Source organism: Staurois parvus, unplaced genomic scaffold (genome assembly GCF_062004578.1).
Source record: "Staurois parvus isolate SC_StPar_1 unplaced genomic scaffold, SC_StPar_1.0 ptg000618l, whole genome shotgun sequence".
Lineage (NCBI taxonomy): Eukaryota > Metazoa > Chordata > Amphibia > Anura > Ranidae > Staurois > Staurois parvus.
Window position 1 is genome coordinate 1 of NW_028318414.1, and position 135,408 is coordinate 135,408.

The 135,408-nt window shown below is 41.5% G+C and overlaps 2 protein-coding genes across 3 annotated transcripts; both read right to left on the minus strand.

Moving 5' to 3' along the window:
* Positions 1 to 628: 628 nt before the first annotated feature.
* On the minus strand, positions 629 to 49,603 carry LOC149449437 (baculoviral IAP repeat-containing protein 1-like). The gene is made up of 10 exons (XM_089693204.1): positions 48,891 to 49,603; positions 30,968 to 31,557; positions 24,410 to 24,509; positions 23,750 to 23,831; positions 22,054 to 22,099; positions 14,521 to 16,668; positions 11,002 to 11,172; positions 9,692 to 9,850; positions 7,794 to 7,880; positions 629 to 1,875 (listed from the first exon to the last, which is right to left on the minus strand). The coding sequence occupies exons 2-10, from the start codon at positions 31,518 to 31,520 to the stop codon at positions 1,688 to 1,690; spliced, it is 3,534 nt and encodes a 1,177-aa protein (XP_089549330.1). The 5' UTR covers positions 31,521 to 31,557; positions 48,891 to 49,603; the 3' UTR covers positions 629 to 1,687.
* A 134-nt stretch (positions 49,604 to 49,737) lies between these two features.
* LOC149449438 (baculoviral IAP repeat-containing protein 1e-like) lies at positions 49,738 to 114,004 on the minus strand. Of its 2 annotated transcripts, none has more exons than XM_089693202.1 (15): positions 113,949 to 114,004; positions 103,242 to 103,838; positions 98,164 to 98,263; positions 93,713 to 93,794; positions 91,919 to 91,970; positions 86,651 to 86,770; positions 83,575 to 83,674; positions 80,194 to 80,287; positions 76,740 to 76,785; positions 74,563 to 76,644; positions 73,716 to 73,889; positions 70,269 to 70,427; positions 64,903 to 64,989; positions 61,221 to 61,388; positions 49,738 to 54,570 (listed from the first exon to the last, which is right to left on the minus strand). In XM_089693202.1, the coding sequence occupies exons 2-15, from the start codon at positions 103,828 to 103,830 to the stop codon at positions 54,206 to 54,208; spliced, it is 4,218 nt and encodes a 1,405-aa protein (XP_089549328.1). In that variant the 5' UTR covers positions 103,831 to 103,838; positions 113,949 to 114,004; the 3' UTR covers positions 49,738 to 54,205. The 2 variants fall into 2 exon arrangements, with proteins under 2 accessions (XP_089549328.1, XP_089549329.1); XM_089693203.1 differs by lacking the exon at positions 49,738 to 54,570 and adding an exon at positions 59,488 to 59,635.
* Positions 114,005 to 135,408: the final 21,404 nt, after the last annotated feature.

Sequence of the window (135,408 nt, forward strand, 5' to 3'; positions counted from 1 at the left end):
AGGGGTGGGTGCAAGGAAGGGAGGGAGGGAGGGGTAGAAGGAAGGAAGGAAGGGAGGGGTGGAAGGAAGGTAGATTGGACTCACCATGACTCATTCAGATGCATCAGAGCTGTCGGCTGCTGTGTTCAGTTTCCCGCCCACACATCCTCTGAAGCTGCAAGGACTGGAGTGTGAGCACATAGGGACATAGGGAGGCAGAGCAGATCCAGTCTCTCTTCCCTCTTCTCCTATTGGTGCGGAGGATGGGGGGAGGGGTTGGGCAGTGAGAAGAACAGAGCGATGGTGGGAACACAGCACGCGGTAACACAGCAGCGGTGGGAGGGAAAGGGGGGGGGGCCAAAAAGAAAACTGAACTATCAGGTATGTTCTGTGCAACGGTGGGGGGGTGACAAGCAGCGATCTCCTGTATGGCTTTCAATAAAGCATCTGGAAACCGCATCTCCTCCTCTCCCTCCCGTGGCTTCCATCTGCTTTATTGAAAGCCATACAGGAGATCGCTACTCGTCACCGCCACCCCTCCCACACACCCCTAGTCCCGGCACTGCTGCCACCTCCACCTTATTTCCACTCGCAGGTGAGTGGAAATTTCGAGGGCTGCACCATGCAGGGATGGTTGGCAACTCTCCTCTGGGGGGGGGGGGGGTTCAGACCCCCTGACTCCCCCCTTATCTGCGCCCCTGATCACCATCCCAACTACCTTCTGAACACCTCCTTCCAGAAATTGTCTGGGACGTGATATATATTCATACTGGTCATTTCAATCTGCTGCCCTATATTCTGGAAACTTCTTCAAGAAGTAGGTGGGAGCAATCAAACATCCAGCTTATGAAACCCTGAACAGACAAATCCAATAGGTCACTGCTCCACTCACTACAGTGAAGCAAAAACTGAACTTAGCCTAGCAGTCTAATTAGAGCAGGGTGCTACAGTTACAACTATTTATTTTTGCACTTAGACATCTTTTGACTGGGCCATGAATATACAGTGGAATACATACATATTGATATAATTTTGTGAGATTTTTGAATGTGTTCTATTAAATTCCAAGAAAATTACTGTATTTCATGTTTTCTTCCTAACACCAGATTTAACAACCAGAAAGTGCTTGTAGCTCCCTGGAGAAATGATACATCTGTGTCAATAATGGAGAGGTTACAAATACAGAGAGTTCACATTTTCAAGAGTTCACTATATAAATGTGTCAAAAACTTAAAAAGAGCCTGTAAAGTATTTACGTATTTTAAACCAGCAAACCCCTGCAGTAGAAGACAGTCCATTTCTTTGGTGGCCCATGACTCCTTCTACTTCCCCATTCCAACACTGGTAAACACAGTCCTGGTTACTCAACACTTCTGGAGAATGCCTTATGCCTGTGTGCTGAGGGTTCATTCTTTCAACCCCTATGTCACTGCTAAATCCTGCAGTAATGTAGGGGTTAGAAAAAGTAACTAGCATGCAGCGACTGATACAGGTATCCTCCACTCCTGCAAATGTTGATGCCAAAGAGGCTTTCCTAGGGTGCAGGGATGGAACGGTGAAGCGGTAGGAGAAATTGGCATTGGAGAGGGTGAACATACTCTGTCCTACAGCAGGTGGATCTTGTTTTAAAATCTTTAGAGACCTATAGGATATCTTTAAAAAATAGGAGAAAGGGGGACAGAGAGGGCTAAACCTGAAGACACTAGTGTCACATATCCATGAAGTACTCACCGAAAAGTAAAATAGTTTCATCATCTAGAATCTCTTTCATGTTGAGGAACTGGAGGTTAGCAAGGTTCTGGAACTGTTCAATGAAGTGGTTAGCAGCATAAGTCATTCCTTGGCCCTTTGGCAAATACAGCTTTTCCAGATGAATGAGGGAGCCCAATGCCACAGCTATGAGGAAATAATAGTTTATTGCATTTATCTCAATTACATTTATCTTTGTTCTTATCAGTTAAAATTTTTGTGATTAAATGACTTAAAGGTGACCTTTGCTAACAGAGACTCACAAGCTGCAGTTGCTGGCTTCTCATTCTGCAAATGCTAGTAACCTCGTTTTCCGGATGATCTTTTTGTTTCAATACTTTGCAGCACCAATCCAGAACAAGTGTGCAGGTAAGGACTGACTTAACTCTAACTTGCTTGATATGTACACTTGTAACAGGTCAGAAGTGGATCTGTATAACAGCCAGGCAGCTAGCATTATTAGGAGGAAAGCAATAGCAGCTGCCAGTTTTCTTTTAGGCAAGCATCACTTTAATGGATAAGTTCAGCGTTTTGAAAATAATGAATGCACATTTTTTTAGCTCTGTTGCCCGTACCTCTGTATGTATGCTCACAGGCCATTTGAGAACAACAAGCCCCGGGAGGATCGGGGGTGCAGGAAGCATGTCTGGAACATGTAACACATAATACCCTAAATATGAATGTAACATGCTCCAAATGGTGAACTTAGCCTTTAATAGTAACATCACATACACTTACAAGTCAGATTTCAGCATTCATTTTACTCGGGCAAATATAAAAACACTAGTTTTTCATTTTTCAGTGGTCTGCAGCTTTAACAAAGAAAAATCGGTCAAAACAATCTTGTGAAATAAATAAATCCATAAATAAAATAGTGCTCCCCAATATAAAAAATATAAGTTAAAAAAAGTCATTATATGGTGAAAACAATTTCTCCACAATCGTGTGTAAATATTTTAAACTGACAAATGTCAATCGCAGATCAATGGTATATATCATTCTCTGTGTTTGTGCTCCAATAAAATTTCAGTTACTACAAGTGTCACCCGATGTGCACACTCCACCACCAGAACAGCTGGACCTCTATTGCTAAAGGTTGAAAGCCACTTGCAAAGGATATCCCCTGGGCATATAGAAAGAAGTAAAAATACATCTAGAGCAAAAGCCCAATAATTATTATTAAAAGACTACTAACAGCCTATACACTCACATGTGCTCACACGCATACTGTATGTCAGCGTGGTAGAAAATATTCCTGTAACAGCTCTGACTGTTCTGGGCAGCGCTACTCTGAGTGTCTCTCTTCCAGTAGACTTCCGGTAAATGGGGTGCAACTGCATATAGTGGTGGATAAACCACACATTTATGAATAATGTATTGAACAGCACAGTGCTCTACCAAATTTTTATCACATTTCTTTTTATTATAAGCACTGGATGTAGTTATAATATGGATGATTTTTTCAAGAATAGGTATGTTAACGTGGTCAAATTTTTTTTTACACAAAATGGAACATGTCAGGCAGATGACTCTGGAACAAATGGAGAAACAGAAAAAGGGCGCACCGACCTAGTGCATTATCGTTTAAAATATTTATTAAAAAAACAAAGTATCATACTCACAATGGACATAAAAACAGAGGCATGTCAAACTGAACAGGAGGTATGATCCAACCAACATCTGAGTCCATATGATGGAACCGTGGATGACCAACTGGTTAACGTGTTTCGAGGACACAGCCTCTTGGAACCCTGGATGACCAACTATCTAACGCGTTTCGAGGACGCAGCCTCTTCCTCAAGCCAGGCTCTAGGGAAGAGGCTGTGTCCTCGAAACGCGTTAGCAAGTTGGTCATCCAGGGTTCCATCGATGTTGGTTGGAGCATACATCTTGTTCAGTTTGACATGCCTGTGTTTTATGTCCATTGTGAGTATGATACTTACTTTGCTTCTTTAATAAATATTTTTAAACAATAATGCACTAGGTCAGTGCGCCCTTTTCCTGTTTCTCCGTTTGCATCTAGTGTATCTGGACCACCACGGTCTGTTGAGGGCAGCAAGCAGTGCGTATTCCAGAATATTCCAGAACATTCCTATTGGGTCTACTGAGTCCTTTCCTAGTGCAGGAGAAAAGTGTTTGTTGTGTTGGAGATGACTCTGGAACATCTAAGTTTATTTTTTGAAAAAAATAACTCCATAACTAGTGGGACATGGTAGGAAGATATCTGAGTGAAAGTTTCATACCATGCAGACTGGGATGAGAGGTCATACCCAACAATGGACTCAATGACGCTGAGTCCAACGAGGAGGGTTTCTCTTTTTTTCAATAAAATATAAAATGAGAGAAAAAAATATATTTTAAGGAAATGGAGGAGTACCATAAATGTTCTAAAAAAGGTACAGGATAAGATTAACAAAATTGATAAGAAAAAAAGGAGAATCCAAAAAAAGAAATATCAAAGAGGTCACAATGATTTAAAAAGTAAAAATGTGTACAAATAGCTAAATCCCCAAAAGGAAAAATAAATCATATGAACAAAGTTCATCAGTTCCCTGAAGAGGATTAGGATTATAGTAATGACACATAAATCGTCAAAGGTAATAGAGGTTTTTAATCACTTAGGCATGTTTTTTTTTACCTAATATGAATAGATTTAAACCCTTGGGAAATTATTACGACACAGATTTGAATAGGGAGGCGTTCAAGAAAATTTCAACAAAGTTTTAGGAGGGAACCAAGGACAATGAAGAAAATGTAAAAAACCAGGAGGAACATGGGAAAGGAACAAAGTTTTTAGAGGAGGTTTCTAAAAAGGAGAAGGGGATGCAGGGCATGCAGGAGAATGCAGCAAAAAAAGTACTTATAGAAAAAATTATTTTTAATTTTAGTTCCCCGGTTTTAGATAATGATGAAATAAAAGCTTTGGATACGGGACTCAAATTTGCACCCAAATACAATGAGAATAAGTTTGATACCTTTATCGATGTTCACCCATATATCAGAGCATTAAAAAAATATTATATATTAGAATCAGGTCCAATAAATAAGGTCAACCTGGTACTAGCTTAATATATAATAAATATTATAATATATAATTAAATATATCTCTCCAGGTCTGTAAAACAGTTCAATATTTAAAGTGGTTCTAAAGGCTGAAGGTTTTTTACCTTCATGCTTTCAAAGTAAAAAAACCTTCTGTGTGCTGCTACCCCCACAGCCCCCCTAATACTTACCATAGCCTCCTCTCGATTCAGTGATCGAGACAGGAGCCTCGGGTCTCCCTCTCTTGATTTGCTGAGATGCAGTCACAGCCAGTGAGCAGACAGCAGGGAGAGGGGCCGAGCCGTGACTCTATGTGTCTTATAGGCAAATAGTGCGGGGCTCGGGAGCAAGCACGGACCAGTGCCCCTATAGCAAGAAGCTTGCTATTGCAGGCACTGGTCAAGGGGGAGGAGCCAGGAGCTCCAGTGTGGGACCTGAGAAAGGAGGATCGGGGCTGCTCTGTGCAAAACCATTGCACAGAGCAGGAAAGTATAATTTGTTTGGTATTTAAGACAAAATAAAATAAATATGCACCAGGTCATCAAAAAAAATTACATATACAAGCAGCCACTATAAACTGTGATACCAGTCATTCAGATAGTACAAAAAAAGAGCAGCCCTAAATAGGAATTCAATTATCAATATGTGAATAGACCTCTGTGAAAAAAATTGTTAACAAATTCATAGCTAAATGAATATTATGTAATGATCCTCCTGCGCTTCAAATAAAATGGTGATAACTAAAAGCTGCTAACACCCAAACCTATACCCTTAGGTGAATAGACATATTATAATGAAATAAATTGGTGTAGCACTCTATCTATATTAAACATATCAACAAACATATATATATAAATCAAATAAGTGTATATATAATATAAACAAAAAGTGATCTTATCCTCCAGGGATCTATTTATGACACACTACCACGTGACACAGATAACATGAAAACGTGAATGAAACCAATTGGTCCAAATTGGACCCAATAAATTGTGAATAATCAAATAAAACTCCCAATCCCTAATTGGGATTAAAGAAACATAAATCTAAGTGCAATAAACAGTGTATCCCTAAAATGGGTAGAAATCCTGAATAAAGTGATAAATGCTCAGACTCCAATATACAACGTTCACATATAAAATATCACCCTAAAAAACTTTAAAATCTCAACAATCTATATATAGAAAAAACTGTATAATGAAATATACATATAAAATTGTGAATTATAAAAAACGTCCAAAAAAGTGCAAATCTGCAAGAGGTGATCCAATATTCAAGGACATGCAGGTGATACGGTGCATGTGTATACAAGCCGATGTGAATCCTTAAATGGCTAGATTGCCCCCTCACCTCCTTACCGCAACCCACTGGGCCAGTGCGCCTTTCGGATCACACCAGGATCCTTCACGGGCAGTAACTCCTCAATAAACGATATCCAAAAAATATCCCCATCAATGGTGGCTCCTAAACATCAGAGGTTCCCCTCCAGAGATGAGTACCGCAATACAGCCAACTCACTCACATGGATCACATTAATGACATAAAAGAAGAAGAAAGATCCTCCATAGTGTAACACTATTTATTTTATGTGTATAGCAGAAAAAAACCGCCAAATTCCCACTCACTTGGTAGCAGATATACATAGGCATTAACACCACATGCTATGGGTGTACTCTGCATGGATTTGGGTATACCAAGAACTACGTCACCGCGCACGTGATCCGAAAGGCGCGTTGGCCCAGTGGGTTGCGGTAAGGAGATGAGGGGGCAATCTAGCCATTTAAGGATTCACATCGGCTTGTATACACATGCACCGTATCACCTGCATGTCCTTGAATATTGGATCACCTTTTGCAGATTTGCACTTCCTTGGACGTTTTTTATAATTCACATTTTTATATGTATATTTCATTATACGTTTTTTTCTATAAATGGATTGTTGAGATTTTCAAGTTTTTTATGGTGAATGTTGTATATTGGAGTCTGAGCACTTATCACTTTATTCAGGATTTCTCCCCATTTTAGGGATACACTGTTTATTGCACTTAGATTTATGTTACTTTAATCCCAATTAGGGGTTGGGGGTTTTATTTGATTATTCACAATTTATTGGGTCCAATTTGGACCAATTGGTTTAATTCACGTTTTTTCACGTTATTTGTGTCACGTGGTAGTGTATCATAAATTGATCCCTGGAGGATCAGATCACTTTTTGGATATATTATACATACACGTATTTGATTTATATATATGTATGTTTGTTGATATGTTTAATATAGATAGAACGCTACACCAATTTATTTAATTATAAATTCATAGCTAACACCACAGCAAAGTGTCCCTATACATACATGCAAAGATGATACATAACATTAATTTATATTGTCCATACAAGTTGTGTCCATATAAAAGGTAAAATAACAGTGTCTCCCCCTAAAAATCAATTCTCCATCCAAAAAAATCAGATCCAAAAGTGTGAGAATCACCATTCATTAATTTTATGCAGTGTAAATCACTGGCAGCAAGAGAAATTCCACCACCCCTTGAAGGCTTGGTTAAAAGCGCCACCTACCAGAAGAGATGGACCATCATATTATAAATGGTCATTGCATGTCTTGTAAACGCTCTTCACAATCAATGTCACTAATGGATAAAAAAATTAACAATCTCCCATTGTGAAATATGCAGAAAAAAATCTCTTCTTTTATTTAATAAAATTGGTGATCATATAAAATGAAGTTGCAAAATAGCACCAAAAAAGGCTCCTTATATAAAAATCAATGCAGTAACCTGATAGCTTCAGCATAAACAACAGTGAGTCTTTGACAAATGGTGTGCTGAGCGCAATTAGAAAGGTGATGTAATTTCAGCTCCTCTGTGGTGTACTTTGAAGATGAATTCCTGCAATGCACTTATAGCTACAGAATTGAGTGAGGGCACGGTTCAGAGTCTGACTTGTAAAGCTCGTTATTAAAAATAGTCCATGTTAGCACTGGAAGTGATTAATTATTTATAAAGCTTACCTAGGGTCTCTGCTGTATCTTTTTCTGTTACTATAATACCATCTAGATTTACACATTTCAGCATTGTGAAGTTCTTCATTTCTGTTGCTGTCATAGAACATATAGTAACAATTAGTGCCAAGCAAGCCATAGGGCAGATTAAGGATACAGAAACATTAACCACTGACAAGAAGCTCAGCCCAGCCAATTTAGGAGCAAAAACCGGACACTCCCTGGTAGATGATCAATTGCAGGATTTAAAACCAATGGCTATTATACCCTCTGAATTTGGGATAATATATTGTATCTGCATGTTTTAGCTGTGTTAAGGGGATTGGCTTTCTCTATAAAAAATATTTCTCAAATCATTCCCAGTGAGGTTTATTTACTGAAGTTGGTTCACTCAGAATCTGGTGTACAACACTAGGGTCATTGGTTCGAATCCCACCTGCCTGGAGTTTGCATGTTCTCCCTGTGCCTACATGGGTTCCCTCCGGGTACTCCAGTTTCCTCCCGCGCTCCAAAGACATGCTGGTAGGTTAATTGGCTCCTGTCTAAATTGGCCCTAGTATGTGTATGTATGAATGTGAGTTAGGGACTTTAGATTGTATGCCCCTTGAGGGTTAGGGACTGATGTGAATGTACAATATATATGTAAATAAATAAATAAATACATGTGCATGCTAACCAATCAGCTTCTAACCTCAACTTTTTCAATTAAGCTTTAGCAATAAAACCTGGAAGCTGAATGATTTCTATGCAGAAGTGCATGAGATTCTGAGTGAACCAGCTTTAGCAAATAAACCCCTGTGGGGGGGGGGGGGGATTAGTACACTGGTAATTTAAAGTAAACCTGTTATAAACCTGGACAATTTAAATTCAGTTTATGATGAAAAATTCAGAACATTTTTTTGTGAAAATCACATGTTGGAATGGTCAGTAGATTCAACGTTTCGAGCCGCTGAACTTATTCTTATGAAGCTTTGTTCCAAGGTTACTTTAAAGCCCAACTCCAGCCAAAACTGTTTTTTCACAGGGTTTAAAAGGATTAGAACCCACCAGGTATTTATTGCACTCTGTGTTTCTATTGGGAAGACTTTCCCTCTCTCCCTTCCAGGAGAGGAACTGTATTAAACCCAAAACCAAAAATGTATTATTATTATTATTTTATAGGATTTATATAGCGCCAACAGTTTGCACAGCGCTTTACAAAAATATTGCTGCTTACCAATTGTTACATGTGGTGTCTGCATTAACTTTTGTTTTTGGCTTTTTTACTTTTATTTTCATCAGGTGATCTGACCAGAAATACACTTTCTGTCCAAGGGAGCCTACAGTCTGGGTAACAGAGCAACAGAAACACCTTTGGACAGCAGCATTTTCAGACTGGGGGTGAGGGTACTGTTAGATGCATTAGCAGATTTACATACACTAAGAGATTGAAGCATAATCCATTTTAAGGAACTACACCGACAGTTTTGTTCCTTTTGGGATAAAAATTTTACAACTATAGCTGCTGACTTTTAAAATACAACCACTTACCTATCCCTAGGTCCAGCGGTGTCCTCATCACCGCTGGTTTCACTGGCCACCTTCTCTCCCTGGCGCTGGCTTCTTCATTGTGGGCACCCAGCTGTGACAGCTTGCTGCTTCACAGACGGATGACCACTCCACATGTGCAAGAAGCGCAGCGCTTTGTGAATGGCCCCAAAGTCTTCTGGGAACAGTTCCAGCATATGTAAACAGAGCTCAGACTTTGTTCAGGGGAGCAGTTCCTGAACACAGCCTGAATGCTCTATGGTAATGTGACATTTTAACTGATGCATAATGTTACTTCCATTATACATCTGAACCATCTACTGTTATTTTCACTTCACTATAGCTCAAACACACATACATGGAACGCAACAAATCATTACCCAGAAATGTCATGTTACTCTCCTGTAGAGTTGATCCATGCAGATGCAGCTCTTTCAGCTTTTTACAAGTCACAAGCGAGTTCATGAGATCACTGCAATCCACATTTTGTGAACATAAATGAAGATATTCCAGGTTTTCAAAGCTTCGGAGGAACTGAACTGCAATGTAGGAATAATTAATAAACACCATTAAGTAACATTATCTAACCATTTGTATAATACAGACAATTGCTTTTAAATCATGAACACATTTTGATATTATATACAATAGAAGAGAGGCAGTAACTGGGGATAACACCGAGAGGATACAAAGGGACAAGGAAATGCAAGGGTTGCCTCTAGGTGGAATGTAGGGTCACAGAATTACAGGGTGAATGCTGGTGGTGAATAAGAAGAGCCCTATAGGAGGGCACTGGAGCAAAGGAGAGTAGTAGCACAGGAAGGATGTGAGGGGTCGAGCAGAGTGTTGGTACAGGGGGAAGCCAGAAGAGGAAAAGAGGAGAAGTGCAGGGGCATTGGAGAATAAGAGAGTGACAGCACAGGAAGAATACTGGAGGGGTACAAGAGTAGCAGAAGAGGGATTTACTGGATTTAGAGCAGAGGAAAAATACATTGCTGGAGGTGGAGAAGAGTAGAAGTACGGGGAAAATGAAGGATATAGAATAGAGGAGCAGTACATGAAGCATTGGAGGTAGATAAGAGTAGAAGTACTTGGGAGATACTGGATGGGAATGGGAGGAGCAGTACAATGGGCACTAGAGGCATAGTAGAGTAGCAGTACGGAAGGGAAGATGGAGGTGGATGGGAGGAGCAGTACAATGGGCACTAGAGGTAGAGTCATCCGGTAAAGTTGTAAGTGGACAAGTAGCATATGCCTTTACTTCTAGTTCTACTAGTACCACCAATTAGCACTTCTAATTAGTACTAATTAGGGGCAAAACCCCTTTAATGTGAAATTCAGAATTTTAGAGCTGCCCCAGCACTAAAAGTAAAGGGAAATCTTCCAGTGAGGATACCTGTTGCGGGGACAACTGTCAAAGATTCACCAGTAGCCAACCCCTTCCCCCCTCCCCTGCTTCACATATTTGCTGAACCTTGGACAACCTGCAAAAAATGTAAAATCTCTTTTTATCACTTTCCCTCCTGCTGCCAAAAACGTATATAGTAGATAAAGTATATTGAATAGTTGTATAGTAGATAAAGTGTATTGAATAGTTGGTGATTGCAGGCGAATGTGCACAGATTTGCCTGCTTTCAATAAATACCTCACAGTCTTTTATTATCAAAAACAGGCATTTATATGTACTTACTAAACCTTTTTGGTTCGATTTCAGAGTTATTAGACAGAAAAATAATCTTTTTCAATTTCTGTAGTCTTTGAAATTCATCTGGTAGATGGTCTAAAACCTCTGGATTTATAGGAAGGGCAATAAATAGGTCAGTCAATTCAGGAAATTTGTGAATGCCACGAATTAGTATCTCTGAAAGAAATGATGCAGTAATGAAATTATTAGTAAAATTTTAGTAGTAATACATTTTACCAAAATATCAGGAAAGCCATAAAAACACAAGTAATAATGGCTGAATAATAAAAACAAATTTCTAATTGCAGCTCAGAACACCATAGGGGGGAGGCTTTGGGGAACTAGTCAAGCAGATTGAGAATGCCTGTTGAAGCCAATAGTAGGTACAGCCTAATTGTACCACAAATCCATATATTTAACAAGCATTTAATCCGTGTAGTGTGTGTGTGTGTGTAGGGGGCACTGCAGGGTTTTTTTCTTTTTGCCATGCTCGGCTTTGGGCTTTAAAATAAATGAACTGTTTATTATGTAAAATAAAATAAGAATAATTATGTAATAATGTTTATTATGTAAAATAAAAATAATGCATGTAAAATAAAAATAATCAAAGAAATATGCAATACACTACAAGGCAAACTGGAAAATGGTGTTGGATTTCCTATGCTCTGATTAAAGCATATGTAAAGCCATTTTTTAAATATTTTAGATAGACTAGGCAATGGATATAACTCTTGTCAGGTTTCTTTTTGTGTCCCTTTTTTTTCTTGTCTTGTAGACAGAACAGAAAGCAAGAAGAAATCTCTCCAATAATTCCCCAACCCCAGAATACAAAACACCTAAACAAAAGATAGAAAAAAATTAAGCTTTCTGAAAAAATAACACTGTGCAGGGAGCATGCGCATTGTTGATTTCAGCAGTGTTCATGGAACATGCCCGACTCCTGAAGACCGTGACTGCTGCTTTCTGTGTGGAACAGCAGTCTGGATCTCCATTGCACTTCTGGTACAGTAAAATATAGTACAATAAAAAATGAAAATAAGCTTAGTAATGCAACCTGACTGCAATATAATAATAAAAATAATAATAATTAAGGTTAAATGGTGAAATTAAGGCCCCTTTCACAACGGGCGGACTCCACCTGCGATCCGCTTGCTCAACAGGGGAGCTGTCTGCTGATTCCCACTGAGCAAAGCAGACACAGACACAGCCTGCTCTTCTATATGGGCGGTCAGATGTAAATAGGCCTCCTGTCTGTTTACACCCAACTGCCATTCGATCCAGCCAGACGGAGGGGAACAATCCCCATCCGTTTGTTTTTAGAGGATCAGATTAGGCGGGAATAAATGGGCACATGTTCATTTACACCTGTTGCTTTAAAGAGGAGAATGGAGGTTCCAGGTCTGCCAGAAAAACAGACATACCGTCATCTTTATAGGGGCTGGTTTGTGGCTGTGACTTCTCATCTACTTATCACACATATATTTATGTAAATGTTATACTAACTTTTTATATGTATGCATAAAGAAGTATTTTCTGCTCATATATTCAGGAATGTGCTAATCTTTCATATTTCTAGAATATGACTCTTTAATAAGCTTGTCACAGCTCCTGATGAAGAAGATCCCAACTGTCTGAGTCATTCGTATAGTGTGCCACGACCCCACCAGCGGTATGAACACAAATCTCTGATACTGATGATGGCACTATTTATTTAGTGGGGAGGTGAATGTTTGGTAATCTTTGGTTGTAATACACTGTAGAAGTGGTAGAAGCTAGTTTTATGGTTTTGGAAGTTTTTTAAAATTCTAATAAATCCATTACAAAACTATGGGGTTGATTTACTAAAGGCAAGTAGAGTGTGCACGTTGCAAGTGCAGATGCTCCAAAGCTCAGTAAATGCAGGGGGAGCTCTGCTGACTTCCATCATCTAATCGTGTGCAAGCAAAAATGCTGTTTTTTTTCCCTTGTACCTGATTGGGTATTCTTTGTAAAGTGATGCTTTACCTCATTTATTAAGCTCTGGAGCAACTGCACTTGTAAAGTGCTCAGTCTATTTGCCTTTAGTAAATCAACCCCATTGTGGCTAAATTTTTGTGTCACCTGAAAAGCCCCAGTCTCTTGGCATTCTAACTAACAATTGTTTAATTAGAGCCTGTGGGCAGGGCCGGTGCTTCCACTAGGAAAACTACCTAGGGTGCAGCCACAGCTGCTGGTTTCTCTGCTTTCCTGCTTGCTGAGAATTTTTTTTAGATGAGTGGTGCAGTGGGGTCAGTGCAGGGACAAGATGCAATAGCATCCATGGGAAAGATGCTAAAGTGCTGCCCCTCCGTGTTTTGACTAGTTCTATTCAGCGATCCTCCTGACAGCATGCAAAATGCATAAGCATACTTTATTATGGAAAGAACTGGTATATCTGTGAGATTCATGGAGAGAAAGATTTTTACAGCTGGGTCATTTGCTGCATCTGGCCACCATTTATTGACTATGGTTAGCGTAACCCTAATCTCTGTGTAATTTTTTTGTCTTTGCTGTAAACATGCTTTGATTGAGTTGCCTTTCCTGTATGTTTCCCCTTTTACTGTTGTAGCACTACCCCCGTAGGTGTTGCTGAAGATTTGGATCCCCCTATAGTCCTGCACAGCCAGGCAACATGCATTTTTCACACACATACAGGAGACAGTAACCAGTCCTTGAGCTTGTTTTTTCTGGATTTTATTTAAGGGGTTTAGAACTTGGATAGGGTAAAGGGTGAATGGGATGCTCAAGGGAACTGCAACTGAGGAAAACCTCCTGGAACTATGTACAAGTCTCATTAGAAAGCAAAATTCTTTTCTTGGAGAGCCAGACAGCCTCCCCTGGTGTGCCACCCCAGACCCTTGACTCTCCTCTATTCAGCTGTCTGAAGGAATTCTTGGGTAGGGGATCCAATGCCTGTCACTTTAAATGTAAGACAGTCCCAGGTAGAAAGCTAACACAGTTTCCCACTAGAGTTCCGCTTTCTGGCCCAGGGGGTGTAGGTCTACTCACTCAGTCCTTTCCATCTCCACTGCCTGTAGGTGAGCCCCTTCCCATTTGGGCCCCCTCCCAGGCTCCTGCTTTTCATTTTCTCACTTACCTTCCACCCAAACCTCTGTTGGTGAGCAGGTTCTCTCACATTTAAGGGCTGCCCTGGCCTCATGCCAAGCCTCCTGCTTGGGGATTGGCCAGGGTCCCCTCACCCCCACCTACTGCTTCTACCATCTTCTCCAAGATTCCAGTGCAGGGGGAAGTAGCAGGGAACTGACCTGAGAGGCTCTCAACCCTGACCTATAATTGCACTCTAGCTCAGCCCTGGCTGCTATCCAGCCTTTCGAGCTGAAAACACCCCCTAGCTATCTAGGTGCTACACTGTGAACTGACTCAAAGTGACAATACCAAATGTCTAAAATACTACTGTCTGTATTAGTTATTAAAGAATCTGGACACAAATTGTGTATGCAGGTTTGTAATAGTAATTATGAATTCAAGAGAAAAGTACAACCATACCTGGATAATAAGAACTAACAGAGCTTCCAATTGCCAAGGATTCCAGAGAAGACATTTGAAGTACCAAATCTTGCTCCTCTGTAGTCAGATATGTGTTATTAAAGCTCAGTACTTTAAAAGAATCCAAGAACTGCTCAATTGCTGGGCCAATGTGCTTTACAAAATCTCCACAGTTTTTCAAAAGAAGCTCAATATGATTAGACATCGAGAAAAGAACATTGAGCTTCTGAAATTCATCTGAAGAAAAGTTGTCACTGGTAATATAATTTGCTATCAACCTGAATGTAGGCACTTTATGCCTACCAAGTCCCAGAAAAGGACGGATAATTCCATCACTGATTTCAATTCTTTTGGGTAAGAGAGAAAAAAAAGTATGTATAACAGCCCTATTCTTTTCAATGCAGTGTATATGTTCATTGAGTGATAGATAAGCAGACGAATAGTCACTTTCCACACTAGGAGCTCCATATGCTGCAAAGCCTTTAAATTCTGAGGTATCTAGTTCTCTGTGTTCTTCATCTGAATTGTGCATGATAAAATCAAATGATTTCAGTACATTAATACTTTCAGGGAATTTCTCTATGAAAGTCAGGATACTTCTTGAAGGATTATAAACAGACCTTATGGAGAAGGAAGCGGTTTTCCCAGCAAGAAACTGCATGATCACAGGAGCACAGTCAGGAAGACCCTCACATGCAATGGCTGCTTCAACAGCAAATGTCATCAGTCGATCCATGCATATTGAAGAAATACTTAGTCCGATTTGTTGGCGTAGGCTCAAAATAAACATCTCCTCTTCAACTTCTAGCTCCGGATGCTGCTTCAAATGTTCTCTGTTTTCTAAATGGCAATCTAGTGCATCGGGATTGTAATATAGGCTAAATATGAAGGATAACATCTTTACGGTTGCCACTGCAGAGATGCTTCCGGCGTATTTCATGAAATAGCTGTAACGGCCTATAAGTTTGAGGAAAGTATTTACCTGGTGAAGGTAGTAGAGACCTTTGTTCAGATCTTCAAGTGTTTCAGATTCTAATAGTCCACTTAGCCTCTTTCCTGCAAGAAATTCCTGGAATGAAGGATCAAAAAATCTATAGATGGACTGAAGCCTTTGTGCTGTGAATTTGCTCAAAAGTCCATATTTGATGGCTTTGTCACTATCGACTCCAGCTGCTTTTAAATCTATATCTGTGAACTGAAATTGTGATTGAAAAAAACCTTTGAGGGCCAGTTCTCCACATGCCAGCATCTGCGACATCACTGCTTCTCTCTCAGCAGGAAATTTTAGCATGCTATATTTTATGTATGTTTTAAAAAGATTTGTGTCACAAAATACACTGTCACTAGGATTTTGATGTCGTGAAGAACACTGAGTAAGGATCATAAGAGGTGTTTGTAAAATGAATGTCAAGTTTTCACAAAATTGTAGCTTCATTGTAAATTCTTTGACATACTCAATGTCATGTGGAAATAAGTTCTTCACTAAGTAAACCGTGCTGTATAGGGGGAATTTTCCAATACTCATTATAGTACTTGCATATTGTCGCACCTTCCATGAATTGTTAGTGTTCACTGTGACTGTGAATGTCACTCGGTTCCACGGGTTCTTTACCAGAAGTTCCTCTAATGCTCTTGGAGTTGAATCCATCATGCCATAGTCATCCAGGAGGAACAGCACTTTGTCCTGTAAATGCTTTATAATATCAGCCAACATCTCTTCAGTGAGAGATTCTGTGGATCCAAAGAGCTGCTGACAGATGATGTCACTTAGAGATTGTTGGTTCTCAGTGGAAGAAAGGGAAATATAAAACACAAGGTTGAACCTGCTAAGTATAGGACATTTCCCCAAGGCCCAGAGTATGGCAATTTTCTTGAGCAATGCTGTCTTTCCACTGCCAGCCTCTCCTTCTATCATAGTTATGTCCCTCAGCTCTGAAAGGACATCTGGTAAAATTAGTTGTCTCACTGGCTGATTTCTGGTGTTCTTCAACATAATGGATATGTCGGCAAAAAGCAAGTTCAGATCTATGGAAATGGAATCTCCAAATGGGGATACTTTATGGAAAGTGGGATCAGTGTACTTTTCAATGAGTTGCTTTTTCAACATTTTCACTTTTTCAAAAAGCAGAGCCTGTCTATGTGTGGTTTCTATGAGAAAAAAAAATAAGACGTTACACTTATATTATTTTACACAGAATCAGGTCTGTAGGGGGGATAGCTCACTGTTATATTGTCTGGCGATAACATTTTTGTGTACATACATTGATTATTTAAAAATGTGTTAATGTCATACATTTGAAGTATTTGTTAAATGTATTTAATTAAATGGAGGTAATTAACAAAGAGCTGCCCAAGCACAATGCTTGTACAACTCTTCTAAATGTAGAACATGGAGGAGACGCTGCTCCAGATGTCAGGCTTAGCTCTTTCTCTGAAATAGAAATAGGCACAGGTGGTGCAGTTAGACCTGAAACAGGTCTATCTGCTCGGTTAATGTGGCGCATGCCACATCTGACACTTATAGTGTTACTAAACCCACAGCAGTAAAATCAGTCCGTAGATGCAGTAAAGCATGCTTGTTATACTCACTGTGGAATCTTAGGGGTTAATCCTCTGCAATGTGTAAAAAGGCTGTTTGGTTCTGTTTTCTCTGCCCCTCCTCTTGTTCAAATGTCCACCTGATTAGACAGACTGAACCTGTAGTCACATGCACATGCTCAGTTTAGTATGTATTGCTAAAGAGGGTTTTTTATTTCTTGGGAGGGTGCATGTGATCAGCACAGGGCCAATCTGCACTGTCCAGACAGAGGTCAGGGGTTATGCATCCTCCTAAGGCAAAAAGAAAATTTCTCCTACAAGCTTTAACCAGTGTTCTGCTGAAGTCACAAGACTGCTGTAACTGCTGATGAGAAAAGGTATTTATCAGTTTATATTTACTAAAATAATTGCATTTCCATGTAGTGTGTACTGTGGGAGACCAGATATAGTGAATGCAGGGTCCTGGGTTTAGTAACACTTTAAGGACGAAGGAAGCTTAGTAAATACCCCAGAATGTTCCTATGGAGAAGCATATGGACAACAGTATCACCAGACAGAAAGTGAGAAAAAATATCTAATAGCAACACAGAAATAAACATGCTTTTTTTCACTAGAGTAATGGAAGGTTAGCACTTCCACCTGGAAGCACTAGGTTCGTTGTTTCAAATCCCAACCACGGCACTACCTGTGTGGAGTTTGCATGTTCTCTCTGTGCCTGCAGGGGTTTCCTCCAGGTACTCCGGTTTCCTCCCACACTCCAAAGACTTGCTGCTAGGTTAATTGTGTCCTGTCTAAAATGGCCCTAATTTGTGTATGTATGAAGAGTTAGGGACCTTAGATTTCTCCTTGACAGTAAGGGTCTGATGTGAATGTACAATTTTTACTGTATGTAAAGTGTTTTGTAAATTGCCGATGCTATGTAAGTACCTGAAATAAATAATAAGTAAATAAGGCTAGAACTCCTGTCAGCTTTGTAGTTCTGTCTCCTTCCCTGTTGCAGATTTTCTCCCAGTTCCTACCTGGTAAAATCATTGTCACCAAAAGTACTTCAAAATTTCAGTTGGTATGAATTTTAAGGGGGACCTCAATTAAGAAAATAATGGCATAAGGACCCCTCAAATTTTATAGCAGACCCTTCAAGTCTAGTATGGGTTTTAAGGAGGAACCCCATGCAAAAATCAAGGAAAAAACATGTGAAGCTCCCTTAAAAATCTACACTAGACCCTTATCTGAGCATGCAGCCTGGCAGATCAGGAAAGCAGAGTAAGCTTACACTCCCCCCTCCCTGTCCCATACTAAGTCACATAACATCAACATGGGAGGGTACTTTGTTAGGGAGAGAGCCCTCTGGAAAAGCATCCTGTGCCCATGTTGAAGACGACAAGGGCCACTTGCCCACAGCCCTGGGTTTGTAGTTTGAGAGTCTGCAGGCAGGGGGTTTATCAAAGTCTGGAAGCCCCCTTTAATAAGGGGACACCCAAATACCGCACCCTCCCCCCCAACACACACACACACATTACCCCTACTCATTCACAGAAGAAAATGTAAAGTTTTAACCCATAACAGGGCAATATCCATATATGGTTAATGAAGTCAATCGAGAAACCCTGCCCCTTTGTTTATCATAGCTGTCATCTGCTGGACCTGTCATTTTTGGGATTGAAGCAACAAGATTATCTGAATCAGCTGTCTGGTGTGTCTAGCAGGGCAGTGAGCAGCCAACTTGTGTTCGGACCAGACCTTAAGCTCATCCCTACTTCTGATCCTTCCCCACTTTATAAAAAAAAAAAAAAAAAAAGTTTTGACTAGGCATACACTTTGAGCGATATGTGTGCCTAACAGTATCCAACTTGCATAAAATTGATAACTCTTTTCTTATTATTGCGGTTGCAGCAATCAATTTAGTCAAGAAGTGTAAGGTTTGATTTTGGGACCTACACTAGATGTTGGTATGGGTAGCTTAAAATGAATGTTCAACCAAAACCTTTTTCTTAGTCTTATGTAATGTTAAGAAGGGTTACAATCCCTTTCAGATTTTTACTGCTATTTGGGGCTCCATTAGAGAGATTTCCCCTCGCTTTCTGCCCTTCTGACATTTTACCAGAGAGAAAGCAAAAGGGAACTCTCCAACAGCAACATGGAGAAAAATAACAATGTTTTTTTTAGTAACGTAAATGAGAGCTAGAACCCCCATCAGATTTCTATGTCTGTCTGTGTCTCTGTTACAGGGTTCCCTTTACTTTCTGTCTGACTAAACCATTCTCAACAGGACAGGAAGTGAGTAGTAATCTCTCCAATGGAGCCCAGCATAAAAAACATTCTGGAGTGCTAATCCTTCCCCATTTTGTTCAAAAATGAAAGAAGTAACTTTTGACTAGATTTTTTTTGTGATATGTGTGCCTAACAATACCCATCTAGTGTAAAACTGATAACTTTTTTTGTTTAGGGCAGCATTTATTTTAGTGTATTATATATAGAAACATAGAAAAGTGACGGCAGAAAAAGACCGAGTGGTCCATTGAGTCTGCCCTTTGTGGTTTTATTGGGAGGAGGGGGTTGTTTTTTTCTGTGTTTTTTTGTTTGTTTGGTTTTTCTTTTTGCTAAGTTTTAGAGTATAGATCTATGCTTGACACAAGCATGTTTGAAGCTATTTACTATTGACTGGCTCACTACCTCTGCTGGAAGTTTATTCCAAGTATCTTTCAGTAAAAAAAGGACTTTCTGAGATTAGCTTTGAACTTTCCTCCAGTTAGCTGAAGGTCATGCTCCCGTGTTCTTAATTTTGGTTTCGTGTTGAAAATACTGCCTTTCCTGAACCTTATTCACCCCCTTGATGTATTTAAAGGTTTCAGTAATGTCTCCCCTTTCCCTTCTTTCCTCCACACTGTACATTCAGTTCCTGAAGTCTTAAAGTGTTACTAAACCCAGGACCCTGCATTCACTATATCTGGTCTCCCACAGTACACAGAACATGGAAATGCAAATATTTTAGTAAATATAAACCGCTAAATACCTTTTCTCATCAGCAGTTGGAGCAGTCTTGTGACTTCTATCAGTGTTCAGCAGAGCACTGGTTAAAGCTTGCAGGAAGAATTTTCATTCTCCTGTAGGAGGATGCAGAACCCCTGACCTTTATCTGGACGGTGCTGATTGGCCCTGTGCTGATCACATGCACTCTTCCAAGAAAAAAAAACCTCTCTAGCAATAAACACCAAACTGAACATGTGCAGAGTGACTCCAAACCTCTGTTCTATCGGGAGATATTTAGGGGACAATGGAAGAAGGGGAGGATCAGAGAAGAAAGGAGCAAACATTGTTTTTACACAGTGTGGAGAATTAATCCCTTAGCTTCCACAGTGAGTATAACAAGTATGATTTACTGCATATACAGACTGATTTTACTGTTGTGGGTTTAGTAACACAATAAGTGTTGGTATGGTTAGTTTAAATTGTATGTCCAGCCAAAAACTTTATACTAAAGCTGACCATACCTTCATCAGTTTGAATCTGAATGGATTTCGCCATCCACACATTTGAGGTGGAGGGGTGAATCCTCCTTTCTGCACTATTATGTTCTGATAGAGCGACTCCTCTGCTGTCAGAATACACTGTTCAGTGCTGCAGAGCTGATTGAATACAAATTTTTCAACAAGCCCGTTTGGGAGGAATTATCATTAGATCAACTTCTCCCAAATGGGAATGGTCATACGTGTTTCTAAATTCATCCGGTCCCTGTTGAACCAGCCAAATTTCAATCCACCTATGGCCAGTTTTAGTATTGGATAAAGTTGGATAACAGGTTTTCTCCCTGTTTGGCAAAACCATTGTCAGCAAGACAGGAAGTGAGGGGCAACTTCTCTACTGGAGCCCCAGACGAAGCCCCTGATAGCAGATGTAATTAATCCTACCCTGCTCTATCAATAACTAAAAAAAACGTTTGGCTGGACAGACACTATTATTATTATACAGGATTTATATAGCACCATCAGTCTGCGCAGCACTTTACAAAATGAAGGTAGACATTACAGTTACAATACAATTTGGTACAAGAGGAAACAGAGGGTCCTGTTAGAGCTTACAATCTAGGAGAGCAGGGCCCTCTGTTTCCTCTTGTACCAAACTGTATTGTAACTGTAATGTCTATCACCCCGGTCACATCAAGCCCAACTTTGAAATCATGCGACTTACAGTGAAGGTGCAAATCCTAAAAGGTGCAACACTCACTAACATCTGGTGAGTGCGGTTGATGTTGATTTTACACTGGTGAATGGTGGAAGCACATTTCTTTGGGAGAAGATCTTTTTGAATTTATTTGATGGGAAGAAAGAACTTTTATTTTATTTTGCACGCAATTTATTTATTGTTTTGGACACTATTATTTAGTACATCACTATATATTTTTTAATGTATTCAATTTATATAATAATTTTGTTTATATGGTGAGGAGGTTGATTTACGCTGTTTATATATTATTTTATATTTAATTGGTGTATTGCATCGGTGCAAAGCAGCATACTTTTACCTCCTGGATTTATTGAAAGGTATTCCTGTGCGCTGGGGTGTGAGAGAGATATATCTGTACTGGATCGGAATTGTTTTGGACACTATTATTTAGTACATCACTATATATTTTTTAATTTATTCAATTTATATAATAATTTTGTTTATACGGTGAGGAGGTTGATTTGCACGGTTTATATATTATTTTATATCTGACACAGATGTCTATGCAAATTGCACGAAAAGTAGTGCATGTACTACTTTAGAAACGGGTGCGGCTCCGACCAAGTTGAAATCGCACCAATTTGACCGCTGTAATTGCGGACAATAGGCTGCGACTTAGTATATCATTTGCAAGTTGCATGGCATGCAAATCGCATCACAAGTTGCACCCAGTGCTACCTGGGTGTTAAACACAAACTGGAACAAAATATTAAAAAGTCAGAATATGAATTTATAATGTTCAAGCAAATTATGTTTAAGTGCCTAACTTACCTGGAAATGATGTTTCATGAGCCAGAAAATCTGTGAATGTTTCTACCTAAAATAATGTATAATAATAATTTTGTGAATACTACAAAATCATGATAAATTATTGTTGGAGTACAAACAGTTGAAAGTTATATAAATAAGCTAAGTATAAAAAGTTATATGTAAAGAGTGATTTCAAAAAGTCAGTATTATTGCTTTGATGATAGTGAATACGGTTATTACTAATGATTTATATAAAACTATCATCTCCCATGGCATTGTACAAGATAAATGAAAAAAACATATCAAATATTACTATGATGAATACATACAGTTGCATAACCAAAATCATCAATAACAAAACACAATAAAAGGAAGATCCCTAACCATACAAGCTTACAATCTAGAAGGATAAGGATCACACATAAGATGCTTACAAATAGAGAATTCCTTGATTAAAGCTGAACTCCAGTTTCAGTCACTTTAAAATAGTCTGTTTGGACCAAGCTAGACGATACTAATTTCTTTATGAACAGCTGTGCCCACTGTGAGTGCTGTATAAATCGTATGTAGCATACAGTATAAAGCGCTGTGTGTCAGTAGCAGAATTGGAACTTCTTGCCCTACTCCCAGAACAAAATTGAGTCTGCCAGAATTTTCTGAATGGGTACAAGGCTTCCTCAGATGGACTGAAGTGGAGATTGTGACATCATCCACTCACATCTCACTATCACCAAGTTTTTCACTCTCTTGTAGTTGTCCGGGAAACACTACAACTATACAGAGAAAGAAAATTCACTGTAATCATGTTAAATTGAGTTCTTTCTTATCCTCTGCAGCAAACCTAAAGCTGGCCATACACTGGTGGGTTTTTGTACAAATGTTGGTACAAAAAAATCTCATCAGTTTGTTTGATAATGCATCAGAGACTGGGTGAATGTTGTTCGAAATACCTCCAAAATTTTACTTGCTTTCAACATTTGATTTTGGAATAAATGGAATTTCCCACATTCAGTGTTAGAATTTCATTCATTCGAGAAAAACTTCCATCCGGTTCCTTTTACGTTTTTCGCCACTATGGTCAAAAACAATCGTTAATTTGACCCCTTAACTATTAGAAATTCTAATGTTCCAAAAATAATAATTGTTGAATTAAATTATATTGGTGTATGGCCAGCACAACTCATGACATGTTGAATTGGAGGGCAAGCTCTATGCATTCTCCTTTGTCTGCTTGTGGTATAGATGACCACATTTAAGCTACCATATGCAGATTTGAATCTGGTAGGTTCAAGAAACTTCTCAGTTCTGACATCACATACCAGGCTTTTGTATATGAACAAAAGCAAGCTGGGTGTGTTTGGGAATATCTCTCCTACATCACAAAATGGTTTTCTATGGTCACTAAATTGCTAGCAAGAGGAAAGAGGTGCAGTGATGCAACACCCAGATGAAAAATCAAAGTACTTTGCATTATAGAAATGTTCTTCACCTGGTAAAAAAAAACTTTGTGAAATAAGCTCTATGATCACATGAAAACATTGCTGCTTGTAAATCGAGCCCAAGGAGGCTCTAGATAATTCTGTGTGCCAAGGTGAGCAACAGACAAGTAAGTTTACAGACAAGTGATAAAATGATTGTATTTGAAATACTTATTACAATTCTATGAAAACAATGCAACAATCAAAACAGTCCTTTCAACATCAAATACTGTATTTACCATTATTCCAGGATTTCTCAGCTCATTATGAATATACTGTTCAATGTCTTCTTGAGATTTTTTGCTCTTTAGAAATGTGCACCTTTAAAAAAAATTGTTTTGATTTATTAGCTTTAGACTTTGTGTATTCAGTTTGAATTTGATAAAATGTATAATAAATATAACATGTTCTCTTAAATAACCCAGTGACAACAAAATCAAACTTGAAGTAGAACTAATCTCTGTCAATCAACATTAACTACTTTTGATCCTTATGTTGCTAACATTAGTAAAAAGATAGGAAGGTTTTTTTAAATGTACTTGTTTTAAACTTTTTTTTACAGTTATTTAGTTACTTCCTGGTTTCTGGCCTAGCCAAAAATGATGTCAAACATCCCAGGAGGAGGAGGGGAGGAGGGACTTTCACACCCTCCTTCCTGCATGCCTGAGCTAAGGACAGATGGATTTCAGGAAGTACAGTAAATTCTACATGAATCATTTGCCCTTACTCAAGATGGCCATGGCTACAGATGCTAGAGGGGTGCTTTTCAAAGTGATTTCTCAACAACATAAAACATGGTGGCATGAAAGGAAGGGTGAGTTTGCTTTAAATAATAAAAATAAATTCAATTTGTGGTGCTCAGATACAGTTATGTTCCACTTTAAACAGTATAAACTCACTCAGGAAACCACTTTGCATGTTCTTTCCAGGGGTCATCATCCTTTTCCCATATCCCTAAGCATCCTCCACAACAGAAACACTGGACTGTGTCTCTTGATCCTGAAATAAATGGGAGTACCAGCTTATATTATTTTCAAAGCAATACAGGTAAACAGAAAGAATTATTTTGTAAGGCATGTCTTGTTAAACAATTTAAATTGACTTGAAATGCACAATCAACTACACATCAGAGACTGTCATATGTTATTATCGCAGTTAACCTCTGGACCTTGTATGAGCTCTTTTAAAGCATTAGTCATCACTTTTGAAGTGTCTCAGCTACAATACGTAATAGCATAAAAGGTAGCATTCTACAGCAGCCTTTCTCAAGGCTTGCTTGGTGCCTTGAGGTTTCTTCAGGGGTACCTTGGAAAAATGTCTACAAATTGCCGAAAACTTGTATAAAAGCCATTGGGTAGAACAAGCCTGCCTTTTAGTAGGTTTTCATTGTGCACCATTAAGACCTTCTAGCCGCCAGCGTCCTGACAACCATTGACATCATTAGTTGATAGGGAGGATGTCAACTGCCTGCACGGCATCCTAGTTTGACCCTCCCTGCCCCTTTCCATCAATGCTGGGGTCACATTAGCTTAGTGATGGAGAAAAACTGAGGGAGAAGAGAAACACTGGAATATTAGGCAGTACCAGTGTGCAAAAGTGTATTTGCATTGGAAGAATAAACCACCTCTAATGTTGGGTGTCCTACATGTGTGGATGTTGCTGCGTTATGTAAAGCTTTTAGAATAGTTTTTCTCATTTTAGAATAGGGTGCCATTTTAAAATCATGGACAGTCTTGAGGCACCCCATTTTAGAATGGGGTGCCTCAAGACTGTCCATAATTTTAAAGGGTGCCTCAGGACTGTCCATGATTTCAAAGGGTGCCTTGACTGAAGAAAAGGTTGAGAAACACTGGTCTACAGGATATGGCATCTTTATGTTTTAATTATAAAGTGATTATGTCTTTTATTTTAGCTGACCATACACAGTATAATCTGACTGTACATTATGTCTTCAATCTCTAGATTTACCAAAACTATGTCATGTGAGGGCCTACCTAAACTATTTATTTAACTTGTATCCAATCAAGCCAACCCTTGCAATACATAGTTGTAGGTTGATCTAAATGAGATCAAATTAAATCTGCTTGTAATGAGTATAATGAACAAAGGGTAGGACATTATAGAATAACAATAAAATTAATTTTATTCTTCTCGTTATTGCACTAAAACATCAGTAGTACAGTACAGCTGTATATGTTGTATATGTTAATAGTATACAATATATATACTATATATAGAGATACCTATAGATTAAATGGGAACCATTTTGACTCAAAAGTTTGAGTCATATGCTCACAAGTATGCAGGGGCACCATTATATATAATCCAGACATGCCAATTTTTGTAGTGCAGTAATAGAAAGTAACTTGTTTGTAAATGCATTTTCCCTGACTTGGTGAAAATAATAAGAATTCAATTCTTTGCATGCTTTCATTCAAGCATAGGTGCCTGCAGCAGGTCATGATGGATGTCCGCCTAGGTAATCAATCCTGAAAGTTATGTGCTATAAGCGAATGTTGTAAAGTTCTCAGATACACTATATGCCATGTTCTCAGCAAGATGCTATTAGGGAGTTTCAGAAACGCCTAAGGGAAAAACACTGTCGCCTTAGAAATACTAAGTGAGTGGGACTACTCATGTTCAAGAATGACTACTATATTACAGACACTTAAAGAAAATGCTATTTTAGAGACTTGATTATGTGAAACTCTAATCAGTGAAAACATTATTTAATAATAAACTATTTGAGAAGCTGCACTCAACTCATCCGAATAAAGGATAATTAACAAATTAAAAATAAAAAATGTGGTGCTATCCCTTTAAATGACAACTGCAATAAACTCATATACAGTTTTAAAATACTGTGGGGGTTATTTACTAAAACAGGAGCACACAGAATCTGGTGCAGCTGTGCATAGTAACCAAATGACTCCTAACTTCCGCTTGTTCGGTTAAGCTTTAACAATAAAACCTAGAACCTGATTGGTTTCTATGCAGAGCTGCACCAGATTCTGTCTGCTCCATTTTTAGTAAATAACTCCCTTTATGGTACTCATACTTTAAATCAGCACACCATAAATAATTTGTGCTACAAAAAAGTCCACAATCAATAAGGACACTTTTTTGTACAGATTACCTTGTCATGATTTTCCTTGTTTGCCAGATATCCCATGTGTAGGCAGGTGCAGTCCGTACTCCCCACTGTAGGTTGTGCTTAACTAAAGCAGCAATTCAGCAGGTGAAGGACGTTGTAGGGACTTAGTTCCCCTATGACTTCATGCGGTCACCAAAAGAATTGCTGTCTAATTGGATGCTGAGGACCTTGTGACCTTTGCAGCCATCTTGGGTGAGGGCAGAGCTTATTTAAGCCTCTGACTCCCTGACTTGGCATGCATTATAAGAATGGTTAGTGTAGAGCAAGGTTCCCTGTTTGTCAGGGACCGCACTAAGCAACAAGGAAATGTTCTGCACTATCTCCACTTGGGAAGCCTCCCAGTTGAGTTGGACTGGCCAGGCTTCATTCCTGCTCCTCGTTACAGAAGCTGTCTGCATAATTTCAAGTTACAGAACCACTGCTGTGTATCCTGTAAGTGGCACTGGATGGCTGTGTGCACCCACTGGGCCTTTTTGGAATGTTTTACAGTTCACATTGTGATCTCTGCCGCCTGCTCACACATGGTTGAAGCACATATTTTTTATGTCGTGTTGATTTAAATTCACAATGTCATAGAGACTATTTATGGTGCTTATGTTATATTTACCACTGGGTTATGTTGGGGAGCTCTTGCCCATAATGGGCATGGTATTGACACAGCGCCAGATGATCCACATTGGCTCACAATTGATATGAACCAGAAATATTTAGACAGAATAAAAGTGAATAAAACACCTGGACCAGATGGCATACACCCACGGGTCTTTATAGAATTGAGCTCTGTCATTTCAAAGCCATTGTTTCTCATTCTTAGGGACTCTTTAATGACTGGCATAGTACCACTGGATTGGCGTAAGGCCATTGTGGTGCCTATATTTAAAAAGGGGTCAATATCTTTACCAAGTAATTATAGACAAGTTAGTTTAACTTCTATAGTTGGGAAGATACTGGAGAGTTTAATAAAAGACCACATAGAAGAGTTCTTGCTGGAAAAAATATTTTTAGCAACAGACAGCATGGATTCATGAAAGACAGAAGTTGTCAAACAAATCTGATTTCTTTTTATGAGAAGGTGAGCAAAATCTTGGACAGGAGGGTGGCTGTGGACGTGGTATACTTGGATTTTGCAAAAGCATTTGACACAGTTCCCCACACACGGCTAATGTGTAAGGTAAAGTCTACAGACTTGGAAAATCTGTATGTAAATTGATAGAAAAACTGGCTAAAAGATCGTATTCAGAGAGTAGTGGTTAATGATTAATACTTTAAATGGTTAAGGTTGTAAATGGTGTACCCCAAGGTTCAGTGTTGGGACCCTTACTTTTTACTGTATTTATAAACAATATAGGGTCTGGGATTAAAAATACCATTTCAGTCTTTGCAGATGACACCAAGCTGTGCAGTGAAATATCATCCTTACAGAATGTCTTCAATTTACAAGCCGACCTCAATGCATTGTTTAATTGGGCAACTATGTGGCAAATGAGGTTTATTGTTGATAAATGTAAGGTTATGCACTTGGGGGCTAAGAATATGCATGCATCATACATACTGGGGGGGGTACAACTGGGGGAATCAATGGTGGAGAAGGATCCGGGAGTTCTGGTAGATCACAAGCTTAATAATGGCATGCAATGCCAAGTTGTGGCTTCTAAAGCGAGCAAAATCCTCTCTTGTATTAAAAGAGGTATAGACTCCAGAGAGAGATATCATATTACCCCGGTACAAATCATTAGTAACACCTCATCTGGAATATGCAGTTCAGTTTTGGGCACCAATTCACAAAAAGAACATTGGGGAACTGGAGAAAGTACAGAGAAGGGCAACCACACTGATAAGATGCATGGAGGAGATCAGCTATAAGGAAATATTAGAGGAACTGAATTTATTCTCTCTTGAGAAGATGAGATAAAGGGGGTATATGATCAACGTATAAATACATCAGTGGTTCATATAGTGAACTAGGTGTAGAGCTATTCACCCTGAGGTCATCACAGAGGACAAGGGGGCACTCTTTACGTCTGGAGGAAAAGAGATTTAATCTTCAAATACAGAAAGGTTTCTTCACAGTAAGAGCTGTGAAAATATGGAATAAACTCCCTCAAGAGTTGGTTCTGGCCAGCTCAGTGGATTGCTTTAAAAAAGGCCTGGATTATTTCTTGGATACACAGAATATGACTGGTTACTAGCATTTATAGGTGAAGTTGATCCAGGGAATATCTGATTGCCTTTCGGGGGGATCAGGAAGGAATTATTTCCCCTGCAGGAGCAAATAGGATCATGCTTTGCTGGGTTTTTTTTTGCTTTCACCTGGATCAAGTGTTGGTGTGGGATTGTAATTTTTTTTTTATATGGTTGAACTGGATGGACTTTTGTCTTTTTTTTAGCCTAACTATGTAACTATGTTTTAGACACTGTCATGTTACAAAGACTGCCCATGCTGGACACACCATGTTAGTGAGACTGCTAGTCATTCTGCAGTTTGTGTAATCTTTTCTATACTATTGTTCAGGTATGTATCAACAAAACAGCTGCTAAAAGCATACAAAAAACTGTTAGGATTCATTTACACTTGCTTTGATTGTAACACACATTAAAGCGTCTACCGATTCAACATGCTTTTTCTTATGTGCTTTTGATGCTTCTGCGATGCTTCAATGATGCTTCAGTGGTACTTTTTTAAAGTTTTAATAAAGTTTTGCAGATGCCCTGTGTTTGTGTGTTAATATCTCATATCTGCAATACCTCCAAAACAAAGTGCAGCTAAAGTTGAATAAAAGCCTCTTAAAAGCTGCAGGTGCTGTAAGCGAGCTTTGTCAAAGACTTCTGTTGAGGCTTTGAAGACGCTTTGAAGCATCACTAAAGCGACATGGAGTATAATTTTTGAAGCAAAGCAATTGCAATGTGTAAACAGGACTGTAAGCTATCCGCTAACCGTGACCAGAGCTTTGACTGGCATTCAGAGTGCTTTGAAAAAAAAAGGTGTCCAGTGCCATATTTTGAAGCAAGTGTAAACAAGCCCTTAAAGTTAACAAGGTCTTATTGCCTATAGATTGCAAGTGGTAAATATAAAATACATTGGGGTTGATTTACTAAAAGCAAATAGACTGTGCACTTTGCAAGTGCGGTTGCTGTAGAACTTAGTTAATAAGGGGAAGCTCTGTTGACTTCCATCATCCAATCATGTGCAAGCAAAATGCTGTTTTTTTTCCTTGGTTTTGATTGGGTATCCTTTGTAAAATGAAGATTTACCCCATTTACTAAGGTCTGGAGCAGCTGCCCTTAAAAAGTGCACACTCTATTTGGCTTTAGTAAATTAACCCCTATATCTTCATTACCAGTATCTCCGAAGAATTAGAAATATCCCCTTTTTTTTACTTTAAAGTGGACACATAAAACACACAAGTGGCAAATAAACACACAACACACACAAACATAATGTACTGTAACTGTGTTTTCATTAATACATAATTACCATTTTTTTTAAATGCAGTGTACTGTAAGAACCTGAAATAGACCTGGTATGAGCCTGATGCAGATGTCTGTACAGCAGAACTGACTGGGGAGAAGGGGTAGCAGCAAAGCAGCCAGTCAGTGTTTAGGTGCTAACAAGGGACATGCTGAGAGCAGAAGAGTTCAGAGTGACAGAGAGATCAGCTCATCATTTGAGGAAGGAGAATACTTTTAAAGCGGGAATAAACATTGCTTGGTAACTTGTACCTACAAGAAAGCTCATAATAAAGCTTACCTGTAGGTACAAGGAGTATCTCCCAAATGTGCACTGTTTAGGAGATATTCACTATCTCTGCAGCTGTTGATGTCATCAGCACATGTGCACTGTACTCTGAAGGGACGGCATACTGAGTAGCCTTTAGAGCCCTGTGCTGCAATCGTGGCTCCCATGTGCGGTAGTGATGTCATCGTGGCTCAGCCATTCAAGCCCGCAAACCCAGAAGGAAGGTGAAGATGGAAGCCCTGTCAGTGGTAACAGTGTGCCGCTGGAGGGCTTTGTTTTAGGTAAGTCTTTCATAATGTACTAGCATGCAATGCATACTAGCTCATTGTCTTGCAGAGAGAAGATTTATTTTTTTTTTTACAGCCTTTACGAGCACTTTAAGTGATACTTAACTGCAAAAGAGAAAATCAGATGCGCTGCCTGCATATATTTATTTTATCTGTGTATTTAGATGTGTGCCTGGAGTCCAGCTTTAAACTTTCTACCAGTGCTGTTGATTTGAATGATCTTCTCTTGAAAAAGTGTTGATGAAAACATATTTTTAAACGTTTATTGATAATAAAATACCTGTGAAGAAGAATCCAGCCTGTACCAGGACAGAAGGATCAATTAGGGCATAGGGTGGCCAACAGGAAAAAGATTGTAGCCTGGCCTGTTCACCTTTCATTGATTCCTTACAATCATTCTGTGCAAATTCTACAGGCCTTGGATGAACTTCATACTTTAAAATATTCCCACTGTCACCTCCTATAACAAATTCACAGTTAGGATTGAAATGTCTATGCCTTTCTATGGGAGTGTAAGGTATAGAAGTTTTGCAAAGGACTAGCCCACAGCAGAAGCATTGAACACTGCTTTCCAATTCTGTACAGAAGAATCCTGCAGAAGCCAACTCTTTCGGACACCAAGTTGACAAAGGCTGGTACAGAGTAAAGAAACTCCTCAATCTTTTTGCTTCACTTCTCATCGAGTAATTGGGCCCTCTGGGTAGCTGCTCCCGTATCTTCCTTGCCTTTTCTTCTGCTCTATGGAAAGCTTTGCCCCAGTCTACATGCTCCAAGGATGGTGGGAATGCGAGTTTTAAAGATGGGTCATACTCCAATATCTGTGTAAGGTCCATGTTTTCAGAAAATGAGTATATTTGTTTCCAAATATCTCTGTAACAAAAGGAAGAAAATATTATATGTCATGGAAAATTATTATTAATCACAACCTTTAATGAAAAAATTGAGTGTCCCAATCACGTTTTAAAGAAGTAGGAATTTAGGCTTGTTTTTAATTATTTAAAAATAGTGCTCATGCACTTGTGGATGTGCAATACATACAATTTAGTACAAAACTAAAATTAAAGCTATTGCAGTAGTCCCAAAAAAGTGTGCAATGCTACCACAATATATAAAATAATAAAAATATATATGGACTGCGAATCTAAATTATACATATAACATGTGTATATTTCATATTTCTAAAAATTAAAAAAAACTATGACTCAAACATTATACCATCTCAGTGATTAACAACATCATTTTTCATTTTTAAAGTCCCAAATAGTGAAATGAATGCCTGTGCTTATATTCTAACTTAATTGATGTGCTTATCTTGTTCAAATAATTAAAAGTGCTCCACAGTGCTCAAAGGTGCCCCACATGGACTAAAACTCACCCTTAGCCGATGACCATCTATTTCTAGAGTGGTCTATAAAGCTTGTGGAGCATTTGCCACTGAAGTTGATTTTCTCCAGATTACCGCAAGTTCGGGATGGACATATCACAAACAGAATAGGAAGGGGAATCCCATAGTGTAAAACCGTTTTGTATTTTATTGTAGAATAAATATATAGAAAATCACTCACAAATAAAGTGCCTAATCCCGACACCTGGTGTACTCAGCCTTATTTGTGTGTGTGGAAGCCGTTGGACTAAGCGCTCCTCGGAACGGAGTGCATTCCAATACGCTGGAAGTGTATATTTTTTTATTATTTTAGGCTTGTTTCTACCCAGCTTTAATAATATGTTCTCCCTGACTTATGTGGTCAAGTGTTTGCCCTGTGGCATTCTCAATTCCCTGCAGCAATCTGGTTACATCTAATGATCTCTAAATAAGGTACTACACTGTTGCTGCTACCACAGTCAGTACCATAGACTGTTTAATAACACTGTTCAACAAAGTTTTATTTTTTGCCAGTTTTGGAAACAAAAGGATCCATTTCTTAATGAATTTCACATTCTGAGTTCAAATATAACAATGAAATTTGTCAATTGGCTCTAGTTTTTCTGTAAACGGAAAGTTTTCTACTATAGGCGTAATGACTACATAATGCACAATAATTATATAGATAGATGTCTTTCCACAAATATAAAGCAAGTGATATTGACTACATAACAAAGCCTAAATGGCATAATATATTGCATAGGATTACCAAGAAAAATTATAGCCATAAGCTAAGTTGAATCATTTTAATACTTAGGATTCTCACTAGTTTTGTCTTCAGTTTGTGTCGGTTTTGCTTCTCTTGGCTTTTCTCTTGTATTCGAGGAAAGGGCTATCTCTTACAACTGTCCAGCAATAGTCAGCAAGCATTGATGGGCTCCATTTACCTTGATATCTTCTTTCCATTATAATTACTCTGGTGTTGCCTTCTGGTATGTTTTGTGTTCCTGATTACATAAATAGGAATATCCTGAAGCTCCTACTCTCTAATCTGCTTTGCCTTTTAGTATTCAGACACAGTGGGGTTTATTTACTAAAGCTGGAGAGTCCAAAATCAGACTCCCTTCTGCATAGAAACCAATCAGCTTCTAACCTCAGCTTGTTCAATGAAGCTTTGGCAATGAAACCTGGAAGCTGATTGGTTTCTATGCAGAAGTGAGTCTGATTTTGGACTCTCCAGCTTTAGTAAATAAACCCCAGTGGGTTTGCCTGTGTCATATATTAAAGTAAACATAAGCTTTGCCTATGCAGCATAAAGCAACAGGTTCACTTTAATGCAGACCTCCACTGACATAATGTATTGACATACATTGTAAGCATCGGTGTCAACAGCTTACTTTAGCTCTCCCATTGATTTGTTCCGATGCTGAGAGCGAAGGAAAGCCCTATGACAGCTAAAAGTCAATAGAGAAGATCACATAGGGAATTGGACTCCCCTTCAACAGTGCTATTGGTCCAGTGCTGTAATACGGGGGTGGCTCCAACTGGTAGGAGCAGTAAATCATGCACAGGACAGGGGCACCAAGAACAGTCTAAGCAGGTTTGTCCTGCACTATTATTCAGCAATGCCACAAACACAGATTCAATGCAGGAGAAGTCCATAGCATGAAGCATACAAAACATTGTCCAAGCCACTAAATTAACTTAGGTCATGTCATGATTAACAAAGAGCCCCCTAACGGGTTCTCAAAAACATTCAGTCAGCCCTTGCACCTTGTTAATGTTCTGTCCGTAGTCAGCCTTTTCACCCAGCCGCAGGCTTTTACAGCAGGGACAGCATGAGAGAGTGTATTGTCAGAGGGCACATCCATGCAGTCGGACCTACTTATGTAGGGGACAGAGACCGATGTGGTGGGCTGTAATTGCACTGAGGCAGCATTTCTGCAAGTAGAAGCAGGCTCTGGTATACAAGATAAAATAGGAAGGTGCTTCTAAGTGCAGTAGTCAACAGCGATTTATTATACAGTAACGGTTTAAAACACTCAAAAGATTGTAGTATATAACAGCCTCATCATTAGTAAATCTCTCCATGGCTTCTGTCACTGTATCGCCTCTCTGTGGCTGACCAGCAGCTGTAAGGGGAGGTAGGAGCGCAGGCCAAGATGGTCGCTGCAGTGTCGGAACCACCGTGGAACACACACCGTGACGTCAGAAATGGGGCGGTGATGCATTTCGGAGCATGCCCAGATCAACTCCTTCTTCAAGACCAAGACTGGCAGTGAGCATAAGTAGCAGTAGTAGGCCCTTTAAAAGCAGCCTCTTGGTGATTACTGACCCTGTAAGTGCTGGTATAGTCTCTTCCTAAATTACAGTGGATCTCTATCTAATCAATGTGTCCCTTGATACCTTGATTTGTGGGTGATGAATCCTTTTCACAAGGCCCAGACAGCAGCTCTAACATCTTTAACCAGCTTCTCTGTGATAATTTTTAGCCAAAAGATTCCTTTTCACCCCAGGTTCCTTCAAGAATTCAACCCAGCGCTAGGTAAGAATTTGGGGCTTACAGCACATGCCCCAGGCTGAGGCAAGACCCAGAAGAAGAGACATTCTAAACATACATCCTGTCCAGGAGGGGAGATAATTGGTATGGAAAGGTGACTCAAATATTTATCATCTCCCATACCATACCTACTCACTCGATGTGGGGATCCTTCATGGATATGCTCGCTAATGTCCAGGAAATAGGCGGGGGCTGCGTCATACGAGAATCAGCATTAAGACGGTACTTCGTACAAAGTGGCCGTTTACCTTGCACAGATACACATTGAATTGAGGCTCTTTTACTATGAAACACCCTTCCCATGACACTGTACACCTTATCTTCTTGAATGCAGCATTTTGAAGGGGAGACCATGGAGCCTGTGTCCCACTCCACCAGCCTAGCTTTAACTGCCACCTCACTTCCAGTGACAATGTAGACATGTTAACCCTTGGATCTCTCCAGTACCCAATCTAGGTTTATAGATTTTCTGTGGCACGGATACACTAGGGGCATCGACCGCTAGGGAAGGGATCAGAACACTAACCCCCTCACTAACCAGAGGACACCGTCACCCATGCCTGGTATGACTCTCCCTCTGCCTGGCTGCTGTAGCATTCCCACCAGTTCTGGTTACTCATGACAACGGCCAGATGACCATTTCCTCTTCCCCCTCCTCTGCATGGTTAACCCTTCCATGGTGTCTCTCTGTCTCCTCCTCTTGATCCCCTTGAGTGTTACAGGCACTGTCCTTTAGATACACCATGTACCTTAATGTACCCCTTTGGATGGACTTCAGACTAGGCACTTTAACTTAAACTTAATTGAAGCTTTGCACAAGTACAGTTCCATAAAGCACACTCTCTCAAAAGACATGATATACAGCATTTACACCATGTATTACTTCCAGGAAAGCAGAGTCCATTCAGCATAAGTCCATTTCTGTTAGAGTCTTTTCCTGGGAGATCCCAAAAGGGTGATCCAATAGGGAGGCCACATGCTCCAGCAGGATTACATGATGTACAGCAGTCCTTTCCCTCCATTTCCATGAGGATCCTCTGTACAGACAGTGGACCCCCTCCCAGTTCCCTTCCCATCTATTTATGTGCCCATGGCAATGGGCAGGACCATGAACACCCAAGAGAGGAAAATCACTTTAACCCCTTCCTAGCTCTCTGGGCGCCTGTACACTTACTACATAAAAGAACACAGGATACAATCAAGCCTGACAGTGTTCTCATACACTCTGTAAGCACCTGCTTACATACCTCAAGGACCTCATGGATTGGTTGTGTCAGATACATATTCATAACTCATTATTTGTCCTTCCCACTCTGCTTACTGGAACCTCCTTCATGGTAAGAGTCAGAAGCAGTCATCCCGCTAAACTTAAGGAAGATCTGCAAAGCAACAACACACACCAAACCTAGACAGGGACACAACAAAACAGAGCAAGAGCTCTACTTAAATAGAGACCAAAGTGTTGATGAGGTATAGTACAGATATAAACTAATTGATTAATCTAGAAAAATATAAAGATGTCAGTGAGCGCAATAGGAGAAAGGAGAATGAGCTGCTAGCACTAAAGGACCACCCTTTGTAACCTCAATAGAAAATAGTGAAAAAAAGTGCAGTGCTAATGGAAAGGAGCAGTATGTTAAACGTACCCAAAAAGATTAAATATAAATAATAAAGATACACGGAGTGGCTAAAAAATGAAATAGACAAAATAGATAGATAAATGCATTGAAGCGCTCTGATCGGCACTATGGTAACATATAAATATATGCAATCATCGCACTGAAGTGCGCTCGGGGCTATATAAGGGCTTGTGTTTGGCGTCAGTGGGTAGGCAGATCCCTTTGAAAATGTGTGTGCACACGAAACGCGTCTGTGAGGAGCCTGTGCATTGACGTTATGCCGTCTTGTCCGTGGTCATTTTTGTGAGTGGTTTTATACTACCATTTGTTTTACTCCACGTGGATATCTTCAATTTTCAATAAAATTACTACACTATTAGCCGTTTTTCTCTGGGCTCTTTCTGTGAGCTGATTTTTTCAGGACCTGTGCCATTACTTACCTTTGTGGATCGATTGCTGTGCTGGAGATATTCCCTAAACTGATGCATCTCAGATTCCACTTGCCTGTGCTGGATGTGAATATAGCCTGAATTGCCTGCAAAGGAGGGTGCTACATTTGCTGTTATGCACATTTTTTTATGCGCTTCTGGTGAGTACATATAAAAGGTCTTTTTCACGGATTCACTGATCACTGGAAGTCACGATCAGCATTTCGATTCATTCAGTATTTGGACTCTATATTTGTCTACATTGATTATGTGTATATTAATTCCACTACAGTCGCCATTTTTTGTCACCATTGCACTGTTCCTCCAGTGTGTCACTTTATTCACAACACTTCGATTATACCATTAGTGCACTTCAGTGCGATGATTGCATGTATTTATATGTATATATATAAAACCACTCACAAAGATGGCCGCCGGACCATCATGCGGACACTGCGGCGTAACGTCAATGCACAGGCTCCTCCCAGACACGTTTCGTGTGCATGCACATTTTAAAAGGAATCTGCTTACCGACTGACGCCAAACACAAGCCTTTATATAGCCCCAAGCGCACTTCAGTGCGATGATGATATATTTATATGTCCCCATAGCGCCGATCAGAGCGCTTCTCATTTATCTATTTTGTCTATTTCATTTTTTAGTCACTCCATGTATGTGTATTATATATATTTAATTTTTTGAGTACGTTTAACATACTGCTCCTTTCCATTAGCACTGCACTTTTTTCACTAATTGATTATTCTAGTTTATAAAAATCAATTGCAGGTCAAAACATGTTGACTAATCAGCCCTAAGATAGAACACACAAGCTTGCTCTGCAATGTATTTTCTTAAAGGAAGTATCACCCAATTGTGCAATGATTAGGCAAGACTGCTACTGTATTCAGTGCTTCCTGAAGCAGAGCTTACAGTGGTTGAAAACTCTAGACATGAAATGTGAACAAAACATATCCTCCTATTGTGTGTACTTGTCTCAATTAAGAGCACTAAGTGTATTTAGCACGAATCACTTCCGCCAAGTTTTCCTGACACCAAGGTAGTGTAACTTCAGCTCCCCGCCCCCTGTTTTCTGACAACTCAAACAAACTTTATACATTCTGGACTTAGAACAGATGTAAAGAGAATCCTGCAGATAAACAGGTACAACTTATGTAGGAGGATATGTTTAATCTCTGTGTATCATCTGAGGCCAGTCAATTCACTGGGTATACAGTATGTAAGGGTTTACAACCACTTTAAAGTGTATTTATAAAGTGTATGCAAAATCCTCTCTTGTATTAAAAGAGGTATAGACTCCAGAGAGAGAGATATCATATCACCCCGGTACAAATCATTAGTAAGACCTCATCTGGAATATGCAGTTCAGTTTTGGGCACCAATTCACAAAAAGAACATTGGGGAACTGGAGAAAGTGCAGAGAAAGGCAACCAAACTGATAAGAGGCATGGAGGAGCTCAGCTATGAGGAAAGATTAGAGGAACTGAACTTATTCTCTCTTTAGAAGAGGAGATTAAGGAGGGATATGATCAACATGTATAAATACATAGTGGTTCATATAGTGAACTCGGTGTAGAGCTATTCACCCTGAGGTCATCACAGAGGGCAATGGGGCACTCTTTACATCTGGAGGAAAAGAGATTTAATCTCCAAATACGGAAAGGTTTCTTCACAGTAAGAGCTGTGAAAATGTGGAATGCACTTCCTCAAGAGTTGGTTCTGGCCAGCTCAGTGGATTGCTTTAAAAAAGGCCTGGATTCTTTCTTAGATACACAGAATATAATTGGATACTAACATTTATAGGTAAAGTTGATCAAGGGAATATCCAATTGCCTCTCGGGGATCAGGAAGGAATTCTTTCCCCTGCAGGAGCAAATTGGATCATGCTTTGCTGGGTTTTTTGTCTTCCTCTGGATCAACTGTGGGTGTAGGATTATTTTTTTTTTTTTATGGTTGAACTGGATGGACTTTTGTCTTTTTTCAGGCAGACTAACTATGTAACATATATGTGGATTGGAGGATTGGATGCGGTTTGAACCGCAGCCAATCTGCATGACATGTGAAATAACATTGCTTCCTATGGAGCCTGTTCACATATTTCCGGTGCACTGGCAGTGTGGATTCAGTGCGGATTAAAAAACAGTCATGTATTATTTCTGAGCAGTGTGGTCCGGTTCAGGTGCGGATTACAGGCTATTGACTTCTATCGAAACTCTTTATAAACCACATGTGTGAACGGGATAAAATTCTGACCTGAACCTGATGTAAATCTGACCTGAACGGCTGACAAGTATTGTGTCAATTAGCTGTGAAGCATGATTTTCAATACGCACTGCACATGTGCGAATCAGCTCTCAAGGCCAGTATTCCATTCACTTTTAGAGCCTTTATTTGCACATACAGTACAGTATATACCTTCTCAGACTGATGGAAGAGCAGCAAGAAAAGATGCCCTGGAACACCAACGCCTGGGAACCATAATACAGAGTACATATTAATCTGATCGGGAGTGGACGATCGTGTAGACTGGGACTTCTGGGATAACCGATTCCTAAGCAGACTGGACCTGATCTGTTGCGTACCCGGAATGGTAAGCAGAATTATCAAGCTTAACCCCTTGTTGACCACAGTTAATGCTTATTGAGATTGCCCCTTATTTAACAGCACATCAGACATCCTTTGTGTACAGTGTTAAAAGGACAGCTATATGTGCACCACTGACAGAAGGGCCCCAACAAAGCATTTTTAGTTGCACCCAACCCTATTTTTCATGGTGGCACCTCTTCACACTTGCATTGGATGGATGGGCTTCCCGGACCATATTTTGTTTTATGCCCCAACGAAAGCTGGTTAACATTGGCAATTAAGATCCAGGTGATTTACAGTCACCTCCATGGGTACTGCTTTGCCAGTAACATATACATCCACCTACTATTGGGGCTGTATATATACACTCAGGAACATTGTTTGAGTATCTATTGCTAAGAAGTACATTAAGGTTTCTTTTATGCTATTCATGCTTTCATGGTTGATGCTATTTTTATGGACACTGTGTGGATTAGTGTAATAGACTTAGCCTTATTGTGGCATATGTCAATGGCTATAGGTGCTATTCTGTTGTCCTGTTTATTTGTTTTATGCATTAAGATACCTGTGGTCTACTGTTCTGTGTAACCTCATAGAGCTGCAGACTATTAACTCTTAGGCTACACAGGTGTGAGTAACCTATAACCAGGTGTGTTGGTGGGTACTGAGCGGGTTATAGAGTGGCAGAGAACAGAGGACCCAACATACCAAGCAGCTCCTGTGGGGCTAGCGTTACAGTAATATAATCCAAACAGAATAGGAGACCCATAAATATGCCTAGTTTAGAGCCTTGGTTAGGACCTTTTGGTATCCTGGTTCGCAGATTTTAAAACCACATCTGCAGGAACTCTGAAAAGTTAACCAAGTTGAGGAGGCATTACATTTACCTTCAAAAAGCCTGAGAGGGATTAAGGACCCCAAAGATGGAGCCTTTCTACGTGAGAACCAGCAACCTTCACATAATTTGCAAACAGCTGACATCCGCATGCAGAAAATAAACAATTCTGCTTCACTGTTTTGAGTGACCTTGTTAAACTTCTCAGAGAAACCGGTGACAAATTAAGGTTTGTAATAGCTAGTCATTTTGGTGTTCACTTCTCTTCAATCTTGTTCTTCCAATAATGCAACCCAACTCTTTTGGCTGACAGTGGGTTTCACTCTGTCTATGGTCAAATTAAGATAACAGTGTTGATTTAACATTTTTGAATTGAGGTTAACTCAGTGTCAAAACTAGTACCCTCAGAGCAATTCCACAATTTTCTGGTAAACTCACCAACAAACACTGTGGCAGTGCATTGCTAATAAAGTATATATAAAACTATTTAACTATATGATGTCTATATGTTGAGTTTATTAGTATGTATAATGATTTTTTTTATAATGTAGCGGATTATGATTTTAATTAGTCTATGCATAATGAATATTAATCTGTCTGTGGTTCCTAGACATTGATGTTCTCATCTTTTTCTTCCTGATGCTCTTCCATTAAATTGGGAGGATTTTTTAAATAGATGGTTCAGACACCTTTGACTACAACGAAGACCAAGATTTGTCAAAATGCATTATCAGGGGACACCTTTCTTTTACCTAATGTTTTCAAATAAAGGTGTTTACAAGTGGATAGAGTACTTGCAGTATGGATTTTTTCTTTGCTACAATGTGCACTTTAGGGAAGAGTACTGTATCTTGCTGTGGGAGCAATTACCTTGAACTGTTCTTGGATCAATCTCCTTGCAAAACTCGCTTAACCACATGAATGAAATACAATACCATGAAGAATCTGTATGTATCTTGCGAGCCAAGCAGTATCTATCAAATATCCACCTTGTAGCACAACTCAGGACAAAATATGTCCTTGATATTACTGGATCGCAAACACCCAACACATAACTACCACTGTGTACATAAATTATTTCACCATCTTGTGTTGCGCTCCTTATTAATTAATATCTCTTTAAATGCTTGCAGTGCCAAAATAAATAATAATATATTTCTTAATGATCAAATATAAAAAAGTTGCATAAACATAAATTCATAATTTTCATAAGTTCATATATAAGATATAGAGAAAATAGAATTTTGGGGTATTTGGGGTATTGGGGATATAGAGAAAATAGAATTTTGGGGTATTACGAAACATAATTCACATTGGAGGGGAGACAATCTAGTGCGTGAAATTAGTAAAAAAGAGTCATTCTGGATCTACGAGTTGGGAAGTTTAGCACCAGGGGGTTTAAACAAGGAATTTGATTTATCTTGCTTTATTAGTGATGTTTAAACTATACACAATGGTCATGTTCATGAATGTAGTGTTACCTTAGTTTAGGTTTATTACCGCCATGTGGTGAATGTGGGAGAAGTATTAAAGATATCAGTAGGGGGGAACTTCTCTCTCATTCACTACAGCAACACACATTCAGGTGATTGGTATTCCTGATCATGCATGTTTGGGGTTAATAGCAAGATATTGATATATAATATAGTGCATGATTTGGATGTCAAGATATACCTGAATGGTAGTCGTACATTTGTATTATAGGTATAGGTGAACTCTATCCACACCCATTGGATGTGCACATCATTAATGGATTTATGGGGGATATAATATTTTTTATTTTATTTTTTCATTTTTTAATTAGTACTTTTTTTATATTTCTATATTTTTATTTTTACAATTTTAAAAATATTTTTTGAATAAATATTCTTTGTAGGAGATTTATATACATCTTTTGTTGTTGATACATAATTTTTAATTTATATATATATATATATTATATATATATATATATATATGCATATATGTTTCCAGTTACATATATTTATTTTTGTATAAGATGGTTGTTTATTATTTTTTAAAATATGTATGATCGTTCTCAAATAATAAAAATAAAACTGTATTACGAGTATAATGTAAAAAGAGATCGTTTGAATCCTGGCAAGCCGCTGAGTCATGTTACAATATATCTCTTCGAGTGAGGTAATGCAGTTAGTGCTATTAATATATCAATTGGCAACAGTGTTAATATAGTGAAATTGACACCAAAAAAATGGCTGCCCCCGTTAAATATACAATAAAATGGCGGTGCATGGCTATACAGACCGGCAATGGGAGAGTGACTATTCTATCAATACCCCCTGATGAAGCCACGTGACTAGTGGCGTAACGCGTAGGGGTGGGGCTGCAACGTCACTCGGAGATAGCCGGATCGTTATACAGACGGCGGGTGCATGACTCAATGGTCGGCGGAGGACACGCTATACATTGGATTGCCTCATATCGTTTTCACTATATGTGAGTGTACTACTTGGAAGGAATAAAGCAGTGTTTTAAAAAGATAAAACACTATGTTTGGCATTTTTTCCTGCATGTGGAGAAACGTATGGAGAGGAGAGTATAGGGGTCTGTATCACCATGAGGAGTGATCAACCCCAGAGAGGATAATCAGTACTAAAGGATATCCCTGTTCCATAATTTAAAGAGGAGAAATCTTAAACAAGCAGGTCCCAAAGGAGGTGGACCAAAAGTGTATATAGCCTAATTGCAGGCATATAAGGAGGTGAGCTTACATCTGCACTAATTGGAGGATTCACAAACACAGTCACGGATTCACAATCAGTCACGGATTCAAGATTATTAGGACACAGAGTCACTTTATATATATTTCTTTGATTAATGGGACTATGCTTTTGCACTAGAAATTAATTCACTTATTTTATATGAGTATTTATTCACGGCATTTTTTAAATTTTTATATTTTTTTCACTAAATTATGATTCACAATTAATTATAATTTATCATACAATCACGGATATGGATTAATAATATGTTTTTTATATATTAAGTTATTATTATATATGAACTTATGAAAATTATGAATTTATGTTTATGCAACTTTTTTATATTTGATCATTAAGAAATATATTATTATTTATTTTGGCACTGCAAGCATTTAAAGAGATATTAATTAATAAGGAGCGCAACACAAGATGGTGAAATACCATGAAGAATGTTCAAGCTATGATGGCTTTTTTGGTGATTTGATCAGTGAAGTGCAAATTTACATTTCCTGACATTCAGCAGTATTTACCAGCATGTTTCTAGAATGAGAATAATTGGTGGGATAATTTGGAAATAGTCAAACACCAAAGAAAGTTTGCCTTGGAGTTTAGCCCCTAGCATTCCACAACAATATTTTTACATTACTCATGTTAGCAAGAAATGTATGTCAGGAGGAGGTACAGTATTAGAGATGTGAATGTGGCATAAAATACTATATAGAAAATGAGAGTTTAATCAGGCAGAACTTGTAACTATCACATGGTGCAAGAGAGTGTTTTTTTGGGGATTTAAAGTGGTTTTAAACCCTTACATATTCCACGTGAAGTTACTGGCCACAGTTGATACATAGAGATTAAACACATCCTCCTACATAAATTGTACCTGTTTATCTACAACCATCTTTCCCCTACATCCATTCAAACTGTAGAATTTACATGGGATCTTTCAGCTCTGAAAAGGAGGGGGGCAGAGAGTTGCTGTAATATCACTGAGGAGAGCTCTGAGAGCTGACTAAAGAGAAGGGATGCATCCCCTTCACACAGGAACAGAGCTGAGGCGGTCAATCACTTGGAGGTCCCTCCCTTGTCACCATTTTTCTCTTGGTGTCAGGCTAAACTTGACAGAAGAGACTCATGCTTATAGCAGAGGAAGGAGAAATGTCACTTGGTGCTCTGGACTGAAACAAGTACACACTATAGAGGGATATTGCTTTGTTCATATTTCATATATGAGGTTTACAACCACTAAGGGCGTAAACTGAACATAAGCACCATCTTGTGGACAAATCAGAACAATACTCCAAAAAGGAAATGGACAAGTCAAAACAACCAAACTTTACCAATTTAACAACATTATATCCCTAACCATCCCACCTGACCTCAAGTTTGAGAACTATTTATCCAAAAATTAAACAACCAAGTCTGTGAAATGTTTGCTGTTACCACCAGTCAATTATAGATGGTATGAACAAGTATTAACAATTGCCTAATGAGTAGGTTCCAGACCTCTAAAACATACACCAATTCAAACCTGAGCTGAGTATCCAGATTTTTGTAGGTACAAGCCTCAGTTTAAAACCATATATGAGCATATACACTATATTGCCAAAAGTATTGGGACACCCCTCCAAATCATTGGATTCAGGTGTTCCAATCAACTCCATGGCCACAGGTGTATAAAATCAAGCACCTAGGCATGCGGACTGCTTCTACAAGCATTTTTGAAAGAATAGGTCGCTCTCAGAAGCTCACTGAATTCAAGCGTGGTAACATGTCGGATGCCCCCATAGCAAGCAGAAATATGACAGAGAGGGTCAGCGCATGCTGAAGCGCACAGTGCACAGAAGTTGCCAACTGTCTGCAGAGTCAATAGCTAAAGACCTCCAAACTTCATGTGGCCTTCGGATTAGCACAACAACAGTGCATAGAGAGCTGCGTAGAATGGGTTTCCATGGCCGAGCAGCTGCATCCAAGCCTTACATCACCAAGTGCAATGCAAAGCGCCGAATGCAGTGGCATAAAGCACGCCACCACTGGACTCTAGAGCAGTGGAGACGTGTTCTTTGGAATGACGAATCACGCTTCTCTGTCTGGCAATCCGATGGAAGTGTCTGGGTTTGGCGGTTATCAGGAGAACGGTACTTGCCTGACTGCATTGTGCCAAGTGTAAAGTTTGATGGAGGGGGGATTATGGTGTGGGGTTGTTTATCAGGGGTTGGGGTTGGGCTTGGCCCCTTAGTTCCAGTGAAGGGAACTCTTAAGGCGTCAGCATACCAAGACATTTTGGACAAGTTCATGCTCCCAACTTTGTGGGAACAGTTTTGGGATGGCCCCTTCCTGTTCCAATATATCTGCGCACCAGTGCACAAAGCAAGGTCCATAAAGACATGGATGTGTGAGTTTGGGGTGGAGGAACTTAACTGATCTGCACAGAGCCCTGACCTGAATCCGATAGAACACCTTTGGGATGAATTAGACCGGAGACTGCGAGCCAGGCCTTCTCATCCGACATCAGTGCCTGACCTCACAAATGAGCTTCAAATGTTTGTAATCAAAGGCCAATAGAGGCTGGTGTGCACCTCAACTAGAATTATGTCAATGTATGTTTCCATACCTCATATGCTGATGTTACATAGAAACATGGAAAAGTGACGGCAGAAAGTTTTCAATCGAATCTGTCCATTTTTTTTTTGTTTTTTTTTGGGGGGGGGGTTTGGTTTTTTTTGTGTTTTTTTTTGGGGGGGGGGGTTGTTGTTTCTGTTTTTTTGGTTTTTTTTTACTTTTTTGTCTGGGTGAAGATATATGCTTGTCCCCTGCATGTTTGAAGCTATTTACGGTTGACTGGCTCAATACCTCTGTTGGAAGTCTATTCCAAGCATCAACTACTAATGTCATTTACAGGCTGGCAATAGCTCATAAAATGTTTGCAGAAAAGGAAGGCATCACCTTGTCCTATTTGTTTCTAAACGCTGTGCCACATAGTCAGCCTAAAATGTATTTAACCACATGCCACCCAGCCACTGTAGAAATACGCTGGCAGGGTAGCACGGCTGGGCAAAACCACGTTTTAAAATGCGTGTTTTCAAAACAGGTAGGGGGCGCGCACGAGGCGCGCAACCGCCCTACCTGTCCCGCCGCTCACGGCCACGGATGTCAGTCGCCGGGTCACAGCCGGTCATTACCGGCTGTGTCCCGGCGATTAGCGGCAATCACTGACAGAGTGCAAGGCTGCAGTAGCTGTGCTTTCTGTCAGTTCCCTGACAGCTCCTGACATGCTGAGCTGGAGAGAAGAGTTTATCTCTCCCGATCAGCTTGTCCCCCGTGCAGTACACACCCCGCCCCCTAGTAAAACACTCCCCTCACACAGTTAACCCTTTCACTGAATAATAAACTTAGCCCCTTCCTCCCAAGTGCCATTAGTACAGTGTCAGTGTTTTTTTTTTTTGCACTGATCACTGTATTGGTGTCACTGGGGATGTCAGTGACCCGAAGTCAGTTCCCCCCTAGTGTCAGAATGTCTGCCGCAGTCCCACCATAAGTCGCTAATCGCCGCCATTATTAGTATTAAAAAAAATTAAAAATCCCAGTATCTTTCCCGCCATTTGTAAACGCTATAATTTTCACGTAAACCAATTAATTTACACGTATTGGGTTTTTTTGTAGCAAAGACATGTCACAGAATGCATGTTGGCAGAAATTTATGACTAAATTTGATTTTTACATTTTTTTTTACTGGACATGTTTTATAGCAAAAAGTCCAAAATATTGTTTTTTTCCTCAAAATTTTCAGCCTTTTTTTTTTTATAGTGCAAAAAATAAAAAACGCACAGGCGGTCAAATACCACCAAAAGAAAGCTCAATTTGTGGGAAAAAAAGGAGGTAAATTTCATTTATGTACCGTATTGCATGACCGCGCAATTGTCTGTTAAACTATCGCAGCGCTGTATAGCAAAAAAAACTGCGTAAATTGCAGTATCTATACCATAGTTTGTAGACGTTATAACTTTCACACAAAGCAATCAATATACACTTATTGGGATTTTTTTTACCAAAAACATGTAGCAGAATACATTTTGGCCTAAATTTATAACTAACTTTGAGTTTACTATATATTTTTTATAGTTGAAAGTAAAAAATATAGTTTTTCTTCAAAATTTTTGGTCTTTTTTTGTTTATAGCGTGAAAAATAAAAAGCGCACAGGTGATCAAATACCACCAAAAGAAAGCTCTATTTGTGTGAAAAAAAGGACGTAAATTTTGTTTGGGTGCAGCATTGCATGACCGCGCAATCATCAGTTGAATTAGTGCAGCGCCGAGTAGCAAAAAGAGGCCTGGTCATTAAGGGGGTAAATCCTCAGGAGGGCAAGTGGTTAAGCTCCCTCTGCCCCTCCCAAAAATATACTGCAATTTACATGTCCTTAGTTGCTTTTGTTTTCTTTTTTTTTGTCTTTTTTTCCTTCATTTTCACCTGGTGATTCTGCCAGTGACTCACATCCAGTCCTAGGGTGAAAATGTTTATCAGGACAACAGAAACAGGGTTGGACTATAGAAACCTCCCCTTCTCTTCCCCATAGAGCAGAGGAGTTCTGTAGTCCCTAGAGAAAACTGGGAACAATGGAACTGACAAAATAGCAGCACAAACAGAGAGCCAGGGAGCTATCATCTGACAACATTTCTGACAAGATCAACAGGAATTTTTGTCACACAGATATAACAAAACAAATTCAGTGCTATATTTAACAGACCAATAGGGAACAAATCAGAAAGGTTTATTATTTTGCTTTACATACCCTTTCATGACTAAAAAATAAACACATAAACTCAAAGGGCTCTTTCACACTCGTGGTGGACCCTGGTGCCCTCTGAAGAGCAATTTGCACACAGATCGCCTTTCAGAGGGCATTTGACAGGCAGTGAGGAGAGGTTTTATCACCTTCTTACTACCTGATTTAACCCTATAATGCCACATTACTGTGCTGTAATGCATGCGTTGCACCCAGTTGCTGCGTGGCTCCTTTGAACTCAATGGACAAGGTTGACAAGCAGAGCCTCATGTCAAACTGCACTCTGAATTAAAAATGCTGCAGATACAATGCTTTGCTTTGTGCCATGTACACAGCTCCATCTGGCTGTTATTTTACAGTTTGGGTGGCAGCTGGCAACCATATTACAGCTACCCATATTTACCGCCCCTGACTGCCTATCTGAAAGAGACCTAAAGAAACTGCTAATGTACTTTATATATGAAAGGAAAGCAGCTACCGTACTTGAAACCAACACCTTGGGGAGATGAAATAACATGGTGTATACAATAGTAACTATATACTGTATCTGGTACATTACAGAATATCAATTCAACATATCAAGAAACACTCTGGTGTTTGTGTTCTGACCAGGGCTTTTATTCTCTGAGAATAGGTGCAGGAATCTCCCTTTCCTAGTCACCTCTTGTCTCCGTCTCGCACTGTCCCTTGGTTCCACCTCTTACCTAACTCCCAATACTGCCCAATTAAAGAATACAGAACCAAGTATTAATCTCTATGGAATTTTTTAGTAATAATTAGAAAAGCAGTAAAATAAATTCCCTGCAGCCAGCAACAATAGATCCCCCAGCAACAAAGTACCCCCCAAAGAACAATAGATCCCTGGCAACAAATCTCCCCACAAGCCAGTATCAATAGATCTTCCATCAGCTATCAACTCAACAGTAGATGCCCCCCCCAGCAACAATAGATCCCCCCACCATCAAGAGTAGACCTCCCCAGCATCAATAGACACCCCCCCACAAAAAAAGATCCCCTTGGGGGACAATAGATCCCCCAGCAGCCATCATCAATGGACCATGCAGCACACCCCAGTACCCCTTTCAATTGCATACATTTAGCGCTGGAGGTGCCAGAACTGCATTCCCCCCTTGTTCCCACTGAAAAAAAGCCCTGGTTCTGAAACAAGGCGAATATATAGACATAAAGCACGGGTTAAACTGCTCTTATTACCCTTTACCATAGACATTACACATATAATAAAACCATAAAACTCATACATACATAAAAAGCCTAACAGTTACCTACCAGGCATAATACATTGTCTTCAGGTAGCAATACTATATCTCAGAAAGTATTGTAAAGTCCAAATCAACAGGAAGGTAAATTGTACTTGGAGCTGAAAGGAAAAACAAAGAATGAGTGTGTTTATGAACACAGGAACCTCATATAGGAAAGAAGACGAATGACTACTGGAGGAATGAGGAAGTAGAATGATCAGCAGTTCATTTTGCAGTTCTCCCTGTTCAGGAAAAAAAAAGTCTAAATATTTACAGAGCATACCTTTTGTACTGCAGCTTTGTTTTCCCTGACAAGCCACAAAGCATACAAATAACGTCATTGAAAAGGGAACGGCAGAAATGTAAGACTAGGTTTGCATTGACCTCAGATTGCTCCCCACTAACTAATATCCTCTTTAACCCCAACCTTCCTGATAGTCTGGCCATGCCTTGGTGCTCCCTTGGGTCACAGCTAATCTCTTCCAATTACGCCACTTAGTACATCCTGTGACTCAGAAGCTACAACCATTCTCCTACCTCCAGAAAAAAGATTTACCTTCCCAACATTTATATATCTACCTACAGATACGCCACTTTTTCTCTACCATGTCCCCCACATTGACTCTTGGGAAACCCACTCCCTTTGAGCGTCTGTTGCATACAAGGTCCACATCAAAAGGGCATAATTTCTAATACATACAAGCTTCTTATGGGTGCTTCCCCCCTCGCTAATGACACTCATCACTACATGCGCAAGTGGTCCCAGTTTTTGCAATGTGACATTGATCTGATGCAGTGGAAGAAAAGTTGGAAAATAGGAAAAAAGAAGGAAAATACATACAAAATTATGATGCTGTGGTACAGAAACAATTGAGTACTGTCCATGATACTTTTTTTATTTGCACTAACATACAATTTTGAGGACAAGCTTTCAGGGTATGTCCCCTTCTTCAAAGTCCAAGCAGTACTATACCATACTATACTATACCATACTATACTATGCTGTGGTACAAAACTCCTGATGTAATTCATGCCTTTAACCCAAATGCTTCTTCCGCCTGCTGGCGTTGCAGGATAGACTTTGGCTCCCTCTTCCACATTTTTTGGACTTGTGGATCCATTGTTCCTTTCTGGGAAGAGGTTTTGTCTTTTTTACAATTGCTATTGCATACCTCTCTCCCCTTTGAGCCTCTATACTTTTTATTGAGCCTGCCATTCCCAGGTCTTCCCAAAATGGCCAGAAAATTCACCACACATATTCTGACTGCGGCTAGAAGAAGCATTCCTATGTGTTGGCTATCTTCTATACCTCCTTCAATGCCAACTCTGTTTAAAATTATTGCTGATGTGAGATAGATGGAATACTTGACTGCTCTACATGTCGGTTCGATTGCTGTGTTTGAGGCAGTGTGGCACCCATGGGATAATTTCACCTCTTCCCACCTTTCTCCAAATGTACAGTTTTAATGGCCTCCCCACTGTAGCTATGTGACATTATTATGTTTGTAACCATGCAGATTTCACCATCGATGTGCTCCCTCTTTCTTTTGTGTTCCTCTTTCATTTACTGTTTGTATATATATATATATATGTGAAAACCAATAAAAATTGTTAATATAAAAAAAAAAGAAAAGGGAACATTTCTTTTGTACAAATATTCTTCCTTGTAATACATACAGCTTACCATTAGCCTGCTGTATTTACACTATAATCTAATAGGCAGCGCACACAATGACAACATGCCAAAAAAATGTGCAAGTCATACAAAACAAAACATGAAACAATAGTTCGGATCTGGATGTACAAACGTGAACATTCAATAAATCCAGCCATGTGTATCATTTAGTACCCTAGCTGTAATACCACCACCTACTGCTCTAGTAGTACTCTATCCCCATGAACAAAGCCATCAGGGATGGCAAGTGGTTAATAAAAAGACAGACAGGCAATATATATAGCCTTGTTTTAAACTATTTTTTATTTTATTTTTTTTCAGTTGCTTCCTGGTTTCTGGCCTAAGCCAACATGATCTCATACATCCCTGGAGTCTTCATGAGCATTTTATTTTTTTCTTTCATCTGGAGGAGGGGCTTTCTCAGCTAATGGCTGATGGATTTAAGGAATTTAATGCTAATGAATCATCTTCCCGTACTTTAACCACTTGCCCTCCAGAGGATTTACCCCTCTTCCTGACCAGGCCATTTTTTGCGTTATGGCACTGCGTTACTTTAACTGACAATTGCGTGGTCATGCAATTCTTCACCCAAATTAAATTTACGTCCTTTTTCCCACGAATAGAGCTTTCTTTCGATGGTATTTGATCGCCTGTGCATTATTTTTTTTTTTTTGCGCTATCAACAAAAAAAAAGACCAACAATTATGAGAAAAAAAATATTTTTGTCTTTTTGCTATTAAACATGTCCAATAAAATTTTTTTTAAAATCAAATGTCATCATATATTTAGGCCAAACTGTATTCTGCTACATATCTTTGATAAAACAAATCCCAATACCTGTAAATTAATTGGTTTATGTGAACGTTATAGCATTTACAAATGGCTTTATAGTTAGTTTCTTTTTTTTTTTTTTTTTTTACTAGTAATGGCAGCGATCAGCGACTTATAGCAAGACTGCTGGACTGCGGCAGGCATTCTAATACTGGGGGGAACTGACTTGGTGTCACTGACATCCCCAGTGACACTAATACAGTGATGAGGGCTAATAAAAAGCAGTGACACTGTACTAATGGCACTGGGCAGGAAGGGGTTAACATGTGGGGCGATCAAAGGGTTAATTGTGTGCTGTGTGCTGTATTGCATACTGGGCTGTGTTTGTGCTTCACTGTAAGCACTCTGCTTTGCATGGCTGTGCTATGCACAGCCATGCAAAGCAGTGTGCAGGAGCTGACGGGAGAGATCTGTATTGTTTACATACAGTTCTCTCCCCCGTCGGTAATACTCGGCAATCCCCGGTTGCCGGTGACTAATTATTGACTGGGACACAGTAATTGATAGCTGAGGCCGTGAATGGCGTACCTGATTATACGTGAATTTGCACACCTGTCCGCCCTATAGCAGTATTTCTGCTATAGGACAGACGGGAAGCGGTTAAAGTGGTAATAAAGCCTACCTTGTTTACTTTTAAATACAGGTAAGCCTGAAATAAGGCTTACCTCAGGTACAGTAAATATCTCCTAAATGTGCATTGTTTAGGAGATATTTACTATAGTAGCTGCTGGCGACGTCAACGGCGCATTCGCACTGCGCTCTTAATGGATGGCGTGCCGTCCAATGAGAGAGCTGTTCAGTAGCCATGACTCCTGCGTGCATACATGTAATCTTTTCTATACTACTGTTCAGGTCTGTATCAACAAAACAGCTGCTAAAAGCATACAAAAACAGTTAGGGCTCGTTTACACTTGCTTCAACTGCAACACACATTAACCTCCCTGGCGGTATTCCCGAGTGTAGCTCGGGGTAAAGTTTCAGTACCACAAGCGGTAACCCCGAGTTACACTCGGGAATACCATGCGGCGCTGCTCTGCGATCCCTCGATCACTTACCTTGTCCTGCGCTCCCGCGATGTCCCTCCTGCAGTGTCCCCGGCAATGTAATCCGGCGGATGCCAGCATCTGTCATCTGGGTTCCGTCCTCTGCGAGCGTCGGGGCGTACGGGGGACGGAACGGCGGGAAATTTGAAAATGACAAAAAGTGACATTCACTAAAATCACTAAAATCACATAGTATAACATTACTGTATCAAACCATTTCACATACATTTTGTCCCTAGTGCTTTGTCCTGTGCCCTGCCTGCATTTTCACTGTTCTTTCTGCCTGGAAACTGAGAAACGTCCATGGCGTCCAAAAAGCATCCCTTTAGGTCAAAAGCGGTTTTAGACCAGCTAGAGAACAGCGATAGTAAATTAGAACTACTTGCAGAATTGAGTGATAATGATTCGTGGGGAAATTCATCATCAGACACTGAAAATGATTTTGCGACTTTGCTCAGTGATGTCCAAACTTGGGGCTATATTTCAAATTTCAGTGTTTTTGGTTTGATTATATTATTGAATTAAATTTATTATTATTATTTTTTATGATTATTTATTAAATTATAATTTATGATTTCGTGTTTCAAGTTTTATCCTACCCGGGATGTTTACTCTTGTTCGGACAGATTTCAGTGAGTTATTCCTAAAAATTACAGGCCTACAATAAAAAAAATACATATTTCCATGCAAAAAAATGTACCACTTTGAGCACAGAAATATGGACATAATCAGACCACTAGGGAGGTTAAAGCGCCTACCGCTTCAACATGCTTTTTTTACGTGTTTTTGATGCTTCTGCAATGCTTCAGTGATGTTTTTTTTAAAGCTTTAATGAAGCTTGGCAGATGCCCTGTGTGTGTGTTCATATCTCATACCTGCAATACCTCCAAAACAAAGTAAATCTAAAGCTGAATAAAAGCCTCTTAAAAGCTGCAGGTGGATGCTCTGAAGCACCACTAAAGCGACATGGGGTATTTGAAGCAAAGCAAACGCAATGTGTAAACAGGACTGTAAGCTATCCATTTATTTAGTGACAGGGGCTTTGACTGGCGTTCAGAGTGCTTTAAAAACGTGTGTCCTCTGCCATGTTTTGAAGCAAGTGTTGCTTTTAGTAAATCAACCCCAATGTATTTTATATTTACCACTTACAACCTACAGGCACTAAGACCTTGACAGAATATAACTGGATACAAACATACAACAGAAGCAAATTGGATCATGCTTTGCTGGGTTTTTTTTGCCTTCCTATGAATCAACTGTGGGTATAGGAATATAACTTTTTTTTTTTTAATGGTTGAGCTGGTTGGACTTTTGTCTTTTTTCAGCCAGACTAATTAAGTAACTATGTAAAACGCATCAAAAACGTGTGTTCAAAAATGCAAAATGTACTTCAAAATGTGCCAGAAAAATGCATCAGTCACAACATGCATTGGTGTAAACCAGGAGGCTATACAGCAATTATGCTTCGACATTTGTTTCTCTCAATTCTATTAATCTAATTATACAGAAGAAAAAGTCCCCCCAATTGATTTTGTCTCAGCAGTCTATCACCATAGATGCTAAGCACATTTCCTGATGCACAGATAACTGCTAGAAATCTACAACTCTGTATATGAAAAATAACACAATTTCAAAAAGAAAGCAAAAAAAATTTGACCGTATATACAAAATTGTATCAGATTAGAATTACTCAAAAATGATTCTGTCTCACTAAAAATATACTAAAGTTTTTTCCAAGCTATCAGAAATTTCTCCCTAGCTGTCAGCAATTACACTCTTAATGAAAAAGTGCATTCATTTCTCGATAATTGGGTGGAATGGTAGCGTTGTTTGCCAAAACAGTGTTAGACTGTTTCCATTTGGATGCTTTGACTTCATCTCATTAACTAGTTCCAGATCTTTTTCATCCAACAGCCATCCAAACATGTCCAATTGTTTCAGACAATGGAGTTTAGAAACAAATCGAATTAAGGCAATCAAAGTTATGGGTTCTGTTTTAAATTGTACTTGAATGGGTCTGGTAATGCCAAAATGTTGTAATTTTGGCACATTATCTGTAACATTTAAGAAGTCTCTCCATCCAGACTGCGTGATGTCTGGGTTATGGTTCAGATCCAAAACTTGCAAATTTCTTAGACAGCCATCTGCACAGACTTTGCCTGTAAAGAAAGTAATATTATTATTAACAGTATTAAAAAGGAATAAGACAACAATAAGAAAAGTGAATGAAATACATAAAACAACATGCTCCAAGGCAGGGGTGGCGAACACGCGGCTCTTGAGCCGCGTGCGGCTCCCGGCCAAAATGAATGCGGCTCTTTGCCTCTTATCATATTTTGTATACTGTTGCTCTTTGCCAAGTTTTGCAAGAAGCGGTGCTTTTTGTGAATGGTAAGGCGGTACCTGGGACACATGACAGATCCCAGAAGCCGCTGGACCAATCACAAAGCGCAAGTGCTTCTCGCTCATGCGCACTGGGCACCCGGCTGACATGCCGAGCGCCATTACAGAAGCCGGGAAGACAGCGCGCGGGTGTCAAATTCAGGTACCCGCTCCCCACCTCCCCACCTCCCCAAAGGTCAGCAGTCATCTGTACTGCCCGCAGTCTCTGGTCATCCCTGTGCTGTCCGCAGTCTCTGGTCATCCCTGTGCTGTCCGCAGTCTCTGGTCATCCCTGTGCTGTCCACAGTCTCATTTGATGTGTGTGTTGAGGGTGGACACTTACCTTGAAATGAACACATTGTTGTTTTGTAAGGGGAAGAAAGTGTTATGGGGAATAATATGGTTTTAATTATGTGTTTTTGTGTGAGTGTTTGTCTGTTTTGGCAGGTCACTGCGTGGTGTGGCTCTCTGACTTTCACAGTTTAAAATTTTGGCTCTTTGTGTCTAACTTGTTCACCACCCCTGCTCCAAGGCATACATCTAATAGTGCTGGTTCCATTACCTTAGTCACACAAGGTTCAGTCTTTTCTACAAGCAATTTTACTTATTGTTCTAGTATAAAATATACACAGTACGGTATATTTAACCACTTGCCTAGCAGGCACTTTTACCCCCTTCGTGCCCAGGCCAATTTTCAGCTTTGAATGACAATTGTGCGGTCATGCAACACTGTACCCAAATTAATTTTTATCATTTTTTTCACACACATAGAGCTTTCTTTTGGTGGTATTTAATAACCACTGGGTGTTTTTTTTTACTATAAACAAAAAAAAAGCAAAAAATTAAAAAAACATTTTTTCTTTGTTTCTATTGTAAAATTTTGCAAACAGGTAATTTTTCTCCTTCAATGATGTGCGTTGATGAGGCTGCACTGATAGGCGGCATTGATGGGCAATGATGAGGTGGCACGGATAGGCAGCACTGATAGCCGGGAGAGCCGCTGCTCTTGTGCACATTGCTGGATCGGGATTGGTATCAGGTAAGTATCACGGGGGGCTGAGGGGGGGAAGCTGAACACTGAAGCTAGGTTCACACTAATGCAGTACGGTACATTCGCAGAGGAACCGCACCACATTCCTTTGCAAATCACATGCAAATTCTGTGCGGTGCAATTTGAGCCATACATTATGGTGATTAAAAAATCAGATCCTGGGCTTCCAATGTTGGTACACAACATTCCTCAGGAGGTAGCAGATCAATGAAAACACAATGCTAGGTAGATCACTGCTAGAGTGATCTATTGCAAACAGCAAGTGATCTACTGCTGCTCAGCTAGTCTGGATCAGGTCTCCACTGACCAGATTCAGACCCCCATGAAGAAAAAAAAAAAAAAAACAGTTCAGCTATACCATTCTGCTTAAAAGTCACAAATGTGATACCCATTTTAATCCCTTCCTGCCGTCTGTACGTGTATATGTGGCCCTACAGAACTGGGCTTTTTTCTGTGGGGCCGCATATATGCATATTCCCAGCACAGACACCAGACTGTCATCGGTATGCCTGGTTCCCGTACTAATGATCGGGATCTGGGACTCCCGGTTCTGGGTCACCCAATCGCTGTGATAGCCTCTGATTAGCTATTACAGTGATCAGTAACTGTGCATTCCACCCTGTGTTTTTTTGTTCTCTTCTTAATGGGGGAGGGATACATAGTGTGGCCCCTTTCACCATAGAGGACCGATAGGGTCCATCTGTCAGTTTTTCAGGCAGACCTGATCAGTCCTTCCATAGACTCCTATGGACCAGTGGGTCTCAGCAGACAAAAGTCCGCTGACACCCGTCGGCATCTGATCCGATCCTGTATGCCAAAAACAGAAAGATGGGGATCCGTTCTCTATCTGTCCTGTGGATTGGATGACAATCGGGTGGAAACGGACAGGCTTTCAGTTTCCATCTGACCACCCCATTGAAATCAGCGGGCAATGTTTGTGTCCGCTCTGCAGCAGCGGAGCGGACAGAGAACTGTCATCCGCCTGCTCAGCGGGGATCAGCAGAGAGAACCCCACTGAGCAGGTAGATCACACTGATGAAAGGGGCCTATCTCCCTTGCAGAGGTATGTAAACAAAAAAAAGTCTGTGTAAAATAAATAAATAAAAGAAAAAATAAAGAAAAAAGGTTAGATCTAGGTCTGCGCCAGGGTTAGTTTTAGGGTCAAGTAAGGGTCAAAGGTCAGGATCAGTAAATTTTGGGGAAGATTTTTTTTTTTTTTTTTTTTTTTAAGCATTTTTAAAATTATTATCAGTGTCAGTTAGCGTCAAAGTGTTTTAGGTAGGATAAAAAAAGCAAAATGTGCATTACTTTTCTGGGCTCGACTACTGGTACAAACAATAAATAATATACACATATGTGGTATCACTGCGCAGGACAATTTATTTTGGGTTGTGCTTTGTTGGTAGATTATGGTAGTAGTAAGAATTACACAGCTAAATTTAAAGAAAAACATTTTTTTCTTTACTATTTTGGGCCAGTTTTCCTTTGATAATAAAAAAATCAGGAGATATCTGTTACCATTTAACACCAAAAGAAAGCCCCAAAAAACAAGGTATAATCCGCCTGGTTACACAAAGCAGTTGTGATAATATGTACGGTTTTATTAACACATGTCAAAATTTCAAAATTGTGTTTAAACATTAAGATTTGTTTTACCCTTGCATATGAAGGGGTTCATCAGCAATCAATTGAGGTGTGCAAATTATGTAAACATTGGGAGTGATTTACTAAAACTGGAGCACTCAGAATCTGGTGCAGCTGTGCATGGTAGCCAATCAGCTTCTAACTTCAGCTTGTTCAATTAAAGGACAAGTTCACCTTTCAGTAAAAAATAATAAATGCACATTTTTTGCAGGTAAAAAAATGTGCATTTATTATTTTTGTCGACAGCAGCCTGTAAAGCATCACTGGAGCCATGCAGGTCTCCTGCAGATTTGTCAGTATATCTGCTTGCCCGTACGGGATGTAGGAACAAGCAGATATACTGACAGGGAGAATGAATGAACTCCACAGCGCCATGGTAGTTCATTGAGGACTACAAACCACTAAGGTTGTCGGGACTTGCAGTCTCTCATTCACAGAGGACTGTGAATAAGTGACAAGGCCGCGTTTTAAAAAATATTTCACAGCTAGCGGGTGAGGAGGGGCTGGAGAAGCCCCCTCTGTCATAGAGGGGAGCGGGGTCCGATCTGATCATAACATGTTACACAAGGTGAACTTATAACTATAGCGTGGGATTCCGCCACATCATGAATAATCCTTCATCTGAGGTGAAGGGCGGCAGAGGGGGAGGAAGAAAGGACAGAGGAAGATGCCGGTTGCCTGGGGCCAGTGTAGCAACTGAGCTGCCACTCCTTCCAGTGTTCCTTTGAGACTCAGTCCCATACTACAAGCTAGCTCTGATCACTGTGAAGTTTTGTAACTGTCTTTTTTTTTGTTTGTTTCTCTGTCTGATTGGTTACTACAGTTCATTTATATTTAGTTAATATATATGTTTTCTTTAATATTGGTGCTGGTGGCATCTAATGGAACTTCTTTTTGCAAATTAAAAGAAATGTAGCAGTTTCATGTTTTGTTGATTTAATATTTTCTACTGTTTTTAAATATATTTATTTGGGGGGTGGGGGTGGGTAAAAGGTCTTGCCTAGGGCACAAAATAGTCTAGCACCAGCCCTGGGGAGTGGAGACTGGTTGAAAGCTTTCTAAAGACCGATAGCAGTTTGGTTTATTGCAGACTTGGCATTCCTTTATAAATATTTATAAAGTTCTTCAAATGCCTAAGTGAAACTCTTCAAAGCTTGCCGAATACTTTGCAGACGCTTGCTGTACACACTGCTCTTATACATGCTCAAGCCAGTGTGAACAAGGTCTTAACTGGTTCCCACCCGGCCTTAGCCGAATGGCGGCCGGCAAAAACCCTCACCGCTCCGGGTGGACGCTATATGGCGTCCTTTCGGGCATGCGCAGTTTGCATGCCCGCAGAGCCGCGCAGCAGCGCGATCTGTCACCGGCCATGTACTTCGGACACAGCCGATGACAGATCTGTGTACCGGCCCCGTTGCCGGTGCCATGTGACCAATCACAGCAGGTCACATGACAGTTGTATACAATAGATGGCTTCCTATCATGCCATCCATTGTATACACGTGTGGCTAGCTGTGAATGGTCACAGCGATCACATGCACAAGCTGGGCCAATCACAGCCCAGCTGTGTCATGTGATTAACTGTGGCCAAATCACAGTTAAGAAAAAAAAAATCCTGAATGAATCGATTTTATTCAGGTAAATGCTTGCTCCTAGCAAAGTAATTTTTTGCTATAAGCAAATTGTGTAAAAAAAAAAAAAATCACTCCCCAAAGTAGTACAAAAAAAAAAATCTTAAAAAAGAGAAAAAAATGTAATAAAAAAAATTATAAAAAAAAAATAAAAAAAATTATAATTTTTTTTTTCGTACTGTCACCAGTCTGTGTCCCTGTTCACCGCCATGCCAGTTATATGATGACGCTGTACTGCACTGGTGACAGTATGGGAAAAAAAATTGTGAAAACCATGTTTTTTATTTTTTCATTTCCGAAAAATTATGACAAAAAAATTACAACTTCAAAAAACTCACCATGCCTGTTGTGAAATACGTCGGACTGTCTACTTTGCAAAAAGGAGACATTTGGGGGATATCTGTACTGTTCTGACATTCTTGGACCTCAAGAAATTAGATTGGCTGTCAGTACTTCAGGATTGATCAATTTTCAGATATATCCCATAGTTTGTGAACTCTATAACTTTCCTAAAGACTAAATAAAAAATACTGATTTGGGTTATTTTCACCAAAGACATGTAGTAGAATACATTTTGGCCTAAATTTATGAAGAACAATTATTTATTTGCAAACTTTTATAACAAAAACAAAGAAAACGTGTTTTTTTTTTTCAAATTTTTGTTTTTTTTTGTTAATTTAGCAAAAAATAAAAACCCCAGCGGTGATTAAATACCACCATAAGAAAGCTCTAGTTGTGTGAAGAAAATGATAACATTTTAGTTTGGGTACAATGTTGTATGACCGCGCAATTGTCATTCAAAGTGTGAGAGTGCTGAAACCTGAAAATTGGCCTGGGCAGGAAGGGGGTAAAAGTGTATGGAAGCGGTAAAAGCAAAGTTCCGCTTTAATGCTATGTCCCCGCTCCCCATTAAAGATTGTTAAGGATTGGCACCTTTAGGGAGCGGGGGGGGGAGCAGGTACTTGAATTTGATTTGACACGTAAACGCTCCCACTTCCGCTGTGACCGCCTAGGTGATCCCTGTAGTCTTCTGGGACACGTGACAAGTCCCAGCAGACTACCGTTCCATTCACAAAGCGCATGTGCAGTGGGCACCCGGCTGTAAAGCTGCAAGCTGTCACCAAAGATGCCAGCTCCAGGGAGAGAAGACGGCCAGTGAAACCAGCGGTGGTGAGGACACTGCTGGACCGAGGGACAGGTAAGTGGTTGTATTTCAGTTTTTGTAGCTGCTGACTTTTTTTTTCAGCTGAAACTCCACTTTAAGTACTTTTATAACAAGGCATTGTGCCAAATACATAAAACATCTCTGCACTGATAGTGTTGCGTATACCTGAATGTGGGCCATGCTTTGTGCTGTGTGTAGGACCTTGCCCTAAGCAGTAGTGTCCCTAGCCTGAATTTAATGCTGCTGGCTGTAGTCAGTCCAAGTTCTAATTGTTAGTGCCTGTTCACATATATGCAGATTGGATGCAGTTGTGAAAAAACATTGCTTCCTATGGTGCCTGTTCACATATGTCCGGTGCACTGGTGATGCAGATTCAGTGCGGTTTGAAAAAGAGTCCTCTACAATTTCTGAGCAGTGCTTTCAGGTTCAGGTGCAGATTACAGGCTATTGACTTCTATGGGAACGGTTTCTAAACTGCATATGCGTGAACAGATAATCCTGTCCAGAACCTCATATAAGCTTGACATGAACCACTGAACAACTACTGAAACAATTAGCTGTGAAACCTGAGCATCAATCCTCACCACACATGTTTTCTGGATTCTGTATTAGGTAGAGTGAGTCTGGAGTCTGCATTTTTGGTTATTTGCTATCCTGTGACCTTATCCCTCTATATTTCTGAGTTTATGGTCCTATTAAACTCTGTTAAACCTCCAAACATTTCTTCTATCCCACAGAGTCAAGAATTCTTCCCTGATGTTTAAAATTAACTGACACACCTGGGGGTTCCTAACTGCCTTTAGGAGGTACGTGGATACTATATTTGTATACCAGAATAGACTTTGTACGAACTGCTATGTAGTCAAAGCTGGTCATCTACAAATACTGTCATTATGTCATACAATCCCAATAGTTATTTGTCAACTGTGCACCTACCAAGCTCTAGCAGGCTGCTGTCCGTCAGTTGTCTGCGGTTTATGCACAGCTTCCTGAGGTTGGGAAAATGCTTCAATTGCTGTATGAAACAGGACACTGTTTGCCTTGTTGCAGTTCCTCCTGGGAAAATGAATTCTTCAAGCTTCTCCAAAGATGCTAAAGCTTTGGCTGAGAAAAAATATATAGGAAAATAAAAATAATTAATAATAATAATTATTATTATTATTATTATTAATGCCCAACTCCATACAATATTTTCTTTTTAGTTTTGGGGTGGGGAAGGGGAACCTCTGTTTTTATTGCCTTCAATTTCCCCTTCAGGGAGACATTTTTCCAATAGAATAAAAATAGTAGAACAGATAAAGGTTAGAACCTTAGCCACTGGGAAAACCCTCCCCCACTTCCTGTCTCGGTGACACTGAACAAGAAATAAAAGGAAAATGTCTATTTAGGGACACAATCAATATCAGATAGATCTCTATTCAACTAGCAAAAAAAAAAACATTTTGGGGGAAATTAGGCTTTAAAAATAAAAATCCCACAGAAGAGTCAGCCCCACTATGTAAAAATATATAAGCCTCAGCAGGTCCAGCTCAAACTTAGCGTGGCATAGGCAGCTGCCTTAGGGTGCCGGGGGGGGGGGGGGGCTTGGGGCGGTAAAATCTGAATCCCCAGCCACTTGCTGGGGATTCAGATTTTTAACCATGCTGCAGACGTGTGTCAACGCACTCCCAGCCACTATACCATCCGGGAATGTGTGTACTTTTGTGAAGCTGTTGTTCAATGTGGAAGTGATACAAGCGGGCTGCGAAGCCGCTGATCACTTCCACAACTTCCGCGATGTGACACCCGCCCACCCCCCCAGCACAAACCTTGCCATATTTACTGTGCTTTGCTGTCCCATCTGCGGGCCCGATGTGATCATGGCAGGTGTAGCTGTGAAGGGAGGCAGGAGCTCAACGGACATTCATCCACTGAGCCTCCCTCCTGTGTACAGACCAGGGAGTGACGTTCAGTGATGTATTTAGGTTTTGTGCTGCCCTAGGCAACACAAAAATTGGCTCTCCCCCCCCCCCCCCCACGGAGAGACCCTGACACAGACCAACACTTCCCTCCCCCACGAAGAGAGCCTGACATTGACCAACAACACCCCAGCCCCCCACCCCCACCTGAGAGAGCCTTCCACTACCACCGCCCCCCATACACTGGCAACCCTGGGAAGAAATAAGGCACTCACTTTCACAGCTCTGGAAATCCCCGGGAACAAGAGTCAGGCTCTGTATACACCATCAAGCAGCCCGCAGCCTCTCTCAAATCCCACCTAGTCCCCTTGCTGCATGTGTCCCTTCTTTCATCCCCTCTTTCTGGGGGGGCGCTGCCCCCCTGAAACATGCTGCTGCCCCCCTGAAAAATGCCACCCTAGGCAAATGCCTTGTTTGCCTTGTGGTAAATACACCCCTGGCAACATCTATGACCGTAGTTCCTGGTCTGGAGCTGTCAATCTTCAAGATTAGTGCCTGAATAAGCAGCTGATGGAACATGATCTCTATTCCATCAGCTGCAGTAGAGTACAAGGGAGACATCCAGGGTCTAATAGACCCTGGATGTCTCATAAAGAGTACCTGTCACATATATGTTATCACATGGGGTTTAGTGGTCCCCTGTGTGATAGCAATACAAGTTATGTAAGTTTTTTTAAGTTTTAAGCATTTAAAGAGACACATAAAATAAAACAAAAAAATTATTTTAGAACCCCGCCCCCATATAAAAACACTGATGTTGGTGTGCCTATGTACAAACACAGCGATTGCCCTACACATGTTACATATCGCTGTGCACTCTTGTGTTAGAACAATAATTTAAGCACCAGAGCTTCTGCAAAACTCTAAACCAGCCTTTCTCAACCAGGGTGCCCAAGCACCCTGGGGTTCCTTGAGGTTTCTTCAGGGGTGCCTTGGCAGAATGCCTAAAAATTGCCCAAAACTTGTATACAAGCCAGCGGGTGGAACAAGTCTGCCTTTCAGTTATACAAAGCCACAGGTTTTCATTGTGCACCATTACGACCTTCTAGCCACCAGCATCCGGACGACCAATGCCATCAGCAGTTGATAAGGAGGATGTCGGTTGTCTGCACAGCATCCTAGTTTGACCCTCCCCTGCCCCTCTCCATCAGTGCTGGGATCACATTAGCTCAGTGATGGAGAAAAGAAAGTGAAGGAGAAGAGAAACATTGGAATACTAGTCAGTACCAGTGTGCAAAAGTGTATTTGCTTTGGAAGAATAAATCACCTCTAATGTTGGGAGTCCTACATGTGTGGATGATACTGCATTATATAAAAACTATTAGAATAGCCTTTCACATTTTAGAATGTGGTGCCCTTTTAAAATTATGCACAGTCACGAGGCACCCTTCAAATTAGGGACAGTCTTGAAGCACTCCATTCTAAGACTGTCCGTAATTTTAAAGGGTGCATCAGGACTGTCCATAATTTTAAAAGGTGCCTTGACTGAAAAAAGGTTGAGAACACTGCTCTAAACTGATGACAAGTAGGGGCTTTTAAAGTGTTATAGGATAACTGAAATATTATAGGATACGGAAGTTTTCTGCCGTTTCACAGGCACATGCAATTTTAAGGTTTGACATATTGGGTATCTATTTTCTCAGCGCAACCTCATTTTTTATATTTTACAAAAAATTGGATAATAAATTGCATTTATGTGCCCAAAACTTAAGTATTAATTATTTTTTTGCTAAAAGTTTGCATTTCATAAACATTTGCACTAATATCATGTAACATAAAAAATTTAAACTACCAAAATGATATTCTGTAGAGTATCTGCTTTAAAGAAAATATATAAGGTTTTGAGGGTTGTAAGTACGGTAATCCTCAGGCCTAAAATGATTTAAAATGCCTGTCTTCCAAATCTTAACATTCTTATCTATCAGGCGCAGCATGGAAGCTTTAGTTTGCCTCACCTGTCAACTGCCTGTAGCCAATGAGAGGAAGTGGGAAATGCATAAACCCCCCAATATTACACAGTGGCTAGTTTGCCTCACCTGTCAACTGCCTGTAGCCAATGAGAGGAAGTGGAAAATGCATAAACCCCCCAATATTACACAGTTCCATTGTAGAGGGAAGAGGGGTGGAGGGAGGACAGCAAGAGGACAGTGGGGAGGTGGGGCGGTAAAATTCACCTTCGGATGTGAAGACAAAAATCCTTGTACCAGCCCTGAGTCTCAGTTTTATTACTACTTTTCGCAAAGCACAAAAGTCTACAGGGTACCATTAACTCTTAGGGCACAGGAAGCAATCTAAAGTTTACTAAAAAGGTTAGAACAGAAATTCTGCAAATTTACAATATTTGTTTTTTGAATTGAAAATTTGTATTATCAACTACACAAAAGGAACAGTATAGTGAATGTACACAATTGTATACATGTGTTTAAATAGGATAACAATCTTTAATCGCTCATTAGTGACATCTGTAGAAAACAGCTCCAATGATGCTCTAGTTGTAATAACTGTGTAATGCAAAATAATGTGATCATTCTCATACAAGAGCACTATAGAAAGGGGAAAGAAGCATAAAGACTCATACTTAGACAATGTTTATTAAAAATTTTTAAAAAGTAATGACAAATCTATTAAGTATAAATGAATTGTATGCATAATTGTAATACCAAATAATTCTGATGCTTTAGCTTTCACTGAATACTGATCGTCAACTTCCAGAATTTTCAGATTTTTAAGAGAAGATAGTACAGAAGCTGAAAATACAATAAACACAAAATATGGTACTCGGTGTCATATTTCCATATTCATAGTAATTAGCTAAAGGTATGAGAATAATGTACACTTGGCTAACTTATTGTGGAGTTTCATAAAGCTGAACTCCAGGAAAAGTAAAAGCCCTCTCTTACCGTCTAATGGTATGGGGGAAAGCACTTTTACTTACCTGATCTTCCACTCCTGCAAACTCCTCTGCACTGCTAGACTGATCCCTGCAGCCTCTTTTCCCCTATGTTCCAATGGTCTAAGATCTTCTGTTATCATCATAACCAATGCAGGGACCATAGCCCTGCACTGGATGTAAGGATGCCAAGGGACAGTTCACTTAAATTCCTTCTTCCCCCTGTTTTAGGCCCCTTTCAGACAGGGTGGATCTGTCAGCTTGATCCACCTGCTCAGCAGGGGATCTAATCGTTGATCCCTGCTGAGCAGGCACATGAAAGGTCTCTGTCCGCTCAGCTGCTGCAGAGCGGCCACAGACACTGCTGCCCACTGATTTCAATGGGACCGTCTATCTGCTTCCACCCAATTTTCATCCGATCTGATCCGCTGGACAGTTGGGGAATGGATCCACAATCCGTCTGTTTTTGGCATACAGGATAGGATGCCGGTGGGTGTCAGTGGACTATTGTCCACTGACACCCGCCGATCCTATGAAGTCTATGGATGGACCAATCGGGTGCGCCTACAAAACGGACAGGTGGACCCCATCGGTCCACTTGTGTGAAAGGGGCCTTATAAGTGATCATATTCCCTCTAAACTCCTTATGCAGCTGAGAACAGAGAGCTCGGGAGGAGAAACAGCAGTACACTGAAATTCACAGTAAATGGTTGTGCAGGGGTTGGAGTCTTTCAGGACAAGTTTACACACTGGAGGAGAGGACCCTGAGTTTCCAGTACAGTTAGAGAACTGATCACCCTGTGCTCTAATGCCAAGTGTAGTCAGTTTTTATTAGGAAAGCAGAGGGACTGGCAGAAACAATAGGGATTTCACACAAAGGAAGTAATACAAAGAGAACAGGATACTTTTCACAGCAGATAAAGGAATATGAAATGTTGGGTTTACACACTCTTTAATTCCAATATATGAATATACATATACTGCATACACAGTGGATAGATAGATAGATAGATAGATAGACACTGTATATAAACAGCATATACAAACTTAAACTTTAAAGAGTGACAATGATATGGGACATTGGGAAAAGCATTATAGCATCCCAGTACCTATCCTCAGTGGATATTATTATTATTATTATTATACAGTATTTATATAGCACCAAAAGGTTTGCTCAGCGCTGTACATTGTCGTGGGGGACAGTACATGAGACAATACAGTAACAATACGATACACGAGGGGTTTGAGGGCCCTGCTCTTTGGAGCTTACAATCTAGGAGGGAGGGGGTAGTGCTACAGGAGGAAGTGGCTGTGGGGGATGGAGTGGTAGGAGGAGTGGAGGAGATCTGCTGTTAGGTGTGGGTGGGGTAGACTTTCCTGAAGAGATGGGTTTTCCCGGTGCGCCTAAAGGTGAGGAGGGTAGGTGACAGTCTGATGGATTGGGGTAGTGAGTTCCAGAGGATGGGGTTAGTACTGGAGAAGTCCTGGAGTGAGGCATGGGGGGAGAAGGAGACTAGGGAGCTAGAGAGTAGGAGGTGAGGAGCGAAGAGTACGTGTTGGGTGGTATTTGGATATCAGGTCGGTGAGGTAGTTTGGGGCAGTATTTGTACGTCAATGTTAGTAGTTTGAATTTTATGCGTTGGGCAATCGGAAGCCAGTGGAGGGAATGACAGAGGGGCGTGGCAGATACGGAGCGGTTGGTAAGGTGGATGAGTCTGGCCGCTGAGTTCAGGATAGACTGAAGCGGGGATAGTCTGTGATGAGGTAAGCCGGTGAGGAGGGAGTTGCAGTAGTCGAGTCGTGAGATAATAAGGGAGTGAATGAGTTGTTTAGTAGTGTCTGGGGATAGGAACGAACGTATTTTGGAGATGTTGCGGAGGTGGAGCCTGCATGAATTTGCCAGCGATTGGACTTGGGGTTGGAAGGACAGATTGGAGTCTAGAGTGACACCTAGGACTTTGGCTTGCGGGGTGGAACTGATGGTGGCGTTATTGGTCGTGATGGAGAGGATGGGGGGGGGCACGGGCTGGGGGGAAAACTAGTTGCTTGGTTTTGGAAAGGTTTAATTTGAGGAAGTGAAGTGACATCCAGTCCGATATGTAGTTCAGTAGGCAGGTGATTCGGACGGAGACTGAAGGGGTGAGGCGAGGGGTAGAGAGGTAGATTTGCGTGTCATCGCCATGGGGTGGTAGTTGAAGCCATGGGAGTGTATCAGTTGACCAAGGGAGGATGTGTAGATGGAGAAGAGAAGGGGCCCAAGGACAGAGCCTTGGGGGACCCCAACAGAGAGGGGGAGAGAGGGGGAGGTGGCAGCGTTATAGGTAACACTGAAGGAGTGCTGGGATAGATAGGAGGAGAGCCAGGAGAGAGCAGAGTCTCTGATGCCAAGGGAGTATAGTTTTTAAGGAGAAGGGGGTGGTCAACTGTGTCAAAGGCCACGGAGAGGTCAAGGAGTAGGAGGACTGAGTAGTGGCCATTAGCTTTGGCGGTTAGCAGGTCGTTGGTGATTTTGAGTAGGGCGGTTTCGGTAGAGCGTAGTGGACGTAAGGCAGACTGTAGGGGATCAAGGAGGTTGTTGTCATTGAGGTGGGAGCTTAGACGATTATAGACTAATCGCTCGAGGAATTTGGATGTAAATGGCAGCAGGGAGATGGGTCTAAGGTTGTTTAGGTCGGTGGGGCCCAGGGAGGGTTTTTTGAGTATGGGAGTGATATGCGCGTGCTTTAGGGGGGAGGGGAATACGCCAGTAGAGAGGGAGATATTGAAGATGTGGGTGAGGGAGCGTAGGATGGAGGACGAGGGTGACCGGAGGAGTTGTGTGGGGACAGGGTCAAGGGGGCAGGTGATGAGGTGGGCTTCTGAGAAGACCTTAGTGACCTCTTCAGTGGTATCAAGGCCGAAGGAGTAGAGTGTTGGGGGGGGTTTTAGTGTGCGGGATGTTAGGCGTGGTGGGGGTCAGGGCAGTTGCGATGTCAGAGGAAGGGAGTGTTGAGGGGGTTATCGTGGGAGGGAGGCTAGGTGAGGTGGAAGATTGAGCATTGGCGATGTCCTTACGAATTGCATCGATCTTGTTTTGGAAGTGGTCAGCAATCTCGTGGGCGGTGAGTGAGGTACTGGGTGGAGGTGGGGGGGAGAGTAGGGAGTTAAAGGTGGAGAAGAGCCGGCGAGGACTGGAGGAGAGGGTATTGATGAGGGTTATGAAGTAGGCTTGTTTGGCAGCGTGGAGGGAGGAGGTGCAGGTGAGGAAGGCGGATTTGTAAAGGGTGAACGCTTAAGGGGATCTGGTTTTGTGCCATAGTTGCTCCAACGCATGACTGCGTCATTTAAGATTTTTGGTGTGGTCGTTCTGCCAGGGTTGAAGTGGTCGGAGTCTAATGCTACATGTGGTTAGGGGTGCTAAGGAGTCTAGGGCGGCTGACAGCGAGTTGTTATAAGCAGTAGTGGCCAAGTCAGGGCAGGACAGTGGAAGGATACTGTCGTAAAGTCGGTCAGCTAGAGAGTGGAGAGGGGCAGGGTTCAGGTTGCGGAGGTTATGGCTGGTGATGGTTTGATGTTTGGGGGGGGAGGTGTTTGAGAACAGGGAGACGGAGAACGTAATGAGGCTGTTGTCAGAGAGAGGGAAGGGGGTGTTTGTGAGGTTGTGGGGGGTGCAGAGATGAGAGAAAACAAGGTCCAGGGTGTTCCCGTCGGAGTGGGTGGAGGACTGTGTACACTGTGTGAGTGCAAAAGAAGAGGTTAGGTGGAGGAGTCGGGATGTAGCCAGGTTATTGATGTTGATAGGGATATTGAAGTCTCCAAGGATGATGGGGGGTAGCTCAGAGGAGAGGAAGAAGGATAGCCAGGCGGAGAAATCGTCAAGGAATCGGGATACGGGTCCAGGAGGCCAATAGATTACTGCAATCCTCAGATGGGTGGGAGAGAATAGCCGGATGCAGTGGGCCTCAAAGGAGGAGAAGGATACAGAGGGGGGGTTTGAGAGGACCTGGAAGGTGCTCAGCAGTGACAAGAGCATGCCGACCCCACCACCTCTATGACCGCTTGGTCTGGGTGAATGGGTCCAGACGAGACCTCCATAGGAGAGTGCCGCAAGGGCGGTAGAGTCAGTGGCTTGGATCCAGGGATACAGTGATGATTTAACCTCCCTGGCGGTATTCCCGAGTGTAGCTTGGGGTAAAGTTTCAGTACCAAAAGCGGTAACCCCGAGCTACACCCAGGCTTACCATGCAGCGCTGATCCGGCATCTTTTCTTCACTTACCTTGCCCTGCGCTCCCGCGATGTCCCTCCTGCAGTGTCCCCGGCAATGTAATCCGGCGGATGCCGGCATCTGTCATCTGGGTTTTGTCCCCTGCGAGCGTCGGGACATACGGGGGACGGAACTGGTGGGAAATTTGAAAATGACAAAAAGTGACATTCACTAAATACACTAAAATCACATAGTAAAACATTCCTGTATCAAACCATTTCACATACATTTTGTCCTTAGTGCTTTGTCCTGTGCCCTGCCTGCACTTTTACTGTTCTTTCTGCCTGGAAACTGAGAAATGTCCATGGCATCCAAAAAGCGTCCCTTTAGGTCAAAAACGGTTTTAGACCAGCTAGAGAACAGCCATAGTAAATTAGAACTACTTGCAGAATTGAGTGATAATGATTCGTGGGGAAATTCATCTTCAGACACTGAAAACGATTCTGCGACTTTGCTCAGTGATGTGCGAACTTGGCGCTATATTTCAAATTTCAGTGTTTTTGGTTTGATTATATTATTGAATTAAATTTATTATTATATTATTTTTTATGATTATTTATTAAATTATAATTTATGATTTTGTGTTTCAAATTGTAACATACTCGGGATGTTTACTAGACTCTTGTTCGGACAGATTTCAGTGAGTTATTCCTAAAAATTACAGGCCTACAATAAAAAAAATACATATTTCCATGCAAAAAAATGTACCGCTTTGAGCACAGAAATATGGACATAATCAGACCGCTAGGGAGGTTAAGCAAAGAGAAGTGTGATTTGCTGCTCTGCGTCACTGCAAAACATTATTACTCTTTGCAGTGTTTTATGAAATTAGCCCATTTGTACATAATAAAATGATACATTATTATTACTAGACAGTAAATCATTGACTTACCCAAATGGATTAGTTCGCTGTTTAGCATTGGTTTCTTAATACAGAGAGTTTCCATTTTTGTATTCTGACATAAAGAAGTGATAACCTTCTCAAATTCAGAACAATGATTACATTGTATCGTGAAAGAGTTCAGATTGGGAAAGTGTTCAATCATTTTTCCTGCAAAGTAAGGTACACTATCATTGTGATTAAAATGATACATATTAGCACACCAACAAATACACATAGAATCTCTTAATGAGATGGAAATGAGGGACACCTTTTTGTAAAATGTATGTGGGAAAATGGACTCCACTTATTTCCACATTGAACTTCAAAGTTTAGTTCTAGCCTACTCCTATTATTGAATGGTCTTGAAATTTGAAAAACTTCTGACACAGTTACTTCCATGAATGCAGTGACACATATTCACTATACTGTATCTCACTACTGTGTCACTCATTTCACAGAGCCTGCTGTTTGAACTACAATTGTATATCTGAGTTCTGAAAAGGAGGCTTTTTAGGAGACACAGTCAGTACAGGTAATCTGATATCACTGTTAGCAGACAAGATACCATGGGATATATAGCCTAAGGAAATCGAAAGTGAACCAAAGGAATGAGCAGAGGAGAAACTGTAAAGAATACAGGGAAACCAAGATGTTGAGACTACATTCACACCTAAGCGTCACGTTTTGAAGTGTTTTTTGGAAATGAATTGCACGTTTTTGCAGCTTTTGTCAGGCTTTTTTCAGGCGTTTTTCAACAATGTGTTTGGCATCCTGATGAAAAGGGGTGGAAAGCTGCTGTTTCAGCAGAAAACAAACAATAAAACACTTGAAAAACTATTATATCGTGCTTTTTCGGCATTTCCATTGAAGTTTATGGGGACAAATTTGCTCAATTCTGCCTGAAAAGTAGTTTATGTACTTTGAGCGACAGCAATTTCGCCACAAGCGACAGAATGCTCAGATGTGAACAAGGCCTATTGAAAACAATAGGTTTTTGCTTGTTGAGTGTATTTGACCTTTGAGCTACAAGCTACAAAACACTCAAATGTGAACAGGGCCTGAAAAAGATGACTGGCAGATAAGCAGCACTCACAGCATGAAAGGAAAATTTCTAAGTAAAATTATTGTGGATTATCAAAAATAACTACTTTTTGCACTACTACATTAGAGATTAGTTGAGAAATGGTACTTATCATTGGTGGTCAGTGGAGAAGGGCTCCAACTTACATTGGCGGTCAGTGGGAAGAATAAGAATAACATTGGAAATTGGTGATGAGCAGGAAGAATGTCCCTTATATTGTTGGTCAGTGGAAAGAATGTCTCTTACAATGGGGTGCCAGTTAGGAGGATACCACCCTTACATAATGCTAAAAGATTATTTCTGTCAGTAGCTACTTATATGACAGAAGAGATGAGAATCCAAAGGCATGCTGGTAGGTTAATTGGATCCTGTCTAAATTGGCCCTAGCATGTGTATGTATGAATGTAAGTTAGGGACCTTGGATTGTACGCCCCTTGAGGGTTTGTGAGTGAGTGCATGTGAATGCACGATATATATATATATATATACACAGTGGGGATCGAAAGTTTGGGCACCCCAGCTAAAAATTTGTATTAATGTGCATAAAGAAGCCAAGGAAAGATGGAAAAATCTCAAAAAGGCATCTAATTACAGATTAGACATTCTTATAATATGTCAACAAAAGTTAATTTTATTTCCATCATTTACACTTTCAAAATAACAGAAAACAAAAAAATGGCTTCTGCAAAACTTTGGGCACCCTGCAGAATTTATAGCATGCACTGCCCCCTTTGCAAAGCTGAGACCTGCCAGTGTCATGGATTGTTCTCAATCATCGTCTGGGAAGACCAGGTGATGTCAATCTCAAAGGTTTTAAATGCCCAGACTCATCTGACCTTGCCCCAACAATCAGCACCATGGGTTCTTCTAAGCAGTTGTCTAGAAAACTGAAACTGAAAATAGTTGACGCTCACAAAGCTGGAGAAGGCTATAAGAAGATAGCAAAGCGTTTTCAGATGTCAATATCCTCTGTTCGGAATGTAATTAAGAAATGGCAGTCATCAGGAACAGTGGAAGTTAAAGCAAGATCTGGAAGACCAAGAAAAATATCAGACAGAACAGCTCGCAGGATTTTGAGAAAAACAATTCAAAACTCACGTTTGACTGCACGATCCCTCCAGAAAGATCTGGCAGACACTGGAGTTGTGGTACACTATTCCACTATAAAGAGATACTTGTACAAATATGGTCTTCATGGAAGAGTCATCAGAAGAAAACCTTTTCTACGTCCTCACCACAAAAATCATCGTTTGAACTTTGCAAATGAACATATAGACAAGCCTGATGCATTTTGGAAACAAGTTCTGTGGACCGATGAGGTTAAAATTGAACTTTTTGGCCGGAATGAGCAAAGGTACGTTTGGAGAAGAAGGGGCACAGAATTTAATGAAAAGAACCTCTGTCCAACTGTTAAGCATGGGGTTGGATCAATCATGCTTTGGGGTTGTGTTGCAGCCAGTGGCACAGGGAACATCTCACGAGTAGAAGGAAAAATGGATTCAATAAAATTTCAGCAAATTTTGGATGGTAACTTGATGCCATCTGTGAAAAAGCTGAAGTTAAAGAGAGGATGGCTTCTACAAATGGATAATGATCCTAAACACACCTCGAAATCCACGGGGGATTACATCAAGAGGCGTAAACTGAAGGTTTTGCCATGGCCTTCACAATCTCCTGACCTCAACATAATTGAAAATCTATGGATAGACCTTAAAAGAGCAGTGCGTGACAGACAGCCCAGAAATCTCAAAGAACTGGAAGACTTTTGTAAGGAAGAATGGGCAAAGATACCTCAAACAAGAACTGAAAGACTCTTGGATGGCTACAAAAAGCATTTACAAGCTGTGATACTTGCCAAAGGGGGCAGTACAAGATATTAACTCTGCAGGGTGCCCAAACGTTTGCAGACGCCATTTTTTTGTTTTCTGTTATTTTGAAAGTGTAAATGATGGAAATAAAATCTAACTTTTGTTGACATATTATAAGAATGTCTAATCTGTAATTTGATGCCTTTTGGAGATTTTCCATCTTTCCTTGGCTTCTTTATGCACATTAATACAAATTTTTGCTAGGGTGCCCAAACTTTCGATCCCCACTGTATATATATATGTAAATTGATAGTGCTATATAGGTACCTAAAAAAAAAATAATAAGGAGAGGTATTGAGAAGCGTGGGACCTTCAGATGAGAGGTGACTCTTCAATTGTTCAATGCTCAAGGAACCTTCAGCAACTAATGTTCCAAAGAAGTGCGGTTGAGAAAGGATGTTCCACGCATTTACTGGCACTTTGTGCTGGCTTTATTCTTTTACAGAAGAATACATTTACTATCAATATGAAATAACATAAAAATAATAATCATGGCATTTTACACACCCAGTTGTTCACACTGTGTTTCCATGTTCTCATTCTTAAATACAAGCTTTTCAATTCTTTGAAGGCTTTTAAATTCCTCTGGCAAAAATCCAATGATGTCCCATTTACCAGTTGGGCATTCTACCTCTAGTTCCTTCAGCTCTTTGAAATTGTGAATGTTTGAAAGGATGTGCTCTGTAGAAGATAAAACCAAGAGCTACAGTGACCAAACTAAGAGCTACATCTAAGTGACAAAACAGAAAACAAAACATTTTGTGTAAGGGGAACGACTACTGTCAAGCCTTACCCAGGTGCCCAAAGGCACTTCTGGCTTTGCAGGGATAGCTTTGTTTCTGATGTAATAAGGCTTCAAAGTTTGGTTGTAATCATAATCTTCCAACAGGCTACAAAATCTCTATCTGTCATTCAACAGAGCTAAATACAGTTAAAATGTATATAATTACTTTACTGCAAAAAATGTGTCACTGTTTCCTAATTCAGACACCTAAACCACACAATGCAGAATATATCGTTCTAACCATGTGTTTCTGTCCACCGCTGTGATTGCAGTACAGCTTAGTCAGGATTGTGATTTGCTATTGAAAAGGTTATCTGTTTGGAGGACTAAAGGTTATAGGTTTCACACTAAGTTTCCTTAATAGTGCTAGTGATCGGTTGAGACCACATTATGACTTTAAGAAGAAAGCAAATCTTACTTTGTTTTTGGTTAGATGTAGTCAAGCTATCTTATATCATTATTATTACTGTTGTTATTATTATGATTATTATTAATATTTTGACATTAATTTGATCAATGTTGAATTGCTTACTTTATATCCGTGATCTAAGTATATACTTTACTGCTTACCTGGTGGTGGCATTCCATTTATTTGCAGGATTTCCAGTGAAGTCAGTTGTGTAAATAGTTCTTCTTCCTCTCTGGAAAAGGCTGTAGCTTTTAGACTTAATTTCATAATGGAAGTCTTGTACAGGTCAATAACAGGCCAGATGAAATTCAGAAATTCTGTGCAGTTAGTTAAGTCTAATTCAATGTGATTAGCTAGATTGCAGAAGACCATAAGGTTACCTAGGATGTTTTCCTCCTCCATGACACCACCCAGAGCTTTAATTCTTAGCACAGAAATTTTGTGTTTATTCGGGTCAAAATCAAGCTTGGACAGATCGGGAACCTTTAAACTGTTAATATATTTAAATTCAGGCTTAGTCAGAATGTCTGAGGTATACCGGAATGCATTGGAATAGTCTTCCTCAACTATTGGGACAGTCCAAATAGATTTAAATCCTTCTGAATTCCAAAACGTAGAGATTACATTGTTTGTAGCATGAGGTAAATTTATCTCCAGGCTCTTCATTAACATCAGTCCTTCAGGATATTTGTGAAGGAATTTCAGCAGCCAAAGGTCTGATTCTACCCACAGTACAATGTCTTTGTCCTTGATAAAATGCAAAATAATAGGAGCACAGTCATCCAAATATTTACTCTTATTGGCTACATCAATAGCAAACTCAAGCAACATCCTGACTACAAAACAATGGGAAAGCTCTGGATTAATGGTGCTAAACATAGAGTCCATGATGCCCACATCTAGAATAGACTGGCCATTTGTATTTCCTTCATGTGCAAATGCCTTTGGATTACTCATCAAGCTGAAAAGATGAGAGATGATCAATGTAGCCGTTTTAGGAGAATGCATGCACGAGTTCTTCAGGAAAGAATGATAGCGATTCTGGACACTTAAGAAAGTATTAATTTTCTGCAGATAAGATAAGCCACTGTCATTTTCTGCAACTTCTACTGACTGCAGTAGTTCATCCATTTTCCTACCAGCTAAGTACTCCTGGAATAAGGGATGGAAGAATTTGAAGATGGGCTTAAGTCTCTGTGACGTGAACCTACTCAATAGGCCAAAACGAAGAGCATCGTCACTTTCTACACCAGCTTTATCTAGATGCTCCTGAGTGAATTCAAAGCGTGATTGGAAGATACCTTCCAGCGCAAGCTGTCCACATGATAACACCACAGCTTCTACTTTGTCTTTTTCCATGCCATATTTTAGGATTTTGTGCATCAAGTAAGTTGTACAAATGAAAAAGTCCTCTGATTTGTTTTCAGCAAAGTTTTGTACCCACAAAACACAAAGAGCAAAAGTAAATAGCGGAGTCTTTAAAGCTGCCTTGAGCATAGTAGATTCAGGTTGCATCAAGTGAAAGCCAAAGGTTTCCATGAATGTTGCATCGTGGGTGAAAAGCTGTTTCAAAATGTATGATGAACTAAAAAGAGGGAAGTCCTGAATACTCAGTATGTTCTTTGCATATTGTCGCACTTTGCATGAAGCATTGGTACTCACTGTGACTGCTAGAGTCGTTCTGTTCCAGGGATTCTTTAATACAAGTTCTTCTATTGCTCCAGATGCAGAGTCCACCAAGCCATAATCATCTAGGAGGAACAGCACCTTTTCTTTTAACTGCTGTATCATTTCTTCCAGAGACTCCTCAGTAAGAGATGCAGCGGATCCCTTCAGTTGCTGGCAGAGGATATCACACAGAGATTGATGCCTCTGAGTAGTGTATACAGAGATATAAAACACAAGACTGAACCTGTTGAGTATAGGACATTTTCCTGAGGCCCAAAGAATGGCAATCTTCTTGAGCAGTGCTGTCTTCCCACTGCCAGCTTCACCTTCTATCATAGTGACTTCCCCCAGTTCTGACAGAACATCTGGTAATGTAAGCTGCCTCAGTGGGCGATTTCTAGTGTCCTTCAACAGTATGGAGATATCAGCAAAGAGTGACCTCAGATCTACTGAAATATGAGAGGATTCTGGAAATGGTAACATGCTACTGAAGGTAGAATTATTATAGACATCAGAAAGACACCGTCTTAATTCCCTTGTTTTGTCAAGCCAATGCACATTGGGGGTTTCTATACCTGGCAATGCAAAAAGTATAAATAGAATGAGACACATGCAGTATGTGCAAACCTTTACATTTTGTTACCAGCTTAGTGCTAAAATACAGACTTACAGCTCTCTATGTTGTGAAGATCTTTCCTGTCCACATCCAGATCAGGCTGGAGAGAAGATAAAAATATCTGCGTAAGTAGAAGAGCTTGCCTCATGGCTCGGGTTGTGTAGTGCAAATGGTACTGAGCATTGGTGTTGAATATTAGAAGTAATATATAAGAAATATGTGTGTGTAAAAGCAAGGATAATGGTAATGAGCATTGGTGTTGTATATTACAAGTAATATATAACAAATATGTGTGTGTAAAAGCAAGGAGAAAACTGATTAAAGATATTATCCCTAAAAGAGTAACATTTTAGTCTACTTTTATGGAGTAAGAGGGTGTGCTTTCAAAGTCTAGAAACACCATGTGTGAACTAGCTGATTAAGGCAGGTCCACAGCTAATATTATCATTGGTTTGATGTGCAGATTTTCATATAAAAAGTCTAATACAAGGTAATTAGAGAGTTTTTACTGGGCCAGCCGACTCAATACATATTTCAGATAGGGATGGAATCTGACAGCTTTGGATATAGTTTGTGAATTACAGAGGTGAGATATCATCATCTGAGTTCCTGACTCTGCTCTCTCTGTGATGGCGGTCAGCTTAAAGTGGAACTTTACGCTACAGTTGTGTTCAAAATAATAGCAGTGTGTTGAAAAAAGTGAATAAAGCTCAAAATCCTTCTAATAGCTTTTATTTCCATACACACAAATGCATTGGGAACACTACACATTCTATTCCACATCAAAACATGAAGAAAAATATATCAAATTTGTGTTGTTCCTCTAAAAAAATTGAAGAAAAGTGAATATTAGACTGTTCAAAAAAATAGCAGTGTTTGTATTCTTCTTTACAAACTCAAACATTCACTATATAAAACTGAAAAATGTTTGAAGATTTTGCTTTCCTTTGAATCACTTAAATATTTAGTTGTATAAGCACTGTTTCTGAGAACTGCTGTACATCTGTGTTGCATGGAGTCAAGCAACTTCTGGCACCTCTGAACAGGTATTCCAGCCCAGGATGACTGGACTACATTCCACAGTTCTTCTCTATTTCTTGGTTTTGCCTCAGAAACTGCATTTTTGATGTCACCCAACAAGTTTTCTATTGGATTAAGATCCGGGGATTGGGCTGGCCACTCCATAACGTCAATCTTGTTGGTCTGGAACCAAGATGTTGCACGTTTACTGGTGTGAAACATCCCCATATCATGTTGCTTGCGCAACCATGCTTCACTGTCTTCACAGTGTACTGTGGATTGAATTCAGTGTTTGGGGGTCGTCTGACAAACTGTCTCTGGCCACTAGACCCAAAGAGAACAATCTTACTTTCATCAGTCCACAAAATGTTGCGCCATTTCTCTTTAGGCCAGTCAATGTGCTCTTTGGCAAATTGTAACCTCTTCAGCATGTCTTTTTTTCAACACTGGGACTTGCGGGGGCTTCTTGCAGATAGCTTGGCTTCACATAGGCGTCTTCTAATTGTAACAGTACTCACAGGTAACTTTAGACCTTCTTTAATCTTCCTGGAGCTGACTGTTGGCTGAGTCCTTGCCATTTTGGCTATTTTTCTATCCATTCGAATGGTAGTTTTTCGCTTTCTTCCACGTCTTTCAGGTTTTGGTTGCCATTTTAAAGCATTTGCGATCATTTTAGCTGAGCAGCCTATCATTTTCTGCACTTCTGTATATGTTTTCCCCTCTCCAATCAACTTTTTAATCAAGGTACGCTGTTCTTCTAAACAATGTCTGGAACAACCCATTTTCCTCAGAATTTCAGAGAGAAATGCACTGTAACCAGTATGTACAACATTTGCTGCCTTCCTTCCTTAAATAAGGGCAATAATTGCCACCTGTTTTTCAAAGAATGAATGACCTCACTAATAGAACTCCACACTGCTATTATTTTGAACATGCTCCTTTCAATTAGTGATTCAATTACACAGAATCAGCAGCATGCATGTCATGACTGTTGGGTCTGTTGGATTTCTATTACTCTACTACACCTGCTAGTAAATTATTTGCCATCAGGTTAGTGATGTCTGACTGCTATTATTTTGAACACAACTGTATATAGCAAAAATGGGCAGACAGACAGGATTTTTTTAATGCAGAAGAGACACGCTTTGTCTCTTCTGCATTAAAGATACTTACCTGCCTGTCTGCCCCTGTATGGTGAGCCACACATGCTCAGCTCACTGTACAAATTCGGCAATGCTGAATCTGAATGAACTCCCATGCATGCGAGGGAGTGACGTTATCCCCTTCATGGTTAATGACAGCGGCCAACATTCGGGACCTGGAAGCCGGCCACTTGAAGATGTCAGCGGCTGGGTGGGGAGCTCCGGGATGGAGCTTCGCTGGAGCTTAGGTGGGTATAGTCCCACTTTAAATTTAAAGTATACCTAAAGCCAACAATTAAAATGTAATATATTGCAGCTTACATGCCTTATCTGCCTCCCGCCTGCCGTATTGACAGATGAAGGATGGGCGGGAGCTCTCTTGTTCTGTGCCCCCGGGGGCACATGGTGCTACGATCGCTGGTGCGCTGTGTCTCTAGGACAAAGTGGATCACTAATCGCGGTAAACAGCTGATGATGTAGGCTCTTTACCATGTGATCAGCTGTGTCCAATCACAGTTTATCATATGTAAATAGGAAATGCCAGTTATCAGTAGTCCTCTCCTCACGCTGACAGCGTGTGAGGAGAGGAGAGCTGATAAGCAGCAAACTTCAGAGGAGACATCTAAACTGATAATCAGTTCCCTGATGATCAGTGCAGCCCCATCAGTGCTCATAATTGCTACCTTTCAGTATCCATAAGTGCTGCCCTTCAGTGCCCACTAGTGATCCCTTTCAGTGTCCATCAATGCTGCCAATCAGTGCCCACCAGCAGGCTCGGAGTGGCCATAGGGCACAACGGGAATTTGCCTGGTGGGCTGGGGCTGCCTGGATAGGAGAGGTGGCTTTCTCAGTTCCTCTATGTTCTGCCTGGCCACCTCTGCTATCCATCTCCTGCAGACTGCATGCCCTGGGCTTCTGTATGCTCCTCATCCCACTGTGGGAGATCTGTCAGCATATTCTGTTCCCAGTGCTGACAGTCCCCCACCACCACCACCATAGATGGGAGAGGAGAGAGAAAGCTGCCCCTCCTCCTGTGTCTGTCCCATCCAAACTTCCAGCCAGCCTTGTGTCTTCTCTCCCCCCTTCTTTCTTTCTCTCCTTTCTTTCTCTCTCTGTCTCCTGTTTCTCTTCTTTCTCTTTTCATTCTCTCCTTTCTTTTTCTCTTTATGTCTCTCTTTCTTTCTCTCTCTCGATGTATACTAACATATTATGCCTTTGTCATGGAGAGGAAACCTTTTTTCTTACTACAGTTTACTACAGCTTTAAAATGTTTATTTTAATATAATTGTTAATGTAAATAAAAATGTAAAATAATGTAAAATAATAAAAAAGATAATACAATTTACCTGATGTATTAGCTGAAACTGTTGACTCTCTGTATGACTGCTATTCTCTGTATTTTCACATTTTAAGTCCAAGGATCTCTTAAAAAATTTGCAACTTAAAAAAAAAATTAACCACTAATGAGATATTTAGAAAGATTAAAAAAACTCACTTCATCAGAACATATTACTGGTTTACAAATTTACCTTACAGCGGAACACGTATAAAACACACAATTTAAAGCCGCTCAATAATCTTTAGTTTTAAAAAATGTAATGTTTAAATGCAATGAGTGTAAGTACCTGAATTTGACCTGTTATCAGCCCTGACAGTCGCTATACAGCAGAGCTCAGAGTGGGAAAAAAAGAAGAAAAAAATAAGCCAATCAATCGACATGCTGCCAATACTGATAGGACAAAGCAGAATGACAGAGACATGAACTCGTTACTGTGCTGCTTCTCCTTTCACTGTACAGTCAGATTGTGACAGCACCATTCCACTTACCCACCCTATCCAATCAGAGATTGCTTTGCGTTAATTTAAAAAATGCTCAGTCAATAACCTCCTGTGTTCACTAAGCAGCAGGGCAGCCACTTGGCACAGGACTCAGAAGTTAGCAGTGATCATTGTAGCCGTTTACAGAAAGGTAATCCATAAATCATATCCACTTATGTTATGTACAGGCAGGGCGTTTTTCAGCGGGACCGTGGGGGAACGCAGTTCTGGCACCTCCAGCACTGAATGTATATCATTGCAAGGGGTGCTAGGGTTTTCTGGAGGGTCTATTGATGCTGGCTGCTAGGAGATGTATTATTTCTGGAGGGGATCTATTTTTGCATGGGGATGGTCTATTGTTGCTGGTGGGGGATTTATTGTTGCTAGGGGGGTATTATGTTTCTAGGGAGTCATTTGTTGCTAGGAGAGATCTACTGTTGAGGGAGGAGTCTATTATTACTGGGGGGTCTATTGATGCTGGTAGCTGGGAGGGGTCTATTGTTGCTGGGCTGGATCTGTTGTTGCTGGGGGTCTATTGTTGCTGGCTGCAGGGGATCTATTTTACTGCTTTTCTTGTTATCATTAACACATTTTATACAAATTACTTAGCACCATAAAATTATACTTGGTTCTGTATTCTCTAAAAGGGGCAGTACTGGGAGGTGGGTAAAGGGTGGAACCAAGGGATGGTGCCCGGAGGTGGGTAGGAGGCGGAGACAAAGGTGAATCAGAAGGGAGAGTTCCTGCACCTATTCTCTGAGAAAAAAAAAAAAGCCCCGTGTACAGGACATGGAAAGTTGTTGAGCCGAGAAGCACAGGGAGACATATGCAGAGTGTGCACAAGAATATACAACGTAATGTTGGTTATGTGGGCATTGTAGGTTGAATGTAGTGGACAGATTGGATATAAGACGAAGCAGACAGAATGATTGGAAGGCATGATGAAAAGAAGTGTTATGATATTGTTAAGGTTGGTATGTTGTAGATGTGGTACATGAAGAAAGAAATTAAGTAGACATAGTGGTTAAGTGGTGGATAGTAGGAAGTCTTTTAAAACAAGAGCAGGTCATGGGTTGACAACAGGAAGCCTGATCCTGGCAAAGTAAGTATCCTTTCATTTTATATGGTGTATTTAGGGACCTGCTAATAGCTGCACAGGGAAAAATCCAAGACAAATAACTGACAGATATCTTACCCTTAGGAAGTCACGTGACTCGTGATGCAACGCGTAGGATGGAAGCGTGGTGACATCAATTGCAGCATGGATGGCAGCCGTCATCTTACTACACCCATGCAAGTACACCCAGACTGTTACATGCTGTTCTGAGCTATTTATCCTGTATTTGATGTAAGTGGGCATTTGGCAACATGCTGCTCAATAAATTATACTGATTACTATACTATGGAAGTGTTCCTTTTCTCCTCTTTTGGGATCGTTTGAGTTGCTGTGTGGTGCATTTTTTCCATGAGGGGGATACCACTACTATTGTTGCTGGTTGACGCTCCTGGATTAGTGCGTAAGGCCCCCATGGGATGCTGATCTGTTTGGCGTTGAGCGCCTTGGAAGTGTGTTGGCCCCTAGGGGTTGCAACGTGAAGGTGAGGAGGCAATTTAGCCGGAGGTGGATCTCTTCTCAAGTTGTTCACTTTCACTATCACCCATCAAGTTTATTTGGGAATCTAAATATTGGCCTTTATATGTATTAGTGTATCGTGGACTATTACACCATCCTTTGTGTTTATTTGTGGCAATATTTATGCCATTTTTTATGACGGGTTTGTTTTTGTGTTTATCTGTCATCCACTATTTATTCTTACCCTTTTGTGACATTTATGTCATTCATCTTTAGTCCCTCACTGGTATATATCACCTTTGTGCTTTTCACTTATTGATTATTGTTATACCATTTTTTAATATAATTTATATATATTTTTAACATCTACTCACATTACTTTTTCCTGTTTCATATGTACAGTTCACTTTTATCACTATGGTAAATGTCTTGAGCTGAGGACGTGTCTATTTGTGTTGGTTTCAGATATGGTAGTGCACTTGTGATATTTGTGCTCATTCACATCTTTGTGGCACTATTTGTGCCATTATTTGTTCCATTATTTATGCCGTGTCTATATTTGATGTTTCACTCATCTATTTACATCCTTCCCTGACATTCTTGACATCCATGTTTAGTTTTGCACTGGTATATATCAACTCTGGGCTCTTTCTGTATTGATTATTTTATACAAGTTTATTAATATTTTTTTATTTACATACATTTATATCAAATTATTCATACATTTTGGTCATACTGTACCCTGTTGTATGTCTTTGATAAAAAAAATCCAATTAAGTGTATATTGATTGGTTTGCGTGAAAGTTAGTGAAAGTTATAGTGTCTTCAAAATATGGTATGTACACTGGAATTTTTTTTTATACCACTAATGGTGGTGATCAGCAACTTATAATGGGATTGCGGGAGTGCGGTGGGCAATTTGACACTAACTGCCACTGACATCACCAGTGACAATAATACAGTGATCAGTGATTATACTATACACTGTCACTGTACTAATGACACTGGCAAGGGGTTAACATCTAGGGGCAATCGGGATAAATGTGTGCCTAACTATGTGTAATATTTGTAAAGTGTGCTGCTTTTACTGCTAGATCTCTAACATAGTTTCTCAACAATGTTTTGCAGGGATGAGAAACTGACAGATCACTCCCTCAGTGCAAAGCACTGTGTTGTTTACCAACACAGAGCTGTGGGCTATGATTCTACACAGGCGGTCAGCAGGTATCAGCCATGACAGGGACTTGCTGACAGGCCTGAAACAAAAAATTGAACAGTATACAGCTGGAATTTTTTAATGAATGGTTTAGGTGCTTTCATAATGTGTTATACTTACTCAGAGCTGTGTTTCACATGTTCAGCCATTGGGTCTGTCTCAGGTTGAAATGAATGAATGCAGATATCACATGTGTAGCACCTCACTGCATCTGCTTTTCCTAAAAGTATACATATAGCTTGTTTGGCTTTTTTCACACAGTTTTTCAAGACATTGTTTGATTTGAATACATCATTTTTTTAAGCTGTATTTTTCCTGCTATTAAAGTTGAATTCCGAGCACCATAACCTTGATTTAAATATATTCCTTAATTGCCACAAATGATATGAAGCGACTTTGTGTACACCAAATGCCTTTGCAAACACAATTATTATCTTGTAAAAATAGCAGTGACATCATCACTGTGCTACATATAGCTTGTGCAGAGAGCAGAGATGTGGGAGGGACCTAGTAGGCCACACCTACTACAGGATACCTGCAGAAAACCACAAGAGGGGGCAGAGACTAGACCAATGAGTCTGCACAAGGAGAGAGAGCAGAGGGGGCTGGTCTTTATTACAGGAAGCTCCTTCACAAAGGCAAAGTTTCATGCTGGATTAATTTTATAGAAAGATGAATAGGCTGTTTTTTCCTTTAGTCAGATTCCCCTTACTACACAGCATGGCACCTCATTGCTATGCAGCATCCTTGATTTGCCAGACCACTCCCTCATTACAAAAATGCGCAACTGCCTAAGGATATCAACAGTTAAAACCCTAAATCAACCTTGCCAACCTTTATATCTTGGTGGAATCCTTAAAATAATCTATGGGTCTAAGGGAACCCCTGCTACAAATGATTATATCTACAGTTCATATAGTAGCACATTGACACCCAGAGTGGATAATTTTTTAGCACGACACAAAAATGTACCGGAATAATCATCACATTGAAAAAATAGACAGAGTGAAAGTTGCAAGTGCCCCTTTACAGCAGTGGTCAGTAGAAAAATGCCCTCTTGCATTAGTAGTCAATAAAATGCCCCTTTACATTGGTGGTCAGTGGAAAAATGGCCTTTTACATTGGCGGTTAATATAAAAGTGTGCTTTTACATCGGAAATCGGAAAACAAAATCCCTTTACAACAGTGGTTCAGTAGGATAGGTGCCCCCCTTATGTTGGTGGTTAGTGGGAGAGATGTAAGGTAAGTAGAAGGTATGCCTTGTTATACTGCTCACTGCTCAAGGAACCCTTAGCAACTACTGCAGGAGCCCCGGGGTTCCAAAAAAACAGGGTTGAGAAAGACTTTAGCTAGAAAGCTAGTGGATGGCAACATTTGCTGGTACCTTTACTTCACCAATTTTATAGAAATACTTCTTAGTCTTATGCATTCATTAAGCCTGATCTAAGCTTCAGCTGATTCAAGACTGAGTGAGTTTTAAGTCGTGTCTGATAGACTTTTACGCACTAGCTTCCTAGATCTCTTGGAACGTCAGAATTGAGATCTCCCTAAGAAAATGAGTTGTTCCCACTCCTGATATACTGTATATGACAGAAAACAAATACAAAATGTAAAACTTTTGCTGTCTGTTTCTCATTGGGGGGGGGGGGGATACCTTCACTTTATGTCCAGCAGACACTATGGGAAGTAAGGGGAAAGCTCTCCAAAATAAGGGAAATCCATTCTTAAATGGCTGTCACACAACAAGCGTATGCATTCAAAGATTCTCCCCTTTGTTCATGTTCTGGTAACAACTAAAAATTTTGATTTTAACTTCACAATGATCACCAGAACAGACAAACAAAGTGAATCTCCCCTTTGGTGACAGAGAGCAATAAAACCTTACAGGGGTTTTAACCTTTACCCACTCGACTCAAACTGAAAAAAAAAGTCTTGGCTTTGGGTTACTGGTACATCACTGGACTTCAAGTGGTTGTACTGGGATGATGCCTGCGGCTGCAGGCGTCATCCTGGTACCGCATTTTAGAGCCGATTGTCAGCTTTCTTGTATTAGCAATCAGAGCAGCTAACTAGCTGCACAAATACTGTGTAACATAAAGAATTACAAAACCCACCAATTTATTCTCTAGGGCCTCTGCTTTAAAAAATACATGTTTGGGGGTTCTAAGAAATTTTCTAGCAAAAAATTACTGATTGCTACAGGCCAGAAAAGGCCTGCCTTTAGGTGGTTAGTTATATTAGTTCCCCCAAACAAGTAAAATGCTTGTAAGAACATATGCTGTCTGGCTTTCAAAATTAGCATAATCAGAAGAGTTCCTATAGCAAAGTTTACACAACAGTTTAAAGAGGTTGTAAACTGCCAAAAAAGAACAAAACAAAAGAATGGGACCCCTGCAGGTTTAGGTCATAATGTACTAGTATGCCCCACATACTAGTACATCATGACATACTTGCCTGTACATGGAGCCCTCCATCGCAGTGCAGTCACGGCTTCCCAGTGCTTCCCGGCATCTTCACCCGGTCTTCCTTTGGGGTTTGCAGGCTCCGGCTGTATGAATGGGCGGGGCCGCAATAACGTCACTCCCACACGTGCCTGGGAGCCCTCGACTCCGACACGGAGCTATGAAGGTCCACCGCGGTATGCCGTCCTTTCAAAGTGCATGCGCCAGTCACCAGCTGCATATTATGTGAATATCTCCTAAACAGTGCAAGTTTAGGAGATATTCACTGTACCTACAGGTAAGCCTTGTTATAGGCTTACCTGTAGAAACAAGTTCAAAGGTGGATTTAACTTGAGAGCCCTTGCTTTAGATGGTGGGCCTTGTCATGTCCATTAAAGATGAGTGAGAGCAAGGTTCCATGCACAGTGGGCATTTAGCCCCGATGCATGAAGCTTTGCCAGGTAAAAGGGTCTGTGTTACGGGCATTTGTCCCTGGCAACATACTGCTCTAAAGTGAAATACCACTAGGTGCACCACCAAGCCCTGTCCAGCTACAGCAGCAGCTGTCCAACTCTCATAGAGTTTAACAAGCTGCCAGCAGCAGGGCTGGATGGCGCGTCTGTGCCTTCCGTCCGCTGTTAAACACCAAAGCCCCGTGCACCTGAGCTAAATGCTCAATGTGCATGGGGCCTAACACATGAATTGGAAAAGAAAGACAAAACAGAAAAGAAATGGTGCTCAAAAATCAGCTTTACCTGTATAAAAAAATCCCCATCTGGCAAGTGAAGCGGGATCTACATTGGCATTCGCAGGCCACTTTTTAAATGATTCCAGGCGAACATTCTCATTTTCAAAGACATTCAGGCTGGTAACACCTGTGAAGCAAATTTTTATTGATCTAATATTAATGTAATTACCATCTCTAACAAGTCATCAGAATTAGAATTTGTACAGCTCTGAAGGACACAATATAATGAAAATTCATTTGTAAAGAGAAATCAAGAGATCAGATATCACTTTGTAGTTGTGAATCATAGTTGATTGCTTTGAGAAATTGTCAGTTTGGTAATGTCAAATACACACGATGAGAAAATCGGATGAAAAATATCGCTTTCGGAGCGATTGTCCGATAATCTGATAATTAGTACACAGCTTTTGAGAGCCAATCATGCAAAATTATCCGAAGAGACAAGCAAGAACATTTTTCTTGTGCGATAACAAAATGAACGATTTTCATTTAATCAGTACAGTATTCATCCGTAAAAAAAAAGAAATTGAGTAATCAAGACGAGCATGCTCAGAAAAGAAAGATTACATTACAATACAATACATCATTGCGGGAAGTTGTATTCTGTCTTATGAGAATTTTTGTAACTCTAGTTACCTATTCATTTTCGATATAAGACTAGTATGCAAAAAAACAAAACAGATGACCATTCATCCGATATCCTCATCGTATGTACTAGGCTCAACTGTCTATTCATTATGAAAGTAAATGCAGTATACTGTAATATTGTGTGATGGTGATACTCTCACATCCCACTGCTTCCTTCAGAATGTGACATGTTACACTCTCAGCCTCATCCTGTGCAAATATATTCTGACCTTTGGGACAACAATCTAAGCACCAACAGACAGAGTGATCTTCACTAGGGCAGTTAACTGCAGTTAACCCTTTACATACACAAACAGTACCTGCCACCATATGTTTTATAAGAATTGCACACCTTTCACAGTAACTGACCTTTAAAAGGATATGTTCACCTTTTTGACAAAAATAATAAATGCACATTTTTTTGCAGGTAAAAAAATGTGTATTTATTGTTGTTGTCTACAGGAGACTGGAAAGCATTGTACCAGCGATCAGTAAATTACTGACGCCATGCAGACCTCCTGCAGACCTGTCAGAATATCTGCTTGCTGTACATATTTTGACAGCTCTGTGGTAGTTCATTGAACACTACAAGCCAACAGCCGCTAAGACTATCGGGACTTGTAGGCACTCATTCACAGAACTCTGTGAATGAGTGACGTGACCATGTGGGCGGAGCCTCGCACGGCCGCGCTGTTTTCAAATCTGAGAGTACAGGGAGACTTCTCTGTCAGAGGGAGGGGGGTGGCAGGCGTGGCTGCAGCTATGGGAACATGTTACATGTTCTACCCTAAAAATGAGTGAAACATGTAACATGTTCCCAAAGGTGAATTTATCCTTTAAGAAATGTCTATCACACTAGACAGGAAGGTAACAACTTTTAAAATATTGGAGTTTTCTTTAAAGAGGCAGGAATTCTTTAACGTCTGATTAGAGCATTTAGAGATTTAGCAGAAGAGAACAGTCTGGAAGGTTGCTCCAATCAATATCACCTTCCCTCAACTCAAACCATTGAACAAACCCCTCAGTGATTGGCTGGAGAGGATACATAATAATAAATATTCATATTCAGTTCTCACCACTTTGACTACTTCTTAAATGGTTATGCACATATACAGTTGTGTTCAAAATAATAGCAGCGTGTTGAAAAAAGTGAATAAAGCTCAAAATCCTTCTAATAGCTTTTATTTCCATACACACAAATGCATTGGGAACACTACACATTCTATTCCAAATCAAAACATGAAGAAAAATAGATCAAATTTGTGTTGTTCCTCTAAAAGAATTGAAGAAAAGTGAATATTAGACTGTTCAAAAAAAATAGCAGTGTTTGTATTCTTCTTTACAAACTCAAACATTCACTATAGAAACTGAAAAATGTTTGAAGATTTTGCTTTCCTTTGAATCAATTAATATTTAGTTGTATAAGCACTGTTTCTGAGAACTGCTGTACATCTGTGTTGCATGGAGTCAACCAACTTCTGGCACCTGTGAACAGGTATTCCAGCCCAGGATGATTGGACTACATTCCACAGTTCTTCTCTATTTCTTGGTTTTGCCTCAGAAACTGCATTTTTTATGTCACCCCACAAGTTTTCTATTGGATTAAGATCCGGGGATTGGGCTGGCCACTCCATAACGTACTGTGGCTTGAATTCAGTGTTTGGGGGTCGTCTGACAAACTGTCTCCGGCCACTAGACACAAAAAGAACAATCTTACTTTCATCAGTCCACAAAATGTTGCTCCATTTCTCTTTAGGCCAGTCAATGTGCTCTTTGGCAAATTGTAACCTCTTCAGCACATGTCATTTTTCCAACAGTGGGGCTTTGTGGGGGCTTCTTGCAGATAGCTTGGCTTCACATAGGCGTCTTCTAATTGTAACAGTACTCACAGGTAACTTTACACCTTCTTTGATCTTCCTGGAGCTGATTGTTGGCTGAATCCTTGCCATTTTGGCTATTCTTCTATCCATTTGAATGGTAGTTTTTCACTTTCTTCCATGTCTTTCAGGTTTTGGTTGCCATTTTAAAGCATTTGCGATCCTTTTAGCTGAGCAGCCTATCATTTTCTGCACTTCTTTATATGTTTTCCCCTCTCCAATCAACTTTTTAATCAAGGTACGCTGTTCTTTTTAACAATGTCTGGAACAACCCATTTTCCTCAGAATTTCAGAGAGAAATGCACTGTAACCAGCATGTACAACATTTGCTGCCTGCCTTCCTTCCTTAAATAAGGGCAATAATTGCCACCTGTTTTTCAAAGAATAAATGACCTCACTAATAGAACTCCACACTGCTATTATTTTGAACATGCCCCTTTCAATTAGTGATTCAATTACACAGAATCAGCAGCATGCATGTCATGACTGTTGGGACTGTTGGATTTCTATTACTCTACTACACCTGCTAGTAAATTATTTGCCATGTAGAAATATCATTTGTACCAAAAACAGTGATTGATCAGGTTAGTGATGTCTGACTGCTATTATTTTGAACACAACTGTACATCCAGTTTTCCATAAAAACTGGCTATATTCCAGCACCCGGGAGGCACAGTGGAAGTGTAAAGCCCGCGGCCAGCAGCCCCGTCACAATCAATGACAGATTGAAATACATGGCCGCTGTACGCTGTTCAGAGCAGTATTTGCATTTAGGGTTTTATGTGTTTAAGGATGTATAACCCAAACACAGAAAGTCCATGTTCAGGGCATACATCCCTGAACACATACATCCCTGAACATATTTCAGCCTGCAATTGATTTTGACAGACCTGCAGACAGCAAGCTGTACACTGCACCTGCTCCTCCCGGGTTTCCTGGAATACACCTGTTTTTTACACTATACGGGCAAAGGTGCCCATGTGCATGAGCCCTTAACAGTAGCAGGCAGAAGTAATCAATCTGAGCTTAGGAAATACCCAGAGAGCACAGAAAAAGAGAAATAATTGCTTAGGCTAGCTACAGCCTAGCTCTACAAGCACATACTGAATATATAATTAGGAATAACCCATTTTAGGACAGGATCCCTACAAGTGAATCTTCTTTAACTGCTGCCGACTTTGTAACTTAGTTATAGGGTGGCAGAGCGGCCTCCCTGCATCGGATCACATAGCACTGTGCTGTATAGCAAAAAATGGCCTGTTCAGGAAGGGGGTAAAATCTTCTGGAGTGCAAGTGGTTAATAGTGAAATTCACACATCATGGTACAAAAAAACAAAAACAAAAAACTATCTGAGACACTGGAATTGCAATGTATTATCAACCACTGTTAACACTTTGCAGTTTTTATTGAAACCAGTTTTGTTTAGGGTACCTCCAAGACAGTCTTTGTATTTGACTATATGAATATATGCTGTACTTTAATATCTGTACTGTATGTATATATCATTACATATAATGTATGTATGTATGTATATAGAAAATCTGCCAGTACAAAACATTGGCAATATTTTTATCTATCGGTTGTCTAAGCGTCAACTTTAGTTTGTAAAAATGCAGAGGTCTAGTTCACATATTTTATAGCAGGCCCTTGGCTGCAATGTGCCCTTTCTGTTGATACCCACAAGTATCATTGGTATTGTCCTGACACTTTAAAGAAAAAAAAAGCTTTCCAACTCAGACTGATTCTATGGCCAAATTGAAATGCTGACCTGTTGGAGAACCATGCTCTACAGAGCAATGCAATCCTCATGGCCAGCACTCATACATATCCCTGGTAGTCCATTGCTGACCCTTCACTAATCATTAATGTGTAGCATCCTGCCCTAGGCTGAATAAATGTAGTTTTTGGCTCTGCTGTACTCAGTGGAGCAGCAATTTATTTTTCAGGTCTGGTCAGGTTATCCCTAAACTTGGGGGCTGATACTCCTGCCAACCTCTGGAAAAGGCTTCCAAAAATAGAGTAGGAGAACCAATCCCTGGGCTATGAATATTTATCTGACCTCAGGCAATCCCTGGGAGGAGGCACCCAGAAAGTGGCTGGGGAGAAGGCAAATGTTTGTGAAGGCTTGTTCAGGGCCCTCTTTTCCTGGGGACTCTGATCTGGGAGGCAGCTTATGTTGCTGAAGAGCTGTTGCTGCTAGGCCTCGGCATATGTTTGACTGAGGGCCTGGAGGAACCTGGATTGAAAGACATTTGTTGAAGGACACTACCCTAGGAAACTTAGCTGGAATAGGACCACTTTTCACTGAAGAGTGTTGTAGAGAAGCTGGTTGAAGTCAGCTGTTCTTGGACATTGCAGCTAGAGTTCCAGGTGTCCCAGTGCCATGAGAGTTGGATGTCAAGGGTAGCTACAAGGGCTGTGACTGCTTTTACAGCATCTCAGATTGCCTGTCTGTCCCCTCTAACTCCAGCAATACTGCTGCTGAAGCATTTTTGCTTGAGAATCTGTCCTCCTGTACCTGTGTATGCTTTTGGAGTATCCTGCCCCCTTACCCCTCTCTCCTGTTCAAGTACTACAAGAAAACTACAAAATGACACCTCTAGGCGGAGCCTGTGTTTGTCAGTGTGCACTGAAATTGGAATCTGGGCCTGGCAGTCTCTGTACAGGTAAGAGAGACATGAGTTATTTCCAGCCCCTGCCGAAGGTGAGCACTACAAATGCATAGCAAAATTCCCTATAAAACCTGTTCAAAACGTATACAGTGACTTACATGGTTGGATGGGCGGAGTCCAATCTTTGTCATTATAAATGAAATCTTTTCCCTATAAAACAAAATGTTTGAACCACAACAATTAACTAGTAAGCCAAGTTCTAGAATTCACTTTAAAGACAGAAATGTCTATATGTTTACTAAACTGCTATCTTAAAATCATAGCCCTTCATTAAAGGGTTAGTTCACCTTTGCCAAAACACTGCCTATGCAGGTGTAGCACCCTCCTAGACAGGTTGTTAGTTAGGTTAGGTAAATTTAGCTCGTTTGGCTCCCCTGTAATCAGTGGAGCAGCTTCTGATCACTTTGGGCTGTTCTGGGTTTCACTGGTTTGACTACTCCAGCCTGACTTCTGGAAGATTTGTGAATGTAGTGGGCTGGGAGAGTAAAATTTGTAGCCTGTTAATTCATGTGGTCCCAGCCAATCCCTGGGGGAGTGTGCCCAGTAGGCGGCTTGGGAGTGCATAAATAGTTTAAGGCCTAGGGCAGAGGGTTCTTGTTCAGGTTATCAGTCTAAAGGGCTATTGCCCTTTTGGACAGTTCAACTGTACTTTTACACTTGCTCATCGAGGTCCCAGCTATGGTAAAGCTGGGGGAGGCTGTTCTAGGGCTCATTGAGGTCCCAGTTGTTTTAGAGCTGGGTTGCCTATTATGCTGGACCTTGCTGGAACTGATTGAGGGATTTCCTTGAGGATCCAGTCTGGAGAGTTTATGGGAGAAATGTCTGGCTGATATTGGAAGGAGACACCCAAGTATCCAGGGATATTTATGAGTACTGCTATGTGTGTAAGATCCTAGTGACTCCAGGCTGCTACTACCCCTTGTGCATCAGTACCAGCTCTTGCTCAAATCTGAACATTTCCTGTGGTGTCCCAGTGTAGCTCAGTCCGTCATTGCTGCTTCAAGGACTGTACCAAGAAGCTCTGAGAAAGTGATACGTGCCCTTGTGTTTCCATATTGTGCTTCTGGAGTATCCCACAGCTTCTCTATACCTTCTCTAAGTTCATCTTATAACAAAGCATCAAAAAAGGAAACCTCTACAACTCTTCATTGAGCTAGAAAAGTGACTGAAGCTGTGTGCCTGGCTGCTGATACATGGTTTGGGGAAAGAACCCAAGGCAAAATAGCAGGCTGTTTTGGGCATGAGCGCTACACAGGTAATGAGTGTCTGTAGGTAAAACAAATTGTGCAGCTTTGACTAAAGTCAGATAATGCCCTTGCTATAGGTGTAGGCCATTTATGTACCTCTTGAAGCCTGGCTGAAGGACTCCCAGAAATGGCATCATCCCATCCTGCCTTGTTTCCCAGACATTGCTAAGTCACTCCCAGCTGTTAGTGCTCACCCCCACCATTACAGGAGCAAGCTCTCCTTTCCCTGCACGTGTGGTCCACTATCTCCTACATGGCATCATCGCTGAGTTCAAAGCTACTGTGACAGGGGAGATAGAGTGCATGTAAGGGGCTTTGAATCAGCTGGGGGTGTCTTAGCAATGTCCTAGCACCAAGGCAGAATGAGATGGGAATTTTTTGACCAGGCTTTGGGAGAAAAGTAAATTAGCTAGATGTATAGCAGGGGCGATATTTACCTTTGGTCAGAACAGCATCTACAGGCATTCCTTACCTGCATGGGCAGTTTTTAGTAAAGGTAAACTAATCATTTACAGCTTTTCCTCTATTGATCACTATGAAAGAAATTTCATTTGACAGCAATGGCTCTATTTCATGCTGCTGCATGAATTTACAGACATATTAGAATTCAATTCTGACTGATAAACCAAAACCATATCTACGTACGCTAAGTCCTTCGAATCCAATGTAGGAATTCATGTATTCTTTAATTTCTTCATGCGTTTTCATACTTTTAAGAAAATTACACCTGTGACAGTCAACAAAGTATAATGTCAGTGCAAATATATTCTTCCAGCATTGTACTGACAAAACCAAATTTTTTTTCCCTACTTCAGAAGAAGATATCTTGCATATACGGGGGGGGGGGGGGGGGTTGTACGTACTGTATATAAAGTCCAACTTTTTTATGTTTTCGATACAGTAAGGATGGATTATAACATATCAGGAATCTACAATATCTTCCCTGATAGTAATAGTTACTAGGACTGAAAGTAATGGCAAATACAAGATTTTTTAGTTACAGAATAGAAACAAAGGTAACATTTTGGGGGGACCTGTTCCAGTGACAATGTCTAAGAAGGGAATTCCCCTAATTTTGTAGAGATTTCCTATCACTTCCTGTAGGGTCCCTGGGAGGAAAAGTGAAGGGTAAGCCCAACAGGACACAAACAGCAAAAATGGGAGAGTTGTTTTAACTATTTCCTACTCTATCCAAAACTGAAAAAAAAAGTTTGGCTAATTATGTACTTAAAGTGGAGCTCCAGTCTCTGTTGAAAAAAATAAAAGTCAGCAGCTACAAAAATTGTAGCTGCTGACTTTTAAAAACCAGCCATTCACCTGTCCTATGATCCAGTGTTGGCCTCACTGCAGCGGGGTTCACCGGCCATCCTGTGCCCCCAGCACCAGCATCTTAAGTGTGGGCACCTGGCTGTGACAGCTTGTGGCTTCACAGCAGGGTGCTCACTGCACATGGTCTCGCAGTCCTCTGGAACCTGTCACATGTCCCAGAAGACTGTGGGGGGGGGGGGGGGAGAAAGTCTCTTTCCAATCGACTAGGTGATCGCAGTGGAAGTGGGAGCCTGTCAAAATAGGTACCTGCACCCCCCCTTTCCCCCCACTACCCAAAGGTGCCAATCTTTAACGGAGAGAGGGGTACAAAGCCTTAAAGCGGAACTTCCCCTTTTGGGTGGAGTTCCACTTTAAAAAGTATTACTAATGTAAAACAAAATGTATTTTGTTAAAATGACAAACATGTTATACTCACATGTTCTGTGGTATTGCACAAAGCGGCCCCAATCCTCATCTTCTTGGGTCCCCTGGCAGCAGTCTTCACTCTTTCCCTTCTTTGTGTGTCCCCATAGCAAACCGCTTGCTATGGAGGCACACAATGTCTGCATGCTTCTGAGCTGTGTGTCTATGGAGCTGCACTCCACAGACTTACACAGCAAGACTTATCACCACCCCCCCCCCACTTCCTCCTCACTGCATTTGATTGACAGCAGAAGGAGCCAATGGCTCCTGCTTCTGCTCGAGTGCTGTGTGAAGAGGAAGAGAGAATCGATGCAGCCGTGCACAGTGCTGGATCTATGCTCCCCTCTCATCCTCTTCACACAGGGAGGGGGGGAAGAAATAAAAAACATTTTTAGCTACAGAATCACTGTTTTGTGGAAAACGGTGCCACTTTTTCATTTTCTCCCCCTCCCCACTGTATGCGTTTGAATTTTCATTGAAGGGCTTTGCAGCATGTACACTTCACACCTGCAGATGCCACCTCCTCAGAGAGGACTCACCGACTGTCTTCTGCAGGATTAGGCATGTCCCCTGTATTGTCAACCACAGCTGCTGTGTCCTTTGTGGTGCATACAACTTCCACAGAGACAGTTTTATTTGTATGAAAGACTCCATCATCTCCTTTGCATGCTGAAGGAACATTAGTGCAGCTGACAGTACGCTGTAAATTGTTGTGTAAATGAAGCATTGTTTCACAGTGAGTAGAATTGCCTTGCTGTTCCTCATTGTATTAGGTGATAAGGTGTGCTGGAACTGTTATACAGGAGCCATAGAGCATATAGAAGAGGAGATCAGATTAGTGTCTTATACTGTGCAGTGTAATCTAGACCAGGGGTCTCCAAACTTTCTAAAGAAAGGGCCAGTTTATTATCCTTCAGACTTTAGAGGGGCCGGACTGTGGCCAGTAGAAGTAGATAATGTGCTGGCGTCTGTAACAATGCCCCATTGTTGGTGTCTGTCAGAGGAATAGTGCCTCATCATTGGCGCCAGTGAGGGAAATAGTGTCTCACCATTGGTGTTAGTGGATGGAATAGTGCCCAATCATTGGTGACAGTGGGCAGTATTGTGCCCCATCATTGGTGTCAGTGGGAGGAATAGTGCCCCATCACTGGTGTCAGTGGGAGGAATAGTGCCCCATCGCTGGTGTCAGTGGGAGGAAAAGTGTCCCATCGCTGGTGTCAGTGGGAGGAATAAAGCCCCATCATTGGTGTCAGTGGGAGGAACAGTGCCCCATCATTGGTGTCAGTGGGAGGAACAGTGCCCCATCATTGGTGTCAGTGGGAGGAACAGTGCTTCATCATTGTTGTCAGTGGGAGGAACAGTGCCCCATCACTGGTGTCAGTGGGAGGAACAGTGCCCCATCACTGGTGTCAGTGGGAGGAACAGTGCCCCATCACTGGTGTCAGTGGGAGGAACAGTGCCCCATCACTGGTGTCAGTGGGAGGAATAAAGCCCCATCATTGGTGTCAGTGGGAGGAACAGTGCCCCATAATGGTGTCAGTGGGAGGAACAGTGCCCCATCACTGGTGTCAGTGGGAGGAACAGTGCCCCATCACTGGTGTCAGTGGGAGGAACAGTGCCCCATCACTGGTGTCAGTAGGAGGAACAGTGCCCCATCACTGGTGTCAGTGGGAGGAACAGTGCCCCATCACTGGTGTCAGTGGGAGGAACAGTGCCCCATCACTGGTGTTAGTGGGAGGAATAGTGCCCCATCATTGGTGGCAGTGAGCAGTACTGTGCCCCATCATTGGTGTCAGTGGGAGGAATAAAGCCCCATCATTTGTAATATAAAATGATGTAGCGCTTACACAAAATAAATAATGCATAAACAATAAATATTGTGCATATACAGTGACCCCACACACTCAGTGACTTTCAATCAAAAAGTGACAAATATAAATATAAGTGCAGCCTGTGGGTTGTAAACCTACATGAATATATTGATCACACAGGGATCAAGCAATAGAGTGAAACAAAGTGATCAAGCAACTTTAATAAGGATGATAAAATTAAATAAACTCTAGTGATCACACTAATTTCCCAACCAATTGATCTGAATGAGATCATAAAAGCTATCTAAAGTGCAAAAAATAGTCCAATGACTATATCTGTGCTCTGAAGAAAAGGACTCGGCAAAGTCCAAATGATGTTTTGCAATAAACAGTCCAAAAAAAAATTTTTTAATAAACGCATTGAACATGTACTACATGGGTGTAGCAAGATGGCATCTGAAAACCGGAAGTACATCACTGCATTTCCGACGCATTGTGTCACGTCACGTGACTTCTTCAAGGCTCAGGAAACCACGCGATAAGCCCTGAAGAAGTCACGTGATAATGTGACGCAACGCGTCAGCAACGCAGTCACGTACTTCCGGTTTTGAGATGCCATCTTGCTACACCTATGTAGTACACCCAGAAACATGAGGTTTTATATTACATTTGTTGTACAGATCTATGGGTATATGATTGGATGTTGGCAGCTGCACTTAATTGAGTTTGTTTTTATAGTTAGTAGGCAGAAGCGCAGGAGGTCTCACCTTTTATTCAAAGCCCCATCATTGGTGTCAGTGGGAGGAATAGTGCCCCATCATTGGTGGCAGTGGGAGGAACAGTGCCCCATCATTGGTGTCAGTGGGAGGAATAGTGCCCCATCACTGGTGTCAGTGGGAGGAGCGGTGCCCCATCACTGGTGTCAGTGGGAGGAATAGTGCCCCATCATTCGTGGCAGTGGGAGGAATAGTTCCCCATCACTGGTGTCAGTAGGAGGAATAGTGCCCCATCACTGGTGTCAGTGGGAGGAATAGTGCCCCATTAATCGTGGCAGTGGGAGGAATAGTTCCCCATCACTGGTGTCAGTAGGAGGAATAGTGCCCCATTTCTGTCAGTGGCAGGAATTATGCCCCATTTTTAATGTCAGTGGGAAGAATAGTACCTCAAGGGCCAGATAAAGACAAACCAAGCGCCGCAGTTTGGAGACCACTGATCTAGACTGCAAATACATGTCACACACAATCTGGTTTACAGCCTTCTACTGTGCATATTTAGGTAAAGCTCTCTGTATAAGTTTAGATAGACGTGATTTCTGCTAAACTGTTAGTGTGCATTACTACACTAAAGTGCTGGCTTCACCTGACTTGTCCCACAGACCAGTATAGAGCAAGGTAAAATGATCTAGAATGGTTGTATAACCTCTTATTTGTCTATGGTGTTTCGGTAGAAAACCTCAGATAAATGTTAAATATAAGGGACAGAAAGTTGTACAAAGACACAGAGGAAGTATAAAAATATAGACTGCTGAAGACTGGAGTTCAGCTCCCAACTCACTCAGGGAACCACTTGGCATGTTCCTTCCAGGGATCATCATTTTCCTGCCAGTTGCCAAGACAGCCTCCACAACTGAAACACTGTACTGTGTCTCTTCTACCTGGAAGGCACAGCAAAAGAAATGAATAACAATAACCATCATAGTAACACAATACACTAATTACAGGTGGCTGTACAAATACAATCATACTGTGGCAAAGAGCATGATGCAAAATCAGTTGGAATTTGTAAGTTCATATAATGGGGTTCAAAGAAGGCACATTTGAACTTCAAAAGACTTCTCTGGATGCATACACATAATCATTCATCCAAGAAATATTTATTCTGCAGACAGAATAGTTTCAGAAATTAGATCTATCATATGTTACCTACAAAATAGACCTTTTAAAAAAAAAAAAAAAGGAATTGTGATAAGCGATATTTACAAACTGGAAATTCATTTGAGCCCAGTCTTTTGCATAGCAGTATTCAATACAAACAAAAATAAAACAATTTTATTCTATGTGCCTCTAAAGAACACACAAGGTACAAATCATAATTACAAATTCAACTTGTTCAGTTCGCGGTGTCTAATTTAGGTCAGGTTCACACCTGTGCGGCCACATAGGCCACGATTTGCACGGGTGCGAGAGCCCATTCATTTGAATGGGATGCCGTGCCCTGGAACACGCTGCAGTATTTTTGAAATCGCAGCCTGCTCGGGATCCGAAGTTCCCAGTATGGTTGTGATCTCCATTGCGAGCGATATGTCGTTACAATTAATGGAACCCGCCCGCGGGTCCCGCATTTCTCTGTGTGGGTGGTTGCGGCTGCCTGTATTTGTGCGGGTCCTGCAGCAGCACCACTCACACAGATGTGAACCTAGCTTTAGACTTGGGGACTTTGTGATCATTTTTATCACTCACCTATTTTTAAAGCTATAACCAATCCAAAAATAACAAAATAAAAATAAATAGCCCAATAAACTTTAAAATAAAATGCTGCTTTTGTTGCAATATTCACTTTAAGTAAAGAGCACTGTCACACGGTACATCTTTACTGCCCCAAGATGCCCTCAGACTGATTGCGCATGGATTGTCAAACCACTTCTTCTGAGCCTACCCTAGCCTGTGAGTGGACAGTGAAGGGAGAAGTAGCACAGTGATGAGCTGTCACTCTGCTCTCCCTTCCTATCAGCATGCTTCTTGCCTGCACATGAACTGACAGACTCCTTGTAAGGCTTTTTCCTTTCAAACTACAACCCTGCTTTATAGGGATTTCAAGAGGGTCAAATTCAGGTACTTACACTGCCTGCATTTAAATTGGAAATTCAGGCTCCAAGTAACTGAGCCTAAATACGAATCCCACCACTTTTAACTCCTATTCTAACTACCCTGTAAAAGGAAGATGCTTTTACTGGCCTATTTTTAAGGTGCTCCAGTCTGGTTATGTGGTCTCCCCATGACTGGCTTCATGGGAGAGGAGAGGGAGCCGACAACTGATGGAATGCCCAGGCATCACCTATAGGCTTAAGGCATCTATTGTCAGCACTGTCTACTCTCCCCTGTAGCCGCCGCTGGGAGCTGATCTCGTGATCGCATCAGGTGAGAGGGAGGTGGGAGTCATTTTAAGTTCACTCAGTTGGAGCCTGGAATTCCACTTAAAAAATTACATTTAATGATGCATCAATAATTATTGGGCTGCATTATTTTGTGAAGAGAACATAGGAGGTAAATAGCTAATAGATAACTTCAACATATCCATTCAAGGGAGAAAAAAATCCACAAAACTAGAAAAAAATCATATTGCCTCCAAACTATAATAGTGATACAGTGGGGCAAAAAAGTATTTAGTCAGCCACCAATTGTGCAAGTTCTTACACTTAAAAAGATGAGAGAGGCCTGTAATTGGCATCATAGGTAGACCTCAACTGTGAGAGACAAAATGAGAAAAAAAATCCAGACAATCACATTGGCTGATTTGGAAAGAATTTATTTGCAAATTATGGTGGAAAATAAGTATTTGGTCAATATCAAAAGTTCATCTCAATACTTTGTTATATATCCTTTGTTGGCAATGACAGAGGTCAAATGTTTCCTGTAAGTCTTCACAAGGTTGGCACACACTGTTGCTGGTATGTTGGCCCATTCCTCCATGCAGATCTTCTCTGGAGCAGTGATGTTTTGGGGCTGTCGCTGGGCAACACGGACTTTCAGCTCCCTCCAAAGGTTTTCTATGGGGTTGAGATCTGGGGACTGGCTACGCCACTCCAGGACCTTGAAATGCTTCTTACGAAGCCACTCCTTCGTTGCCCAGGCGGTATGTTTGGGATCATTGTCATGTTTGAAGGCCCAGGCACATTTCATCTTCAATGCCCTTGCTGATGGAAGGAGGTTTGCACTCAAAATCTCACGATACATGGCCCCATTCATTCTGTCCTGTACATGGATCAGTCGTCGTGGTCCCTTTGCGGAGAAACAGCACCAAAGCATGATGTTGCCACCCCCATGCTTCACAGTAGGTATGGTGTTCTTTGGAAGCAACTCAGCATTCTCTCTCCTCCAAACACGACGAGTTGTGTTTCTACCAAACAGTTCTATTTTGGTTTCATCTGACCATATGACATTCTCCCAATCCTCTTCTGGATCATCCAAATGCTCTCTAGCAAACTTCAGACGGGCCCGGACATGTACTGGCTTAAGCAGGGGGACACGTCTGGCACTGCAGGATCTGAGTCCCTGGCAGCGTAGTGTGTTACTGATGGTAGCCTTTGTTACATTGGTCCCAGCTCTCTACAGGTCATTCACTAGGTCCTCCCATGTGGTCCTGGGATTTTTGCTCACCGTTCTTGTGATCATTTTGACCCCACGGGGTGAGATCTTGCGTGGAGCCCCAGATCGAGGGAGATTATCAGTGGTCTTGTATGTCTTCCATTTTCTAATTATTGCTCCCACAGTTGATTTGTTCACACCAAGCTGCTTGCCTATAGCAGATTCAGTCTTCCCAGCCTGGTGCAGACCTACAATTTTGTTTCTGGTGTCCTTCGACAGCTCTTTGGTCTTCACCATAGTGGAGTTTGGAGTGTGACTGTTTGAGGTTGTGGACAGGTGTCTTTTATACTGATAACAAGTTCAAACAGGTGCCATTGATACAGGTAATGAGTGCAGGACAGAGGAGCCTCTTAAAGAAGAAGGTACAGGTCTGTGAGAGCCAGAAATCTTGCTTGTTTGTAGGTGACCAAATACTTATTTTCCACCATAATTTGCAAATAAATTCTTTCCAAATCAGCCAATGTGATTGTCTGGATTTTTTTTCTCATTTTGTCTCTCATAGTTGAGGTGTACCTATGATGCCAATTACAGGCCTCTCTCATCTTTTTAAGTGGGAGAACTTGCACAATTGGTGGCTGACCAAATACTTTTTTTACCCCACTGTACTATTATACCCTGTATTGTTTTGTGTCTTTAAAATCTGGCCTGTTCAGATTTAACAGCCATTGAGATTTGTCAAAACAATTACTGTGAAGATGCCTTTTATATTGTAGGAGCTCAAGTAACATGACTGAAAGCAACTTTAAAGATGAGGTTTAATCAGCTTAATTTGCCTTCTCTGGTTCCTTCTTTTCTTCATCACCAATATGCTAAATACATTTAAGCTCTTTCATTTGCTATATCTTATTTCAGACCCAGTGGTCTAGCAACTGGGTTTCTGTGCATCTCTATACAGTGCAGGCAAATCATGGCTAATGGGCAGGGCCAGCAAGGTGTGGTACATAACTTCCTTAAAAGCTCACTGCAGCCTGCCTTAGTACTACACGCAAAAGCCCTCCACCCTAATATAAGCAGTGGCCTGGCTCCTGGGGGAGGTTATGCAGATATCAACATGAGCCAGAGACAGTCAGACTGAGGAGGAAAGAGTTAGATGATGCTGGATGTCTTCAGCCAGGAAATGGAGTGAGCACTATCTGACTTGTTGTAGCTTCTAATGCACACTGTGAAAAGGCTTGATTAGGTTAAGCCATTTCAGTACAGGTGAGGAGCTTGTACAACTGTGCAAGTCTGAAAGTAAGGCTGGAGTCTAACTTTTAGTCAAAATAGCTAACTGTGAATTTTAAAATGTGAAAAATGATGTTTGTTTTATATTTGTATTATTATAGAAATGCTTCTGTCACCTTTATTACATCACACAATATTATATACTCTCCGGTAACTACTATCTGGGTTGCAATCAATGTACAATGATGATAATTTTCACTTTTTTTGTATTTATTAAATGCATTTAAATAAAGAATTTATTGAAAAAATATGTTTGTCAGCTAATAGGATTTCTCATTGTAGTTAGCCAGTCTTGTGATTTACATTTCCTACACTGCACAGCAGGACAGGCGACACACGTAGTTTCCGATTAAGCAATTTATCTTCCTCTTTCATTTCTGTGCATGCAACCTCCTCATTGGGCAGTTAATCTTCACCTTTGTCCAGCAAGAAGGAGAGTGATCTAGAAAAGCCAAACCAGCAGAGTTTTCCTAGCTATACAAAGCCCATGAATAAAGTTGTATAAAACCCATATTTTACTTAAATTCACTGAGCACAGTAAAATAAGCATTACCCAGTAAACTGTTTGTTAAAATTCTTACCCCAGCACTAGCAGTTTATAGCTTTCAATGCTGCTGGCTTCTGCTGTCTGAGTGCTGCTTCCCTGAACTTCTAGTCTTCACAGTAATAAGTTAACAGTGGACAGTGCAGTCTTCAGTCAGTCTGTTAGCTTGGAGAAGAGAGTTGGGGAGGGGGGAGGAGCAGGAGTGTGTCGTGCCATCCTAGGTTACAGGGCTGTATTTTTCTATTGATGCACACAGTGTAGGGAAACACAACTTAGGATGATGCTAGTAAAAGGAGCCACCTTGACACAGAAAACCTGGGGCAGTGATCATTGCACCAACTTAAACTAGAACATGGGCAAGGATTAAAGATAAAAAATAACATAGCACATTCAGTAAGTGGTTCAATCAGTTGCTGAAATGCTTAGAAAAACTGAGGGTTTAATATCACTATTTATTAATATTTTAACAAACACTTGTCATCAGTGCATCATTTACTTACCAGTAAAGAAGAATCCAGCACTGGCAAGATGATCTGTTTGAATCGTGGCATAGGAAGGCCAGTTTGTGAAGGACTTGTACCGGGCTTCCTCGGTTGTGTAAGCTCCTAGAGTCACATGGTCAAGATCTGGGTGCTGAACACGAACCTCGAACATAGAAATGTCACCAACATCTTCTCCTTTCATGAAACGGCAGTCTGGGCTTTCTATAACATGCAGTGTCTTTGGTGGGTATGCCAAAGGTCTTTTGTTGATAACAACCCTACAGCAAAAGCACTGAAGACTATTACTAACTCCAGTATGATATAACCCAGCACTGGCCATTTCTGCTGGAGACCACCATGAAAACGTCTCAAAAGCATAATCTCCTAAAGCTTGGAATGATTTTAATCTCCTGGCTTCACACCTCATTTCTGTTTTTTTACTTTCTTCCAGCTGCTTACGTATGTCATCATATTGTTCTTCAAAATCAGTGGTAAATTTTTCCCAGTTGAAATTAAAAACTGAATTAATTATAGACTTTATTGGGTGAAGTTGATTAGTCATATTCAATTTCGCTTCGTTGCCATCATTATGGTCTCCAGAAGCCATTTTCGTACCTAAATTAATTTTAACAAAAGCAAGTTAAGCAACAGCCAATACTATTGAAGGTTTTTGGATCTGAGTTATTCTTCATTAAAGACTAGCCATATACAGTAATATTTATCTCTTTCAAGCGGAAGAAAACACTTGATTCCCCCATTCACGCTAAAATAGTATGTGATCACTGTTCAGCCTACAAATTTCCAAGTGCCTCCTTCAAATTTTCACTCAAAGTTTGTCAAGCTTATGAGTGCCAGTAGGGCCACCAACAGCTTGAAATTCAAGCCATGTATGGCCAGCTTTTTTCCAGTTTATTTTTGGATAGAGAAAGGAAGAGTTTTTGATTCTCTGTGTATTTTCATTAGGGAACTTTTACTTAAATCCTGTCCATGTGACACCAGGACAAGAAATGGTTGTCACCAGGATACGAAGGCACAGATGGCAATAAAACATTGTCAGGAGGTCTAACCCTTCCTTGCTCTTCAAAAAAATGTGTTCTCATCTGTGTCCGTTAGAGATTTCCTTTCTCTTTTTCCTGCTCTGCTCCCAGTAGTCTCAGCACTTTTGGGGGTCTACACAAAGAAAATTTTTACAGGTAAACATGCTTAAAATACATCATATGTATATATAATCGTATGGGTATGTCTTTGTTGAAATTATTGGTCTGGTGACAGGGTCTCTTTAATGTGTTACTAAACCCACAACAGTAAAATCAGTCTGTATATGCAGTAAAACATGCTTGTTATACTCACTGTGGAATCATTGGGGTTAAGCCACTGCATTGTGTACTGCTTAATCCTGTCTTCTCTGATCCTTCCCTTCTTCCACAGTCCCCAGTCTATCTACCATAATACAGAGCAGCAGTGGCAAGACTGCACATGCTGTTTGGCGTGTGTTGCTAGAGAGTTTTTTTTTTTGCGGGGTGCATGTGATCGGCACAGGGCTGATAAGCTCTGTCCAGACAGAGGGTCAGGGGTCATGCAGCCCCATAGGACAGTCAGAGGAGAACGAACACTCCTCAACAAGATTAACCAGTGCTCTGCCAGACACTGATAGAAGTCACAAGACTGCTAAATACTGCTGATGAGAAAAGGCATTAACTAAAATAATTGCATTTCCATGTTCTGTGTACTGTGGGAGAGCAGATATAGTGCATGCAGGGTCTTGGGTTTAATAACATTTTAAGTATATTTTAATACACATTGACATAGACCCTTCATCATAATCTTAGTAATTTAAATTGTCACTTGCCTTGAATACTATTTTCAGACAATCTCTTACAATAAAAACGTCTACATCTAAGAATGTTTATCTAATTACAGTACATGTTGTTACTGATACTTTAGATGTAAGAGTAGCATCATAAGTGTCAGTTTACATATTGGTTAGTTGCTCCAGCCTTGAGATATGAAATGATGCTTTGTTGATATATTCCAACACATTTCACAGGACAAAGCCCGCTTTCTCAGGGAGACAAAGTGTTCTGATTAATTGATCAATATGGGGAGTAGGGGTGTAGTTGGGATTAATGGGGGTCATCACTGACCATTGTATTCTGTAATTCTTTAGAATTATATTTCAACTCCCCATAAGTGGATTCACAGTTCCATTTGACTGGCAGTTACTCCATATCACTTGCTGGAAGCCTTCTTTTTCATCCAGGCGTGATTGTTATGTCCTACATACATTGCACTGGCCATTTGGGAGGTCATCAATATCGTCAACTGGTAAATATTATTAAGCCTTTTATTTTTACTGTCTTTCTTAATTCCATAATGTGTTTTTGGGTCTAGTCTTGCTTTATTGTAGGAACCAATGCTTTATCTCCCTGAGGAAGTGGGCTTTGTCCCGTGAAACGTGTTGGATTATGTTAACAAAGTATCATTTTATATCTCAAGGCTGGAGCAACTAACCAATATGTAAACTGACACTTATGATGCTACTCTTACATCTAAAGTATCAGTAACAACATGTGCTGTAATTAGGCTACCAATTGTAGTTCTGTTCATTTGGATTGTTTTATGACCCTCTATGTTTCCGATTGTCATGATCCACTATTACGGTGGCTTTCTAACTTAATAAAAGGTGGTAAATTATTTTCTATTTTTGTTTCCCATTTTTTATATATAGATATTTTTCTATATGGTTTGGTACCTTTAAAACCCCATTAGCTTTTTCTTGTTAGGGTTATATTTACTGCATTTCCAATTAGGGGTGTTGTACCAGTAAAACCTTTCTACAAAGATTTAGAGAGATTTTCTGTCTCCGTCTCCCACCCCACGTATATTTATTATATTTCGTAACATAACAGGCCAATTATTGGCTGTCTCTGTTTTTTGCCTTTGCACTTTGTTTCTGCATTGTACAAGTGGTTTAAGAATTAATAAATAAAATCCAATTTAAAAAACAGCAGGGTAATTTGTGAAAGAAACGGTTAAAGGTGGTCACAAAGGAACCATTACTTTAACTCCACTGTTATACTGCAACATTTACCAGGGAGGACATAAATAAGGGATTGAATAGGTTTTCAGTTTAGTAAACTCATCTATGCAGTAATAACAAAGGGATGAACAGTACTGCCTCTATAGCCTTTGGAGCAAGAGCACAACTGAAGCATTTGTTGAATTTTTGAGCCATTATAATGGAAAAGCCTTTTAAAAAGAGCCAGTAAAGATTGGGGCTAAAGTGGAACTCCAGATGATATACAGTATAGTTAAAATAAATACACCTTTTTACCTAACAATAGATTTGGAAACTTTGTTCAGATGTTATGGCAATACTCACACTACTACTAGTTATTAAAGGGGACCTCACATGAAAATGCAAGGTCTCCTAATTAGCAATCATGGCAAGATTGCCTCCAGAACACCTGGAAGATGCTTATCATCTGCACTCTGAAAATCAAACCACCATGGATCATTTTCTAGAATCATCTCTAGTAAGAATCTAGCCTAAAACCATGCTTCAGCTGGATGATTATGCGGATTCACTGTGCAATGAGGAGACTGAATGTAACAAAGAAAGCTGAATTGCTGATTTACTGATCCAGGAATCTCAGAAGCTTTTTGTATCACCTCTCTGGCAATGTGACAGATGTGTGTACATCACAAGACTGGTTTTACAGAAATACAAACCAGTTGGTACGTAAAGCAATAAATATATAAACATGTATGTACGTTAACTTGGAACTTGGCTGTTTGCCCTGAGATTTGAATCTGCATAGTAAACAGACAGTAAGTACTGTAAATATTGTTGCATTTCCCCTATGCCTGACACTTCAGCTGAAGTGGTGACAGGTCACATGAATTCTGAGAGCTGATGCCTGGTCAACAGCTTACACTGGTTTTACAGGCTGAAAGCTTTTTTACCCTTAGGCCCCTTTCACATAGGTGGACCGACCAGATCCACCTGTCTATTTTTCAGGCAGACCCGACTGAACCATCAATTGTTCTCTATGGGGAGGCAGATGTAAACAGACATGTGACCAGCAAAGTAACCTCTTTTCTGGCAGTAGGTGCCTAGTTCAAGCAACAGAAGGGCAGCAGTGTGGGATACTTTCTACAGTGCAAAGTTAGACAGCAGTTTTTTTTACCCCCACAGACCACCAATATCTTCCCCCTACTAACAATGACCACCAGTGTCTTCTTGCCCACCCACCACTGACTTACAATGTTTCTTTTTCCTCCACTGATGCTAATGTATATTTTTCTTTTAAATATAGTGCACCGCTAAAATATATCAGAGACAAAAGTGACAATTGTTGTATAAATTAGTTCGTAGCCAGTGTCAAAAAGCATGAATCCTTATTCCAACCGGAAACTGGTGTTTGTGCAGTCAGAAGTGATAAGAATGCGCACTCACCAGAGCACATAATCAAATGTGCATTTGTATATAAATATCCTGAAGTCACTAAGAATCATCAAGGTCTGGTCAGGAATGGAGATGAATCGCTCACTGAATACGCCTGGATCTTGTAACCTCTGATGTGTGATGACGAAGTAACCGGGGACCTTTTAGGGATGGACAGGTCAGCTCACCAGGTGTATGGGAATCCTTACTGCGAGTCCTCCTTGATAGCCTGTGACAGGCTTAATGCGCTTTTGTTCACTAATGGGAACATATATTGGGTATCTCTCAGCCAGCACCACGTCTTATATCCCTACTCAGCTGCATGAGAGAGAGATCCCAGGAGGATATAAGACGTGGAGCTGGCTGAGAGATACCCACCATTCCTCATACTATGCAATAAATGTTCCTATTAGTGAACAAAAGCGCATTAAGCCTGTCACAGGCTATCAAGGAGGACTCACAGTAAGGATTCCCATACACCCGGTGAGCTGACCTGTCCATCCCTAAAGGGTCCCCAGTTACTTCGTCATCACACACCAGAGGTTACAAGATCCAGGCGTATTCAGTGAGAGATTCATCTCCATTCCTGACCAGACCTTGATGATCCTTAGTGACTTCAGGATATTTATATACAAATGTGCATTTGATTATGCGCTCTGGTGAGTGCGCATTCTTATCACTTCTGACTGCACAAACACCAGTTTCCGGTTGGAATAAGGATTCATGTTTGACACCGGCTACGAACTAATTTATACAACAATTGTCACTTTTGTCTCTGATATATTTTAGCGCTGCACTATATTTAAATTTGTCTGTTTGAGGTTTTTTTGGTTACCTGAGTGCCTAGCAGCTTTTTAGTGCGCTCACAACTACACATTATCTGCATATTTTTCTTTTGTTTCACCCCTCTAACACTAATGCATTTTTCTTCCCCCACTGATACCAATGCCTTTTTTCCCACACTGACCTTCGGAGTCAAGGCAATCTTCCTCCCATGGACATTGACAGCAAGCATGTTTTTTGTCCCACTGACCACCAACACTGAGCATTTCTTCCTCTCACTGACCCTTAAACACAGCTATTTTACCTCCCTGCTTTCCGACACAGGACATTTTTGCTCCCACTAGCCACCCGACACCAGTATTTTTCTGCTCCCACTGACACTAGGCCATTGATTTCTCCCAATAACCACCAATGCCAGGCGTTTTCTTCCTCCTTCTGATGCAATTTTTTTTCTTTTCTCCCACTGATGACCAATGCTGGGTATTTTTCCTTCCACTGATGCCAAGGCATTGTTCCTCTCATGGACATTGAGGGCAGGCAGTTTTTCACCCACTGACCACCAGATATGTTCCTTCCTACTGCTTACTGACACTGTGCATTTATTCTTCCCCGTTATACCAGGCATTTTTATCTCCCATTGATACCTAATGTGGGGATTTCTGTCTATTGATCACCAACGCTGGACAATTTTTTCCTCATACTTACATCAGGCCATCATTACCTAGCACCTACCTTCAACATCAAGCAATTTTTTACCCCATTGACTCTGGGGCATTATTTATTCCCACACCACAACTGAGAGGTTCTAACTTCTACTAATGTTGCAGCATTTTTACCTCCCACCAATCAGCAATGTAAGGGGCCCTGTGATACATGCTCATAAATGCTACATATTGCGCACTATGTTGTACATTGCTAATTCCTGACAGCTATACTTACTATCCTGAGTAGTATTTTACATAGACCCCTGCATTCTATGGTGTGTGTTATATAGTCCTTCTCAAAGTGTTTATGTTCTCAAAAGTTGATCGTTGACACGTATTTTAGAACTATTTCAATGAAATTCTTCTTTACCTTTTAATGCCGAGCGTGCGCAAATATATGGCCTCTCGGCAGCTGGGCCTTGACGCCCAGCGGCCGCACATTTGTTTACCATTTGTAAACAAACGTGCTGAGAGCGTGCGCCCCGCACACTCCCAGCACATGTGTCAGCGTTCCATGGAAAGGGTTCGAACATGCAATTGGGACCTTTTTTGATCATGTGACCACCATGACAGCCAATCACGGTAGTCACATGACCGTAAACCACACCCCCACCTCCCGGTGTCAGAAAGCCCTTAAAGGTCCAGGAGGCACCGGCTCGAAGAGGTTAAGGCCCCTTTCACACGGGCGGACCGATTGGGGCCGCCTGTCCATTTTTCAGACCCTCCGTTGTTCTCTATGGTGAGGCGGATGTAAATGGACATGTGTCTGCTTACACCCGCGTGGATTCAATATGATTTGCTAAAAAAAAAGACGGATGGGGGATCCATTCCCCATCCATCTAGCAGATCGGGTCACATGACAGTTGGATGTAAATGGATAGGCAGTCCGTTTACATCCAACCGCCCCATAGAGAGCAGCAGCCTGTATTCACTCTGCATAAGCAAGCGGACACGGACCTTTCATCCGCCTGCTCAGCAGGGATCAGTGGACAGAACCCCCCGCTGAGCAGGCGGATCTGCTTGGCAGAGTCCACCCATGTGAATGGGCCCTTTGGTTGTTTTCACACTGATCCGTTTTTTTTCCACTTTTGCGTTAAAAAATGCGGAATAAAAACGCGTGACCATTAATTCCTATTGAACGCTTCACACTGATGTGTTGCGGGTCCGCTGCATTTTTCAAAGTCCTGCTGGGTGCATTTTTGGTGCAGGTTTGGTACGGTAAAAACTCACCAAAAACGTCCCTCCTCATTGAAATCAATAGAAAATGCATCAAAAATGCACCTGCGTTGTGTTTTTGGTGCAGTTTTTTAGTCCATGCACCACAAACACGCAAAAAACGCAGATCAGTGTAAAAGTAACCTTAGGATAGGCTCAGGCAAACAGCTAGATCTCTGTGTGTAATTAGTTTTGGATAGAGTGGAGAGGCAAAAGGAAACTGACAGAGGTTATAACTGTCCCTGCATTTAAAATAAAATAAAATAAACTGTCTTTAATTTTACTTTAAGCGTCCTTTAGGGATACGTGTGTTTGGGAGAATCCCAATAAAAGCATAATAATTTAGCAGTAATCTGTGTGTACAAGGACTGTGCATACCTCATGTCTTCTACATCCTTAAGTATCCCTCTTTCTTAGGTTCCAGGGTTGGGAGGTATGTATTAGACTTCAGCTAGTATGACACTGCAGCTACATTTTAAATACTTTAAAGCGGAAATTCCAGGCAAAAAAAATGTGTACCATGCAGTGAGGCTGTGCCCACACTGCATGAGCGGTTTGTGTCTGGGGTGATAAGAGCAAAGATATACTTACCTAATCTGCGATCCTCGGAGTGCAGAACCGGTCACTGTCGCTTCTGCCCTCCAGCACACTAGTGGTCTTGTGAATGGACTATTCCTGATGTCCTCACTCCCATAGACCAGTTCTGGGCGTGAGGACGGCACGAACAGTCCACCGCTGGACGTGGGGGAGCTCGGTTTTTGGTAGGTTCGAAGGACAGGGTAAGCATAGCCTTTCGGGGGCTCCCTGGACAAAATGAACAGTTAACCCATGCAGTGTGGGCACAGCCCCACTGCATGGGACAAAACAAAATGTATATGGAGTTCTGCTTTAAAGCACTGGTAGGCAACCTTAAAGAGGTGGAGATCTACCTGAACAACATGGGAGAAGTCAAAGATCACATGGCACAGTGTTGCCTCCTTACACCTGATTGAAACCTCTAATTGCCGTACAATCGTGTTGCAATCACATGCATTGCACGACAATCATGGGTTTAAATTGGATAGTGAGGAGGCAAAATATTGCCTCCTCACCACCTGTCAAACAAACTTGAATAGCTTTTCAGAGGAGCAGTAGTGCCTGTTGCACTTGTGAATGAGCCCTTTGGCAGTGGAACCCTTAGGGCGCATAAAGTTGGGGGGTAAAACCCTGCAGTTGAGTTGCGGTTTTACCACCCCAATGCCTACCCTCCTTTAGCTGCTGAGGCAGCAGCCAAAGTTGTACACATGCCACAGCAGGAGATAAACCCCTGATGTTTTTGGTGGGTGCCACCGCCTGCCAATCGCAACCCATTCAAGTAAATGGACCACTCTGCAAGTGCCCCACAACTACATGCTTCTGCGGGGTCCAAGTGGATAAAGCAGTTGGTGAGAAAGCAACACAACACTGCCTGCTTTAACCCATTAATTGCTGTACTGCAGGGCACTTGCAGAATTGGTCATGCTTGGCAGGTGCTACACCCAATCATGGCAGGGCAAATAACTCCTGCTGTGGCTGCAACATGTGTACACCCCTGGCCACTGCAGCTACCACCCCCCAAACTGTAATTGTAAATTAATCCTTACTGTTCTGAGTCCCCTATAAGGCTGCTTTCACACTGATGTGCTGCAGTTTACCTGCACCATGGGTGCATCTGTGACTTTCCTAGGTTAGCTGCCTTTTGCCATAGACTTATATTATATCCAGCAGGTGTGGTGCACTTTCTGAAAGTGTACCAAAACTCCTGCATTCAGATCCACTGAATCCAACCCACAGGAAAGCTGCAGGTACACTGCATTGCACCCACAGTGTGGGTAAACCGCAGCACATCAGTGTGAAAGCAGCCTTATACTATTTTGCTCAGTGTATTGCTTCACACTGACCTGAAGATCTTTTATTACCTGCTGCTGGCACCTCTCTGGAGACCACTGGCCGGGATAATAGGTGGAGTGCAGTTGGTATCACTCCGCATGGGACAGCAGCCAGCACTACAGAGGAAACATCGGCTTATGCAGCTCTTGCTCCCTACTACAGCCCCAACTTTACCAAGAGTAAACGAGTCCCAATGAGGTTTTCACACAGGCACAGTGGATTGCTCTCCAAAGGGCAGTACAGCCGCAGTTCTCAAGAGGCAATCCGGATGCCTGAATGATTTATATTTTTTAATCCCAAGGGGTTGACTATCAAACTCTGCAAGGCGAATTAAAACTGCCAAGAAGCAAAGCATTGCTGCCAGGCATGGATACAGCCTTACCTGGCTGCAATAGTGGAATTTAGCTTGGCAGGTGGGCAGGGAGAGGGGCAAACCACAGCTCAACCAACTATTTTTACTGCCCTCTGGCCACCCATGTGACTGCGCCCTGTGGTTGCTGATTTCACAGCCTGCTAAATGAGAAATCACTTAAACAGCAAACCCAAATGTTCCTGCGCTTGGGGATGGGCTCAACATAGGCTATAACAACATCTCGGATGTCCTGGAATGTGCACTCCTTGCTACCCTCAAAGGAACGGGGAAGTCCAAATGCACGGGATGTAAAGAAAACAAATAGAGGGCGCACCGGCCTGATGCATTGGAGAGTGCAGAGTGCATCTTAGACCCAGCGGCCAGTACGTCCTTGGGCATGCCATCCCCACATACACAGAACTATGATGTTGACACTGCTATATTTGTGCAGGAGATGTAAGTCCAGACATTCTGTCAGTCTCCTTTGTATATACATATCTATATGAGAGCTATGCTCTCTTCCTTCTACCCAACATATACTATTTGTCATCAATTATCACTATTTGTAATAGCATCATCTGCAGGTGCAGATAGATGGACTTACTGTATATACTATACATTATAATAGAATGGAATCAAGTATAATATACTATGAGACAAACTTTCTATGTTCCTTTATGTATCTTTTATTGCATTTTATGATATTGTGTGGTCTTTTTTACTATTCATCAAATATTTAGAACAAGCCATGGTATTGTTTATTGGGTGGTTGTTTTTATATTTATGTCGTTTGGAAGAACAGCTCATGTGACGCTTATCTCTGCGTCTGGGCGAGTCAGTGATGGCCCACATGCATCATCTGAATAAGCCATTAGAGAGTATATAAGAGAGGGTACAGGCATTTTGTTTGTTGGCTCTGAGGAAGAGGGAAGTCCTTGAAACGCGTTAGCCTGTTGGAAGTCCAGGGTTTCCATTGCGGACAGTCACATAGTGTGGATTGGACACTAGTGTTCTTTATGATGTGCTTTTGACATTATTGTCATTTGTGAGTACAATACCCATATTTATTCCTTTACTAAATGTTTTTTAAGGTAATACAGTAGGCCGGTGCACCCTCTGTTTGTTTTCTTTACATGAGAAATCACTTGGTCCTACATAACTCTGTACAAAACACTGCCACAAAGTACTGGATCATTGAGAAAGTCACATTTAAATAATTATCACAATAATTGTCACATTTAAATAGTTACATTAAATCATGAAAAACATAACTAAATCCTAAAATATGTACTCACTGAAAATACACAAAGGTGTACCTTTAAACAGGTTTTGTTCTCCCAGGCTACAGATGTTGCTTCTATTGCAGACAGTAATGACTCATGAGAATATCACGTGAAAAGGGAAATATAATCCACCACGCATGTTTCCTCAAACTATGCAGTATGTTTTTTTGCTTTCAGTCGATGCCTCTACAAGATAAGGGAAGCAAACCTTCAGGGAGGAAACTAAAGAAAAAATGCTTAGCTACAAATATTAGCTACAAACTTTGTCTTTTATATCTGACTTTGGATTGCGAAAGAGTGGAATGTTTGTCTTGTTTGCAGACTTACAGGAAGGAGAAAGTGAAAAAGGTTCTCTATGAAATCAGTAGGCCACATATACAGACAACTTACCAAGTATAAGGACCTTTATTGTCAAAAAAGTGAAATCTATTTTCAGCCAAAGCAATTTTAAAACTACGGTCATATGGCTGCAAATCTCACCCTGTGTTTAAGTCCTGCAAGATCATGTCAGGCTGGCCACTTTTGCAGGTAGAGCTATGTAAAACATTAAAAACAACTGCCTATACAGTTTAAAAATCCAGTGATACACTGTCGCACCCTGCTCTGCACATGCTCAGTTGCAGTCTATTTTTTGCCACTCTGCTAAAAAAAATGGAGAGGCCAATGTGCTGGCAGCCTAAAGACTTACTGATGCTCAGGGGCTCTGGGACTCATCAAAATAGCAGCATCCAGCACAAGGAAACAGGAACAATGCTGGAGGCAATTTAAAGCAAACACTTATTTTGGTAGCATAATTATTCAAGTGGAATGTACTGTATGTTCCTTGCTAAAGAACAATATTTTTTTATCAAGCTGTTATTGGTAAAGTTTCGCTTTAACCTTTATGAATTGAACCTCTGTTAGGATAACTCAATTTTATGCTGACACCTTCTGTCCAACCATGCCAGATACAAAGCACTTTGGGAACAATGCAATTCAGACACTGAGTCGTGAAACACAGAATTCAAAGTTTTTTAATATTGTACTTGTGTTTAAATATGGAGATAACACTCAATATTTTGGGCGGTATCCATAAAGCACCAATCAGAATACATTATACTGTAGATGTTACAATAACTCACCCTCGATCCCCTCATGTTTTGCATTGTATTGGTATTGTTCTGTCACATGTTCTGTCCCCCTTTGTAATGTACAGCGCTGAGTGAACTATTGGCGCTTTATAAATACTGTATAATAATAATAATAATAGAAATATAGCAAACAGGATAATAAATTCTGCAAATTTCAAGGCCGAAGACACTTATATAGATTAAAACATTCCAATCCCCAGAGAACATTGTTTATGAAAATAAAAGTTGGTTAATAACCACAATGCAAAAGGTTAGTTAACTATTAACCGTTTCACAACCTTCCTTTTTTCACAACATGACAAATAATATATTTGGCCTTCATGCCATTTACCTATACTGATTCGTATCATTGTCAACAAATTAGGAATACATTGTATGCAATAGCATAATCCAATTAGGTCACAACTTGCTATTATCAAACCAATGATTTGCCTCAAACTTCCCAGTCCAGGTATCCATCCAAATAACCAGTCCCACCAATTACTAGCAACATCCTGTTTAATTCCTGAGACCAACCCATGTAAAGCCCGTATATGTGATTGTATATAGGTGGCATGTTCACTCAAATTGAAACAGCACATTCGTTCTGAATGTTCACAACCATAATTAGTTTTAAGCAGTAAATAATCTATAATCACTCGATTCTGAAGCACTGCTTTACGGTTTCCTTGAAGGTCGAGTAACAATTCCTGCAAGGCCATTGAAGTATGATTAAGACTTTTTGCCATGCTACATGCATCATCTACTTAGATGATATTCTCATATTCTCTGCTTCACTAGAGATCCATTGGGTCCATGTAAAAAGAGTGTTAAGTTAAGAGAACACAGCCTTTATGCAAAACCCGAAAAATGTGAATTCGAAAGACTTTTCATTCAGTTCTTGGGACTTATTATCTCCGCAGATGGAATCGCCATGGATCCTCAGAAGGTGTCTGCAATACTGATAAGAAAGCGGTGCAGCAGTTTGTGGGGTTTTCCAACTTTTACAGAAAGTTCATTAAAGACTTTTCTGGTATCATTTCCCCAATTACACAGCTGACAAAACAAAACAACGCACAGTTTTTTCCTGGACTATAGAGGCTCAAACTGCATTTGAAAGACTGAAGGGTCTCTTTACATCTGCACCCATCCTTAAACATCCTGATACTGCATTGCCATATGTCCTGGATGTGGACGCTTCTGAGAATGCTGTGGGGGCCATACTGTCTCAACGACAGGGAACTAAGTCCTTATTACATTCTGTCACCTTTTTCTCTAGGAAGTTAAGTCCTCCGGAGAGGAACTAGGATGTAGGCAATCGGGAGCTACTTTCCATTAAACCCAGCTTTGGAGGAATGGCGTTACCTGCTGGAGGGAGCAGCACATCCTGTTCTTGTGTTCACAGATCATAAGAACCTTGAATACTTAAGGGTAGATAAACGTCTAAGACCCCGCCAAGCCAGATGGGCACTTTTCTTCTCTAGGTTTAATTTCCATATTACGTATCGGCCTGGGTCAAAGAATGGGAAGCCTGGTGCCCTTTCTTGTATGTTTCAAGATATTGGGGTGGCTCCTGAACCTGACACAATTCTACCTGCTCAGAACTTCTTGTTTTTACAAGCTGATCTCGTATCTCAGATAAAGACAGCAGTTCTGGATCATCTTCCACCTCAGGAACTTTGTCTCCAACTCAAGGAGGGCCTCTATTTCCATGATGAGCAGATCTTTGTTCCAGAGCAATTTCAGACAGCAATTCTTTACATGTGTCACGATCATCCTCAGGCAGGTCATTTTGGAGTTCATAAGACTTCACACTTAATTCTTCGCTCATTTTGGTGGCCAGACCTGATGCAAGATTGCAGGGACTGTGTTAAATCATGCACGGTATGTTTACAAAATAAAACTGATAGAACTAAGAATTGGGGTCTGTTAGAGCAGCTTCCTGTACCTAACGAATTATGGAGCATGATTTCCATGGACTTTATTGTGGAGTACCCCTATCAGAAGGATTTACTACCATCTTTGTGGTGGTGGATCATTTGTCCAAGATGACCCACTTTGTGCCCTTAAAGGAACTCCTGCTGCAGAGACTGCATCTGCCTTCATCAGGGAGGTAGTACGCCTACATGGTGTCCCCGGTAACATAATTTCTGACCGTGGGGTACAGTTCAGGTTCCAGGTTCTGGAGGTCGTTATGTTAAGTGATGGACATTGAACATTTTCTGTCTTCAGCATACCATCCACAAACTAATGGTCAGATGGAGAGGACAAACCAGACCCTAGAACAGTACTTGTGTTGTTTTTCTTCATTTGCACAAGAAGATTGGGCATCTCTTCTTTCTTTGGCAGAATCTGCTTATAATAACTCGGTGCATTCCACCACTAAACAGACACCATTCTTTGCGAATTATGGATATCATCCTTCCTTTCTGCCAGATTTGCCTTGAGAACCTTTGGTACCAGCTGTGCAGGATCGCCTGGAATTTTGGAGGAACAATAACCAATTCCTGAATTCCTGCAAGAAGCCATTGCTAAATCTCAAGCAAACAATAAAAGTTTTTTTGATAAGAAGAAGAGGGGTAAGCTGGATCTAGAACCTGGAGATAAGGTATGGCTATCCACTGCTAACTTAAAGTTGGCCTGCCCCTCAAAGAACTTAGGACCAAGATATATCCTTTTCCTGTAAAGAGGAGAATGCAATAGCTTTTGAGTTAACTCTGCCTAAGAGCTTAAGAATTCATCCTGTGTTTCATGTTTTATTAAAACTGACTGTTTCAAACCCATTTCCTGATCAGGAACCAGAGGCTCCAGCTCCACTGCTTGTTGAAGGAAATGAAAAATATAAGGTTGAAGCCATCCTAGATTGCAGGAAAAGAGGGGGTCAGACTCAGTTTCACAATAAATGGAAAGGCTATGGCCCAGAAGATAATTCTTGGGAACCTTCATCGAACGTTCACTGTCCACGGTTGGTGCAGACTTACCTCCGCCTTCATCCTAAACAATGGACTATGGTTGGCATCCGGAGGCTGCCCCTAGGGGGAAGGGGGGGCAATGTAAGGGAATTCCTGTACGGCAACTAGTGCATAGAAATGCACATGCGTGCAACATCGCACATAGAAATGAGCACAGCTGCATTGATAATAAAAATGAGCATAGGTTCGTGCATGCGCTAAGGAATGCGTTCACACGGGGGCACGCACACGGCAGTGTGCCCACAGTTTCTGGCACCAGACGGACTATTTAAAGGAAGCTCTTACTCTCTGTCAGTGCTGACATGTATCCTATGTGTTATCCGTTACTGACCCGGCTTACCATTGACCTGCTCTTGGATTCTGTTTATGCTTCTGTTCATTGGTTTCTGATCCTGGCTTCCTCCTGACCTTGTCCCTGTCTGATGTTCCGGTACCTCATCACCTGCTCATTGCTGACCCTGGTTATTACTCTGACTACACTTCCAGCTCCAGTTTGGCTCTACAGTCCTGCTGAGTGCTTGTCCTGGCTATACATTATATCAGCTCCGGTTGTCACGGTGTGTTCCGGCCTCATGCTCATCAGAAGTTCCGGCAAGCCACGCACCCAGATCTTGCAGTTTCAGTGGAGTGCTTCTTTAACCTCAGCTGGCCGTCCCGGCATCTCCTCTGTTACTGACCGGATGCCCTGCTTGATTTGCCTAGGTTACTCCTCCAGCTGCAAGTTCTGCAATCAACATCCACAGGCACTTGTGTTTCCCCTGTCCCTCGACACCATCTGTTCCACATTCAGTGGGGCCTGGGCTGGAGATACAAGAAAGGCTGACCTTGTCAATTCAGAATTCTATCAGGTATGTGACACCTCTCTTCCTTCCACCTACCCTTCCTTCTTTCCACCCACCACTCCCTTCCTTCCATCCACACACCCCTCCCTTTCACCCACCCCTTCCTTCCTTTCTTTCACGCATCCCTCTCTTCCACCCACTCCTCCCTTCCTTCCTTCCCTCCACCCCTTCCTTCCTTCCATCCAACCCTCCCTTCCTTCTTTCAACCCAAAGAAATGATCAGTCTAAAAATTGAATGGTAGGTGTATTGTAACACTGAGAGACAGAATAGCAACAAAAAATTCAAAACAAATGCATGTCTAACAAATGATGCACTGATTTGAATGTTCATGAGGAAATAAGTATTTGATCCCCTATCATTCAGCAGGATTTCTGGCTACCAGGTATCTTTCATACAGGTAACAAGCTGAGATTAGAAGCAGTCTCCTAAAGGGAGTACTGCTAATCTCATGTTGTTACCTGTATAAAAGACACCTGTCCACAGGAGCAATCAAACAATCAGATTCCAAACTTTCCACCATGGCAAAGACCAAACAGCTGTCCAAGGATGTCAGGGACAAGATTGTAGACCTACACAAGGTTGGACTGGGTTACCAAACTATCGCCAAGCAGCTAGGTGAGAAGGTGACAACAGTTGGTGCAATCATTTGCAAATGGAAGAAACACAAAACAACTGTCAGTCTCCCTAGGTCTGGTGCACCATGCAAGATCTCACCTCATGGAGTGTCAATGATCATGAGAACAATGAGGAATCATCCCAGAGCTACACTTGAGGATCTTGTCAATGATCTCCAAGCAGCTGGGACCACAGTCACCAAGAAAACAATTGGTAACACACTACGCCGACAAGGATTGCAATCCTGCAGTGCCCGCAAGGTCCCTCTGCTCAAGAAAGCACATGTCCAGGCCCATCTGAAGTTTGCCACTGAACATCTGAATGATGCAGAGGAGTACTGGTTGAAAGTGTTGTGGTCAGATGAGACTAAAATGGAGCTCTTTGGCATCAACTCAACTGGAGGAGGAGTAATGCTGCCTATGACCCCAAGAACACCATCCCAACTGTCAAACATGGTGATGGAAACATTCTGCTTTGGGGGTGTTTTTCTGCTAAGGGGACAGGACAACTGCACCGCATCAAAGGGACGATGGACGGGGCAATGTACCGTCAAATCTTGGGTGAGAACCTTCTTCCCTCAGCCAGGGCATTGAAAATGGATCATGGATGGGTGTTCCAGTATGACAATGACCCAAAATACACAGTCAAGGCAACAAAGGAGTGGCACAAGTAGAAGTACATTAAGGTCCTGGAGTGGCCTAGCCAGTCTCCAGACCTTAATCCGATTGAAAATCTGTGGAGGGAGCTGAAAGTTCAAGTTGCCAAACATCAGCCACCAAACCTTAATGACTTGGAGAGGATCTGCCAAGAGGAGTGGGCCAAAATCCCTCCTGAGATGTGTGCAAACCTGGTGGCCAACTACAGGAAACGTCTGACCTGTGTGATTGCCAATAAGGGATATGCCGCCAAGTACGAAGCCATTTTTTGTGAAGGGGATCAAATACTTATTTCCCTCATAAACATGCAAATCAGTGCATCATTTGTTAGACATGCATTTCTTTTGAATTTTTTGTTGCTATTCTGTCTCTCAGTGTTACAATACAAATACCATTTGATTTTTAGACTGACCATTTCTTTGTAAGTGGGCAAGCATTCAAAATCAGCAAGGGATCAAATACTTATTTCCTTCACTGTACCTTCTTTTCTTCACGCTTTTTACTTTTTCAGCCTGTAACTTTTAGAACTATTTCTTAAAAATCATATAGCAGACTCAAAACGTTTTGTGTGATTGAAAATTTTAAGAACATTTTAGTCAATGGAAACTTAAAATGTCATAAGGATTTATAAAACAATCTCGGATTCAATAATTGCAGTGGTTTTAGCTAACTTTATTCCAGAGCATTATCTGCGTCTGTTCTGTGGATAGTGAGAAAGACCATTCCACTGCACCTTCTGGAATGTTTTAATATGGTTTCTAAGTAGGTTGTTCTACCCCTTATAATCACGTGAATACTGTCAGTAATGCGAAATCATGCAGCTCGGGTATTCCTTTAGAAATTCCAGTGCTGTAAAGAATGGTTTTTGGGGTTCCTATGAGTCATGCAAAAGACATCATAATTTAAACTCAAACTGTCCAAATATTTAGGAGAGGGCAGGGAACCAGGTGTAGGTGTGAGATCTGGGGTTTTTCTGAGAGTTATGCCCCGTGCACATAAGAAAATCGTACAAAAATTTGCAGAACCACTGATCGAACAATTTTCTCTTCATTTATGAGCAGGATGTTTTAACTGATAATGATATTGTGAACAAAAAAATCTGGTTGAACAACAGTGAAAAATTTTGTCATTTCGCATATGATCGACCGATTTTCTATGCGGTGGTATGACGGTCGTACGAAAAAAATCTATCAAGCGCTATCACACATGAGCGGAAACAGAAGATGACCCGGATGTTTATGTCCAAGGAATCTTCATGAAGACGAATGAAAAATCCAAATGTTAAAAGTAGATTAGCCTAATGAGATAATGAAACCAGAATGATGCATATTATATTTTATGTATCACTATTTATGTATATAGGTAATGTAATAAACTATATTATACTCATTGCTGTTAATTGTTGTGTATATTGTTCATTCTGGCTGGAAGAGCGTGGCTACAAGGTCACACGCACACCGCATCAGTTCCACTTGTACGAAAGACGTCAACACTATGTGTTGCCAGATGAATGATTTTTTTAGATTGGTTAATGTTGGCCATGAATTCGACCAACAAACAAACGCCTCTCGGTCGATTTTCTAATTGTGTATTCCCACCTTTAGGATGTGGGAAAATCCTCCCCATGAGCTCATAATGTTTCTCTGGCAGCAAGGTGAAGGGAGATTCTTTCTTTGGCAGGCATTGAGAATCATGGATAGCTGTAGACTGAAATGAAAGTATAAAATAGTAACAATAAAGCAATTACTTTTGTAGGAGTCTTCATTTATTTGGTTTGCAAAAGGCTATCCATAGACATGAGATGACAGTCAACCAAGCTTCTGTTCCCAGAGCTGTCAGGCAACCCCACTTTTGGTGGAAATAGTCACCTGATCAAATTACAGAACTACTGATCAATGTTTTAACCCGCACTGATAAGTTGATACCTTCTCCTTGCTATGCCCCTCCTCTTTCCATAAAAGCTACCTGTGAATTTGGACAAGTCAAGCTCTTAAGGAATATAGAACTCTCTACCAAGCCTTTTTGTAAGATTTTGTTCTATTGGCAGACAGTTTGTACCTGTGGTTTCAACCTCTTTGGAATGTCTGGGGCTGCTTAAAGTATGACTAAATCTCCCCAATAAAATGCTACAGCAGTAGGGTGTCAATTAACTTGCAAGGGCCAAAAGTAAATTGGTATCCTAGTTTTCATGCAGAGCCATGCAGTAACCTACTGTTAAGTATGTGAGTATAACCTGCGCAGAGCACTAATCAATTAGACTGGCTGCTGCTAGCAAAATCACAAATGTGTACCTGTAAACAAATGTGTGAGTGCAAACATGAATGAACTCCCTACTACATAAAGGGTCCCCACAAATGTGCATATGCTATAATGCCCCGTGGGCTGGCAATTATATCCCTCCTCCCCAGTGACTAAATCCCAAATAAACCAATAAGTAAATACAAGGTGCTTAAAGGACAATAGTGATAAAACTAGCACATATCCAATGCCATGAAACTGTGTATAGAGTGAAATTTTATTTAAAAAAAAAAATATATATATATATGTCCCAATAATTGTGCAAACATATAAAAGTTCCCAAAAATAATTGAAAGTTCTAACAAAAATCCAAAAGAAACCCCCATACACATCCGGTGTGAATATTCCCTGATGATTCGTCCTGATGACGTCATACAACGAAACATGTAGAACGGGGCTTGACAGCGCTACACTTGTCCTCTGAGAAGGAATTGCTTTTTGCTGGAATTTAAAGTGCCATACACATGGTTTTTATGTAAGTGCAGTTTTAAATGTTTTTTTACCTAATAAATACGGTGTTACGCAATGGAACTTTCTCTTTGATGTTTTTACGGTGGTGGAGGAGTACTGTGGAGGTTCTGGAGGAGTTTTGTCGCAAACGATTGATCTAGAGGTGTTTCCACTATGGAGTCTGTCATCAGCATATAGAGGTGTCAAGACCACACAGACGGCCAACTTTCCTGTAGGAGAGCGCTGCAACATCTCATGCAATATTTGACCTATCATTCCAGGTGGTCAGTTATCTGTGGTGAGTGGGGCTCTGGAGGGGGAGCACTAATTGGAGCACTTCGCACAGAGAATTGCTACGGATAAGAAGATTTACTACTGTTAAGGTTCACAACTTCCTGTTTGAGTGTTCGCCCATGCATGGCACTGTCCATTCTCCCTTTGGCACTACCTGTCCCAAATAATCTTTCTGCTGCTTGCTAATAGGACACTCAATCTTTTTTAAAGCTTTGTAAATATAAAGATCAATGCAATGCAATACAATACAGTAACTATAGCTCAGTAAAGTGCTAACAGCAAATAAGTTTGCATGGGCTGTCCCTAGAGACATGTAGAAACCACATAGCCACCAATGAACTTGAGCTGCAGATAACCTATATTAAAATGCATTTCTTGATTATACAGTAAACAACACAAGCAGAGCCTTAGACAACAGCATTATATGCTGCTACCTTCAAATGATTGGGCACATAGAAGACTGTAGGGACCCACATTTAACTCCTCCCTTTAACAGCAATCCACGGTTTTTGCAAGTGTCATTAGGCAATGGATGTCTTCTTTCTAATGATTACCTTCCTGGTGATGGAAGATATGGGTCCAGCCTGTAAATTCACTTCAAACCCTGGTTCCTGCAATTGGTGCTTCTCTTCGGCACATTGTACTACACATGGAGTTAGCCACTGGTTGCTATACAGGTCCTGAGCAGTGGCGATCTGCATATATGCAGGTATGTCCTTCTGAAGTGGATTAAGCAGGGACACTACACCTGCCTTGTTTTAATGGCTGCTGTCAGGATTGGTAAGTCGGGCCTAGCCCTTTAAAATAACCTGCATGTCCTCTGTTTGCCACTGTTGGCCATTCCTACTGGGGCATGCATAGAGAGAAGCCACCTGACTGCAGACTTTTAAAGAGGTGGCAGCGAGAGCGGACTATGGTACTCAGAGCAGTGTGTCGCATCCCAGGGAGTGACTGTGACAGTTAAGTCTATAGCAACCATCAGGAGGCCTCCATGGCATATCAGTGCAGGCACCCTGGAGGGTGGCAGTCTTTGCTGCTGTGGGGTCTTTGGGCTTCTCAAGCCAGTGCAACTGTCATTCGGCAGCAATTTCAGGTACCATCTTGAACTAAAGACTCCTGCATATCCTGGGCTTCCTGCCCTCTTTATGGGCCATGCGTCTGCTAACCCTCTCAACAAAATCCTGAGTAAACCTTTTGGTCCTCTTCACTGCCATGACAGATTACAAGGGAAGGGGAATGGGCCGAAGGTGCTTCCATGCACTCTTTTGACCAATGAGTCAAGGGGGCAGTTATTCACATCCCTTGGAGACCCCATCTTAGATAGTAGGGGCATCTGTGCCTCTCCAGGAAACCTCTTTAGCCCCCTTGGGTGTTTCCCATTCTTCCTGCTTATGCAGGGAGATTTCCACCTCTATGGCACAATTAATTTCCTGTGAGAGATGTTAGGCCACAGTGGCCTAAAATCCCCCCACCCCCTCTCATTTTACTTTCTAGGTCAGTCTCTGACTCTGTCATGGCTAGCACCCCTGTTCAGGAGGAGAATTTAGAGGATGGGAATGAAGAGTTAGAAGATAAAATATGTTTGGGTACTCTTTAATCTGCGCAGGAGGAGGCTGCTTCTGTGGCTACTTCCCCCAGTTCAGGGGCACAATTTCTACCCTGGTGTACAAGGTGCCTACCTGTTTAAATTTGGTGTCCTTGTCCATTCAGCTGCTAGTATGAGATCAAAAAAAGCTCCCAAATGACCTAAAGCCTTACATATGCACTCTGTTGTGGAAGAAGTCTTATATGTCAGTGAATGCACCCTGAAAGTATTTTCCTTCCCCTGAGTGGTTTGCTGCAATGTCCGAAGGATGGATTTTGCAAAAACTTGGCTGATTCTTTAGTAGATCCCACCATTGCATGCCTTAACAAGTCCATACCTATGCCAGTGGAGGATATTCCAGTTTCTAAACATCAGGTGAATGAGACACTCAAATCTCTTTTTAAGGCTTCTTTTGCACTTATAGCTCAACCATGTAACCTACTTTTGCTGCCATGGAAGTTTGTAAAATCCTTGATGTCTGGACTAGACTTATGGCACAGAATCTTGGCTCCATTCTCAGACTCTTTTGCTCTGCAGCATTTGAAACACCTTCCTACTGCCTCATTCTATTTGGGGACACCCTCCAATAGATGTCTAGGGTAGGTCTTACATTCATTGTGATGCACAGAATCCTAAGGTTTAAGTACTGGTCGGCAGAGCTGGTGTATAAAAAGCCCTTGAAAAGGATACCTTTTGCAGGGAACATCTCTTTGGTGAGTATGTGGTCTCCATCAAGGAGGTCAATGGAGGTAAAGGCATGCTTCTGCCTAGTAATAAAGCAGGTGAAAGTCGCTGCAGTAAAGTCTTTGGCTTCCAGTTTTTTTGAGAGTTCCTTTCGTACCTCCCTGAACCTTCAACTCTGGCACTTGATTTTGCTGTAAGCCCCAGACACTGAAGCCATCCAAGTTTTTTTCCACAAAAACTGATAAATCTGCAGGCTGTTCTGCAGCCGCCTCTGCCTTGAGAGTCATTGTCCATGCCTCCAAGCAGGAATGTTTTCAGCATTTCTACTCCAACCTATTTATGGTTTCGAAGGCCAAGGATAGCATTTTCCCCATCCTGGACCTAAAGTCCCTAAACTACTTGCTTTGGTTTCAGAAGTTCTGCATGGAATTAGATGGCTAATTCCAGGTCGATGCAGCCCAGTATCCCATATGCATGGGACAAGTGGAACCAGGCTCCGAACAACCCTATGCATCTGTCACCCAGAGCTACGCTGTTACTGGTATTGTGCATTTCAAACACGACCCTGGGAGTCAGGCAAATTGTTTCTACTGTTGCTTTGAAAAATTCTCTTGACAGATGCCAGCCTGGGAGAAGGGGGCTGCGGGAAGTCCTCAGGACCTTAACACTCCAAGGAAACTGGTTGAAGAGGGAATCAGAATCCGCATATTCCATCAATGTTCTGGAACTAAGGCCATTTACCTGTGCCTTCAGCACTGGACTGCTTAGCTTTGGGAGCTCCCAACAAGAGTACAATAAGACAATGCCAGACAGTAGCCTATATTAACCACTTGCCCTCCAGAGGATTTAGCCCCCTTCCTGACCAGGCCATCGATACAGAGCTGCGTTAATTTAACTGAGAATTGTGCGGTAATGCAACACTGCACGCAAATGAAATTTATGTCCTTTTTCCCCACAAATAGAGCTTTCTTTCGGTGGTATTTGATCGCCTCTGCATTTTTTTTTATTTTTAGTACTATAAACAAAAAAGACCAACAATTTAGAGAAAAAAACTATTTTTGACTTTTTGCTACAAAACATATCCAGTAAAAAAAAAATAATTGTGTGTGTGTTGTCAGGCACTGATGTTGGACGAGAAGGTTGGGCTGGCAATCTTCGCTCTAATTCATCCCAAAGGTGTTCCATTGACTCTGTGAGGGCCAGTCAAGCCCACCCCAAACTTGCTCATCCATGTCTTTTTGAACCTTGCTTTGTGCACTGGTGCGTAGTCATGTTGGAACAGTAAGGGACCATCCCCAAACTGTTCCCACAAAGTTGGGAGCATGAAATTGTCCAAAATGTCTTGGTATGCTGACACCTTGAGAGTTCCCTTCACTGGAACTAAGGGGCCAAGCCCAACTCCTGAAAAACAACCCCACACCATAGTCCCCTCTCCGCAAAACTTTACACTTGGCACAATGCAGTCAAGCAAATGCCATTCTCCTGGCAACCAGAAAACCCAGACGCGTCCATCGGATTGCCAAACAGAGAAGCATGATTCATCACTCCAGAAAACACGTCTCCACTGCTCTAGAGTCCAGTGGCTTCACACCACTGCATGCGACGCTTTGCATTGCACTTGGTGATGTAAGGCCTGGATGCAGGTGCTTGATTTTATACACCTGTGGCCATGGAAGTGATTGGAACACCTAAATCCAATGCTTTGGTGGGGTGTCCCAATACTTTTGGCAATATAGTGTGTGTGTGTATGTGTGTATATATATATATATATATATATATATATATATATATTTACATTTTATTTTTTTCATCAGGTTTAATCGCCTCCCACCCGCCATATAAGGAAATGACGGATGGGCGGTGGTTCTCTGGTTCTGGGAGGACGTCATATGACGTCCTCATACTCTAAACGCACATGCGCGCCCCTGGGGCACACTGTGCAGCAGCTTACCAATCAGCGGAAAGAGCCGATGACTTCGGCTCTGTCATGTGATCAGTTGTGTCCAGTCAGAGCTGATCGCATGTAAATAAGAAAATGCTGGTTATCGGCAGTCCTCTCCTCACGCTGACAGCTCGTGAGGAGAGAAGAGCCGGTAATCGGCATTCCTCAGAGGGGACATCTACCCTGATCATCAGGGCACTGATGATCAGTGCCGTGATGATCAGTGTAGCCCCATCAGAGCCACCTGTCAGTGCCCATCAATGCCACCTGTCAGTGCCCATCCATGCCACCTGTCAGTGCCCATCAGTGCACATCAATGCCACATATCAGTGCCCATCTGAGCTGCCTTTCAGCGCCAACTATCTGTGCCAGTCAGTGCCACCTATCAATGCCACCTATGAGTGCTGCCAGTCAGTGCCGCCTATTAGTGTCTATCAGTGCCAGTTAGTGCTGCCTATCAGTGCCATATATGAGTACTGCCTTTCATTGCTCATCAGTGATGCCTATCAATGCCCATCAGTGCCACATACCAGTGCCTCCTCATCAGAGCCCATCAGTGCCACCTATCAGTGCCCATCACTGCAGCCTCATTAGCGTACATCAGTGAAGGAAAAAATTGTTAATATCATTTACAACATTTTATAACAGAAACGAAGAAAAAAACTTTTTAAAAAAAAATTTCTGTTGTTTTTGGTTTGTTTAGCACAAAATAGAAAAACCCAGTGGTGATTAAATACCACTAAAAGAAAGCTCTATCTGTTTAAAAAAATGCTAAAAATTTCATATGGGTACAGTGTTGCATGACCACGTAATTGTAATTCAAAGTGCGACAGTGCTGAAAGCTGAAAATTGGCCTGGACAGGAAGGGGATGAAAGTGCCCGGTAGACAGGTTGTTAAATAATCAAACAAATCACCCAACAAGAGCTATATAAAGTATACATTTTCTAAAATAAATCAACCCTCAGCATTATAACATAAAAAAATCACTATTATAAAATATATATGCAGAAGTATAGGAACCATCCACCCACTGGCCACCCCAGGCACCCATGCTTCAGCATATATGCTCTTTTTTTAACTGCGGATGAAAAATCTCATCCAACAGCACTGCACGCAGCTACTTATGTATATTCTGAAAGCAAGAACCTGTTGCTATCAGAATAAACAAGTCGGTGCTGCAGCTGAATGGCATTCCTGCAAAGAAAACAGCAATGGTTAAACTCAAACAACTTTTTTATTGAAATATGTGCCCAAAAAATGTTATAAAATATATATGCCGAACCATAGGGGCCATCCACCCACTGGCCACCCCAGGCCCCCATGCTTCGGCATCCACCCACTGGCCACCCCAGGCCCCCATGCTTCGGCATATATGCTCTTTTTTTTAACTGCGGATGAAAAATCTCATCCAACAGTGCTGCCCACACTGACTTATGTATATTCTGAGAGCAAGTTCCTGTTGCTGTCAGAATAAACAGTCAGTGCTACAGCTGAATGGCATTCCTGCAAAGAAAACAGCAATGGTTAACAATAAAACAGTAACAAAACAGTAAAATTGTAACAGTAGAACAGTAACAACAAAAACTATAATTATTTTTGGTTTTTAAAATTTTTAATTTTTTTTTGATTTGTACTTTTTATGGGTTTTTTTTACTTTCTTTTTTTTAAACTTTAACTTTTTAAAACATATTGTAGGGTCTCTCAAAATGCAATAGCCAGTTTCCTGACTACCTAACATTTTCGAGACCCTGTGTAAATATGTGCCCTGAACTGTGCCAAACTGTACCCTATACTAATACTCCACTAGTGTGTGGTAGTGACGGAAGCAGTCCTTGAGGCAGAGACCAGGTTGGCCAGGACAGGAGGGACAAAAAAAGTGGGTGTCATGCCTAATTCCATGTCTGCTACAGGCACGACATCTTTTTTGGGGTGTCCTTTGGGTTGGGGTACCAGGAATGAGATCGGGAAAATGTGTCTCATGCAGCCGGCTAACTGCATCTGTGTTGGGGGTTGGGGCCACAGCACCGTCTGGATACAAAAGGGCCGTGATGATCTCTTCCTGGAATTTTAGGAAGGATCCACTTCGTCCAGTTGCTTTGTAAAGCACAAAAGCATTATATAGTGCCAATTGAAATAAACAGACACTTTTTTGTACCAGCGTCTGGCTTTTCGGGAAAGTACGGCTTCATCATCTGGTCTTTGAAGTCCACCCCTCCCATGTTAAGGTTATAGTCATGGACACAGAGGGGCTTCTCAACAACACCAGCTGCCATGGCAATTTGGATGGTCGTGTCTGCATGTATGGAAGACAGGACAAAAACATCCCGTTTGTCCTTCCAGTTCACCAAAAGTTAGAGTGGCACTAGTACTGGCACTCTGCTGCATATGAGAGTCATCATGCGATTGTAACATCTCAGCAACCTGGGAACAGGGTTGGGTATGCCTGATCTTAGCAGGGACCTCTTCTCCACCGTCTGAGCTATCTGTCAGGGTGCCGCGGTCTACAGGTTCGTATTCTGAGGCTGATTGTGTCAGTGAGACTTCCCCTTCGCTCTCATCTCACATGCTCAGAATCCTGTAGATCTCTTCACTAGTGTACCTTTCATTGGACATTTTGGCCACTAAATTTAAAGGTACCTAGTGTGACTCATGGGAAAAAGAGCACCTGGCTGTCAGAGACTGCTTTAACTGCTACAAAAAATTTACCGGCAAGTGCTAACAGAGATCAGGCCTGATTCTGCAAACACTGCGGTTTTGTGTGCAATGTATCAAGTGACAGTGACCTACTGACACTGCACTTGCTGGGAGTGAGGAGGGGAAAGGGGGATAAGTGTAAGGGTTAAACGCAGCTGCTGGCAGGTGCCAGGGCTGATCACGCTAACAATGCATTTTTGGGGACACTATACTAATGTGAACGCTGGTATAGTGCTGATCTGATCAAAGATATTGATCCGTTCAGACACTATACTAGCAATGGAGGTTTATTGTGTATGTGAGCATGTTCCTGGCAATCAAGGGGTTAAATGTGATTACTGGTGTACTCATGGGCAATCTGATGCTATCTGGGAGGGGCACTAAATGATGTTAGCACAATCTGAAGTCGCTGGCGACACTAATACAGTGATCAGCACAAAATCTGTACGCTGTACTAATGAAACTGGCGACAGGGTAGTGAAGGAGTTAACTGGGGTGTGATCAAGGGGTTAAATGTGTCCTAAAATGTGTCCGGAGAGAGAAGATTTCATCACTTTCTGTATATGTGTAAGTGTAAACACAGGTACAGGAAGATCCCTGATAGGACAGGAATTGATCATCTAATTTAGGCTGACCATCATTGGCCTAAATCGGATGATTGATCCTTTGGGGATCAAATCACAGCACCCGCGGTTCGGCGGGTACATGCACGTGCCCCCGCCCCCTCCCCGGCCCGTGAAAAACCGAGGAAGCGCAAATCACGTATATATACGTGATTTTGCGCACCCATGGTGCCCTGGTGCTTTGGAAGGTGAGGATACCAGCATCATGGAGTACGGAGGATTTTCATTCTTGGCATTAAATTTCACTGCCACTGGGAATGTGTCTAAAACTGACAGGCAGAAGAAGTAGGGAAGCTGCGCTGCTGCCTGATTGTAAAATATGAAAGAGGATGTTACGGCAAGTAAACAGATACCCAACAAGTCACGTTTTAAAATTGCGCACACTCGTGGAATGGCGTCAAACTGCGGTACTTAAAAATCTCTATGGGTGATGCTTTAAAAACGTCTACAGGTTAGCAGTGTAATGTTACAGAAGAGGTCTAGTGCAAGAATTATTGCTTTTGCTCTGATGTTTGTGGAGATACCTCACGTGTGTGGTTTAAACACTGTTTACATATGTGGGCATATTTAGTTAGTTTTTTTGTTTTATTTGCACTGTCCCTTTAAAAAAAAAAATGTAATCACTTTTATTGTTATCACAAGGAATGCATGCATAAATAATTAGTGATAGGTCCTTTTTATGGAGAGATGTGGGGTCAATAAGACCCCACATCTCTCCTCTGCAATGTAAAGCATTTAGATAAAAAAAAGCACTGATCTAGTGCTTTGAAAAAAAAATTGGCCGAAACTAGAAGTGACATCGCTCCGGTCCTCCAATAGAGAGGCCATCTTTCCTTCACTAATCTCTATGCCCAGTGCCAGGATCGTTCGATGGCTTCTCAGGTAAGGCTGAGAACTACCGTGTGGCGACCGTTGGCGGCAGAGGCGGGCGGGGTTTTTGCTTTTTTTTTTTTTTATATCGGCCAATAGGGGTATTTTTGGCCGAAACGTTTCAGCCACCGAAATTCCGGTGCACCCCTAATACGCATATTACATATCGCTGCCCACGCTGGAGTGCAATAGTTCTAGCACAAGACCTCCTCCATAACACTAAACCAATGACCTGTTGGTGCTTTTGAAATGTCGTCTATAGAAAATATAGGGTACTGAAGTTTGGCACCATTTCACAGTTGCACACAAATTTAAGGTTTGACATATTGGGTATCGATTTACTCGGCACAACCTAATTTTTTATATTTTACAAAAAATGTGGGTAATTTATTGCGGTTGTTTGCCCTAAAAGTCACTTTAGTGTGTTTTTTTTTTACCAAAATCAAAGTTACACTTACGGTAATGCCTTTTCCAGTATTCTTTCAGGACAGCACCTTGAGAGACCTCGGCTCCTCCCCACTTGAAGAAACACCTCCGCCCTAAACAAAAACACTGTCACTCCCCTCCGACCTCAGTTCTTGGAATAGTACCTCTGGTCACCTGGGGAGACATAATATGAGACACCAAAAATACCATAAGACATCTCTCATAATTAATAAACAACAGAGGGTGGGTAACCAGTGCTGTCCTGAAAGACTACTGGAAAAGGCATTACCGTAACTGTAACTTTGATTTTCCCCTCTCGTCTTTCAGGACAGCAACTTGAGAGGATAAGCGAGTACTCACCCCTAGGACGGGCCCACTGCTTGCTGCACCTTACGTCCGAAGACCTGCTCTTGCACCGAGACCAGGTCAAGTCTGTAATGCCTAACAAACGTCCCGTAACTGGACCAAGTTGCAGCCATACAGATCTGTCCAGGGGAGGCCCCTGCCTGTTCCACTTGTGTGGCCGCCATGGCCCACGTAGAATGAGCTTTGATTCCCTCTGGGACCTCTAAACCCTCAGCCCGATATGCCTGCTCTATTGCTAGTCTTAACCATCTAGCCGGCCTCCTGGATCCATACCCCGCTTCCTGGATGACTTTTCCTCCTGGCTACCCTTCTTCCTCTCCTCTGAGCTACCCACCATCATCCTTGGGGATTTCAACATCCCTGTCAACCTCGACAACCCAGACACATCCCATCTCCTCCACTTAACCTCCTCCTTTGCACTTGCAAAGTGCACACAATCCACCACCCACTCCAACGGTAATATCCTTGATCTTGTCTTCTCCAACCGCTGCGCTCCCCACAACCTCACTAACACCCCCTTCCCTCTCTCTGACCACAACCTGATTACCTTCTCTATCTCCTCATCCTCTGACACCTACCCCTCCAAATGTCACACTACTACTAGCCGTAACCTCCGCAACCTTAACCCTGTCTCCCTCCACTCTGCAGCTGATCAACTCCACGACAGCATCCTCCCCCTGTCCTGCCCCGACTTGGCTATGACTGCCTACAACAACGCGCTGTCAGCAGCCCTTGACTCACTAGCGCCTTTAACCACACGCAACATCAGACCCCGACCACTCCAGCCCTGGCAGACTGATCACACCAAAACCCTCAAACGATACAGTCGTGCCCTGGAGCGACTATGGCGCAAAACCAAATCCCACCAAGCCTTCACCCGCTGCAAATCTGCCGTCCACACCTACACCTCCTCCCTCCACGCAGCCAAACAAGCCTACTTCCTGACACTCTTCAAGACCCTTTCCTCCAATCCTCGCCGACTCTTCTCCACTTTCAACTCTCTACTCTCGCCCCCCCCCCCCCCCACCTCCACCCAGCACCTCACTCACCACCCTTGAAATTGCCAATCACTTCAAAAACAAGATTGACACAATTCGCAAGTACATCGCCGCAACTCACACGCCCTCTCAACCCGTCCCCTCTCACACAGCTACCCCCTCATCCCCCCTCCCCCTCGACATAACCCGCAGGGACTTCGTCGCTGCTCAAACTCCCTCCAACCCCGTTCCCCCTCACCCAGCTACCCCCTCATCACCCCTCTCCTACGGCCCCACCACTGCTCTGACCTCCACTCCCGCCCCACCCTACATTCCTCATACTGACTCCCCCAACACTCCGCACCTTTGACCTTACTACCATCAAGGAAGTCTCCAAGATCCTCTCTGATGCCCGCCTCACCACCTGCCCCCTCGACCCTATCCCCTCACAACTCCTAACGACCTCCCTCCCCCTCCATCCTACGCTCCCTCACCCACATCTTCAATCTCTCCCTCTCCTCCGGCACTTTCCCCTCCCCTCTGAAACATGCACACAACACCCCCATACTTAAAAAGCCCTCCCTGGACCCCAATGACCCGAACAACCTCAGACCCATCTCCCTGCTCCCATTTACATCTAAACTCCTCGAGCGCCAAGTCTATACCCGCCTATGCTCTCACCTCAACGACAACAACCTCCTCGATCCCCTACAGTCTGGCTTCCGTCCCCTACACTCCACCGAAACTGCCTTACTCAAACTCTCCAACGACCTGCTAACCGCCAAAGCTAATGGCCACTATTCAGTGCTCCTACTCCTTGACCTCTCCGCTGCCTTCGACACAGGCAACCACCCCCTCCTCCTCAAAAAACTACACTCCCTCGGCCTCAGAGATTCTGCTCTCTCCTGGCTCTCATCCTACCTGTCACAACGCTCTTTCAGCGTTACCTATAATGCTACCACCTCCCCCTCACTCCCCCTCTCTGTTGGGGTCCCTCAAGGCTCTGTCCTCGGGCCCCTTCTCTTCTCCATCTACACCTCCTCCCTTGGCCAACTCATACACTCTCACGGCTTCAACTACTACCTCTATGCTGACGACACACAAATCTATCTCTCAACCCCCCACCTCACCCCCTTGGTCTCCGCCTGAATCACACACCTACTGAGCGAAATATCAGACTGGATGTCGCTCCACTTCCTTACACTGAACCTCTCCAAAACCGAGTTTCTTGTCTTCCCCCCAGCCCGCACACCACCCCCCATTGACTTCTCCATCACATCCAACAACGCCACCATCAAACCCGCCCCGCAGGCCAGAGCACTTGGTGTCATTCTGGACTCCAATCTATCCTTCCAGCCCCAAGTCCAATCTTTAACAAACTCGTGCAGACTCCACCTCCGCAACATCGCCAAAATACGCACGTTCCTAACCCCAGAAACCACTAAACAGCTCATCCACTCCCTCATCATATCACGACTCGACTACTGCAACTCCCTCCTCACTGGCCTGCCTCGCCGCTGGTTATCCCCGCTTTAGTCGATCCTGAATACGGCTGCCAGACTCATTCACCTTTCCAACCACTCCGTTTCCGCCACCCCCCTCTGCCAATCCCTCCACTGGCTTCCAATTGCGCAACGGATCAAATTCAAAATCCTAACACTGACGTACAAAGCTGTCTACCATACTGCCCCGAACTACATCACTGACCTAATATCAAAGTACCGCCCAGCACGCACACTCCCCTCCTCACAAGACCTCCTTCTCTCTAGTTCCCTGGTCTCCTCATCCTATGCCCGCCTCCAGGACTTCTCCAGGGTGTCACCCATCCTCTGGAACTCCCTGCCCCAACCCATCAGATTATCACCTACTCTCCTCTCCTTTAGGCGCACCCTGAAAACCCATCTCTTCAGGGAAGCCTACCCCACCCCCTCCTAACTTGCCGACCTCCTCCACTCTTCCTACCACTCCATCCCCCACAGCTATCTCCTCCTGTGCCCCTATCCCCTCCCTCCTAGATTGTAAGCTCGAAAGAGCAGGGCCCTCAATCCTCTCATGTTTTGCATTGTATTGGTATTGTTCTGTCACATG

Bases quoted from the DNA above. Each gene is read 5' to 3' on its own strand.
- LOC149449437 (XM_089693204.1), bottom strand. From the start codon at position 31,520: ATGGACCTTACACAGATATTGGAGTATGACCCATCTTTAAAACTCGCA. The intron at 22,100-23,749 runs GTAAATACAGTA...ACATTATTTTAG, and splicing joins TGAGAAATCCTGGAATAATG to GTAGAAACATTCACAGATTT. The intron at 9,851-11,001 runs GTAAGTACATAT...CCTACATTGCAG, and splicing joins AATCGAACCAAAAAGGTTTA to TTCAGTTCCTCCGAAGCTTT.
- LOC149449438 (XM_089693202.1), bottom strand. From the start codon at position 103,830: ATGGCTTCTGGAGACCATAATGATGGCAACGAAGCGAAATTGAATATG. The intron at 98,264-103,241 runs GTAAGTAAATGA...TGTGCCTTCCAG, and splicing joins TGCTGGATTCTTCTTTACTG to GTAGAAGAGACACAGTACAG. The intron at 70,428-73,715 runs GTGTGTAAAATG...CTTACTTTGCAG, and splicing joins AACACAGTGTGAACAACTGG to GAAAAATGATTGAACACTTT.